The sequence below is a fragment of the Peromyscus eremicus genome, chromosome 4, assembly GCF_949786415.1.
Source record: "Peromyscus eremicus chromosome 4, PerEre_H2_v1, whole genome shotgun sequence".
In the NCBI taxonomy this organism is placed as follows: domain Eukaryota; kingdom Metazoa; phylum Chordata; class Mammalia; order Rodentia; family Cricetidae; genus Peromyscus; species Peromyscus eremicus.
The window spans coordinates 36,702,300-36,820,883 of NC_081419.1; the positions used below are offsets into that span (position 1 = coordinate 36,702,300).

Consider the following 118,584-nt stretch of genomic DNA (forward strand, 5'->3'; position numbering starts at 1 on the left):
TTTATCTTGTGACACTATTTTGAAAGCCAGGGAGCCTTTAGAAGGAAGGAACTAGGTAAAAGAAGTAGTCCAGTAGGAGTGGGCCCTTAAAGATTGTGCCCACCCACTCTTGTCCTTGGTCTGGCACCAAGTGAACAGCTATGCCTCATACTTTTATCGCCATGGGCAGGGTTGCTCTGCTCTGCCCTCCCTGTCATGATGACTGGTCTCCCTAAAACCATGAGCCAAAATTAGTCTCATCTCTTCAAAATGTTTCCACTGAGCATTTTCCTCACAGTTCCACAAAGCTACCATGATAGGTTCGGTGTGCTATTGTTGGGCTTGCTTTCAATAATTTTTCTCAAGCTTTGATTATCTAAAATTTGTGGATAATATGCTAGATATTCTTTTCTGGATGTTCATTTTATTTAATAGAACTGTGGTTTAATTGCTAAAATTAATTTAGGGGAAGTATCATTTGTTATTGCTCCAAATGGTGCTCCTCTTCCTTTGTCTCTTTTCCCTTTTATCTCCTTTTTATTAGTTACAAATTCTGTAGCTGTCCCACAGTCCTGTTATTTTTATTCTTACCTTCGTTCTTATATTTTTCTTCTATCTGTCTTACTCTCTTTTATCAAATTCTATGATTCAACAAGTCACTTCAGAGATTCTTTCCCATTCAGGCTCCTAATTAATCTCTTAAGGAATTCTTCATTTTGATGCTGGTTTTGGAGTCTTTCACTGTGATAATATATTACATGCAATCTACACTGTTATCAAATTTTTAGTGTATAAATCATTGTTGTAGAGTATATGTACAATATTATGCATCAGGTCTGTAAAACTTGTTAATGTTGTCTGATAGAAACTTTATGCACATTGACTAATAGCCCTCGGTTTCCCATTTGTCTAGATTATAGTAATCACAGTTCTTCTTGGAATCTATTGAATTAATTATTTTAGTTATCTTGTGTAAGTGGAATTGTGCAGGATTTATCTTTCTGGTCTATTTCAATTTGCATAATGTTCTTAATATTTATACATATTGTTCCTTATATTGGTAGATACCTTCTGTTTAAAGGTACATAATACACCAATGCATACATTATCATATTTTCTTAACCATGCCTCTCTCAATGGACACTTGATTTTTTTATCTCCAATTTCTAGCTACTGTGAATAATACAATAATGAGAATAAAAGTGCTCAATGTCAAAATCATTCAGTTCAATTATTTGGCTAAATATCTTGAAGTAGAATTACTGACACATATGGATGTTCTACTTTTAATCTTCGGAAAGCCCTCTATGCTGTCATCTACAGTGATATTCAGCAGTTCCCTCCTCTCTACATCCTTGGCAGGGCTTTTGTTTATTTTCTCCACAATAGTAATTGTGATATGTTAGGATTTCATGAGAGAGGTCAAACATGTTATACAATTTTTACATGTATAATTATATTATTATATCTATAATTTAAAAATTATAATTATATATTATACATCTGGCCATTTGCAAATATTTTTAGAGTTTTTTGTTGTTGTTGTTGTTGTTGTTGGATACGTGCTTAACTTATTCCAGCTTTTATCCTGTTTCTATATAAATCAGGTTATTGGTTTGTTCAGAGTATTTTTAAACTCCTCAGTTGTGGGACTTCCTTATGTCTTTCTGCAGACTGAGCACTTGTCGCACATAGCTGGCCAATGCTTTCACCTCTTCTGTAGATTGCCATCCACTCTGCTGGCTCTTTCTTTGCTCTGTAAAAACCTGTTTGTTAGTAGCCCTTCTTGTTCATTCTTGTTTTGTTGTTTACATTTTTTGTTAAAAAAAATATTATAGTCAAAATAAGTATTATGATGCTTTTCTCCTATTTCTTTCTAGGACTTTTGCAGTTTCAGGTATGATGTTTAAATATTTGTTAAGTTGAGATGAATTTTGTTTGTGATATGTGCTCTGGGCACTTGGTTGAGGGGAGGAAAGAGGGGCAAAGGTCTTCAGTTGGCTTACCTGTTGCCCTGGCCTGCTTAGCTGGTGCATCATCAACAAATGATGCTGCTCTAAGTGGATGCTTGAATGTAGAAGAATGCAAATAGATCCATACTTAATACCCTACACAAAACTCAAGTCCAAATGGATCAAAGACCTCAAAATTAAACCAGATATACTGAGCCTCGTAGAAGAGAAAATGGAGAATAGCCTTGAATGCATTGGCACAGCAGATGACCTCCTGAACACAACACCAATAACACAGGCACTAAGATAAACAATGAATGTGACCTCACGAAACTGAAAAACTTCTGTAAGGCAAAGGACACCACCATTTGGACAAAGCAGAAGCCTACAGAATGGGAAAAGATTTTTAGCAACTCCACATCTGATAGATGACTAATATCATATATATACAGTACAAACTAGGTATTACAAAAATAAAGACTCCAATTTTAAAATAGGGTACAAATCTAAGCAGTAAATTCTCTATAGAGGAAACTCAAATGTCTAAGAAATGCTTAAAGGAATGTCAAATATCCTTAGCCATCAGGGAAATGCAAATCAAAACTTAAGATTCTATCTTCCACCTATCAGATTGGCTAAGATCAGTAACACAAGTGACAGCTCATGCTGATGAGGGTGTAGAATAAGGAGAACGCTCATCCATTACTGATGGGAGTACAAATTTGTACATCCACTATGGAAATCAACATAGTGGTTCCTCAGAAAACTGGGAATCAGTCTACCTCAAGATTCAGCTATACCACTCTAGGGCATATACCCAAAGGATGCTCTATCATACCACAAGGACACTTGCTCAACTATGATCATAATGGCTTTATTCATAATAGCCAGAAACTGGCAACAATATAGCTGTCTCTCAACAGAAAAGCAGATAAAGAAAACGTGGTACATTTACATAATGGAGTATTACTCATCTCTTAAAAAATAACATCATGAAATGTGCAAGCAAATGGATGGAATTAGAAAAAAAATTATTCTAAGTGAGATAACCTAAACCCAGAAATATAAATATGCTATGAATTTACTGATATGTGGATATTAGCCATTAAATAAATGATAACCAACCTACAATAAGTAGACCCAGAGAAGTTAGATATAGAAGAAGGAACAAATGTGGAAACATGTATCTCTCTGGGAGGAGGAAATAGAACAGATTTTATGGATGGAATGGGTTCAGGTAGGGACTGTAATGGGAAGATAGGGTGAGGAGAGGGAGAGGAGATATGGTTAATGGAGGAGAGGGACAGCTGGAATTGGGTAGCATTTGAAGGAAGGTATGGAAACCTAGTGCAGTGGAAACCCCCTAAAAAATATGATCCTAATGAGGGTTGCTAACAATGGGGATAATGGAGTCCCAACGGACCATCTCTTGTCACCAAATGAAGCTTCTAGTACCAAGACTGTGTTGCAGTCAATTGAATTGTTGACCAAGGGAGTTCCACAGAAATCCTCAAATAACCCAGGCTGTTGCTAAAACAATTGGTTGCTTTTCACGAACTGATAGCAGAGTCCCATTGCTTAAGACAATAGCCACAACAATTTATTGAACATGGAAAAGTAGAGCTTGTGCCTACATGGAGCCTTCACTCCTACAGTCTAACGATCTTGGTGTGGGAAAGTACTCTGCAGACTTCCAAAAGAGAATCATAAATACCAACATGACCACAAGACCTTTGACGTACAATTTACCCCGCCTGCAAGATATGCTAGGACAATGGTGGCACAGAACTTGTGGGAGTAGCCAACCAATGTCTGATTTGACTCAAAGTCCACTACAGGAGATGAAACCTATACCCAGAACTGCTTGGGTGACCAAGAACCAATGACTAGATAGTTCAGAGACTGAACACTACTGGCTAAAAATTATTTTTAAAAAGTATCAACAAAATGACTCCCAATGATATTCAGCTATACTCATAGATCAGTGCCTTATTCAGTCATCATCAGAGAAGCTTCTTCTGAAGAAGACAGGAACAGGTGCAGAGACCCACAGCCAGACATTATGAAGAGAGAGTCCTTGAAACATAGAGCTGTACATTGATTTCTCTATCAATTCCCTCTCCTCAGAGCTCAGAGAACCCAGCACAAGATGAGGCAGAAAGAGTATAAGAGCCAGAGGGGATGGAGGACACCAGGAGAAAAATGCCCTCTGAATCGACTGAGCAAGTCTCATAGGAATTCAAAGAGACCGAAGCAGCAAGCACAGGCCAACACTGGTCTGCATCAGGTCCTCTGCATTATATTATAATTTTCAACTTAATATTTTTATGGGACTCTTGAGTATGTGAACAAGTGGTTCTCTGATTCTTGTGCCTGCTTTGGGGATCTTTTCCTTCTGTTGAGTTTGCCTTGTCCAGCCTCAGTGTGATGGTTTTTGTTTTATCTTATATTTTATTTTGTCATGTTTGGTTGCTATCTCTTAGAAGCCTGTTCTCTCTAGTGAGAAACAGAAAGGGAATGGATCCAGTGGGAAAGGGAGGTGGGGAAGAACTGGCAGGAGTAGGGGGGGACTGTAATCAGGATATATTGTGTGAGAAAAGGAACTGTTTTTCAATAAAAGGAAAAAAGAAAGAAAAATATCATTGAGACTTTAATAGCTATCTCATAGACTCTGTAAACTGCTTTGGAATTATGAACATTTTAATATTGTTATATTGTCTTACATGAAATACAACATGACTTTTTTTCTTGGGATCATGTTTAATTTTTTTCTTGGTTAGTATATGCCTATTTTGAATTGTCAATACATATCTTCCATTTTTAAGTTTGTTTCTAGATTTTTCTTTTTGAAGCTATTATAAGTAAGATTGGTTTCCTAAATTAATTTCCTCTTCACATAATGTATTGTTGGTTATTAGAAACACAACTATGCTGATGCAGGGGTTTTTGTTTGTTAGGTTGGTTTTTTTGTTTGTTTTAATTTTTGGTGTTTCCTATGGCAAGAACTTGTTCTGCTCAATTGTGTTTGAACCATGATCCTAAGGTGCTAGACACTCATCATGTTGTCACCAAAGGTCAATTTGAGGTGGCTCACTGTCTCAAATCAAGAAAAATTAAAGACATGGACTCTCAAGGCAGTAGGCAAAGCAGAAACAAGCGTTATTAAGAAGAATTACAGAAAAGTGGGAAATTGAGTGAAAGAAACTCCCCAGAGAATCTTACAGGTGGGTAAAAATCCACTGGATTGCTTTGCTTTGTCTAGCAATTTTTACAGGGTCATGGAAAAAAAAAACACCTGACAAGTGCTGAAGTAATCTCTAGTGAGATTGGTTAATTCCCTGGTTACTGTGGATTGAGCCAGTGAAGGGTCCTTGCATTCTATGCATATCCCACTAGCCCAATTAGAGAGATGATCATGTATGGTTCATGTGTTGCCCACCCATTTAGGGTGGCCTCTGACTCTAGCTTTGTTAATTGACCTTGACTGACTGCTAGCTGTCAGTCACCTGGCTTTGAATATTTTCACCACTGAGTATGATATCAGCTATGAATTATTCACATATGGCCTTGATTACATTAAGGTAATTTCTTCTTCTTCTTCTTCTTCTTCTTCTTCTTCTTCTTCTTCTTCTTCTTCTTCTTCTCCTTCTTCTTCTTTGTTGAGTTTTGTTACAATTATTATTAGATTCAGGCTTTTTTGCATTTTTGAATGACCATATGACTTTAGTTCTGTATTCTATTAATGTGGAATATTGTAATAATCAATCATCATACTTAGACTCACCCTTGAATCCTACTGGTGAGTATTAATTGCTTGTGTTGAATGGGCTACTCCCACAACATTCAACTTTACTCACTAAAGCCCTTGGAAATATTTGAGACTAGATGGGCAATGTGGTAGTTTGAATGTAACTGGCACTCATAATCTCATAAGGAGTGACACTATTAGAAGGTGTGGCTTTGTTGAGTATGATCTTGTTGGAGAAAGGGTGTCACTGTGGGGGTGGACTTTGAGGTTTCCTATGATTAGGATATGGTCCATTTTCTCAGCCTACTTTTCATTACCTGCAAGACGTAGTACTCTCAGCTGCTCCAGCACCACATCTGCCTGCACACCACCATGCTCCCACCATGATGATAATAGACTGAACCTCTGAAACTGTAAGCAAGCCACCTCGGTAGCTAGAGTTTTCCTGCCTGGCCCACAGTCAGGATAAATCTCTCTCACCTGCCAGTCCCACAGCCACTCAGACCCGACCAAGTAAACACAGAGACTTATACTGGTTACAAACTGTATGGCCGTGGCAGGCTTCTTGCTAACTGTTCTTACAGCTTAAATTAATCCATTTCCATTAATCTATACCTTGCCACATGGCTCGTGGCTTACCGGCATCTTCACATGCTGTTCCTATCGTGGCGGCTGGCAGTGTCTCTCTGACTCAGCCTTCCACTTCCCAGCTTTATTCCCCTTCTTGTCCCACCTACACTTCCTGCCTAGCCAATGGCCAATCAGTGTTTTATTTATTGACTAATTAGCAACACATTTGCCATACAGAACATCCCACAGCACTTCCCCCTTATTTTTTTTCTCAAAAAGGAAGGTTTTAACCTTAACAAAGTAAAATTACATATAATTTGGGAATTTGGGCGTAGCTTTTCTTACTACTTCCTGCTGGAGGGGGGCGCTGTATCTTATGGGGAAACAAAGAAAATTTTAGAATTATGGAATAGTCCATGAGGCTGTATCGTCTGAGCCAGATGCCTTCAAACCACTCTGGATGTTCGATCATCTGGGCCATGGTGTCATCGGAGACCTTTCAGGAGGTCTTGGCTGGTCAAACCTGATGTATCTTAATCTTGAACAAATCCATAGCCTTTGGCTTTCTGTGGAAACAAAAGCAGAGTCTCCTTTCCAAAGCAACATATCCTTATATCCAATTTTGAAGTTGAGGTACCTTTAAAATATACATATTGGTTTAACTCAACATCTTTTACGATCAAATGTTTTTCTGCAGTTAAAAATCCCAAAGACAACACAATCCAGATTCCCTGTATAATATTCATCTTCACATGGCTTATTTTTTATGTTAATTTTACTGTCTCTTCAAAGACTTTACTTTTTAAAAACTCTTTATTTCTTTATATAACTGTATATATTCCTTTTTCCTCTATCTTTCAAGCCTATGTACATTTTTACACACATTGTAAACTATTACATCTGAATCTGTCTTATTGTAAATCTATTGCTTTAAACTGCAGCAGCGGTGGCTGCTGGCTCCGCCCACCTCAGCTTCCCAGCATGGCGGTGGCACAGTACTTTACCGCCAGCTCTAGGCGCTATCGTGGGTCTATGCTTTTATCCAAGCAGTGTATAGCCCAGAAACCTCTTTTTTTGTTTTGTACTAGCAAAGGCTAAATCTACCACACAGCTTAATGTGCCACTTGCAGAGGCCTCATTTCTGCCATAAGGCAGGTCGAGTGCGCACTCTAGGAACCCACCAGTAGCTCAAACCGGCAGCTACCACTCATTTGAGAGAGACAATTAGGAAGCTGTTTTTAGCTCCATTTTAGAATCTTTTTTCTCAGTTTTTAGGTGGAAACTCTTGCCACCACGTTGGACGCCATTTGTAGCTGGAGTTTTCCTGCCTGGCCCACAGTCAGGATAAATCTCTATCACCTGCCAGTCCCACAGCCACTCAGACCCGACCAAGTAAACACAGAGACTTATACTGGTTACAAACTGTATGGCCATGGCAGGCTTCTTGCTAACTGTTCTTACAGCTTAAATTAATCCATTTCCATTAATCTATACCTTGCCACATGGCTCGTGGCTTACCGGCATCTTCACATGCTGTTTCTCATCATGGCGACTGGCAGTGTCTCTCTGACTCAGCCTTCCACTTCCCAGCTTTATTCTCCTCCTTGTCCCGCCTACACTTCCTGCCTAGCCAATGGCCAATCAGTGTTTTACTTATTGACTAATTAGCAATACATTTGCCATACAGAACATCCCACAGCACACCTCAATTAAATGTTTTCACTTATAAGAGTTGTTGTGATCATGGTGTCTCTTCAAAGCAATAAAATCCCTAACTAAGACAGGTAGTGTAACCAGAAAGATGGAAATCCTAAGAAATGGTCGTTATGCCTCCAATCTGGTAATTACATCATCTTCGCCATGTCTGGTTCTCCTTCTAAGGCTTCCTCTTTCTCTTCAAGCTATGTCTTTTCTTATTTAGTGTGTCTTGTAATGTTGTCTTCATTGCCCAACATGAAGTACCAGGTAAAAGGAATTGCTCTAAATGAATCTTCCTTAAGGTAGAGATGGGGTTCAAGGGTGGGAAGTGTGCTACAATTTTGTTGGGCCTCCTTGTTTCAGTGAGCACTGTCTCTGTGTTGTGGGCTTTGTAAGTGCTTCTCAGCCGTCCTCTCCTTAGGCAGGACACGATGACTAACTGGGCTACTGTCTGGTGTTTCCCGTCCCCTGGGTCAGTTATGCTCCAAAAGAAAATAGTCATTTAGAATTCTAATCCCAGCACTTGGGAGGCAGAGGCAGGTGGATCTTTGTGAGTTCAAGGCCAGCCTGGTCTACTGAGCGAGATCCAGGAAAGGCGCAAAGCTACACAGAGAAACCCTGTCTCAAAAAACAAAACAAAACAAACAAACAAAAAAGAATTCAGTGAAACTGTTTCTGAGAAACTCCTTATGAAGAGGATACCCAGGCATTTTTTTGCTGTATATACTGTGAGAACCACCACTCACAGAATTACGAGGCTGGCCTTCCAACAATAACCATGACCCTGGGAGTTTTTAATTCTCAAATATGTCCTCAGGAATTTGTCAGTCACCGTTCAGGCTTTCCTAGTGCATTGCTTCTCTGTAGGCTCCTGCTTTAGTAAGCTGCAGTTCTCTAAATTGAATTTCTCTCTCAAACTTAGAGGCCATGCTTTGCCTTGTGACCCTTCTTTATGATGTATCTAAGAAAAATTGATATTTACTTTGCTCGATCAATTATTTTTTACTAGAGTGGTGCCTTCTAAATTCCTTAAAATTTGGCCCAAAAGTCATCAATCTGCAGATATTCTAAAAATAAAATATTTGTATTTATTTGAACCATTCCAATCAATTTTCATGTTTTACTACTCTACCATGGTTTCTCTTGTTGTGGAATGTTATTTTGACTAGGCAAAGATGTGGTGCATTTGTTTCTGTTGCAGAATGCTACTTTAACTATGTGAAGGTGTGTTACATTTGTTTCTGCTGCGTTTGTTAACCATGTAAAGATGTGTTACATTTGTTTGTGTTGCACTTGTATAATTGTGTAAAGATGTGATGCATTTGTTTCACCTTGCCTGCCTAAGGCACCTGATTGGTCTAACAAAAAGCTGAAAGACCAATAGCTAGTCAGGAGAGGGACAGGTGAAGCTGGCAGGCAGAGAGAATAAGTAGGCAGAGAAATCTAGGTTCAAGAGACAAGAAGAACAAAGAGAACAAGAGAGAAAGAGAGGAATATGCCTAGGCCAGAAGCCAGGCTGCCACCAGCCAGCCAGACACAGAATAGTTATACAGTAAGAAAGAAAGGTAAAAAGCCCCAGGGCAAAACATAGATAAAAAGAAAGAGATTAAAATAAGAGCTAAGATAAAGTCAAGCATTCATAATTAATAAGTCTCCATGTCATGATTTGGGAGCTGGTTGGTGGCCCAAGAGAAAAAGCCTGTTTTATTCTCTTCCTTCTTTTAAATATCATTCCTCAATTTAAATGTACTAATTTTTACACTTTGGTTTTCGAGATTTATATCTATAAAAAATAATTGTGACAGTGTCCCATTATCCCCATATACTTTGTATACAGTTTCTCCGGCTGTTTGCATCTTATATTGTTATAGTTGTGGTGTGTAACTTTTCCTGGGGGGATGTGAACAAACATCTCTTTGCACAGAGCACTAAAAACTGACCAAAGACATTCCACCCAAGTCTACCTTAGTGAGCCAGTGAATTTTTGGAGCTACTTGCTGGAGTGTGTGGTAAGAGTTACTTAAAGGAGCATGGGTAACGCAAAGGGAGCTGCATGAACAACAGGAAAAAAAAAAAAAAACCCACTCTAGCATGAGTGACAGCTAATAAACACTCTGTCTCTGGAGCTCCTTGTACAGTCTACCAGAGCTCTAATGGATGCTGAATGTCAGCCCATAGTGATTATTCTTGCTTCTATAACAGTCGGGAGAGGCTTTGGGACTCTTGTTTCAGGAGTTTGCTGGGAGGTGTGAGTTTTGTACATGACCGAGCTTCATTTTATTTACTTCCTGAGTCTTTTGTTGGTAAGATTTCATTTTTATTTGTGTGTGTGTGTGTGCCCACGGAGGACTCCCTGGAGCTAGAGTTACAGGTGGTTGAATACCACCTGATGTGGATGCTGGGAACTGAATTTTAATCATCTGGGAGAGCAGCAAGCACAGTTAGCCACTGAGCCTCTCTCCAGCTCCTACCTACTGACCATCAATGAGCCCCCTCTCTCTAGGAAGGAGTGTGTCAGTTTGGAGGAAATAACTATACACATGTGCTTGGTACTGTTTGTCACAATTAGTAACAATAGCTATATATTAATTAAAGTTTACACTTTATCTTCCTTTCTTCCAGAGGGCTATGTTATATGTGGTCATCATGTCCCAGGTTCCTCTTGAGAATGATATAGTTTCAGACTTCAATTATTTTTTATGATAGTTTTTAGAGGGGCTGTTTTTATTTTATTTTATAGTGTCTGACTTAGAGTTTGTCAAAGTATTTCTTATGAGCACCCTGGAGCTGTGGGCTTCGGGGAGGGTGCCACAGAAGTCAAGTGTGCTTCTCACTACAAGATATCACAGCTGCATATTACCAACATGACCTTTGTTGATTTTTATCTTGACCACCCAGCTGAAATAAAGTTCATTGAGTAACTATAGTCCAGAATTATTATATTCTCCCCCTTTCTATACCAGAGTATTTGCAAAGATGTCTCTGGGCTAAACCTGCACTACAAAGAGACTTATGGGATGAGGAAGATCTATGTAAATAATGTGTTGTTTTGAACGCTAGAGATTTATAATAACTGAGAAATAGGACACTTTAATTTTATCTACTTTGGCCTTTTTCTACAATACTTTGTGGAATATTTTAAGTGGTTTAACTTCCCATGTAAATTTAAGAATAAGTTTATGCATGTCCACCAGAAGTTTGTTGGCATTTAATTGAGGGGATATTAATTATAATAATTATATATATATAATTATAATAAAATATAAATTAACTATAGATTAATTTAAAAGTAGATGAGACGTCTTAAAAATGCCGAGTCTTCAAGCCCACAGAACTTGTAATTATGTGGATTTTTCTCAATCTCTTTCAGTCTGTAGTTTCTCCCACAGAAATCTCATACACATTTTGCTGGACCTCTGCATGTGCACATCACTTTTAGCACAATATGATAGTTTTGAAATTTTCAGATTCTAACTGTTGATGGCTGATACATAAGAAAGCATTAAAAAAAAAAAAAAAGCCGGGCGGTGGTGGCGCACGCCTTTAATCCCAGCACTCGGGAGGCAGAGGCTGGTGAATCTCTGTGAGTTTGAGGCCAGCCTGAGCTACAGAGTGAGTTCCAGGACAGGCTCCAAAGCTACACAGAGAAACCCTGTCTCGAAAAACCAAAAAAAAAAAAAAAAAAAAAAAAAAAAAAAAAAAAAGAAAGAAAACATTGACTTTATACTGACCTTGCCTCCTGAGACCTTGCTGTACTTAGGATTGGTTCTGGCATTTTCTACTGAGTTAGTGATACTTTAGGAGGATGCTTTATATAAACCATCTGGTCAACAAACAAAACTTTTCTTCCTTAACAACTTAGATGTTTTTTATTTCCTTTTCTTGTCTAGTTGTTCTAAGCAAGATAGTCAGCACTGCACTGAATGGGAAATAAGAGTAACAAGAAAGAATAGCCTTGCTTTGTGCCTGATCATGGAAAGGGCACACCTAGTTTCACATCATTATGATACTTGAAAACTGTTATATTAATTGTAGGTTTTTAAAAGATGCTTTTTATTAAACTGTGAAAATTATCATCTATTCTTAAATGTAAGTATTTCAGGGTTTTTTTTCCAAATTACTCATTTTCCTCATTTTCTACTAATTTTGATTGTGGTATCTCCTCATCCAGTCCAACTCTCATCCTCCTTTTTAAACAGGGTCTATTATGAAGACCTGGCTGGCCTAGTGCTCACTATACAGCACAGGCTGACCTCAAACTAGCGGCAATCCTTCTAGCTGAGTCACCCAAGTGCTGGGCTGACCGGCATGTGCCACTATGCCCATCTTGTTTCCTGAATTTTCCTCGTAGTTGATCATTTCTTTTTCTGCTTTCTAATTTTGATAGCATGTGTTTTGTTTACATTTCTGTGGAATCCCTATGTCCTCTGATCTTAAAGAGACACCTGTCACTGAAGTTAGATAAATTCTCCAAGTAGGATTTGAAGGGAAGCACTCACTTCCCTCTACAGCATCTTTTAAAGAATCTCCTGTCATTCCATGCACATTGAGACAAAATTAAGAGGTCAAGAAGAGACTTGGCTCCAGAGTCCTACTCAGCTTTGTGACTGATTCTCCAATTCTAAAATTCTTAATATGATAATTTCTTGACATTAAAAATAAGATTGTAACATTCACATCTTATTTTTTGCTCAAAATCATTTGAGGAAATCCTGACACTTTTGCACCATTCAGTTTGTGAAGTCTTTTAATGGTGCTGCAAACAGATGCTATGAGGTTTACCTCTCCCCACCTCCTGATGTCTGTGCCTCTTTCAAATTCCTGCTTCTAGTGCCTGGAGAGGTGCCTCACTGGTTAGGAACACTTCCTCCTGTTCTAGAAGTTCAATGCCCAGTACCACAACAAGTTGTTCAAAATGCTTATAACTTCAGTTCCAGGGTATATGACACCTTATTTCGGCTTCTGTATGTGCCCACACAGGTGACATACACTCATATACACATAAGTAAAAATAATCTTTAAAATACATAAATAAAAAAAATCCTGATTCTAGAAGATAGAACCTATGTCTTGCTTCTAATAGAATGCACACACATTGATAGGATGGGACTCCATAATTATATTTTGATCCACAGAACAAGTGTCAGGATGCCGCTCCCATGTTACATCATCTGGAAAGAGCATGGGAAGACATTTCAGTGGTTATGTTACACAACAAAGATTATGGTCTATCACCCATGACTAAACTGAATTACTTAAGATTCTGCCTTGCTCGTGACCTCTCCTTTCCTTTCCATTGATGGTTTTAAAGGAATAAGGTGAGTGGAATCATATGGCCAGAAGAACAACACTCTGCAATAACCAGAAGTTTACAAGTGAATTCTCAGTCTAGATTTCAGATGAGAACTCCAGCCTGCAGCCTGGGCAGCCTCTTTAGTGTAGGTCTCTGCGACCCTGTGCAGATACAAACTTGTGCCTGAACACCTGTCCCAGTTCATGATAGAACATTAATGACTGTAAACTCTCAAAAAGTAGGTAGCATTTGGTTTGATTTGGTTATTTGCAGTAATAGAATTGAGCATATAGCCTTGTACACACTAAGCAACAGTTCTCCCCTGATCTATACCCCTAGGACTGTGGTGCCTTTAAATGTTGGCTTGGTTACTTTTCCGTTGCTATGTTAAAACACCAAGGACAAGGTAACTTATTAGATTTACATGCTTTTGATTTCAAAGGGTTCGAGTCTATGACCAACATAGCAAGAAGCATGGCAGCAGGCAGGCAGGCCTGGCTCTGAAGGGGTAGCTAAGAGCTCACATCTTAAGACAAAGCCATGAGGCAGAGAGACATCATGATAGGGCTGAATCTTTTGAAACCTCAGATCTCACTCGCAGTGACATGCCTCCTCAACAAAGTCACATTTCCTCATCCTTCCTGAGCAGTTCTACTAACAGGGACCAAATACAGGGACATAGTCACCTATGGGGCCAGTATCATCCAGAGCACCACAAATGGCATCATAAACTCTAAAGCAGTCACTCAGATGTTTTGAAATCTGCCTTAGAATGGACTTTTCACTTATGATAGAAAAGGAAGCGGAGAAAGAGGAGGGAAATGCTCATATCCAAGAAGAGCATTCTTTATTTCCAAAAATGGATACTTTCATTTTGTAGTCCATAATTCTGTATGCAAGTAGACAACAAGCAACAGTGTTTGTGACCTGAAGGGTTCGGTCTAGCTATGTATTGGTTACTCTACTTTGCTTCCATACATAAATACACTCCATGATGAGTGCACAGAAACTATGTCCAAGTTTAGTTTCTTTGCCTCAAACCGTTATTTGTTACCATTCATGTCATACACGTAAGATATAATAGTAGTAAAAATAGAGTGTTTTGACTTAAAGTTTATTATTTCAAAAAATATACATTTTCCTGGGGCTGGAGAGATTGCTCAGTAGTTAAGAGCACTGGCTGCTCTTGCAGAGGTCTGGGTTCAGCTCCCAGCACCTACACTGAGGCTAACAACCATCCGTAACTCTAGTTCCTAGGGAATCTGATGCCTTTTGATCTCCGCAGCCACCAGGCACATGCATGGATGTAGGTACAGTATTCATATACATGAAATAACAAAATCTAAGAAAAAATGCATTTCCTACTTGTTTGATAAAATATTCTTTTAGCTGCATGATTATGCAGTTCAGAATATACATGACTCAGAATTGGTTTATCAGACACCATTCTAGAAAGCAGTATTTTCATGACAAATTGTCAATGTGACACACCAAAAGTACATATTTGACATCTTTGGAATTAAAAAAAAACTGTTTTTAAATTATTTTCCCCATAAATTATATCCAAGTGAGTCACGGTGCCACAGAAACTGCTTCTAATGTCCCACTCAGGCCAGATGCAGACTAAAACATGGTGTGAAATTCACCCCCATTTCAATGAAACTGCTTTTGAACACCAGCAGCCTCCCTTCCTGTGCCTTGGTTAAGCAGCTCTGCTTCCTCCTCCCCACAAACCCCAAGAACACAGATCTACCTTTTGATGTCAGTTCTTCTCAACACAGATGAACTTGATACTTGCTCTGCCCCTTCCCTGTCCCCACTTTGCATCTGACATTTATTGAGGGAAGCTTGCACTTCTGCACCAGAGTCACCAGAAAAGCTGATGACCTATGATCTGCTTTCTGAGATGATCTAAGTAGCTCTGAAATGAGGTTTTCACATTAAAAAAAAAAGTTGTAAAGTCATCTCGACCCATATAAATGCCTGTCTCTTCCCGGTACTTTATGAAGTAAAATTAAGATGCTGTGTATATGTAAGCTGATCTTTATGGTATCAGCTTAATGATAATCCTAGAAGATGAGAAAAATGCTGTACTAGCAGAATGGTAACTGGCTTACTAGCTCTTTTTTTAAAAAATATTTTCATTTTATAATTAATTTAATTTTACGTATCAGCCATGGATTCCTTGTCCTCCCTCCTCCCACCCACAGCCTTACCCCCAAATCCACCCCCCCATTCCCACCTCCTCCAAGGCAAGGTCTAGCCCTTAAGGAAACAATATATTGCTAAATATGTAGGTACTAATGTGCCTATAGTTGAAAACTTGTTAATGAAAGGTAAGGAAAGGATCATCCTAAATGTTTGGTTTCCTACTTGCCAGAGACAACATGATTTCTGTGCTGTGTCTACAATTTATATTTTAATATTTTCTGGCTGGTGATTTAAAAATATTACAGTACAAACTGAATAGAAGAGGGACAGGAGCTATCTCACTGCAGGTAGGAAGTGAAAGGCAGGTGCTCATGGTGAAGACTCCATGTTGATCTCAAAGGGGAAAGTCAATGCAGATACTGGAGTTAAAATGAAGGTTGAAGTTAAAAGAATTAAGTCAAAAGTGCCAAAGAAGATGAAGAAGAGAGCTTGCAGCTGACTATGAGACAACGCTGACGACAGATAAGAAAAAAGACAGACTCTAGGTAGCAAGTCTCTACTGGCAGGCCAGATGGCCACTGTCTTGGGGAGTGGATAAGTCTAGAATGAATGTTTATTGTTAGTATGAGTGCAGCCATGTCAAAAGACCCCAGTGTCTCAGAACCACAGGAATGCCAAGACCTTTCCCTGGTCTGAATACAGATGTTGACAGCATGTGAAAGTTTCAATCACAGCTTTCTCCTCTGAGATGACTGAAGCCCTAGACTGCTCCCTTATAGAGACATCTTCCCAAGATTAGCTAAACCATGTCCTTGTTTGGCTATATATCATAACCCACCTCCTTGTTCAGCTGTGAATTAAACATGCTGAGGCTCCTGGATGCTGGTGTATCTCCATCATAGCTTGTGGCCTACTCTATCCAGCTTTTCTGTGCATGTGTCTGTCATTTTCTCATTCTCTGTTCCTGAATTAGGTCAATCCCATGCAGATTGCGTCACTGGGGGAACACACCCAAGGCCCAGCTGCCCTTTCATATAGCCTTGCTTCTGATTCATCTGTGGTGGACTGAATTGTGGGTAAGGATATCTCCTAACAAGAAGCTTCCATTTATTTCAGAAAGGAGACCACCCCACAAGCAAAGAGCTAAAGATGAGGTTTAAAAAAGGACAACTGCAGCCATACCTTGGTAACTGTGATCAAGTTAGCCCTCTGCCATGAAAAAACTGCAAGCTGACCATATCAATGTGTGAACAAAAAAAAAAAACATAATTTAATTAGCAGCCAGAAATAAACCCACAATATCAACTACTAGAGAGCTATCAGCTAACAGACAGAGATCAAGTCCAGTAGCTAGCAAACAGAAGTCAGAGAAGAATAAAGCTGGGCATCTATTACCCTGATGGAGTGGGCAACCAGCAAACAGGGCATGATCATTTCTGGGTTGGGTCAGCAGGACATGCACAGAGTCCCTCCATTAGCTCGGCCCATGACACCCTAGAGAACTGACCAATCTCAAGAGAAATTATCTCAGTCTTTGTGAAGTTTCTGCTGTAAATTCTACAATAAAAATAAAAACTTCTGGACAAAACATTTCCATGGCTTTTTCACCCCTCCCACTTTCAGGAGTTTCTCTTTGAATTTCTCACTTTTATCCAGTTTCCCTCAATAAAGCTTCATTTGCCAACTCAAGAGCCACTGTTGATTTTTGGTGAGAGTTGAATTTCTGACATCCCTGTATCATACAAATCCTGGTCCAGATGTTCTAATATAACTACACCAGAACCAGTAAAGGAGTAAGGAAATCCAAAGAGGCCAAGAGTACTGGCTAGATCCATCAAGAAATGGCTTCCAGTTTCTGCCAGGATACTGACAAGCCACGTGACCACAGAGTGTCTACATCCCTGATTTATTTTTTATATCCTGTCTCCTATTGTTCCAGGATCACATGCAAGGTGCTTTTAGAATGATATACCGTATTTGGGAGGCAGGACTGCTGGTATGCCTGAAGTACACGCCACATAGAGCCTCTAGTGGGTGTGTTCACTTGTTATAGACAGCATGTCTCACCTAGATACCTTTTACATCTTTTACTAGTTTGTTACTTATTACTCTACACACTTCCTTATCTCACTTTTTTTTTGTGGATCAAGGAGAAATTCATTTAAATGTTACAGTTCTGTTGAAAACATACACACACACACACACACACACACACACACACAGCTTAGAATCAACGTAAGTCTTTATCACATGGTTCAGATCATTTACTTCAGCATATAGGTAATAAACAGCTGCATCACCAGAACAGAGACTTTAATGGATGTTGAAATAGAATAGAAAATTGTTAAAAGGTGAGAATACAATGCAAGCGTAGCTAACAGGGAAGCAAGAACTGAGGGAATACCTCTGTGGAATGCATAATGAGGAGGATTACGAAAAACAAGTTCTTTTCCCACCCTCCTTTTTAGAACTTTAGACATTTGCAGCAAAATATAATCACAGATCTATAGGATCCTGAGATTTTTGGACTTGGTATCCATGTTTAGGCAGAAAAAAAATTGAGATGGGCGAATAATGAGAGTCTCATTCATTTTGTTTAGATATTCAAAGAAAAAAACTTAGGGTAATGGTCCCAAGCACCCACCTCAGCACCCCATCCCATGCTTCTCAGGAAGCTTAGCCCTTTGCCCCAATGCTAACCTCCTGCCTCTCTGTCACTGAAGTGAGAAAACGCTGATGGTCATCTTTGTTTATGATTCTTTAATAGTTTGAAAAAATTAAATTCTCTCTTATGAAGGCTCTCCCAGAGGCTACTGAGAAAATTAAGTAAACAAAAAGTTTCGTAGTCTACCAAATTAAACTATGGAAAGTTGGCCGGGCGGTGGTGGCGCACGCTTTTAATCCCAGCACTCGGGAGGCAGAGCCAGGTGGATCTCTGTGAGTTCGAGGCCAGCCTGGGCTACCAAGTGAGTCCCAGGAAAGGCGCAAAGCTACACAGAGAAACCTTGTCTCGAAAAACCAAAAAAAAAATAAAAAAATAAAAAAATAAAAAAATAAACTATGGAAAGCAACCCAATAATTATATCCTGTCACTCCGTATTCACACTTGACTCCAAAGAGTTCTCCACTTCTTACGCGCATGGTCAGTAAAATAAATACTTTTGTACTTGCGTGGCCAGCATTAGAATGAACAGACATATTATTACATTATCTAACCTATCACTTTCTTTCCCTGATGTACTCTTAGAACTTGAGCTGTACTGGATGAAAAAAAAAATGACAAAAGACCCAAAAATAACATAAGAACTTAAAGGTCAATGCTGCTGTGAAATGGGATGTGAGCTTCACAGAGTGTACTTCCCCACGAAGGCGGGCGGAGTTGATCTAGGCAAGTAGAGAGAGAATTGTGAAAGCAGCCAGTTCAAAGGGTCTCTTCCACCCATCAGAAACGACTCTCTTCCTCTTCTACCGCACGATGAAGGCCAGGGATGAATTTCAAAATTTGCTTCCGGACACTTCCCCGTCTGCTTTTCCGGGGTAGAGTTCCAAACATGCTTGAGTAATTGCCCTCCCACAAGGGGGATAAGGACCCATTGCTGGTGACACTGATGCTCCGGTTTCTCCTGGAAGAAGCATTCCTCAGAATATCATCTCCTTCCTTAGAGAGAAAGCACTCGTCATCGGTGCTGGTCTGCCGGCTGAAGGCGCCCCGGCTGGAGTCCTCGGACACACTTGTCCTGTAGCCGTCCTCGCTGTCCATGGTCAGGGAGCTCAGCCGACTCTTACAGCTGCTCTCACTGGACAGTCGGTTCTGGTCCAGGAGGGCTGGGCCTGGCCCCAGCAGATTTCCAAACAAGGACAACTCATCCAGGTCCATGTTTTCCAAGTTTGGGGAGTTAGCTGTATCTCCTACAATACAGAGAAGAGTCTATTACGGGATGAAGGTCACCAGTCCCTACAAGAAAGCACACTGAACTTTAAAGAATGCAAGGGAGGGAGAACAACTACTTTGGCCTGAGTTTTCACTTGCACAAATATGGTTAGGAGGGTTTCCCAAACTAGCATCCATGGGCTAGTTCCTAAGGAAAGGGTCATGAAAATTATAACCTAGAATAAATTTAAAGGTGTTTCATGCCCATAGCTTGGATATGGAATGTACTCCAAGAGATTCATTCGTGTGATCTTCTTGGGAGATGGTGAAAACTTTAAAAGATGCAGGTGGCCTCCTGGGAGGATTTAGGTCACTGAGGACATGGTCTTGGATTACAATTTCTGTGTCCTGGTCCTTTTCTTTATCTCACTCTCCAGCAGCCAACAGAGCTCTTTTATTCTGCCGAGTGCTTCTGCCATGATGAGCCATGATGTGCCATCACAGGCCCAAGCCTTGTGGACTGAAACCTCCAAACTCTGAGCCAAGTCAAGCTTCTTTTTCTGTGAGTTAATTTTTCATAGTGTCAGATAGCAAGCATCCTTGATATGAAATTAGTTCAACCCAACTGATGCTCTGACAGTGTGACTCTGTGAACCTCCAAGTGCTAATTTCTTAAATTGTGTAACCCTGGAAACTTCTATGAAAATGTTCACAGAAGTGAGGGCAAAATAAACTCTCAGAGAAATGCTTCTCTGATTCTTATTAGCTGTCTTTTAAAAAATCATAAGTTTACTATCAAGCCATTTAAAGCATATGGAAAAAGCAGTTACAAATTAGAACATGTGCTTATAAAAGGCTTATGAGGTCAACTACACCTTCCAGCCTTAATATTCCAAATTTCCTCCTAGAATGGCTGTAAGTTCTAGAGTGGTGCTGTGCTTAGAAAGCATCTCTGTCCTCAGGCATGTACCTCTGAAAACAGAATTCTATTGCTCGGCCAAGTTTTTCCATCAATGCTTCATAACCCACAAAGGGGTTCCCCAAACTGAATGATGAGTCACATTCTGTCCTGCCCCACCAGCTTCTCATCACTCGGTCAGCTAGTGTGCTCAGAAAAGCATAACTGAGAATGCGAGGTGTCAAGCACTCCACAGGCTATCCCGCATTAATCATCTTTACTCTGTTCTCCTGTGTCTTTGCTTGGCATCACAGAAAGAGACACTGTTCTTACTCCATTTGATGTATGAGGCCATGTGCAGCCAACCTGCATGGTGCTTCCCTCTCTGCTACTACCTTCTGCTTGGTCTCATCTTACAATGAGCTGATAAAGCTGGATGGAAGAGTAACTGCTTTCTAGACCCTCATGTTCTAGTTCTAGAGAAAGCAGATGAATGAATACCCTCAAAAAATGGGCAACAATATAGCTCCCAATGTTCAATCTAATTAAGACTGTTCCTGTACATGTGGCAACTGTACCCACTGGGCTGTTTGGGAACTGTCAGTAGTTCAGATGAAGTCTTCTGAGATGTTCCATGTCTGTGAAAGCCAGGAATTTGAACAAGGCTTCAACAAGTCTTTGCCTTTCTCTCTCTCTCTCTCTCTCTCTCTCTCTCTCTCTCTCTCTCTCTCTCTCTCTCTCTCTTTCTCGGAAAAAAAAACCTTCTGATTCCTCAAAATGTAGTCTGATACAGCTGGGCATGATGGGACATTCCTTTAGCTAGCATCAGACAGGTGAGGCAAGAGAGTTTCAACATAGCAACAACTCTCTCAAAACAACAACAATTAACTGAAATTCATTAAAAAGAAAAGTGGGTCAGTGAGATGACTCAGTGGGTAATGGCCAACCTGATAACCTGAGGTCAGTCCCTTCCCATGGACACAAAATGTGTCTGTGCAGCTTTGTGTGAGCATAAACACACACAGACGGAATAAATAAATAATTTTTTAAAAGAGAAGTAACTTATACAAATTTCAAATTTGTCTAGCCAAAATTGCAAATCAAGTCTCTACACTGTTACCAATGTCTAAAAGATGACTAAGGATTTACAAGGCACTCCAAAAAACAGGAAAATAAAAGACTGTAAGATACAAAGTAGAATATACTTAGATAGATATTTGTCAAAAGAAGACATGAAATTGGCCAACAGATATATGAAAAAAATACCTGGTGTCATTAATTAGCTGGTAAACACAAATAAAATCATAATGACTCACCTCACTCCTATAGGAATGCTTATACCAAAAAGACACAAGTTCAAAATTAATGGTGAAGATGTGGAGAGAAAAAAAAAATCCTCCCACAGTTCATCTACCATGGAAAACAGTATGAAGGCTCCACATGAAACAAAAACAAAACAAGACAAAAAAAAAAAAAAAAAACCACCACACTGCCATATGATCCAGTAATGTTACCAGTGCATGTCCACAGAAAACAGACTCAGTGTATCCACAAAACGTGCACTTGTGTGCTCATCTTACCACTATTCACAGAAGTCAAAACATGGGCTCTACAAAGACACATGTCAACTGACAAACGGAGGAAGAAAATACAGCATGCGTACAGTGGAATACCATTTACTCAGGAAAACTAAAGAAGTTTCATTATTTGTGATAGTATGGTCATGGAGATCAGTGTGTTAAATGAAGGAGTACAAGTATGCAAACACAAATATGAGATGATCTCATTTCGTGTGCAATATGAAAATGTCTGCTGGTCTAATAGTGGTTGAGAGGATAATGGTGGTGACCAGAGGCTGGGCAGAGGTGTAGAGATGGGAAAGGTAAATGGAAACCTGACCCATGGGCACTAGTTACAGTTAGCTAAGAGTGAGAGCTTCAGTGTGCTTCAAATGGTGGGGTGACCAGAGCTAAAATAATTCTACTAGAAACTTCCAAGAGCTAGAAGGAAGATATTTGAAGAGCTTTTACTACCAAAAAGAGACAAATGTCTGAGGAGCTAGTTAGTTTGTCTTGACTTAAACATCATATAATGTCCACATCACATCACAACATATCACATGATATTCATGACCAGATATTACTTTTTTATGGTTTAATAACTCAATTTTAAGTGATTTTTAGATGGCAGCTTTTCTGCAAAGTAGTCACCATTTGAACAAATATTCCAGATGCTAAACAGAGGTTAGAGTACAGTGTTACCTGAAGAAGAGATGACCTATATCCCAGCCCTCACGGCTAGTGACCTCAGTACATTACAGTGCATAGAGAGACTTCCCTTCCTGACAGCTATAATGCTGCATGCCTGGAATTTCAGTGCATGGGGGACCAAAGCATGAGGATGCTAGCTTGGACTGAAGAATGAACACTAGGTTATGCAGGGTTATATAGCAGGACACTGTCTCAACTGACCTCCCAAGAAAGAAGTCACCACCTCAAGTAACACAGAGAGTAGACCAGCTGACTAGATTAAACTCCTTGCTTCAAAATGCATAGACAGTAAGCTCCTCTTACCAACATAATAATCTTATATGTCTCTCTTGGTCCTGAGGTTTTCGGCATAAATGTAACCAATAAAATTTGAAAAGTGGTTGGTGTTCTATCTATGAAGTACGCAGCCATGCCAGTTTGAATAGCCTCAGCCAGAATCGTTTACAGGAATCTAATTCATTGGCTGGTGTGGTAGAAGTAGCAGGCAATGTTATCTCCAGCTCTCCCGGAGTTGTTGTTGGTCACCTATAGCAAGTGTGTGCGTTCCTGTGCCCACATATGTTTGCATATGCATATTCAGTGTGTGTGGAGAAGGGAGTACAGTCTGACTCACTCTCCTCCAAACACTCAGGTCCCCCTGCAGTGTTCATCCCATCAAAACACAGACTAGTATCCTTCATTGGTGCTAACTAAACTTTTACTGTAATAGTGATCATCTTAAAATATGTGTATGCAGAAACACTGAGAGGGTGTGATGAGAATGTGGTTTCCTGACAGGAAATTGAGCTTACCATGCAGCAGGCGCTGTTCCTGTAAGTGTAGAGACCTGAACTCCACCCATTTTTTCTTCAAGGTTTGCTGTGAGAAAGATGAGGGGGAGAAAAGTTCTGAGTCGTAGGAAATCCCAAGCAGGCAAGGCAGTAGAGACAGACAGCATGGCCAGCCACTCCCAATCTTTAAAGACTTCTGCTAAATGACAGAGGACATTAGGAATACTGATTTCTCAAGGGCTGACCAGTCTTCTTTTCAAAAACAAGAAAACCAGTGAAGGTCATGTAGTTTTATTTCAAAAATATGGAACCAGATTGCTCACATTTGAAAGAGATTGTTAGCTGTTTCTACATGAATGATACAGATAACATGGAATAGAAACCCCAGAGTCTTAGAACCGGAAGAGTTAACAGATTGAAAGGTTTGGACCAACAACTAAAAGATAGTAAATGCTTAGTCAAGACCATTGTTAGTCAATAAGTCTGGGCTCTGAAACAATCCTTTTATTGGACATCTACCAGGAACACACTTAAGTACCCTAACTTTGTTTGTTTGTTTCAAGATATCATCTCATGTAGCCCAGGTTAACCTTGAGTCTTGATTTTACTATGTAGTTGAAGATCATTTTGAACTTTGGATTCTCCTACTTTCAATTCCCAAGTACACAGTCCACTATGTCATTTATGAGGTTCTGGGGAGCAATCCCAAGTCATAAAAATGCATGTTAAGCAAGCATTCTACCAACTGAGCTGTATCCCCAGCCCACACCCCCCTGACATCACAACTCTTTTTCCCTTGGCTGCTGTGGCAAATGAAATGAGTGACCATCATGACAATTAGGAGACCAGGAGAACAGTCACATGTGGCCGGGCCTGGTCCAGCCACGTAGTAGCCAAGTCAATGGAAGTCAAAGCCAACTGGGAAGAAGCCATCTGGACAGGCAGGTGTAACATGCTCACTCTCTTTCCTGTTTCCTGTGCCCTGGTTCACCCCTGCCTTTGCTATTTTAGGTCCCCATAGCAAGGCCAGCATGTGGGCACAGCTCAGATTTGCCAAGGTCATTTATCCATAAGAAAGATGGCCTAGTTGGAAAAGAGCAGGACTTTGTGCACCACCACCTGGAGGGAATAAGTGATGATTAAAATAGAAAGATTTTTTTCAGATGTATATTTGGAAGGCAATGGGAGAAAGAGAAGAAAATGAAATCTCAAGAACATCATTCAATGAGTAAGAGGAGCAGGGGTCATGCCTTGGTCTGTAGAACACTTAATCTGTCACAGTAGCAACTGAAGCAATTCTATGACTGCCAATATTCGGTCAAATAACAAAAGCGACAAAATGCTTAGCTGAGTTCATTTGTTTTTTCCTTCTGAACCATGACATTCTTCTACAGTAGTCCTAGGAGGGCTGGTCCCATCAGTCACCGTTCTGGTCATCTTATAAGTCTATAGTTATGTGAAGACCAGACTCGGAGGCTTGTGGAGCACAGGACTGGCCAGTGCCACCATATGTACCTACACATGTCTTCTTTGCTAAAGATATTTATCTCCAAGAAAATAGAGCACAGGAGAGAGAACAGGACGGGTTGTCAGTCAAAACTAAAAACACAAAGACAAAAATGTTATCTTTCTGAATTTAGTTTTCAAAAGTATGGGGACAGAGATTTCCAAACACTTCATATTTGTGACAGAAGGTTTTAAGATTGCTGGTTTGCTGGTCTAACCCAGTTATCTAAATGTGCCATGGCTTACACCTGGAAAACACCAGTACAAAGAGGAGAGAAACCAAAGTGACTGTTTTCAATCTGAAATTGTTTTCTATTATCCTCAGCGTTGTTCCTGTCTGTGTTACTGCCATCATCACCATACATCCAGTCAGATCTAAATCTTCTGTATCGCATGAGTGTTAAAGCATATGTGGATCTGGCCATGTGATTCCACTTTATGTCACTGGACCCATACATGGCAGCTGGAGGAACGGATGAATATTGTTGAACGAATATACAAGAGAACAGCTTCCTAAAAACAACCCTCAGCTATCACGTGCTGAGTTGGGTTCCAGACATGGCCCCAATATTTTCAGTCTACATAAGACAAATAACATTTCTTCTGACAGCTAATCTTTTCATTGTGCTCTTACAAATAATGTGCCATTAATTTTCATAATTTTGTTTATAGGCTGGGAAATAAAATTTCACTGAAGCAAAATATTTTTCTACATATGTAATAGGCATAATAAGTAGCAGAGACAGATTTAAAACTAGCTCTTTTAACTAGTTTACTATTTGTGCTAAGCATCTGGAGCATGGGTTAAGATAAAGGAAATCCCTGAAAATGTGACTCAGAAGGGACAACTTCTTCCAGAGAAGAGCTTGGGGCTCTACACAGTCTTTGTAAAAAGAATGTTCATGTGTATAGGATGCAAAATAAATGCCATCATGCAGAGGAAGCCAGCCTAACTTTAGTTATAGGTCAGACCCAGTCATCTCTGCCTTGAGGGATTAACTACATGTTTATCATTTCAAGATTGGTTGCAAGACAAATGCAAGATGGTAAGCAGAAATTAATTTCAAGCTACATCAAGCAGAAACATCAAGAGTTAGCTAGGAACTTAGATTCTGTGGTAACATGTGGTTTAAGTGTGTCTATTTAACAAAAAGAACTCAGCCAAATTTCCTTCTTGACAAATGAACCCTGGCGGAGTATTAGGCACATCGAAAAGGAAGCTGACAAATGCTGCTAGCAGCTGGAGGCGCCTTGGGAGACAGGAACATAGCAACACCTCATGATCTGAACCACACTGTGCATTTACTCTCTGAGAGAGGCAGTCAAGCTGCCAGACCTGGCCCTGCAAGGGGAGCTTTGAAGCACTGTGTGGAGGGAATTGTACAACTATCTCAGGGAGATGAAGAAGAAGCTGACATTCAACCACACAGCATCCTCAGATGCTCAATGACAGGAAAGGCATGGCACTCAGAACATGGATTCTCTCCAAGCAACATAGCAACAGGAAGGATTCAAAATTGACACTAAGTAAGATTGCTATAAATTCTGATAGAAAATTTTTAAAAAAGGCCATAAGCACAAAAAAGTTGAGAGAGAGAAGAACAGATAGGTATAAAAAAGGAACATCTTATCAATAAAGTATAAATCACATCTAAAAGCTAATTAGAAAGAATGCATTCTGTATGGAGTACAGATAACAAGGATGCTACTGAAGTCATTATTAAGGAAAAAAATCCAAAAGAACCTAAGGAATTTCTAACAAAATTCCACAAGGCAATGTGGGAAGCAATAAAGACAATGCATCTAATGAAATGGTTTGTCCAGAGCTTGAGTCACATGTCTTGTAGACATAAAGATCAGTGCCAATTTTAGACAGTATGAATTGAGGTATGAGTCTGGGCCTAATTAAGTTATAGTGAAAAGCAGCCAGGAGAGGGAGGGAGAGAAAGATACACACAGGGGGGAGGGGGGAGGGGGGAGGGTAATATAATTAGAAAGTACTCTAGAGAAAATGACCAAAGGAAAAAAAGAAAATATGAAAGTAGAATACGTGAAAAATGAGGACAAAAATGACGTCTGTGGCACAGGGTTAAATGTTAAGAATGGAAGTTGTACCAGGCCCTGCCATATATTTAAAAATTAGAAAACTTTATTGACCAAAACAGAACTCGGCAAATCTGGTGCAGAAATAATATCTGAGTAGTTTTACTAGTAATAAAGAAATTGAAATAGTGGTTTGAAAGTCTTCCCTCCAGAAAGCACCCCAGTCCTGGTGATGCAGATGGCATTACAAAAATTCTACCAGAGAACAAAAGAGGAACAACCCAGATCACGCTATAAACTTAGTAAAGTTAACACTGAAACCCAAAAAGAAGCCTGAGCAATAAAACTATAGGTTAATTAAAGCTATTTTCAAAATTCACCAGCAGTAGCAAAGAAAGCCTAAAAGAATAGAAAATGATTATACATCTCAAGATAACCATGCTGGGTTTGTGTTCAAAATTAAAGGGTTCTTTTACGTTAGAAAAATACTTAGCAGCATTCACCATATTGATAGATATTTTTAATAAATCTTTGAAAAGACTTTCTTATTGGATGCATGAAACGGTAGTGAATTAAATTTAATACATAAGCATCATAAAAACCAGCAAAAATGTGGTTTAGATGGGAGCCTCTTGAACCTGAAGTGTATTCATCAACAGAACTCATTCCTCAAGTGAAAAAGCTGGGAGAACCCCCTTAAAGGACAAAAGAAGGATGCCTATGATTGTTCTCCTCATCATAAGCCACTCCTAGGCAGAGGCAGCACGGCGGAGAAGAAAAGGAGCCAGATCAATTTTGTACAGTTATTATCCTTATAGAGCACACCAAATGATACCCAAACAGCTTAAGGGAGATTATACGGTCTAACAAAGGGCTTGATTTTTAACAACAACATAAAAATGACTGATTTATACCTATATACTAACCATAAAATTTTTCTTTACAAAAAAACATAATAAAATCATAAAGTACAAAGGATAATACAAGAAACAACTATATGATCTATGTGTAAAATTACCAGATTTTATGAAAGATGCAAAGAAAAATAGTAAAATTGCTAAGATAACTATGGTTGGGGGGTGGGGTAAGAATGGACAGACAGGAGGGAGGGGGAAATGTAGCTGGGGTGTAAAATAGATAAATAAATAATTTTTCTTAAAAAAAGGTAAGTGTGGTAGTTTAAATGTAATTGGGCCCCATAAGCTTTAGAGACTGGCACTATTAGAGGTGTGTCCTTTTTAGAGTAGTTGTGGCCTTGTTGGAGGAAGTGTGTCACTGTGGGAGCAGGCTTTGAGGTCTCCTAGGGTCAAGCTACGCACAATGTGGACACAGTTCACTTCCTATTGCCTGTGGATCAAGATGTAGAACTCTCAGCTCCTTCTCCAGCATATGTTTGCCTACATACCACCTTGTCCCACCATGATGATAATGGACTAAATCCGTGAAACTGCAAGCTGTCCAGTTAAATGTTTTTTCTTTATAAGAGTTGCTGTGATCATGGTGTCTCTTCACAGCAATAGAAACCCTAACTAAGACAATAACCTAGCAACAAGAAAATGAAATGCCATGTAATAGTTAGTGTTCTTGGCACTGACTTATCTATATAAAATGAAATGTCAATCAAACCTACAGCATTTATTCATGGAACTTGACAACTTTACAGATGAGCAACAGACTAAGAGCATTGTCCAATTAAGTAGCACACTGAGTTGGACATAAAAAAACAAATTGACCAGTGGACTACAATGGAGAATCTGTGAGTAAATATGGACTTACATGAAAATTTTCCTAAAATATAAGTTTCACAGCAATTCAGGAATTCAGTTAAGAAGAAAAGAAAAATACAAAATAAATTATATTGGGAGAACTGTCTTTGAATATGGAAAAAAAGTCAAATTATACCATACTTTATAGTACATGTAAAGATTATTTCTGGATGAATTAAAGACTTCAATATGAAAAAGAAAAAAAATTAATTAAAAAAATTTTAATGTAGATGACTGACAACTGATTAATATTTAGGAGCGCCTTTATAAACAAATATATCAAAGGTTTTTCAAAGAACCAGGGAAACAAAACTTAGGCCTCATTAACCTAAAACACTTTCAATTACCTAGAAACCAGTTCTTCAAGAGTAGCGGAGAAATATAAGAACATTTCTGGAAAGATCTGGTGGTCACCATTTAATGAAATAATGTGCAAGAATGACAAACACCCACAGATGAGAGTTAAATGAAGGAGCAACACAAGCACCCTGATGAGACACATTCGTATGTTTCCTCTTTAAGCTACTCACAGTAAATTCTCACATTATGTATGCTTTAATTGATGAAATGCTCTAAAGTAAATAATGCTCAGGAAGATGATTCTTTAAATGAACATTCAAAGTGTATTAAGGACCTATTTATATTCTGGAAGAGAACAGAGATGTTGAAAGGCTTGCATGTTGGTAGTTAAAACTAGTTAATTATGTACATTAAAATTACAGAAATTTTGTTAAAGTTATATTCAAAGAGTAGGAATTGCTGAAAAGCATGAAATAATGTTTTGCTCAAGTAACTTCATTCCATGAAATATGAATGCATTATTTCATGTAATAAAACATAAAGTCATGAGCCTATTTTTCATTACCCTTTTTTTAAAACAAAAGACTAAGAACTTAACATTTGAAAGAAGATGTTCACCAAAATCATTGCTGTTTACCAAAATAAATTAAATTTTGGAAGTTTTAATAAACATAAATATAGTATAAAGCACTTATTACCTCTCATAAAAATGCAATATGAATATTAGAAGCAGTTCTTTAAAGTGAAGAATAATACAGTAATTTACAATATACTGAAGATCCTAGCCAATGCTATATGAGAAGAAAAGTAAATTAATTGAATAATTGAACTAAAGATAAAAAACTTAAAATGCAAAGGATTATCTTTTTTAGCTAGAGAATGCATTTGAAAATGCATGAATGAAATTATTCTGGAGTATATGAAGGATGCAATAAAAATGGGAAAACTTATATTCAAAGTGAGAAAAGTGGAAGCCACAGAGATTTCAATTGTTCTCACATTTTCTATGAGCACAATTTAATCCCTATTAATATCTGAGCAGAGAGGATTCTTTGGTGATTTTTTTAAACTGATTTTAAAATTTGTGGGAATGGACACTTCTGCAAGAGTGTCAAAGCCAATATTAGTGAGGCTTGTTAGTGAGTGATCACGGTGGAAGGAAAAGATTCTAGATAAACTATAAATACAGTAAACTGTACCCTTGAAATCAATAGTAAGTGTACTTCACGAGAAAAACTAATGAATAAAGTAAGTAGCTTTCTTGTAGCCAAGCCATCTCTACATAGGTTGGCTGCTCCATTGTCCTACAGGCATGGTACTAGGATGAGGTGGTCAGCAAGGACCTGGGAGGAGTCAGGAGCATCTTTGACTCACTCTGTGAGTGTCTGGAGTTCATAATTTGGAAGGCTCACCAACCTAGATAACTGAGATTTTGAAAACCTTCGAAGAGCCATGCTAGTGAATTTGCATTGAGCATCCTGCATTAGGCACTGCTACTTGCGACCTTTTTCTTTCCTTTCAAGGTAACAGTGTGTTTGCCGGTGGAGGCAAATTCAAGGACAGCCACAGGGTTGGTGGTAGATAGTCCATTGTCAGAATGGTAGAGAAGGAAAGGAGGCAAAGGACCCTGGGAAAGTAAAAGTGATGGGCCCGCCAGCATTCTGCAGCACTCAATGCTTACTCCTACACTTTTTCCCCCTTAAGCAAAATGTAAATCAAAAGTGATCACAGGTGCATCAGTGAACAGTTCTTCAGGTAAGATGCCTTCCTGCTGGCTTTCTGAGCCTCATAGACTCTGAATGAGGAAGGAAGAGGGTGATTTACACATATTCACAGTCTCAGATATTCCTGCCAAAGTAATTGTGTGGCCCTTGAGAAGTCAGCAGTTTGGATGAATCCTGACATTTCCCCTTCAAGGGCTATCTCAGTTCCTCAGAGAGATTATTATTCTGCTACTCACACATTCAAGGATGAAAAAGGACGTGCTGTGTTAAATCAAAGTACCTTTAAAGCTTGCAACTTTGCTTCAAGCTCTGCTCTCCTGTGAATCATTGTTCCATTAAGAGTCTCTATCCTGTTTGAAGAGAAGGAAAAGGTGGGGGTAAATAACAGAGCTAGCCATTCAAAGAGGTACCATCCTTATGAAGCACTGCATGTGAAGAGCAAACTATACTAGAAATGCAAGATAAATGTCACCTTCCCTATGGCTCTCCACTATGGAGGGTGGACATTTGAGTGTCTGGACCTAAGCCAAATTTCCCAACAACACTAGGAGAGAGAAAAGGGGATGAAAAACTCCCTGACAAATAGTAGAGGGAAAGATCCTGGCTAATTTACAAACTGTAGCTCATTTTCCAGAAGGTACTATATGCTAATCGTGGTTGCTCTCCACCAGAATCTATTTTTGCCTGGACAGGCTGAATAATCTCAGTTATTTGGTGAATATTCATTGGGCATTTACTATGAGCCAGGTAGTATGTCAACAAAAATGGTATTCAGGACTTTCACTACAGGGAACTCAATGTGCTAGTTGTTAAAACAGGGAAATTGTATTGCAACTTCATATGGCTATTTCGTCTCAAAACCTATAGTTCACACATGGCCAGCCTAGAACTATCAGTTTAACAATGTTCTTCTCATCCTACATCCAAGATTTTCTAAAAATGGCAGGCTTATTCTCCCAGGAGCTGGTGTATTTTCACTGTTGTTTTGACTACAAATCTTCCATCCAAGGATGATAGCTAATTTCACCTTTGAATCACTCCATTAAGCATTTTTAAAGTATTTGTCCTAATTCCTTTTGACTACTAAAGTGTAATTATTTATGAAAATGTGAGAAAATTGAAAGATGTGGTAAGAGCACTCTATGTGAGTCACCTTTCCTCTGTTCTTCCAGCATCAGACCCAACGGAGTAAGAGGATAGTACAAATTCTGTCTGATTTAACTGAGACAATCTGTTTTGTGGACAATAGAATCACTAGAAAGCTGCATAAGACTCAGTCTTGTTCTAGCCCATCTAAGCAATGGATGTGCACAGCTGTAAAGATTGCACAGCTGTAGAGATGGACCATTCCTTCAGTATTTGTTCATGCTAATTTCACATTTTGCCGATCTGTCGATTTCTAAGAACCGTCTCTAACCGTATTTATCTATGGTCTTCTTGCTTCATCTATGTGGGACATATCTTTTCTCCCACCAATAGTATTGTGTCTTGGATTCTATCTGGTCCTAGGTTTCTTCAAGGCAAGAACTTTCCTAACTTTTACCTGGAAGTATTAAAGCTCAGAGGGTGGGGCTCAACTCTACCATGATCAGTTATCTCTTAAAACTGCCTCAACACACCCATCCAAAGCTACCTCTGAAGTGTCAGTGAAGAATCTGGTAGATTCTACTAGCAGCTCACAATGAACAGCTCCAACTGGAAAGAGCAAATGCTGACATTCAAAGCAGGTTGGATCCTGTTATCACTCATTCATTACTCAGCTGAACTCAACTTTACCTCTGGCACTTCCTGTACATAAAGGAATAAACCCAGGCTGACAATAAGGCTATGGAAAAAAATGAATTAGGTAACGCTGAAACCACCTAACTTGGAATAAAATCTAAACTCCCTGGCACAGCAATGCATCTCAAGATCTGATGTATGGCCAACTATGACTTCATCGCTCATACTTTCTCTCTAATCCACCAGCCACTAAATATACATTGTCCTCAGGGTATGCCACATCTATTTCCAGAGCTCAAAGACATCTTGATTTACCTACATGTTTCTCCCAGTTCATATGGCCATTCCTTCCCTCTGTTTAGTCTCAGCTCCAATTGTCTAGCCCCAGAGTGGAGCACTTTGAACATCGAATCTCAGTTGGCCACCTTCTTATTCCATGTTCTCCCCTGCTGCATTATTCTCCTTTCTTATAGTGGTTATCCATCACTGCAATTTAAAAACTTCAGGCTTCTCTTACAAGTCTTCTATCATTTTTAGAGTTCAAAAGTCTTTGTTTTTTGCCTCTTTAGACATACACAGAGATAAAAACCTTAATATTTGCTCAGTATAGATGATTTTAATGCAATAATAAATTTGATTATAACTGCTTATTAATATCTTATTGGATTCTTGGAACAAGAAAAAGCAAGCCCAATGCTGTCTGTTTTCTTAGACAGTTATGATGATGGGTAACAATGAGTGTCCCTGTAGATATATCTACTTGAGATTTTTTAAGATCAGTCTCAAAGATTAAACCCATTGAGCAGCTGAGAAGACCAGAGTCATTCTGATAAGTTGAATGTTAGTATATGTTACTGTGTATATTCCAAGGTGGTGAAAGTTGAGGAAACTTTTTTTTATTATTCTTTATGGAAGAGTAACAGAGGTAAAACAAGATGCTTGAGAAATATGAGAAAGAAAAAAAAATGTTGTAGCTGAAAGATGACATGAACCATGGAAATAGGACCAATTTCTGTTGGTTCAAAGAAATGTGTGCCAGTTTAATTGAATCAGATATTACAACTATATCAGTATATGATGTCCCTTCTACAAAGCACCTTTGTCTAGTGACATCCTCTGACTTCAGATGTTGACAATATGTTCATGACTCAAAACCTTGAGAAACAAATGGAACCCATAAAAATGCCAATGCCCATCCCAAAGCTATGTAAGCTGCTTCCCTTCTGGTAAGTCACAGACAAATAGCTTATTCACTCATCCCCTCAGGCATTCTCAGACACCAAAACATCTTTGAAACCCCATAGCAACTAAGTGGATATTTACGTTAGCACATTTCCTGACGATCGGATCAGGTCAACCACTTGTTTGTGGGTAAAGCCTTCTGTGCTCACACCATTGATATTTGCAAGGATGTCACCTGTGAGATGCCAAGAAAAGCAAGTAGTTTATTAGTTACTTAAACAAAGCCTCCTGATGGAAATGAAGACAAACAAGCAAGTTCCAACCATAGCATCACTCAAGAAAATTCAAAGCAACAACTGCTTCCTAACCTTCAAGAATTTCTTACTATTTAAATGGCTTCTAGCATGAGCAGAACTACATTACCAGCTTGCAGGCCAGCACAGTGAGCAGGGCTGTCTTCTTGTACTTTGTAGATCATAGTGCATACTTCCGAGGAGCAGATGTTCTGGTTCTGGAGCCTGTAGGTCTATAAAATTTAAGTGGATACATAGTAACTTTTCAAAAAAGTCAACCGATGTTTGTCAAAACATAAAATCATGTCAGCAGCATTAAGTGGCACATTAGGTAAGTGCAAAGGACAACTGTGGAAAAGTGTCCCTTGCTGTGGACTGAACTGAAGGTACCAATTTTGCAATTCCAGCAGATAATCAGCAGCCAATTTCATTCATAAAGCACATATGGCATGAAAAAGGAAAGTGGGATGCAAGTTGCTCAAAATGGTCTGTTTCCAAGCCTAAGAGACCACCTGATGCTATCACTGTATATTTATTAAGAAAAAATTAAGCTACTTATATCTCAATGGGATGAAAATAATGATAGCCATGTGCAAAGGAAAAGATGCTGTGGGTCTTGCAGACTAAAGCAAGCATTGGGGGAGAGGGTGAGATACAAAATATCCAGCAGGGAGACCAACTAACAGTGTTTACATTAAATCAGAATTCTGCAAATAGTGACAGGCTTCCCTGGGTTTGTTCCAAGTGCTCTAAGTGGCCTGATCAATTTCATTTCTGAGCACACAAGACCCCTCCTGTCCTGAATTCTCACCAGTTCCTCGGCCATCCAATTAAATAAAAAAGAGACATGCTTCCCCAGGTGTCTCAGTTTGACCCAAATAGTTTAGTGGTATTGGGTTTTATGGTTGATGTTTTTAGATTGCTCTTCAAAATGTATAAAAACACTAAGGAAACATGTGCTACATATAGCACTCCCATAACTCCAAACAAGCATGCTTTCCTATTTACTACATTTGAATTGTGGTGTGGAGTTCCATCTAGAGTCAAAAATCAGTGTTTTGAGTTGCCTTTTAAAGACCTGATTACTACAAATTAAGCTACATTAGAGTATTGCTTCCTTCTGAGAAATTCATGGCTGAGACACCATAATCAGTCACACACAGATCACTTCTAGAGCTAGCCACTTGGTTCTGTTAAATGCTAAGAGATTTTTGCTCAACTATAATGCATTTAGAATACGCTATTTGAAAAGTAGAGCAGCTTTATGTGGCCTATAACTCAGGTCCCACCTGTATCAGAAGCCTTTTTGAGAGTTTCCTGCCCTGGACCACACTGCAGCTCAGCTCCTTCTAGAAATGGAAGCCAAACTAGTTCATGTGCAGCAGGAGCCAAAGACTGAACTTATGCACCTTTTAGAAGTCATCGTTCTAGCAATCCTCATCAATGAGGAGACCTGCCTTCCATTCCCAGGTGTCAACGTGAGCACAGTGCAGGAAAAGCACTTTGATTTATGTAGCTAAAAAATTCTATCTAGAGATAGAAAGGCAAAACCAGAAGCCATGAAAGCACAGAAAAGAATATTTGGTCAAATAATATTCCCCATCTCCCACCCACATCTCCTATCATGTGCTTCTGTTGGCTTGGAAAGAATTTTCCAAGAGCACCCCTGCAAACTGTTGACTTCTGAGATAAGATATATGTGCTGTAGCTCAGAGGTGGAACCATCAGGTCTCATTGTTTTCATGTTTCTGTGGCCTGTTGTCTAGTAACGATGATGCTGACTTTGATTCTACACACATGCTGGTGGAGAGAGAAATGGAAGGAAGCAGTGATGTGTATCCCACCAGAGTGGGAAAACAAAATGAGCAGGTGCTCAGTCACCCTGATTCCCGTTATTATCACTAGGCAACCTCGAAGAGGCCGTGATAAACAAGCAGTATCTCTTAGAGAAAGGCAAATGGCTCATGGTGGGGTGTGGGGGAGGTCCATACTTCTAAAATCTTATAGATTTAGCCCATTTTTGTACAAATTTATGTCTCAGTGATTTTGTGGTAAGTTTAAAGTAAGGAGCTCAGAAAGCAGAAACTCTTCTCCCATGACTTCCTTGTTCATACTGTGTTGTTTCTTTACTCATAAAGCATGTTTAACGTAGCAGCTTCCTGCTCCTGCTCCTGCTCCGAAAATATACACTAAGTTTCCTTTTATGGGGTTGATATCACACCAAAGTTTTCTGAAAGCAGCACTCACTGAAGCTAAGATCTAAAATCTGACATATAGCATAAGAATATGATAATGCAAAGCACATCGGAAAGAAATGCAGAAATGATGTGGAAAAAATTGAGACTTCAGTTGCTACTACCACGGCACTCAATTAGACTAAAGTCCACGTGACTCCATTCGCCATATTCACAAATATAATCATGAAAAGACAGGCAACAAGTAAATGACATTCTTGGACAGCCACATTGAAACCAATGAAGACAGGTAAAAACTTCCACCAATGGTTTCAAGTAATAAAGTGTTATCTTATTATCGGTGGGGAGAGGTACAAATTTCTTGTTATACCCAATAAGAAAGGTTTGCTCTCTGTTGTACTAAATATGAGTTTTATATACATAAATTAAACATCTTACAAGTATTCCTTTTTATTTTCCTTATTTATTTATTTATTTATTTATTTATTTATTTATTTATTTATTTTATTTTATTTTTTTTTTGAGACAGGGTCTCACAATGTTGTCCTGGCTACCCTGGAACTCCCTTCCTGCCTCTCCCTCCCAAGTTCTGGTTTAAAGCCATGAACCACAATGTCCAGCTCAAGTATTTAGAATCTGATATACATACAGTACAAGAATATGCTTATATGAAAATAAAGTTCTGTAAAATGTCCTTTGCTTTCTTCTTTAAGGTCCTGAAGTATCAAGCCCCTGTGTCTGGGCCTACCCTTAAGACCGCAGTGACTCGGCCCAAGGAGGAAGTGCATCTTTAGGGAAACAGAAGTTTCAATGTTTTCTCACCCAGATGGTACTTAGCATACTGAAAAACAGCCACACACTAAATAAAATCTAGTCTCCATCCTCATTCTAACCCTATCCTAACCTCCTTGTTCTTTGAAATTTAATTAGTATCTTTTGCAAATGTAATTAGTGTCTGCTTCTTCCTTAGAAATCTAGAATCTTTGCAAACTGCCCACCTGAATTTCAAATCCAAAAGCTCCATTGTCCTGCTTTTCCACAGTAACAAGTTTTCTGTAAGGAAAAAAAAGTTTAAACTGCGTAAATAACAAAGTATCATATCTGGCATATATTTAGCATTAACAATTACTGTTACAATGAAAACTAGCTTTCATTTCTGTAACTGTAGTATGGGTTAGGGATGTGTGCTCCTGTGTGTGTGTGTGTGTGTGTGTGTGTGTGTGTGTGTGTGTGTCTATGTGTCTATGTGTCTATGTGTCTATGTGTCTATGTGTCTATGTGTCTGTGTCTGTGTGTCTGTGTCTGTATCTGTGTGTCTGTACGTGTGTCTGTGTGTGTCTGTGTGCGCGTGCACGCATATACTGGAACACTTACATCCCTAAGCATCTCAGGCAGAGACTTAATAAAAAAGAAAAAGAAAGGAAGGAAGGAAGGAAGGAAGGAAGGAAGGAAGGAAGGAAGGAAGGAAGGAAGGAACGAAGGAACGAAGGAACGAAGGAAGGAACGAAGGAAGGAAAAAATGAATCTCTTTACCTTTGAGACCAGGAAAAGTCACCTAGAGAACTTGATCTGGCCAAAGCAAGCTGAAAAATAAAAAAAAGCATAGAGTTATCTCAAGGTCTTTAAGATGTGTCTGCAACTGTTCTGGGTCACAAAGAACTTTGTTCTTCATCATCAACCTGGAAACCTTATTAGATAAGATTAGTATTGTCCATTATCCTGTAACAGCAAGAGAGACTCTGGGAGAAGAGGGGCTCCCAGACCTTCTGTTGAGAAGACAAGGAGAAGCTCAGACAGTAAGATACTGTGCGAGGAGAACATTCGCTCCGTGTAGCAGACTTTCAAGCTTCCAACGATTGCTTTATGTCTAACCCATGTTTATGTCAATCTCTCAAAATGAGCTATAACAATTCACAACCATACTGAAACACCTACCCATAGGATGGCATGAAAACCACACAGTCCATATTTTCCATAGCTGCTGATGAGATGCTTATATTTACTATTACAGTTCAACGTGTTACTCTTTTTACCAGGCCAAGAATAGGCTTACATACGGAAATATGACTCAAAGCGCAGGCAGGATGGCTCACCACATAGGTTTGATTGGTGGGAGGGAAGAACCAACTCCTGCAATTTGTCTTCTGACTTCCTCATGCACAGCATTACATGCATACACAAACACATACACACACACACACACACACACACACACACGAGAGAGAGAGAGAGAGAGAGAGAGAGAGAGAGAGAGAGAGAGAGAGAGAGAGAGAGAGAGTCCCCACTACCACCACCACGCACACAAAAACAATCAGGATAGAAAATAAGAAATAGATTCAGAAAAATGATGGAGCTCAAAACACCCCAATTCTGATAATGACTTATTTTCACAATAGTTTTGGAAGAAAATATGAGATTTCCTGCCAAGAAAGCAAAGAAACCTCCTAATGCTATAAATAACATCACATTCACTCCCCTGCACATTTTGGAAAAAGTCATATAGGCATAAGCTTCTGGGACAGACCCAAACTCTTATATAGAGAGAAAGTCAGCAAAGGGGAAGACCTTCGTTTTAAGGGACTATGACCAGTTTTAGTTTTGGTTTCATTTGTTTAAGAAATATTTAGCAGATGTTAATTATTAATTAGTCCTTTCTTAAGTATTGTTCTAAGGGCTCAAAACATAACATCATGCCCCTAATTAAACAAAATCTTTTTGAAAAGATTTGTTTATTTATGTATATATGTGTATATATGAATGTTTTGCCTGAATGTGTGTATGTACACTATGTGCATGACTGGTATCTGTGAAGATCAGAAGGAGTCACCAGATCCTTGGAACTGGAACTAAGGGCAGCTTGTCATGAACTTCTATGAGAGTACTGGAAACTGAATGCAGGTCCTCCACAAGAGCAGCAAGTGCTCTTAGTGCTGAGCCATCTCTCCAGCTGATAGCTATGACATTTAGCTGCCAACATAATGCAATTGTCATTCATAAGCAAATAAATAAAATAGTAGATCCAAGAAGTTGATGAAGATAAATAAAAATAATGTGAGGATAGAAACTGCACATAGAAAATACATAGAAGAAATTAATGCATACAGGACAAAATCCACAGAAGCTTGCATTACCATAAATTCAAATTGTCAGGTACCAAGTGCCAGCAATTTCACAAATTTTCTGGAATGCCTCAGTGTTAGAAATTCAGCCACCAGTCACTATATACACTGGAGAGATGATGTCATTCCACAGACTTGATGTGTAACAATTGTACTGTCTTCTTTTGTCAGTGACACCTGGATTCTCAAGCTGGAAGGCTCAGACCCCAAATTATACTCTAGGCTTGGAATAAGTTTCTAATCTTGGTTTATAAGGACTAGTTATGGAATACCTACAGCAATTTGAATGGTTTGCCATAATCTGATTTTGTGCCTAAAATATTTCATGTATATGCACACACACACACACACACACACACACACACACACACACACACACACGAGGAGGGAGGAAAGGGAGGGAGAGAGGGAGATTAACAGGGATGGGTAGTTTTCCGTTACATCAGAAGGGCTGCATCTCTGGGAAAGAGAGTGAAAAAGGTGATATTTGCAGGCCTCACACCCTTACACTGTATTCCTATTTTCTTTATCTATTTTCACTATCACTATCTCCTTGTATTTCACCCTTCATTCAGATTGTCAAATACTTAGTTCAGCTCTATTTAATTCAGTTAGCTATAATCACAATTAAGGGTTTTTTTTTAAAAAAAAAAAACATTGCTATTGCTATTACAGTTTGTCGTATCCCTCCTGTTACCATCCACATGGAGGTTTATATGTGTCCATAGGTACACTCTGTATGAAGAGCATATTTGATCAAATGCTTCACGTCTTTAGGTAATCAATCATTTGTATGCTTTGGGACTCTGGGGAAATACACTGGTTTTACTTTCCACCCCAATGCTTCACACGAGGCTTAGAGTAGATTGTGACTTTAAAAATAGTGAAACAGACAGACAGAACTAAGCCTCAGACACCATCTGCAACTGAGTGATGGTGAGAGGCCCCGAGTGAAATATTCAAGCTCAATCGGATGTGCTAAGATCCCTTTAAACTTTGTCCTCCATTAAATGAAAGCTTTGTGGGAAAAATTCAAAGGTAGTTTTAAAAAGATAAAAATGAAAATCTCAAATATATAGAAGGATTTTAAAAAGCTAAAATAGAATTGGAGGGGACTACTCGAAAAACATCAACTGGTGTAGAAAGAGAGCTAAGGAAAAACGAAGTAAAATAGTGGTATCTTAATATCTAATGCTAAATAAATGAATGTTAGCAAGAATTAAACAGCCCTCAAGAATTAACCAGTTGGCAAGAATTAATAAAATATCTGACTACCACAATGTTAAATACCCTTTCCTTATCCCTGTGTTCATAGAATTGATAGGCGCCTCGGGATTTCCTCAACATGCCTGTTAAGTGACAGGTTATTTTGGATAGATTAAAATCTAAAACCTTTCAGCGCCCCCCCCCAATAGATCAGACTTCTGCTTACAAAAGAGGATGTTCCTCACCTCCCTCCTTGTAACAATTATGTGTAGCTCGCTGGCTAAAAAGTAATATGGGAACACTCCCGTGGCTGCTATTTTTGGGTTATCAGTGACACAAAAAGTTGAGACAAAATCGGATTATAAATTAGTTTCCATTCTGGGTTGGTAAAGAGATTTTAAACAGTGAACATATACATACAAAGCAATTTAAATACATTAGATACCATCAAACTCTTTAATGGTGGCCAGCCACATCTTGATGCAAAGTCTTCTTGGTTTTGATCAGAGTTGTCCAAGAGGTTAAATAAAAAGGAACTTTCAAGGTTCTGCCTTGCTCACCTGCTAAACTGCCTGTTACTTGGAGTGTGCCTAAGGCCCTGTCAAGGGTCTTCTGAATCAAGTTTTCTCTGTGTCCATCTCTCTAGCATGCATCAGCCCTGTTTGAAGATGTGGCCTTGGAGTAGGTCTTGCCCAGACAGACTGCCCTCCCAGGCAGAGTCTTTCTGAGTTGTAGTGATGGCACACACACACACACACACACACACACACACACACACAAAGAAATCATGAATGGAGAACTGGTGTGCAATTCACAGCATATGCTGGCAACAGCTGTCTTTTATTACACATTATCTAATATGAGAAGTCTAGGTTTAGCAATTTGGCAGGCTTGAAAGCTGCACATTCAGCTCTAACTACAGCACACCAGGCTCCGTAGCTTCTTCCTAGCCACGAGTCTAGTGATGTCTGAGGCTGATCTTAGGAAGGCTCCTCTGCTTTCAGGAAGATGACTTAAAAGACAAGGCATTAATATTCCACACACAATGTCTCCTGCTAGGCAGTGATTCTCGGGTCTCTCTTTAGTGGAAAATCAAGACCAAACACAGCAGCTGTCAATGTGCACAGCAGAAAGGAAATCGGAAACACAGCTTGTTGGTGAACCCTCCTCAGAGCAGCTCAGAGACCAACACAGAAGCTGCCACTTTTGCTGCTAGGGCAGACTGTTGTGTTCTTCTCCTGGCTCTGCTACTCATTTCCTGCAAAAGTTGGGGGTGTGGTTAGGGAAGGGTACAGATTCAGAGGTGGGCTTTTTTTTAAGTACTTTGTTTTGAATTATATCCTTGGCTCTTTCCAATTCCCTGCCTATTTCACTTTTATTCCCAATTGTTTCAGGAATACAGTTCTCCCCATCTTCTGAAAATCAGACCGTTAAGACAGAAAGGATCATCAAACTATCCAAAGACACAACAGAAAAATGAAACTAGAGTCAATGTCCCAACTTAGAATACCCATATGGAGGTGAATACTATATTCCAGCTTCCATGGAGGTCTGATTACAGCCCCTCACCTCTTTTTTTTTTTTTTTTTTTTTTTTTTTTGGTTTTTCGAGACAGGGTTTCTCTGTGTAGCTTTGCGCCTTTCCTGGGACTCACTTGGTAGTCCAGGCTGGCCTCGAACTCACAGAGATCCGCCTGGCTCTGCCTCCCGAGTGCTGGGATTAAAGGCGTGCGCCACCACCGCCCGGCTCCTCACCTCTTTTTAAAGAAGAATGATTGGATATTAGCCCAAGCATAACACTGCAGGCTTGATGTTGCCTAAATGAGATAATGGCAGAAGTACAAAGAACGCCCCTGTGGGCAGATCTCAGCTCGGAACTATACCCATTACAAGCATTTAGTATCATCCCTAACTGAAATTGTATGTGAAACCAGCTTTCTAGAAGCTTCCTATTTAGCAATAATTTCATCACTCAAAGAAAATTAGACAGTGACAATAAGTTTAGGTCTAATTCACAGTCAACCTTCATACCTGTGTGCCAGGTTCCTGGTTCTCTCTGCCACACTAGGAGAGAGCCACCTTCATTATAGCCTTGTAAGAGTAGCAGTCAGGCGCAATTTCTACCCTTGGGACATGGGATGCTTATAAGACTTCCCTTCTCTTCCATTAACCTCCCTCAAGGTTTTATATTGCAGGGACTTCACCCCAAAAAACTACGTTCAAAATTAGAAGTATTACTGATGTGTCTGTCAATTCTTACCAATGCAGGTACTGAAATAATTTGCACACACAGAAATCTATTTTTAAACAATTCTGGGTGCGAATCCCCAGTGGATTCTGAAGATTAAGCTGAAACTAGAAGCTAGCCAGATATAGCTTTGCAGAAACCAAAGCCACAATAACAAGAAGTATGAATGTTGACGTCAGCCGTCAAAGTGTTGAAAATAACTGCAGACAGAAGAACACCTGCCACGGCTGCTACTATTGCCTCATGGGAATCCTGCTGCAGACCATTCAGACGTGCCGGGGTGGGGGGTTAATTTGTTGTTGTTGTTGCTGTTGCTACTAATGTTTGTTTTTCTAAGAAAACAATTCACAAGAAGCAAATGTCCATGTGGAAAATTATAAAATCTTAGCAAATACCTGCATGAAGTTTCACTGAGAGTAGTTACGTAGTATCCTGAGTGCCATGCTCCAAAGGTTTGGTTTAGAAAAAGGTTCGGAGTTTTTTGTTTGTTTGTTGTTTGTTTGTTTGTTTGTTTGTTTTTTTAATTCTGAGACAGGGTTTCTCTGTGTAGCCCTGGATATCCTAGAACTGACTCTGGCCTTGACTCAGAGATCCGACAGTCTCTGCCTCTCAGGTGCTGGGGTTAGAGGTGTGTACCACCACTGCTAGGTCAGAAAAAGCTTTAAGAATGGGGGAAGTACATGCACAGTGTGTTAAAGAATACAAGAAGAGAAAAAGAAGAAATAGAGAAGAGCATGGGCATACATTAGTGGTATAGGAAGTCTGCGTGCTCACACATTTTTATACACCTAAATTCCTCTTATCATTCCCTCCAATAATCACTCAATCCTCCTGGTTGTCCTTTTCCAATTCATATGGTCTTTAGTGCTATTGATCACCAAGTTTTTACCTTTCCTCTCTATTGCTTTATTTCTTCTTTCTCCAACTACTGAAAAAGCCACCCTGCCACTTTTCTAGAATGAAGTTCCTAAAATCCACAACATCTCAAACCTATTCAGTGGCTCTGGGTGCGGGGGCAACCATAGTCAGCTCTCTGCATCCATTCATTAAACCAACTGCAGATGAAAACACTCCATAGAAACAAAACATTGCATCTGCACTGAATGTGTATATATTCCTTTTCTGCCATCCTTCTCTAAACAATATAATGTGACAGCTATTCCTATAGCCAATGATATTGTCTTAGGTATTACACCTGATCCTAGTAGTTTATATGCAAATAGTCTGCCACTTTATATCAGAGACTCCAGCATCTGTGGTCCTTGATTTTCATGGGTGGTGGTTTTTGGAACCAGTGCTCCATGGATAGCAAAGGCCAATCGCACTGCTTTCTCAAGGGTCTCTCTCCTCTCAGAGGCACATTAGATCTTCCTGATACACTAAGCACTGTGTGTCTAAACAAACTTGCCCCCAAAGCACAAGATTCTGTCCTTCCACCTTAGGGAGTTCCTTGCTTAGGAGTACCAAACAGAGACAGACTGCAGGATGGTTTATCTGCCGTTCATTCTGTCCCTAAACTGTAACCCTTCTCCAGGAAGGAAACTTGCCCATATGGCTGATCTAGCTACTTGGATGTTTTTCACGATGCAGGGGTCCAGTATGATGTAATTCCTGAGCTCAAAAGGAGAAGTGGGAAGATCCTGCCCTTGATGCAAAAATTAGCAAGTTGCTTTCTTGGTAAGTAATGTACCCAGAGAACAAATCATAGACTAAAAAAAAAACGAACAGAATGTAGTTTAACAACTTCGTGGCAAGTAGAAACAAAAAATGGACTGTTGGCTATCTGGAATCCGAGTAAAGATGGTGTTTCCTGCGCTACTAATTTATAAGTTGATATAGATGTTCATCAAACTTTGTATCATGAAAGCACTTTGAATTGAGAGTGGTAACCAAATCTCGGCAAATGATGTCATCGTCTTCATCACTGTGGAAAATGCCAAGAAGTCATTTCACCAACCATATCACTAAAAGGAGAACCTGCCTGTCCTCCAGGCTGGGACTTTGTAATGCTGAAGTTAAAGGCACTCAAAGGAAAACACAATACACACAAGAATGCAGGCCCCAGAGCTACACCCTCATGCTCTCAGTCAATTCTAAACATCTGTGCACAATTGCTGTATGTAAATTCAAATATACACTTTGGACCTCATAGCAATTTATATGATCAAAATACACAAAGAGGTGTATGGTTAATTAAAGACCAAAAATTCAGAACAAATTCACGTGGACATAGATTTTCCCAAGTGAGTGTTCATCTCTAAAGAAATTTTATGCAATAAAAATTTCCAAACAATCTTTACCGAGTGCCAAGTGCCCTACATATTTCCTCACTTAAGGAGCGTACAGTTCAAGGATGGTGTTTCTGCTGTTGCCCAATCCAATGAATGGAATTTAGTGTAATAACTTCTTCTTTTTTTTTTAAGGACATAGTGTGAGGGAGGCTGGCAACTTACTTGAGATGCCTCAACTACTCAGCAGCCAAGCTTGGTTTCTACCCCACACAAGTCTTACTTCCCATGAGCCCTGGGTGGTGTCAGTGCTCTGGAGCTGAAGAATTTACTTAGTTGACAACCTTTGTGTTCCAGGAGATGTCTTCTCTTGATTGGGAACTAACAGGACTAAGAAAGCCTGGAGGTGAGACTAGGAGGGAGAGAGTTAATGGAGACACAAACGGGAGAGAGTTAATGGAGACACAAACGGAGAAAGTCTAATGGTGCTGGTTGTGTTCCTGCAAACCAACTTCAAGCCTGTTGTGCTCAATAACTTCACTTTACCTGAGCACATCCCTTAAGTTAAAAAGAAATGTTTACGTCTTCCTTTTTTAAAAAAAGTTTTTTAAAAGACTGTTTTCCCATCTCTGGACTGCTACGCCCTCTCTTTTGGGAAGGTCACCTCCTTCCTCACACATACTCTCAGTCCTTAACTCCTAAGTGAACTGACTTAGTAGACAGAGCTTGTCCTCAGTGGGGCAGAAAGAATTCTCTTTTGCATAAGAACCAAAATGACTATTAAGGATGGGGACTGAGGCCAGGAGTCAAGGAATTCATGGCGACACACAGAAGCAAAGCCCACATTCAGCAGTAGTCAGACAAACATGGACATTCTCGATAGAAGTGCAATCATACCTGCTTTCGTCCCCGAGGCAAAGTAGCCACAGTGTCTGCCAGCATTTGAATCCGTCTGTTGTCTTCCATTGTGAGGGGGCCCGTGAGTGCGGAGTAGGAGCTGTATGCAGCAGAATCAGTACAGTACTCCAAGTTGCCATTGCCGTTCTGCTGCTGTAGAAGCCTTTGCAAAGACATTGTGGACAAAGATTAATCCCACCAGCACATGCTGCAGTGGCCTGGCAGGAGGAGGGAAGCCAAGTGCACAGCCCTCTGACAGACAGTCAAATAGTAGCAAAGCAGAAAGGAACCATGTGACCACTGTGGTTTGAGGTACAGTTACACCAACCCTATCTAGGAGTTCACTCCCACTCCCCAGGGCTCCTCAGAGAACCTCATGCTCCTTTTCTACAATTAAAAAGAAGAAGAAGAAGAAGAATCAACTTACTTTTTTCTCCCTCAAATAGCCAGAACACTGAGAATTTGATACTCTATGGCTACATGTATTCAAAACAGAATTTTTCAGTTTTTAAAAGAAAGGAAAAAGGAAAGGAATAAGACCCTTGCTGAAGCTCTATCATTTTTTTCCCACACCCTCATTTAATGATAATGCCTTGGCACACAGACAGAGACTGTGTCGACACTTGGCTCTTATGGCTGTAAGCATCACACGTGCTGGTCATGTCGTTCCCCCTAAAGTCCTGTAGTGTTCCTCCCCCGAAGTACACCCTAGCTCGTTAAAGTTCATCAAAAGGACATTCTATGCCTTGGACTGTAGCCCTATGACATTTGCCTGATTGCCTTCATGCTGCTCTGTCCTTACTTAAATTATCCATCAGCTCTACAGGGCAGAATGGGTAGGGAAAGGCAGTATGTATAGTGTAAGATGTTGGTCATATCTGGGACTGGACATAGATGAAGCTTTGGGGGAAAGAATGGGCTGGGTAGGATGGGAACAGGCAAGCTAAGATAGCACAGGATGGCCCCGTTCTAATGTGCCATCACAGGGTACTTGAAAACAGTTGCTCATTTTTAATTTTTATTATTTGAGTCATTTGAAGAGAACTGGTTTCACAGAGAAGCAGAGCAGGGAAGGCAGAATCAAAACAAAAGTGAAAAGGAGAAGTTTTAAATAGCATAGAAGTCAAACATGCATCTAAAAGTCATTTGGAAGGTCACTGCCGGAGTTTACAAGAATTAGAAAAAGCTTCAAGCTTGGATGGAATATGTGCACTACAAGTCATGGTGAATTCAGCCTAAGGAGAACTTGCCAAATGTGAATTATAAAGTCTTCAGAATTAATCAAAAGAAGGAGCCAAATCAGAGAATGGTGAAATTCTACCATCACATGAGTCCTTGCTTTTGGAACTGCATTAAGACAGAAGCAAAACCATGTCCACTATAACATATAAAGTCCAAGTTAGAATTCACAAACACACACCCTTTTAGAGGACAGGGAAGTGTAATTCTAAAGGGAGTGGCAGTGACATCAGTAGCTAAACAATAATGGATCATGAAAGTGTTCATGTAGTACACATATGTCTATGCAAGTGCGTCATAAATATGTGTGTGCATGTGTATGTGTGTGGTGTGTGTATTAAAAGGGATATTAGAGAGGCCAGGAAGCATGTAACACAATTAATGGATAATACTTTGTCCTCTAGGAACTTTACAGTTATGTAAGTGTGTTAATATATCAAAACATCAATCAAACCAAGTTTTACAGATGAAAACTAAAATTGTATGAATTGCTATATTTGACTATAGACTACAGACCTTAATGATTAATTGGAGAAATGAGGACACAGTTTTCACTATATAAGCTGTGAAATGCATTTAACAAGCTGAATCTTTTAATAAGCATACTTACTTTTATACTCCATGAGTATACATATCAGTGAAAGGCAGATCTTCTCCCTGCCCGTACTAATCAGTCAGGTCGCACCCACTAATTATGAACTGGTCAATTTCTATGGTTCTGCTCTCTGTTCTAATTCTTAAGGCCTGTGCCAAGCCACTTATTACATATTTTAAATAACATCCTGATCAGAAGTGTCATTTGTGATACAATGTGGGAAAGCACTAATCTTCCAATGACAGTGCAGCTTTCCCTCAAATTGTTGGCTTACAAAGGTGTTTCACTGTTTAGGTGTCAGAAGTTCTCTGTGTTTTCGCTTTTTTTCCTTCTAGTATTTACTTTCAGAGAATGGTAAGTGCCTGCTTCCCATTCCCCTTCAGTCTCTACATTACTGTGAGGAGGGGATGCTGAAGATGATCTGATCAAGCTGTCCAGCATCCAGGTCCCAGTGTGCATCACTGTCCATGGGACAAAATGAACACATTCCATATTCTTGTCTCACTCTACTCTCTGAAGAGGCCTGTCATGTTTTTCAAGATAATTCCTTTAAGACCTAAATACTACATGTGGGGCATAGTTAGATACATATAAGACTGTTTCTATACTGATGCATCATTTCCTCTCATTTTCTTGAGACCAAAAGACAGCTTTTAACTGCATGTTTATATTTCATGTCTTACATGTAAAAATTGTAAAAGAAATGTAAAAATAAAAATAAGAAAGGAGTTACATTTTAAAATTAATTAAATCATAATTTCCTGAATCATCAAGGAAGAAAAAACAATAAAAGAAAGGAAGGGAGGGAGGGAGGGAGGGAGGGAGGGAGGGAGGGAGGGAGGGAGGGAGAGGAAAAGAAAGCCATTCAAAAAGGGGTATCATGTTCCTTGAGAGCGACTTGAGTGTGAGAACAGATCTCTTTAAAAGACTGCCTGCCATGTGCTCCAAAAACTAACTTTCCATTGTGTGGAGGCAAGTAATCCTCTTCTTACCTGGAGCATTTTGTTTATATGTAGAAATCCATCCTTGGTATGAATGAAGTGAACACTGAGGGACATGGGATGATTTGGTAGAGGGACTTAAGAAGATGCACTGAGTCCGGAACACAGAGGGAAAGTTAGGAAGTTCTTCAAGAAACAGTGACCAGCCTGCTAACCATCCATGAAACGAACAAGAATATTGACTTTACTGCCCCAAGTGCCAGTCTCAAATCCTGGCTCTGAGAGTTTAAGAATACAGACTAAAATGTGTCCCACTGTGTACACTTGTTAAAGCCCTAATCTCTAATGTAGACTGCCATTGGATTAAAGAGGCAATCAAGGTCAGCTGAGGTCAACGGAATGGAATCCTGATCTAGCAGACTATGTCCTTGTAAGAACACATATAAGAGAGGCCTCTTCCCACGTGAGGACACAGCTAGAAAGCAGCCATCTAAAGGCAGGAAGAGACCCACGGTATCAAGTCAGCACCTTGATCCCGGCCTTTGAAGCTCCCAGAACCCTGAAAATGAAAACGTCTGTTGTGTAGAGCCACCCAGTGTATGGTGTGTCGTATACTCCGGGACTTGCCATGCTGGCTGTCGTCCAGAAGCCTGGGCTGGTTCACATACTCCCTAAACCTCAGTTTCCACGTATATAAACATGGCATTTAGGGGGAACAGATAAAAGTGTCCATGTGCAACACACAATACAAAATATGCTATCACTGGTGAACTTTGTTTTAAGTAGTAAGAACTCACAAGGGAACACTTTAGAGGAAACAACCTTAAACCCAGAAGAACTTGCCTGTCAACTACGCCATGTCTGCGTGTGCAGCAGACGGACCCTCATCACCCTTACAGAGCATAAAGCTGGAGTACGTGTGCAGTCCCAAAATTCACTCAGCAAGATGTGCTCAACAAAGCAATGTCAGAGCCAGTTCCTAAATTTCTGTATTCCTTTTAGCTAAAAAAAAAAAAATATTTATTCACATGAACATGGGACAGAAGTGAGTGGGTACTGAATGGGGAGACTTCTGCAAAAATCTAGTTAGGTTTTCATTCTGGCTTTGTGACTTTGATTTGTTCAAGATTTTATTTGGCTTCCTAGAATGCTAGAGCATTTTGTTTTATTTTATTTTATGCCTCTATTATACAGGAAGCTTTTACTTGACTCCCTGGACCTAAGTAAGACATGAGTCAATGCCACATAGATGAAAGTGGACTATTATGTATTTGAATTTGCAGAAGGCAAGTTCAATTTTGTAAAGTTACTTATTCTATTTTTTTAAATATACAAATCATCTTAATGCTTTTTTTTTTTTTTTTTGGTTTTTCGAGACAGGGTTTCTCTGTGTCGCTTTGCGCCTTTCCTGGATCTCGCTCTGTAGGCCAGGCTGGCCTCGAACTCACAAAGATCCGCCTGCCTCTGCCTCCCGAGTGCTGAGATTAAAGGCATGCGCCACCACCGCCTGGCTAAGAATTTTTTACTGAGGAGTGTGTGTGTGTGAGTGTGTGTGTGTGTGTAAGCATGTACTTTCACGCAGGTTCCAGAAGAGGGTGTCAGATCTCCTGGAACTGGAGTTATGGGAGGTTGTGAATAGCCCAACATGGGTGCTTGGATCTGAACTCCAGTCCTCTGGAAAAGTAGCAAGTGCTCCTAATCACTGCGTCATGTCTCTAATGCTCTTATCACCTTATTTTAATGACTGGCTTGGACAGACAGACATTTCCTTTTTCCCCGGGTCAATGGTAATTAGATAACATTCTCAAGAAAAAAAAAGTATTCATCTTAAAAAAAAAAAAAAAAAAAAAAAAAAAACGCAACTAAGATTATACTGCAAAGACCGTCCCTAGAGAGTAGACAGTTCAAGGAAAAAAGTAACAGAGTCAGCTCATTAAAGCTCTTTGTAACCGTAGTGTGGAGAAGCACTAAGGGTAAGATTAGAGTTACTATCACATGTTTAAATAAGAAAAAGAAAAAATTTAACCCTCACACAAATAATAATTAACAGAATGTTCTTAATGTGCAAACAAGGAAGGGATTTTCTAACCTATTCATGTTCAATTCAGTTGCTCATGAAGCCATGGGTGGACCATATTATCACCCCAGAAAGGCCCCTAAATTCATCTGAAGCATTTTGTCTTATCAAGATCAGCTTTTCTTGAAGTAATCCAGTGAGCTAACTGTCTTCAGGTGTAAAAACAGATGTCTTTCCACGTCCACTCACTCACTTATCACAGAGCACCATCACTAACGACTTTACAAAAGCGCGTTCTCCTTCCTCCCTATTCAGCCTTGGAGAGCATGTACCCAGCAGTGGGTGTGTGGCAGAAGTAGGTCTGTAAGAAGTCATGCTGTAGGTGTAAAGTGGCATGTGGTCCACTTGAAGCCGGGGATGTGTGTAGGTGTTAAAAGGCACCTTCTTTGCCTGTATACAGTTCCAGGTGCTATCCAAAAATTATCTGGCGGTGTACAAGCCGTGTCTGGGGTTTTAGAGGCAGTCAATGCCGTAAATTTGAAATTGTACCTTTCCAGATGAAAGGAAATTCCTTACATTTCCTGTCGAAGAGGGAAACAAGGTGATAGGAGATCACATCAAATTCTGACTTCCAGCCAAGCGGTGGTGGTGCACGCCTTTAACCCCAGCACTCAAGAAGCAGAGCCAGGTGGATCTCTGTGAGTTCAAGGCCAGCCTGGTCTACAGAGCAAGATCCAGGACAGGTACCAAAACTACACAGAGAAACCTTGTCTCAGAAAAAATAAATAAGTAAATAAAATAAAATTCTGACTTCCAGCCTGGCCGTGACCTGCAGCCGTTCTGCTGTGAATCCCGTGTGCTATATTCTGTCCATGCTGCATTAGTTGCTTAGTTAAGAAACATAAAAGCCAGCTGAAAGCATCAGGCCTGTAGAAGACAGAAAGGAGCCTACACCCAATGTGTGAGGAACAATGGCCTATTCACTCCTCTGTAACTGAGTGTCAGGCCAGGAAGAGCTCCCCCAGTTTCCATAGACATGGCTCTCTTTGGGAGGGGTAAAACTGGAGCTAGGAAAAAGAAGTCTCTTTCAATAAAGAGACAAAGCAAACAGTGTCACCATCAGTTAAAAGAAACCTAATTGAGTTTATCTAAAACTTTCCTAGAACCATCTTTCTCTAAGCATTTGCCAAGTTTGACCTGAGCTGAATGGAACCACATTTGTTTCCCAAAGACAGCCTTGTGGTGCTCAGCCACCCTTCAAACAGAACTTGAGGCAGAATTATAATAACAATTTTACTTTTATAAATCCCAAACAAGCTAGGTTTCAACAGAAACAAGTAATCCAAATCTAAAAGAAATACCCACAGATGCGCGCTAAATATTGAAAGGTCAATGTTTTCTGTAACTGCTCTTCTTGTACTCCATACACACAAATATGTGGTGATTCTAGGCTTCCAGGACTGCCCTCCCCAGGATAGAGAGCTGATTATAGAACAGTTAGCTGGGCACAGTGGTACAGCCCAGTAGTCCCAGCCACTCGGGACACTGAGGCAGGAGGATTGCTCAATTCCAGGAGTTAAAGCCAGTCTGATCAACATGGTATGCCTCATTTCAAAGAAGGAAAGAACAAACCTAGCAACAGTTTTACAATATAAGATGAAAAAATAAAATACAAAAATAAGTAAGTTGCTAATATAACAGCAACTCTTACATATGATGCTTTATAATTCTTGTTATACTTAATTATTAAAATTATTTCACTGCTATTTGGCAATATTATAAAGAGAGTTAAAATAGTGAGTAAAAGAACCATTATCAAGAACAGCTACAATGTCATAAACAAGCATTTTAAAAACTTTATGGTACTGGACTAGGCCCTCTAGATAGGTAAGACAGTTGTTTAGCTTGAACTGTTTAGGGGGCACCCAGGCAGGCAGTGGGAATGGGACTCATCCCTGGTATATGAGCAAGCATTTTGGAGTCCAGTGCCTATGGTGGGACACTTTGAGCAGCCTTGGTGCAGGGAGGAAGAGCTTGGACCTGTCTCAAATGAGTGTGCCAGGCTCTGCTGACTCCCCATGGGAGACCTTGCCTTGGGAGGAGGTGGGAAAGGGGGGTGAGTTGGGGGAGAAAGATGGGGGTCAGGAGGAGGAAGGAGAAGGGAATCTGTGGTTTGTATGTAAAATGAATAGAAAAATCTCTTAATAATAATTAAAAGAAAAAAAGAGGTAAAAAATTAAAATAAAATAATAATTCAAAGACTTATATTACCTACAGAATAAACTTTATGAAGGTGACTATAAAAATCTAGACTGAGGAAAACACAGATCGCACTCCCACCAGCGGAGACTGTCTCATAACTATGCTTATTTGTTAATCCCACTGGGCAAGAATAAGACCACTAACACAATACTGACCCAAATTCGAAGCAATCTTTCATTAAATACTGGCCAGGATGAAGAACTCTGGCCTGGTCCATTCTAGGGTTCCCAGAAAATGGCAACAAGTCACATTTTGCAGAGGTTTATAAAGACAAATCTATAAGGCTACATATTTCCAACCAGGTCCAATCAGGGGCAAGCATATTTCCTAACATACTTCCTGCCTGCATACCTCCTGCCTACATCCAATCAGAGGCAAGCATACGTCCTGACATACTTCCTGCCTGTATACCTCCTGCCTACATCTAATCAAAGGCAAGCATATGTCCTGACATACTTCCTGCCTGTATACCTCCCCCTACACGTGATCAAGCACATTCAGTGCAATTGGGTCAAACAATCATGTTTAGGGGAATGAAAACTTGTGGCTTGTTATCTTACAGAATTGCATCCAGCACTTCAGAAAGTATCTGTCCTTGGGCAAGGGGCTTCCAGGTTAGAGGCGTTTTTGTTTTATGGAACTCTTAGCTACAGTAATTAAAACACAATTTTGACTCTCACAGTTATCCTCAAATGCTCTACAATATTCAATGTGCTAATCTATAGTTTTTGCTTATAGTATTTAACATCTACTTTTACAGTTATATGAAACAGAAAAGGCATAAGAGGAGATGAGATAAATTGCAAAATTATAATGGTGGTGTATGGAGGTAAGGAACCGTTCTCATGAGTATTGAGTAACACAATGTAACTCAAAGCACCATTGTTAAAGAGATGAGATCAAGGAAAAGAATAATATCAAATGCTGTCAAATGAATAGAAAACCCCAAACATCTGGGCAGCGATGCTCTCGGAAGGCAAAGGCAGACAGATCTCTATGAGTTTGAGGCCAACCTGGTCTACAAAGCAAGTTCCAGGACAACCAGGACTGTTACACAAAGAACCCTTGTCTCAAAAAAAGAAAAGAAAGAAAATCCCCAAATATACCCAAACATATGGACAAACTTATATAATCAAGTGATTTCAACCCATTAGGAAAATAATAGACCCTTCAATAAATAAAACTGGACCTATTTGGGTAAAAATAAAAAATTAAGTCATATCCTTTTACCAGAACTGAGTAAATTCCTAATACTTTAGCAGTTACATCTAAACATTTAGAATATATGAGAAATAGGAAATATAGAGTATTTCAATAAGATGAGGTCAGGAATGGTTTTTCTACATAAGTCATAAAAACGCAGAAATATCACCAGCATAAGGATGAGAAAATTCTGTTCTGGGAAAACTATGCTGGACAAGGGTGAAAACTAAGAGCCAGGCAGGTATTGCTTGTGAGAAACAATTACTTAGTGGTTATAATGAATGGAGTGCTTGGGTTGGGGCTTCTGCTCACTCACTGAAAAGTGCAAGGCCATGGGTTCAGCCCATAGAGTTGGAATAATAATAATAATAATAATAATAATAATAATAATAATAGGAAACATTAAATAGAGTGCCTCAGCTGACATTTCTTAGAAAAGTATTTTTCAAAATGCAAAGCAATGAACATATAATTTAGAGAAGAAATATGAATCACCAATAGATCTGTCAGTGTTTAAACTTATTAGTGAAACAGGAAGTAGAAAGATGAAATAGTAAGTATTAACTGTTGCCTACCAGATGAAAAAAAGTTTGATGATAACGCAGTACTGAAAAAGTTGCAAAGAAATGGGCAGTTGGACACTGTGGGTAGGAATATATACCAATCAAGCCTTATCAGCGATGATGTCATTTGACTGTATCAAATTAAGTATGCAAACAGTAATTCTAATCATGAGTCCTGACAAACCCCTCTAGCTGCAAAGACAATCCAAGAATGATATTTGTGGGGTTGTTTGTAACTACAAAACATTTCAGGTTTTAATTGTGCATTATATGGGATGTGCTTAAATGATTTGTGGTTGTTTAATTCTATGGAGTACACTGCACTAGTTGTAAAGCGTAAAACAAGTATTCATGTACTGAGAAGACAAGTGTGGCATGGAGTTGCTTTCGTTTCGCTTTGTTTTTTAAGAAAAAAAATATGAACACTAACATAGACAAAAAAAAAAAATCAAGAAACTACAAAGTGACCTGCCAATCCCAGTTATCACAGGTGACGGCCTCAGAGAAGGAAAAGAAAGATGATTGGCAGAGTCCCTGTTGAAGAGGGTTTAAAGCTTTTATGTATATTTTCTTCTACATTTCTATTTGAAATCAGCTTTCAAAATTCCAATATTTCACAGATAATCTTAAGGAGCCAATTACATTTTGTTGATATCTCTTGGTTTTATGAGTCTTCATCTTTTGGTTTATGCTTATTAATGATAATTATTGTTTTATCCAGTGGATGCCTAGTGTTGGTTAGCAAACAGATTTCATTTCATTTATTTCTCATCCTTTTATCATCTTCCAATGAAGCAAAATTCTTCCTCCAAAAAGGTCTAATCAGGTCTCTACAAAATAACGACAAAAGAGGGAATGATATCACAGGCAAAGGACACTGGCCTGGGTTATTAAAACCCATTGATTGTCTCTATAATGGCCATCGTGTGTGTGTGTGTGTGTGTGTGTGTGTGTGTGTGTGTGTGTGTGTCAGAGAGAGAGAGACAGACAGACACACATGCACACACACAAATACATACACACACTTTGTGTGTATGTTCTTTCTGTCTGCTTGTCTGCCTGTCTCTTACATCATTTCTTACCTGTTTTCTTCCTCATGACACTCACACAGTTACATTTCAAAATCAAACCTTCCATAGAATTTCAAGATAAACAAGTGAGGGTGGTTTCTTCCTCTTCCACCAACTCTTCCTGTCAGGCTCACCTTTTACGTAACCTCACCCTTGCCCTTGGGTATGGGCACTTAACCGTGCAGAATTGGGAAAGTCTTTAGAAAGCAACTTCTTAGAAAGTAACTTGAGGCCTGAGAACTGGAACTCAATGAGATACTTGGAATAAGAAAACACTTACATGAAGTCTGGGTGGTTTCCCCTTAGTCTGCCCTTCCTGCTCCTGCTTGTTCTGGTAGATCCCTGACCTCATACCACACCACACCTAGTCATTCTGACCTTTTTTCTATCCCTTCCACAGAAGGTAGCTCCTCTAGGGAGCTTTTGTACCCCTGCTTTGTCCCACGAGACTGCTCCCCCAATCCTAGTTCACTTGCCTTTTCTCTCCATTCAAAATGAACTAGAGGCACCAGTTCAACACAATTAGATAGAGGAAGATGTTCCACCGCATACAAAAGGAACAGCTCCCAGGAAGCTTTCCCTTAGAGTTCTCCAAATAGTCCTCCCTCCAATCTGCTCTCCATCTGCTGTGGGGAGTCACTTTGCCACCTGTAGAGGATGGCTTTGAACATGGTAAGTGAATCAGCAAAGGGGGTCATCATGTAGAAACTGATGGAATGTGTCTCACCATCTCCATTTTGTTTCCATAATCTAGAAGCAAGACTCTCTCTCTCTCTCTCTCTCTCTCTCTCTCTCTCTCTCTCTCTCTCTCTCTCTCTCTCTCTCTCTCTCTGTGTGTGTGTGTGTGTGTGTGTGTAGCAGAAGGAGCTACAGATGGGCAATAAGGTAACTTCTTAGAAAACCGGAATCCTTTATTTCCACCCCAGCCTATTTACAATTTTAAATAGGTATAAAATCTAAGTTACTTTAAGATTTAAATGCAATACAATGGAAAATAGCATATTCATCATTTCTAGTCATTTCTGACCTAACACAAAGCCTGACTTAAGGAAACAAGAAATTAAATTTTATTTAGCTAAAAACAGTAAGCATGAGAGCCAAAGTTACATTTTAAGTTTTAATTACTATGCCCAAGAGATCCATGAAACAAAAATGCTTCTGATCTGTAAGCCCTTTGCCCAAGGACAGATAGTTCCTGAAACACTGGAGGCTTGTTTTTGGGAGATAACAAGCCACACGTTTTCACTCCTCTAACAAGTTTGTTTTTCCTATCTACATTGGATGTGCTTGGAGGTATGTGGGCAGGAAATACGTCAGGATGTATGCTTGCCCCTGATTGGACCTTGTGGGGAATGCAGTGAATTATGGGGTTTGCCCTCTTAAGTCCCTGCAAAACGTGACCCAGGGCCATTTCCTGAGAACCTGGGTATAGACCTGGCCAGAGCCCATTCACTTGGCCAGTACTAAATTAAAACTTGTTTTATATTTGGCTTTAAACTGTGGTAGTGGTCTTATTCTTGACCAGTGGGATTAACATAAGCTAAATAGATATAGTGCAAGTATTAACCATGAGACATAAACTAATAAAATGTGTCCTTCCATAAATCCATAATATTGATTAGTATCTCCAACAAAATATACAACCAGTAATCCCTCACTCCTTCACTCTCCCTCTCTTGCTCTCTCTCCCTGAGAGTTATAAGGAGATAGCAAGATACCAGCTAAATTTACAAAAGGCAGAACAGAAGAAACTTGAGAGTCACCTTGCATAACATCGTTTATTTTCAGACAAAAAACTGAAGCCCAAAGAGACAGTGGTTTAATGGTAGAATGCTCAATGATCACACAGACTCCTTCAACAGAATTCTGTAAGCATTTCCTAAGTGACTAGTCATAACTCCAGCTAGGCGAACTACTGAATGTGCATGCCCTCATACTAACAGTAAGGACAGTACTATACTGCTCCTTGTCCGGTGGAGGATGCTGAGTCCAACACACTTGCCCAAGGGACACAACCAGGATCTAGCACAGCCAAGGTTATAATCCAATGATGATCACTATTCTGCAATTCTGTTACCCCACAATTGTATTAACCCTGAGAAGATGGGAACTATGACCCATGTCCTCATGGGTATAAGAATCTAGAGAAAATAATGAGGGTTTTTGTTGTTGTTGTTGTTTTAAGGTTGAAGTCTTAACCTTTAGTACCTGTAAGAGTAGATTTAATATATATATATATATATATTATATATATATTATATATATATATATAAAACCTTTGAAGATGTAATCATGCTAAGATGATATCATTAGCATAGAATAAACAATCTAAATTTCACTGTCGCCATTAAGACCACTATGGTGCAATTCTACCACATCAGCTGTAATGGTGGTCACATACTATCCCAAATCCAGAATACGCCATCACTTCAGCTGCAGAATTAAGTTCAGATTTCATCACATCTTTTGCAACTCCTCCCTTCCCCTGTGGCCAGCATCCTTTCCCAGGCACATGTCCCTTTCACCTGCCTTCTTAGGAAAGGCGTCATTCAGGCCAGCTGGTGAAACATAGGTCCTTACGTTCTTACTAAGCTACTTAACTGACCTTGACTTCATTGTGCTCAGCTCAGCTTCTATAACAGGACCAGTAATGCTACTTATCATCACGTGGGACACACAGTGTTCAGTCCATAGTAATTGCTCCAAGCTTCCCAGAGCCTTCCTTTCAATGACACTGCTCTGTTTCCTTCCCTGAACACAGAGGGTTCTTTCTAATTTCTCACTGTTGCTCACAACACATGGTTCCACCTGAATCCATCCAGTTCATCAATATTGGTGTCCATCCTCTCAGACTCACCTCAAATTTCTCATCTCTCTCCAAACTTCACCTGATGGCCAAGGAGATAAGACAATCCACAACACCCATTGGAACTCTCTTCCGTGATTTATCACATCCTACCTTATTCAAATGAACTGTATCTGTCTTTTCTTCTTCTGAACGTCACCCATGTATCCCCAGTTCAAAAAAATTGCTTTTGTCTCATTTATTTGTACCTTCTAACATTAAAGAGAAACACGTTTATCAGAGTTCTCAGTAGGTAGTGATACATGCATTCATAATGTACTTAAAGCTCTGGAGGTTGATATATTTTCTGTGATTATTTACTTTGGGCAATGTATGTGTTTGCTGAATGATATTCATAGTGTTCTTAATATTAAATGTAATTTATACTCTAGATTGTTTGATTTAATTGCAATGAGCATGGCTATTTTAAGACAAAACTAAAATATAGTAATAATGCATATTTTATGTTACATCTTGTTAATAAGACACCATCGACTAAAATATGCACCATTGATTTACTAACTGCTTTACAAGGAAAAAAATCACACTGAATGTGCTCAAAGGTAATGAGAAGTTTCCTAATATCACAAATATAAAGATGACAAGATATGCATCAGAATTCAGGAAGTATAGTTTACAGCCTCCTCTTTGCTGCAAGATGGCCATACACTAAACTGTAGATAGGACCAGACTGTCTGGGCCAGTGCTGTACAGCAGATACAATCTGCCAGCCTACTTTTCTCAGATTTCTCTTTTTATGTGATAGGACCTCATGTTTTATCACTTCTTCCTCTAGAATGTTCTACCATCTCATCTATCTTCACCTTGTCTTGAACTCAAGGCTTGTTCCTCAGCACAAGACAACAAACCACACAATTGTCTCCCTAATATTTGGTGTCTCTAGTTTCCCATCTTCTAAGCTATCATCTGAACATATTGTGACTCCGTACTTTCCAAATCAAGTATTAATTTCCTATCTTTACCTTCAAACTCACCTACAATGTAGTTTTTACCTACTTTTTCAGTTACCAATTTTAATCTAAACAAATTGGCTCATTGCTCCAAAATGTGATGATAGCCTTCCTTCTGTCAGTTCTCCTGAGACATGCCTGAGGATCTGTTCTCCCTGCCTATCACCTGCTTTTCTCTTATCATTAAATTCCATACACTCTGAGTGGCTCACCTTAAATGCCCCCACCTCTGAAATATCTTCCTGTACCAGCAGCACTTGATGTATCTTTACTACTCCTGGACTCCTGGACCATTCACCCTTTGCCTTACTCACACTGCCTCTGATACATCCCCACTTACTTACTCACATCACCATTCAGGGATAGAAACCTCATTTTATATATTTGTGTGACACCTCCCCATAGGCTTAAGCAATGTTGTAGTAAAATTTGGATGGCGAGATGATAAATGAAGAAATAAAATTATTTGAAGTGGATAGTTGATTTAATTAAACCTCACAAGGAGGTTTCTGGGGAGATGTGGAAGGAAACAGAACAGATAAAAGAGACTAAACTGAAGAATTTTATTTCAAACTGTATCACGTGTCCCTTTGGTAGGACACTCAGTAGCTTGGTAGAGGAATGCTAGGCATGTTTAGGGAAACAGGAGGAGACAACGTCTCCATTGTCCCTTAGAAATGCATGTTGTTTAAACAGAGCAGAACAAGTGGAAAGTAGAAGTGATTATTAAATACTTGAGGCATCAGTAAATAACAGCCTAGGCCAGGTACGTCATCCAAACACCACATCTTACATTAGCAGCATCTGAAAAAGGTGCCCTTGACCATTTTTCATGGAGAACTGGTGCCCCATTTACCCCTTTCTCTTGGTGTTTTGAGACAAGATGTCCTATAGCGCTGGTTGACTTTGAACTCCTGATCCTCCTGCATCTGTATCCTAAAGCTGGGGTTACAGCCATGCACCACCCCCGCACCTGGCTGTGAGGACGCATTGCTTGTTGACTGCCAGCAGTACCACTCCAAGGCTTGTGACAGTGAGCATTTCAGCCTCACCCTACTTACTCTGCAGCCCTGGAGCATTAAAATGCACAACGTGTACGAGTTGTGTCTGGAAAGAGACGGTAATTACTGGCCAGGACTGATGTAAATCCTTGCTAGGACCTCACAGAAGTAGCCTGATCGTGGCTGAGCACTGCAGGGAAGACACAGCAGCTGCTTGCCAGAGCACGTGTGCAGTTCGGAACAAAGACAGCAAAATGTATCCCTGGCTCTTAGCCACGAGCTAAGAAACTGAATGAAGAAGCAGCCAGATTGTATCGATCTGTCGCTCCTCTCTGGGATATGGCATTCAACTCCAGAGTCAGTGTGTAAGACAACACTCCACTATGGGAAAGAGGCTTGCTAATATTCATTCCCTAGTCTTTCTTGTGCTGGTGGACATCTCCCTAAACGGTGGCCATCTGTGTGGTCTTATAACTGTATGATCATCCACATATTCTGTCTCACTTGTAATATATAACAGAAAACCTTCTAAGTATAGAAAGCACACAGAGGCTTAAGCACAGAGGCGTGTTTCCTTTCCTCTTCACTCCAGGTGACAGGCCCAAGTTTTCACCTGCAAAACCAGGGGTGGCAAGGTTGAGTCCCTTCCCGTAGGTAGTCTTGTTACTAGGGTTATGAACAGCTGTGCTGAATCTTTTCTCAAATGTAGGAATAGGCCTGGTCAGTCGCATGTACTGCAATTAACTTTATTTTGTAACTACTGACCCTATCACAGGTACAGATGTGGGGGTAGAAAGCAGATGCTGAGAGTTCCATGTCCCTGTGCCTCTTTAGAATTCTGTAGAGACACAAAGAGGGGAAACCGGACAGTTTACTTAGGGGAAGAGACAGAGGGGCCTGAAGGTGTGCCATGACTTGCCTCCCATGTTGCCTGGCTCCAAGAAGGAAAAAAATGCATGAAAGACTGAGGTGAGCTCCCCAGTGATGTTTTGTGGGTCACTAACATAGTCCTCACTGCTCCCAGCTCTGCACAAAGCACTGGGCTTTTCTGAGCATATTCCCCTGGCTAATTGAAGTCCAGGTGGGCTTAGGACCACCCATCTTTTCCTGATGCCTCCTTGCCTGTGTTAATATCCGGAATTTCCTCCTTTACTGTTTTACTGCCTCTGTATCTGATTTGACTTTTTCAAAAGGTCAGCATCCCCTTGAAATTATAAATAGTTCGTGAGTTACATTCTGGACTTTTTCCAACCCCAGTGTGGCCCTTGCTGGCCACTGGCCACACTTTGCTTATTAGCCTCACTGTTGGAAGGTGGCTCATTGTTCTAAGAAACTTGAAAACCAAGCCACCTAAACTGGTGAACTCCTCAGGTGGACAATTAAAACGCACTTTGTCTGAAATGAAAGTTCAAAGTGTTAGGGACAGACAGGTGGGGGGGGGGGGCAGCCTCTGCTGTTTGCAATGGAACACCTCACCTTGCCTTAATCTAGGCTTGCCCTTCCTCCAGTTTTGAAATGTGATTTCCCTGAGGGCAGGAACGATACTTTGGAACTTGTGGACTACAGGGAACTTTGAAGATCATCTAGTGCTGGCTCAACACACCCTAAGGCACTCTGTACCATTTTCCAAGCAAGCACTACATAGTTAATTATTTACCTGTTCCATGGGCTCCTGAAGGACTTGGGTGGAGAGAGAAACACACTTCAGTGTCGTTTGCTCTAAGTACCACAGTCTGAAAGTTTTATACAGGTTTATAACTGCAATTCTTTTTTCCTTGAAAAACAACATGTTATTTCTTGCAGAAACTCTAACAAGATTTGCAAAGAAACACCCCAAATTGCTATGCAAGCCAGGTTTGAGAAAAAGTAGGGCAAGCTGAGAACAAACCAGTAGATACCACAGAAGAAACCGAACTTGCATTAATGTTTCTATTTTCATTTTTTCGTTTTTAAAGTGGATGTTTGGACATGATTCGTGAATACAAAGGACACAAGGGGTTCTGCAGTGAGAAGGAAAAAAGAGATGAGCGTCGCACAAAGGCCAACAGTACAGATTGGAAACACTCTCCAATGTCTATGAGCGGTGCATCCCCAGCAAGATGGACTCCAGACATTCTTCACGGCTTCTCCTTTTGTTTTCCCACTCGATGAGGAGAGAAGACAGTGAGTGTGCCTTGGGCCATGCCACATTTGACCGAAATGGGCAGTGTGACAAAGGAACAGCCCCTCGTGTGAAGATACAGTGGGCTATCGGAAGGAGCTGTAGGCTGAGGACCAGCCCTCTGCCTCCCAGAATGTCGCTCTTCCCACCGAAGAACACTATCATCTCCTGGATGATCACCCATTGAGCTTGGCCTATTTTCATTTCTCCTCAGAAAATCAGCCTTCCAAAGAGTCACTCACTCTTCCTCTCTTTCCGTTCATCTCTGACAGTTCAACACAGCACAGGATAATGTAACTTTTCAATAAAACATAAAATAACAGGTTCATTTATTCATCAAAAACCCCAGCCTTCTAGCTTTACTATTTTTCTGTATCTCCCAGTAAAAATAATTCTTAGCTGCTATTTCCTGACTTAGGACCGAATTCTCATACATATTTCTGGTGGTGCTCTTTTTCTATGCCTCTTCATGTGCTACCGATCAGCTTGCTAAGACTGCTGAAGCCTGACACACGGATCGTTTAGTGCTCAATCTTGCTGCCTACTGCCTGTCACCCATCCATCAATTCAAAAATGAATATGTACAAATGTATTTCACAGTCTTGGCAGGACAAAATTTTTAAAGACTCTGATTGATTTTACAACATCTACCAAATTACTTGACATCTATTCTGACAAAAAAAAAATCTTCGATGCTAAATTCTAATTATAGAAGAGCAAGGGGAAAAAGTGTTTCATTCTTCAGGTACATGGAAGGAGCCCAGAGAAAATAGCCCTAAATGGAATACAGATTTCCCCTTTTCATGTCCTTTGGAATTAAATGAATCTAGAGCTTTTTTTTTCTTCTAACTCAGTTATTTGGAAAGATTAAGATAAGGTAGACAATACATTTAATCATGATAGCCATATTTTCATTTGAAAATAAAATAATAAAATAAACACACCAAAGCAACAAAATCGATCATAATCAATGTGCACACATGAGTTAGCATACCCTTTTCTACATAAAAAGAACCACATGGCTAGGAAAGAGCTCTTATATACTAAAGAATATTCCCCATCCAGAACTCTTGATTTCTGAGGTGGGAAGCTAGAAAAATGTAAGCTTGTTCTGATGTAATGGTAAGAAGTCTGAAAAGCACGTATCGGCATTGACAGTGTCTTTGTGCTCTACATTGGCCTATCGAAAAGAAAGAATTTGAGGTGATTTTTACAAAACTTCTTATTTGTGTTGCCTAGAAAAGCTGTTTTTCTTTTTAAGAAAGTATGTCCAAGAATACATAGAAAATAATTGTAAATAAATTAGAAAGCATAAGTGCATTCCATAACAAAAATCTCATGGTTATGAAGAATCCTAACTTTCATCACATGCTTATCATAATATAACTGAGTATTTAAAAAACCACTTACTGTCTATGACCCAGTGGTCAGTCCTCTGCAGATTATGTTAGAAGACTGAAAGTTTTGGAACTCATTTTATTGGTTTGTTTTTTTGGATTGTTTTGGATTTTTTGAGGCAGAGCAGCTCTGTAGTCCAGGCTGGCCTGGAACTGATGGTTCTTCTCCCCCTCTCTATGAATGCTGGGATTCCTGGTGTATGCCACCATTGCCTGATGGAGACCTAAAAGTTCTTTCTGTGTAATAGGAAAAGCTGTCACAGGATTGTCCCCTCTAGATTATTGAGTTTCTTAATCAGAACAACTGGGGCTGATCTGGGTGGGAAAAATCCAACTTCACACACTAAGTTTAGAGCATGGAGGACTTTAGCATGGAAACTTCATTTCCACCTGACTGAATTTAGTCACGGAGAGCTGAATTCAGACAAGGAAACCATGAAGAGGCTAATACCTCAGTGACAGGGTCCAGGGCAGTCAGGTTGCCACAAGGACTTCTGCCACCCATCTTTTTATTGTCTCGAGGAAAGAGGATGTGAGCCCTAAGAATCTAGACAAGGACAAGCTGGCAGTGATCTTCAGCAACCAGATGAGACGGCACACTGCTGAAAGGGAGGTCCATTCCACATTGGCACGGACTGCCAAGGGAATTTATAGAGCATCAGGAATTCTACGAAGTTCAGCAGGATGTCTGGGGAAAAGGCTGCAAGTGATCCAGCGAGCCAACCTAAGAACTGAGCAACGTGGCTGAGCTCCTGCCTCCACCTATCGAGTCCCAACCAGCAGAGGACCAAATGGACCAAGCAAAATATAGTCCATTCTCCTTCTGTAAAGGGGGCGTGGAGGCAAAAGAAATTGCCTTGATCTGGCTCCTTGCGTTTGCCATCAAGAGCATGCTAGAAGACAGTATCAGATCCATCAGTTCATGGGTCGCAGTTTCTGCTCCACTATCCTAATTGTCTTTGACTCACTTATCTGCATGGATGTGGTGAGAAAGGCTGTTGCTGCTCTATCTACAGCGTTTAGTCTCACTGCTAAATATAGGAAATGTACAAAGAGAGATTCTTATCTACAGAGGAGTGAAACTCTTTTTTCCACAGTGATGAAAGAGTCCAGTGGCGGGGAAGATAGAAGCGCCCCCTCTCTGTTTCATGTTTCATCTGTGCACAAAGCTCCCACCAGCTTCAAAGGAAAAGCTGTACCCAAAATATTAGCTACGTGTGCAGTAGAGGCCAAATAGCAGGGCTATTATGAATAGCATTACCCCAAACATTATGAAACTCCCAAAAGTACTGATGGGAAAATGATACACCATTCAAAACCAAAGCAGGTAACTGAAAGGCTGTGGCCAGATGTAAGGAGAGCCAACTCTGAGATCTGTACCCTTCAGTAAAGCGAACTTTGGAAAAAGACACACACGCAAAAAAAAAAAAAAGAGATGATTTTAATTAACAGTTTTCCATAATGCTAAATCTCAGGCTACCTTACTCATCTATCAGATCTTGCTAGTGTAGCAGAAGAAGGAGACCAACACTGTAGGCCCCTCTTCTCATAAACACACCACAGCAGAGCTCGGTTCTAAGACGATGAAAATAAAGGAAACGCTGTGTATTCCAAAGGTTTTAAACACTGACTCTCTATGCTGACATATTGGACAAACAACCATTGGTACTACTAATATACTTTGGGTTTGGATCTTGAAGTTATTAGTTATGGGCCAGCAAGATGGCTCAGAAGGTAAAGGTGCTCACTGTGGAAGCCCAATGACCTAAGTTCTTAGTCCACTATGTTTTAAACACCCTTTACGCAATCGCATTTTGAGTTTTTTATTCAAAAATTTAATTTGAGTAATTAGATACCAAAGCAGCCATACATTTGAATTGCATTTGTTTTCCATACTCTATATACAGGGAAAAAAATAAGTTGATGATCTGTATTAGATTTAACCTCTTCTCAAAGAGAATCTGTGAACATTGCAATTCTGAAGAGCCCCATCGAGCTAAGGCCGGCCACTTGCCTCTAACTCTAGGAAAATGATGCTAAGGATGGGAAAACTCCAGCTCTGCCCTGCATGAGCCAGTCTGGGAAAACATTTCTACTGCCCACCACAGCAACGCAAGAAAAGAAAAGAACATCTTTCAAGGGCTCGAGCAGAGAGGTGACTGTCATCTCTAGTTGGGGATAAGAGTTGGCTTTGAAAGAGAAAGACAGTTTTCACAGCAAGAAACAGTGGCCAGGGTGGATGAGGTAAGGGGAACTGCTGAGAAGAGCAAACAGAGTGAAAGGACCAGTAAGGAGTTCAGCTTGGTGTTTGTAGACAATGAAGTGTGTATGTGAGAACACCCAAGCCCCTTACTGGGCATGGTGGATGAGGGCCCATATCTACCGTGCTACATGCTTTGGACTTGATTCTACCATAAGAGTAAAAATTACCATTTTTGATTTTTTTTAATTTTAGCAGAAGTTAATTGATTTTAGGAAAACTGATTTATTTGGCAGTGGAATTATAATGGGAAGAAGTGCTGAAGACAGTTCGGCTTCTGCTATATAATATTAAAAATGGGTGATAAGCACTTGAATTAGAGCAACGGAGGGCTGTTGGGAATACAAGTGAGAAGCACCTCCAAAAAACAAGCAATAGGACTTTAGGACTTGGTGAGTTGGGTGATTAAGAAGCAATAAGAGAGGAACTCAAGGATTCTGACTCATCTCCAGAAACCAGGAGAACAACGTTGTCATGAACAATGATGGCAGTGAGTCTGAATATTTTACTGTGGTGTCCAACCCTAATGTTATTACCAGCATTGCAGTCCAATTACAGCAAACCATACTCAACCTCCAAGATCTGGAAATTAAACCACAAAGCTTTGCCACATTGGGAAATTTAATTTTCTTTTTCTCTTACTCTACCAAAGCCATTGGCAATGAAATGTCAGTAGGCACCAAGATCATGTAGTTTTCCAAAAATAATCATTCTTAAAGCCACAACTTGAACTCAGCTAGAGAATTAAGATTCCAGCCATCCCTTTGGGTCAATTTCCCATCAGGGAATCTGACCCAAATATTCAGAGGTTCTCATGACATTATGAAACTCACTTTTGAGCTCTTGTTCTTTCTGGATGGAGAAACTTCTAGTGATCACTATGAAGTCATACTCTACTGCTGAATATTATCAGTCAGGAACACATGCAAACAATGCTGGATGGGTAGGTGAAATTTGCCTTTAAGATATGTTCAAAGGTAATGCTTCAAAAAATTAAAATAGCCATGAGCTCTAGGAGGAAAACGTACTCATACTCTGAATATACATCTGCCTGAAGAACTGGTATATGCTGCATGACAGACAGCTCCTATAAGTAGTCAGGAAAGAGACTCCTGGCTGAGTAGGGTGTACACATAGCCAGAGAATGTGAGGAAATGATATTGTCTTTGTTGATCTGATAGATATTTTCCAAATATAGTCAAACATGAGCACATTAAGTTCATTTTCAGCTTTTTATCTGACTCCAGGTCCTATTTACAGATACTTACTGATCACTAGCCTTAACTCTACCTAAGCCAGACTAGACACATGAGAACAGCCCATGCATCTTGCATGTACAAATTAAGAATCCTAGGAGGGAAGACAGTATTTTACACACACACACACACACACACACACACACACACACACAAACACACACATACACCTGTGAAGTATAGAGTGGGGAGATTTGCAGCCTAGGGTACAGGTTATCATTTTAAATGAAGAAATGCCAGGAATGAGCAACCGTATCAGTTTGCTGAAATCAGAGAAAATTGATGTAGGCTGAGAGGTCCAATGTGACAGAGGATGAAGGACTTTGCAGAGAAGACAAAAGGATAAGAAAGACAGAGTATGTCCTAAGAGTGATGAGTTCTGAATCATGTGTTGTGGCTGTGCCCTTCCATATACTTGTGCACATTTCTCACTCTCAACTGACTCTGCAAGGGTTGGCCAGGAGATATATACTTTAACATGAGGCCTCAACTGGGGTTGCATACCTAGTCTCTATGTGAGAAGGCCAATAGCGATAGCACTTGTTCATACTCTACCCTGTTAGGCACCTACAATAAGTAAGATGAACTTTAATGTCATCACAAACTAGCGTTCACATTTGGTGCTCATCTTTTCTGCTGAGGTTTCTGTTCCTGCTAGTATGATGATTTTCAAACATGGGGCAATGGGCACTTTAAGAATGCTTCTATGGAAAGGGTTATGGATTTCCTCACTAACTGAGATTCCAAAGGTGCACATTCTTTAGAAGCTCAACCTAGCACCACAGTTTCATTCCCCCAAACAAGCAAAATATCACTTCTAAGGATCCTGGAGATGAAGACATCACTGTATGTGCCTTTCCTAGCAAATCCCATCAATTGTCCTGAATGGGAATTTATACCCTGTGCAGGTTTTTTTGTAAGAGCTACACACCTTCCATCTGTCTTAGGTCAGCTCGATGAAGAAAGCTGCCTCCTCTTAAATTTGATTCAATAGTCGTATTTCCTGGACATTAATTGAAAATATTCTGTTGATAAAACTGAGAAATGGAAGTCTAGAGCATGGATAGATGATCCTGAAATGAAAGTATACTTTGCCATAATACATATTTCAAAGGTAGCTTCATCCTCAAATCCCATCCCACATGGCATCCTTCCGTTGTAGATTTTGAGACATTCTCTCTCCTGAAGTCTGGCTGAGCCCACAGAAACGAAGGATTGTAAAGTTCACAGGCTAATTATAAAAGGTTTCTCCAGTTTTTCTAGGTTCTCTGGAAGCCAGTCATTGTGTTCTGAGGAAGTCAGGCTACTCCATAGAAAGACTGCATTTAGATTCTAGATATAGCCCTTCCTGCTGTCCCAGCTGAAAACAAGATCAAACATGGCATATGGGAGCAAGGGAAGTGGAGTGAAGGCAACCCAACATGTCTTCACTGAGCCCTGCTCAAACTGTAGATCTGTGGACAAAACAAATGCTGTTGGTCATTTGAGCCATTAAGTCTTGAGCCCATTTGTTACTTAGTACATGGTCAAAACAGGGTAAAGAAATCTCTTAGACTTCAAACAGGTGATGGTCAATTCAAGGAGCTAAGCATGTATGCAAATGACCCCAGGATGGCAAGAAATAACTTCAGTGTCTTGAGAGAACAGCAAGCAGAAAATAAATGTATGTGTTAAGTGGACACTGGAACACAGAAAGTGTATGGTACAATAGAGAAAAGGACTACAAGTTCCTTCTAAGGGCAACATGCAACAGAGATACTGGCAGTAGCTTCATCTTGCCACTGGATGCCTCCATGTTCATGGTTATATAAAAATAATAACCTTTCTAGTTATTGTTTAAATTAAATTATTAGAGAAATGCTTGACACAATAGCACTCAATATATGTTAGTTAAAAAATACCCAAGGAACCCAGAGGCGTTGATTATTGGCATGACGTGGACAGAAACAAGCTTGTTTTAGGAAGAAAGGCATCCTTTTCTTCAAAGATCTAAAAGTCAATAGCATTCATGGATGTTCTTGCAGAGGCAAATTAGGGTGTTGAAAACGATATGATAACTTCTGCATTTTCCAAATGCCTGAAGACCACTAAGACCGGTATGGTTATACAGCTCTACCCACTTCCCTTGCTTGCTTCCCTTTCTTTGCTGTTCTCATTGGGTGTGACAAGTTGTCTGCGTATTACAGATGACTGATTAACCACAGGCCAAGGTTCTTGCTTATGATAGCTTTGCACCTAACAAGTTTTAAGAAATTCAGTATCGTCTCAAGTATGTCAAAAGAACACAGATTTTCTCATTTGCTTTCCCAGTCAAATACTATAGGGTAGGGAAGGTCACTCACAAGACTGAGTGGGGTCATTTATCTTCTTACCCAAAGTATCTTCTGTTTCTTAAAAGTTTGTAAAAATATACTCTGTCTAGAAGCATGAAATGTTGGAGTTTAAAGATGAGAAAAACAATGGAGTTGCCCAGGACATTCCCCATTACGAGAGTGAAACCATGGCAACTGCATCACTTTAGGCTGGTTGAACTTCATTCTTTCAGGACAGTAGCATCATAGCACTGCTTGTAAACCCAAATGAGTAAAGAGCAGTTTCTCTATGACTTGGGCTTCTCCTGCTCCTTCCTGTTGGTTTAACCTACCCACGTAGCTTAGAAACACATGAAATATTTTGGTTCTTTCAGAGTGGCTTGGCTTGACTTTGTGCATTGTGAACCAAGTGTTTCACCTCATGTAAATTTTGAGCATTTCAGGAAAAAAAATATATGTGTTTCATTCTTTAACTGATACCAAATTCTCAGCTGTAAAAAAAACTCTATCATCACCATGAATGCTTTCTAAAGAATCAAGGAATTGTGAGAATGGTCAAGGAATCTCACTCTGCATTTCATTAACTTAGCCAGTGAAATTCTCTTTGGTATGAAATAGAGGTGATATTAAATAAATGAAGAGATTGACTAATAACAAAATCTCCATGGCCCATCTCTGTGTAGTGAATGCAAACAAATGTGCATGGGAATTATAACAACTCTGAGAGGGCCATGTAAATTACACACTCAACATTCTCAATGACACAGGGGAATGATTGCATAGGGGCATGAAGAGTCCTTAATTAGCCCTATATGAAGTTATTGAAGGGGGAAAAATCACTCACAAGGATTCTGTGATACTTGGAAGGCAGTTAATTTTGCTAGTAGATAAATTGTTCATAGAATTTGTATGATTCACTGTCAGCCCTGGTCTTCCCAATCATTTTCTTCTCATTTTAGCAAAGGAAACCATGCCAGACAACAGAGAGCCAACTACTCTGCTATCTTTGAAGTACCCTTTAATCATGAGTCATCAGTACAAGGGCTGCTTCAACAGGAAGGCCACTGACGGTGGCACTGCTTCAGAAAACCAAGAAATACAGCCCCAGTGGCCTACACTGTGGTTAAACACCTCTCGTGCTCTTAGCCTCCCAGATCACCAGGGATTACCAGCTGCCTCTTCATTGCTGTGATAACAGACAACAGGATTTCTGCTCTAACTTCATCTTATCCTGCAAGATTTCTGGGGCCAGGGGGATTGAAATGCTGCACATTGTCAACAAGATAAAAGAAATTTAAGGTGCCCATTTCTCCATTGCTTGTCAAAGCCTGGCCTGGTTGCTTTAGAGGATATCAATTCTGCGGCCCTTGTGTTTCTGGAATCCCAGCACATTCCATGGGGAAGGGTCTAGAAGCAGAATGCCTCTCAGCATTAAATCCTTCTTCAGGTTCTAGACAACGGCTCCAAGGAATGTCCCCTAACCACCCTTGCCAAAGTCTACACTAAAGTGTCCTTTTTATATGCTATGTTCTGTCACAGCACAAAGTCCTCCTGCCATACCAGGCTGGCCCTCTGGTTGTCTATTTCCACTAGCCTTACATTCTTGGAGGGTCAAAAATCTTTCCTGGTTTTTCCTCTTGAGCCTCTAATGCCTAAACCCAGTGCCCAGCAATAGTTGCTTGTTCTCTCCAGCCCTCTGGCCCCTGGCTCTCAGCTAAATGGATAGATGAATGCAAGAGCTGGAAGCAATGGTGGATGTTAGCATTCAGAGCCACCCCTGACCCACCCAGTGCCCCGAGAATGTCATCTTACACAAAGTTCTCTTTAAAACTCCTCCCCCTTCTCTCTCTTCCTTCCTCTCTCTCCAGTAACGCGCCTCCTCCTTCCCTTTTCTTTCCTTTTCTCTTTCTCTTTTTCTTCTTCTCCTCTCCTCAGTCCCTGCCCATATTCTCTTTTTCCCCCTCCTTCCCCTCCCTTAATAAAACTTTCCACGTGAGTGCCGTGTCTTCATGGCGTGTCTACCTCAACGGCTGAGGGGCACCTAGGCCCCACCCACCAATGCCTCTTGCCATTATACAACTTTATACAATATCAAAAACTAATGGCAGCATGGATTCCCAAAAGGGAAAAGACAGGGCTTATGTGACACGGTAAAAGAACTTATGTGGTTGATACAGTTCCTGGCTTATAAACACACTTAATAACTCCAGAAACACCTGAGTCTACCTGATCATATTCCAGTTTGAAATAGCATTTTGTAATTCTGATTGTACCTGTGATATTTACAAAACTGCAACTAAAATTCTAGCAATGATACCAATAGAAATAAGCCCCCGATGACCACCCAGAGAGATGTGATGTTCCCAGAAATAAGAACAACACCATTTGCACTTGAGAGTTTGGCATTTGGGGTAGTATTTGGTGGTAGCCAAAACTGCCTTCAGAGAGAAGGTGGAGAAGAAAGAAGCAAGAAGATGGGAGTGGAGGAGTGTGAATCCACATGCATCATCTCTTTGGCTCAGCACAGCAAGGCAGAGCAATTTTGTGTGTGCCATGATGATTAATGCCCTGGGACTCAACAACAGCTCGTTTGCATGATCCAAGAACCAACTTCTCATCCTGGGTGGAGAACCCGACACAGTCTTCTAAGACTGAGTGGAAAGAAAACGTTCTCTAAATAAAAATAATTCAGTGATGACTCAATGAAAAATAGAATTTAAATACTTCATTACTGTCCAAGATTATTAGGTGCACATCATTGCTTGTTTTAGTTTAAAAAAGTATTGATATCTTCTAAAAAGAAATGAAAGAAAACAACATTCTTTTCCATGTGACCTACATGCTGGACTTTGTGCTTTGAGTGGTTGCAATCAGGTTCATGTAAATGAGCAGGATCGAGCCCCAGAGTAATTTGAAAAGATAGGTGAAATCCAAAGGTAGAAACTCGAAGGTATTACCCATGGGTGTATCTAATGAGAACACGTATATAAGGGCCCAGCTCTGGGAGATTTGCTGAGAACCAAATAAGCCGGTGAGAGCTGAAAATAAGGGCCATAAATTCTCCTGGGCATGGCGCAATACCTGTAGGCAGGGAGAGGTAACTGCATCCACGCTCCTGGAGAAGGGAATGTTGGAAGGAAATAGGAGAGCCTAGGCTCTCACAGTTCTGTAAGATGTCTCAGAAAGTCCAACTGAAAATAAAGTTGAAAACTTCCAAACATCTAGAGTATAGAAAGCAAAGCAATAGCAAATGGACAGATTACTTTTGCTTTTGCTGTTTACCTCTGTCCCTAATTGATAATGTAGCATAAGTGAGAAAGTTTGTCAATGATGAAAACAGACTGAATCCCAAGACTCATTCCTTTGGAAACATCTAATCAAGAGTATGGTTTGTCTCGGAGACAAAGTTGAAATTTTATATGATCTACTTTAAAAAAAAAAAAAGTTTGTCTGAGAACTGACTTGTTTGAGAAGCACTCTGTCGTTTCTCAACATGCTCCAACACAGAAGTGCTGGTCTTTCTTGCTGCGTGCTGCCCCACTTTGGACCAGCCAGCCAGCAGCATCAACTGTCCTGGGCTCCATATTTACTCTAAGCACCAGGACAGCTCAGCCTCGGGTTCAGATGTGTGATCACCTGCTGCAGCTCTCACCACGCCCAATGATCTGACCTTTCTTCTCTATCTCAATCACTACTTCATTTCCCTTCCGCCTCCTTATCTTAAATAAGCCCCGCCTCCCATAGTTATTTCTGTGTTTGCCAGAAACAGTTTGCAAAGTACACAAGACCCCGCCCCCACTCTGTCCAACTTGCCAACTTCAATTGTGGGTTTCTTCTGGTTCTCCTAACCTACTTTAAAAGCCAAGTCAAGTTAGGAACACAAAAGTTTTCTAAGAAAACAGAATTCCAGGGACTGCCGTTTTTCTGAGTAACAGTCATTGTAGAATTGCGTCACTCAGAACAGTTAAGTGTGAGGTACAGTTCTCTGTAACATTGAAAGTACAGCATACTCACTGTTCAGGATCAACTTTCCAGGAAGGGAAGGACTCTTTGCACCGACAGTGCTGCTCCCTAGCCACCTCAGGATGAAATCAGGCAGAGCCAGGGGTAGTGGTGGTCATCCTTAATCCTAGCACTCAGAGGGCAGAGGCAGATGGATCTCTGTGAGTACAAAGCCAGTGTGGTCTGCACACTGAGACCCTGTCTCCAATAAACAAAAAATATAGGCAGAAGGTAGAGGCTCAAACTATGCCTATAGTTGATTTTATCGACAACCTCTGTCCAGGGCTTGGAGTTATATGACATCCTTCTGTCCCACACAAATGATGAAGTCTGCTATGTCTGGCTAAATGTGACTAGAATCGTATTATTAATATAAAATAAGTTTTAATATATTTTACTTTCTAAGTCAGACTTAGGCTCACCAAAAACTGAATGAAAAGTTCAGAGTCTCATGTACGTGTCCAGTCACCACAGGCTCACATACTCTATCCTAACCAACATCCTGCATGACAGCGGTGCAGAGGTTGCACCTGAGATGCATCATCACCCAAATCGATAGTTCACATTACCATTCACTCCTGCTGTTCTATATTCTACGTGTTTGACAAATATATGACTATGAACAATCAACATTGTGGCGTTGTACAAAATGGTTTCACTACCCTCAATTCCTCTGTGTTCCACCCCTTAGATTTCTGTTTCCTGCTTAACCTCTGACCTTTACTGTGCCCCAGTGTTGTCTCTACCACAAGGTCATGGTGCTGTGGTTGTGTGTGTGTGTGTGTGTGTGTGTGTGTGTGTATGTGTGTGTGTAACCTTTTCAAATTAGCTTGTTTCAGCTAGTAATATGCCTTTAAGTCTCCTCTATGTTTTTTTCACACCCCAACGAACAATAGCTGTTCATTTTAGCTCTAAATAATATTTCCCTGCATGTGTCTATCACCATTTGTTTATCCATTCACTCGCTGAAGGATGCTGTGGTTTCTCATGTGTTTGGGGATGCTGAACAAAACAGCTATCAATATGTGTGGGTGTGCATATGTGGGGAGTAGGGTCATAGTTTTCAACTTATTTGAAAAACACTAAGTTCGACTGCTGGATCTTATACTAAGACTATATCTAACTTTGCAGGAAGCTTCCAGACTGTCTTCCAAAGTGGCTGTACCATTCTGCATTGCCACCAACAATCAGTGAACGTTTCTGTGGTTCTAGCCCACTGTCTGAGGATGTGTTGGGTCAGTGTCTGGGGATTCTATCACTGTGGCAGCATGTGGTGCTATCTCTATGTTTTAACTGCAATTGTGTGGTATTGGGTGTTGCCCATTAATATCCCATTGGAAGATATGTTTTCATTCCTCTTGGACACCAAGTTGTGATCTTACTGTTGAGTGCTATAGGTTCCTGGAATAGATTTCCACTTGTAATTTATCTTTTCCTCCTTTTTATTTTTGATTTTGTTGGCGGGGGGCGGGGGGGAGATGTTCTCACTATATTGTGTTGAGTGTGGCTCAGCATTCCAAACCTCCTGGTTCTGTCTCCACATGTTAGGAGTACAAAGAAACAGGCCAGTGTTTATCTGCACTATCATTCTCTTGACAGTGCTTTATATAGATCAGAAAGGTTCAGTTTTACATCATACTATCCCCTCAAAGTTCATAAGCATAATAGGTGATTGAGTACATGTTTTCCCATTGCCGGAGTTGGCAGTTATAGACTCCTAGTATTAGGATTAAAAGATAGACAGTTGATAGCACCTGGAGCAAGGGACCTCTACAAAGCTTACCAGAGGACAGGTAAATGGCTTTTGTACTCTCAACTTCCAAATTGTATATGTCTGTTCCCCTCCCCACTTTACTGATCAAATATAAGAGAACACCAGGAAGGGGAAAGAACAAGGGAGCCTGGGTGCGGAGAGGAAGGGAGTGATGCTCAAATTTTTCCATCTGCTCCTGAGGGCATGCCTCTCAGCACTGAGCCAAGTACATGGACCAACAGGAGAAGCATCCTTAAACCTGCAGGAAAGAAGAGTCAGCACTAACTTTCATATCTGCACCTAAAAGAGCCTGGACAATCCTCCTCCCAATCTCTGAGGAAAGAAGAAGACTTAGAAAGGAGAGCAGGCCCAGCCCTGGGCTACCCTCATGCACATGTGTTTGAGCCAAGCAGCTTGGGGAAGTAGATAAGTGTGTAATATTCTTCAGAAATTTCACCAAGGAGAGCTGGTTGCTAACAAGAGGACCCCAACAAGAGGATTACAAGAATAAGATCTTACTGGAGCTGGATCTGCAATCCATAAATTAGGGAGGCTTCTGAAAACCTGAGAACTCTAAATTAAGTGCTTTCTACACAGAGGGCCCCAGGCACCAGGCCATACTTCGGGAGGACAGACTGTAACTACACATTAGATGGGAAGGATGAATCCTTCCCTCCTCATCCTTGTTCCAGTTGTCTCACACTATAGAAAGTCAGAAATTGAAAAGGGAAATTGTATCCCAGAAGAGTTGTACACCCCCATCTTCTACCCAGAAGCCTGTGTTTGACTGGCAACGTTGGAGGACATACCTTTAAATTGGGCTGCAATTGAAACTTTCATAATACTGAATTATGTTGTGTTTTTGTATTTTATAGAAAAAACAAAACCTCAAGTATCTGCCAAAGGAAAAGAGAAACTTGGCAAAGTTTAAGTAATTGGAAAAGAAAACATTAGTTCTAATACCTATGCTCCTGGCAAGTTGACTATATAAATAATAAATTAATAGTAAATAATAAAAGTGGAAACAACATGAGATAGTCATCTCTTCTACCAAAGATATCACAAGTGAAAACTGAATCAGTCCCTTAGCTGTTTAGTTTGCATTTAAACAATAAGATGAAGCACAAACTCTGAATCAAAGAGTGAGCTGTGCAGGATTAACAAAGATGGGGCTCAGAAGAGCAGACTTGCAATGGACCATGGGAATGAAAACAAATTGTAGAATAGGAAAGCCATGGATTCAAATTTTGACTCTAACTTGAGGTAGAGAGGAGTAATAAATATATATTCATTCAAATTAGCACAATAATGTGATTCACATAGCAGAAAGGCTCTAGCAAACCCTAATGATGTCTAATACTGTGGCAGGCTTCTAATATGCTAGGCTGGCTGTGGCATGAGGAAATTTGCTAGCTAGGAACTTTTATCTACTAGGTAAAGGGCCTGGATTAGAAATGTGCATGAAGTAGACACACAGGATGGCTTGAAGATGCTGGAAGAACATCACCCAGGTTTTCAAATGCTTTCACAAATATTATAAGCTGAGAACATAGCACAGCATAATTGGAATGGCCTTGTTTTTACTAAAGAAGTTAACTGAGGCAAGAAGAAATGGGACTGTCTTGCTTATCAGTAGCTGTAAATTATACACAGAGTCAAATCTAGATAGAATTTCTATTTTACCATCTTTTCATTATATTTGAGGGTTCTCTAGAAATAATTTGAAGCAAATTAATGGTGCATTAAAATTCTTCATCTAAAAATACTGAAATATGTTCCAGCTATGTGATATTTCTTTTCATAATTCATGTGGAAATAGCAGCAGTGATACTTTCTAAGGGGGGTGACTAACGCAATATAGCCCAGCAGATGACAGGCTTTCAAAAATGGTGGCTACGTTTGTCAGCCCTTTTGCCTCAATTACCATCAATGATTATGAAAATGAGAACATACTAATAATATCTAGAGATTTTTTTTAAATAAAAAAGCACTGGTAATGTGCTGTTTAAGAACTATATTTAAGTTAAAATTTTGTTTGTGGAAAAAACTAAAAAATTAATATTTCAAACAAAATTTCTCAGAATAGCTGTCTAGTAGTTCAAGAACTATTCTGCCAGTGGAAAAACATAAAATAAGTTGAGTATTGTCAAATAAGCCTTGTTACAGTGGGTGGAGACTGAAGAAGAAAACTGAAGATGGGTCTGAACAATGAGAATCTGACGCTGCACCCCACCATTCTTCACGTTCCGTATGTATAAGTTTGTTGCTGATGTGATCAGATCCTATGAACTCCCCCAATTCCACCTTTGTCTTTAAGAAAAACCCCTGAGATATCAGTGCTGTTTGTTTTACACCAGGAGCTATGATTTGGAGAGAGTACGCGGGACCAGCCACATGGGAGCCAGTCAGCCGGTTTCATTGACCCCACCGTGCACAGCATTGCTAGCTTATTTAACTTGATTCCTGAACCCTTCCTTATTCTTCCTGCTTTTTTCTTCACGCATCACCTCCATGCATAGTGAGTGGTAGACGTGAACAAATCACGGAATTGAATGTACTTCACTTTGTTCTCTTTTAGTGGCTCTCACAATGATCTTCCCAAAGAAAATCAATTGAACTATTGACTGAAATACCATTGCCGAATCAATTATAGTTGCAGTTACTGGTGCCATCTTGGTTGCTCACTAGTCTTGGGGGGGGGGGGGCATGTGGTGATGAGGAAACGTGTCTCCTATTTATAGCATGGCTTGCAGTGGCATAGATTTAACCAAGGACCTCAAACATGCTAGGCAAGCATGCTAGCACTGAGCTACATCCCAGGGCTATCCTTATCCACTGACCAGTATAGGATCAACCCATAAACATCAACCTTTGACCCTCATGACCTAAGACCTAGTCCTCTTGTTGTTGATACCCTATCTGTGCCATTTTCCTGCCACACAGAGCACATTTGACATTTGATCATTGTTTTTATTATACAATGGATAGAGAACCTGAAGACTTTTCTGTTAAAGCAAGGTTGTCCAACTGAGTGTGTGGTGCTTCATTCCCAGTACCCTGGCAGCAGAAACATAAGGCTCAGGAACGGAAGGCCAGCCTGGAATATAGGATGAGAACCTAACTCTTAAAAAAAAAAACAGAAAGAAAAATGAGTAGCCTAGGGAGACAGCTCAGTGTTAAGTACTCATTGATGAATCGTGCAAGTACGAGGACCTGAGTTCTCATCTTAGTACCTACATAAAAGCTGGATATGGCATTGCAGGCTGGTAGCCCTTGTGCTGGGGGACAGAGAAAGGTGGATCCCTAGAGTTCATTGGCCAACCTGTCTAATTCAAAATGTAGAGCTCCAGGTTCAGTGAGAAACCCTGTCTTAAAAATAATGAAGTGGAGAAGTGATTGAGAAAGACATCCCCACATCAACCTCTGGCCTCCTGGTGTTTCTATATGTGTAAGCATGTTCAGACTCATGTGTACTCACAGAGAGAGAGAGAGAGAGAGAGAGAGAGAGAGAGAGAGAGAGAGAGAGAGAGAGAGAGCAATGAAAAAGAGGCACATTCTCCAATGCCTGTATCCATTACAAAATAAAGATTCTCAGAGGCATACATTCTCCACCTCAGATTTGCAGACTTAGAATTGCCAGGGCTGAGATCCAGCCTTAATGCTTACCTACATGCTCTCCCGGGGGCTACATGTGTCAATTTGAGATCCACTGTTCTGTGTCTTTCCTTAAGATGCCCAAAAGTACTTAACAAAGGCTCTCTGGACACAGGGGCCTGATCCCTAGTGGTCCAACCCTAAACTCAGACATAATGGCTTAAGAGAATATTTTGTGTCTGGTTTAATGTAAACTTTTTTTGCTGATAACTTGATTGTCAATTGTTCCTAGCTGAGCTCTGAGCACCCCAGTCAGGCCTGTCTCACAAAGAGCATCTAAAAGCAAGGAATTCACTGACTTATTTTTGTAGCAGCCACAAAAAGTGATACCCTGTCAATTAAAATGTTTAATTGCCTGTTCTCTTAAAAATGTTTAATTGTCTGTTCTCTGCAGATGATACAGAGCTGGAAGGACCAGAAGAGCTGATGTCCAATTTCCCCCCCCACACACACACCCATCCATATGTACACATGCACATACGCACACAGAGTAAATGCCTGCTAGTTGCCTTGTCCTATCTAAATCACTGGAAAGCCATGTTTGAGTTCTAGTGTGCAGTCAGTTTTAACTTGGCTCCTTACCAGCTATCTAGACCTGCCTCTTGTTTCTTTGCCCTTCTTCTTGTGGTGATGGCACACTCCCATATTAATTAAACCATTCTGACTGTGATAAAAAAAATTATCTACATGTCATAAGCTCAGTATTTCCCCTGACACAAGATATACCCACCAGCAAATCCACTGGCCATATGCTATTTTATATATACATATGTGTATATATGTTCATATATATATAAACAGATCTTCAAGCAAAGCGTAGAAGTCCAAAATATTTAGAAAAGAAACCCCAAAGAGCAAGTCACCTTACTCACTAAGCACACAAATGAAAAAAATCCCAGCAATAATTTATTTATCTCAATATACAACGCTTCACTAAAATGTGTTCACTTTCTCCTCTCCCTCAAATCAAACAGAGTAATGCATGGTGAGAATCAACCCCCACTTTTCCCACTCAAACTTACCATAAGGCTGTAAGGGGCAAGATGTCTGTGAGAACACCTCCTGCTCTCCAAGCCAGAGCAAATGGGGTCTTGGCTACTCCATTCACAGGAGTTCACAGCCCCCTGCAATGCCACAAGATACTTACAGAGAGAAAAAGAAACAGAGTCCAGTCCTAGCTCATTCTACCCACCTCATTTTTCCTAAGGGATATCCCATCTATTTCTTTCACAATGGGGACTAGCATCACAGATAGACAGAAAGATTAAATAAATACAAAATTCAATGTTGCTTATGTGAATCCTCAGTCCTGTTCAAATGGGAAATTCATTCATTAATGAATCAAGGAGAGAGAGAAAGTATTTCTTATCTGGAGCCCCTCCCAAACAGATGTTTTTCTTGTGGCTTTCTTTCATGCAGACTGTGAGCTTTTAGAATGCCAAAGCTGCCTATTATCCTCTAAGAACAAATTTTACTCTCCTTGTTTCTGTTTTCAGGTATATAATGAATGCATTCCAAATTAGAAGGAAGTTTGTCTATAATTTTTGTTTTAAAATCTAAAGCCCTACTTCCAGTTAACTTTGTAGCGTTCAGTTAAAACCAGACTTACCTGAGTTTTTCTTTGAAGCAGAACAGGCATCATTTTTTTTTTTTGGTGGTCTGTCACTTTAAGAGAATATCATGTTGGTTTTTGCCCACATGACATTCATTTCCAGTCCCTAGAAACAGTTTTGAGAGAGCAAATGTGCCACATGGACAGCAGCTATGGTATAAATATGTATTATGGAAAATTTCCACCCACACAGAAAACCTCATGGTCTGCGTTAGAAAACAAGTTGCTTCAATGCAGAAAATAGGCGTTGTTGCTGCCTTTAAAGCAAGCTCTTCCATGGGGAGCTGTTCTATTTATTTGCAGCCTGCAACTGTATTTCTCTGAAAGCTTCATTGTGTGTTCTTAGTTGAAAGCTAATATGTCGCAACCTCCAAACTAAAAAACTCTTTTGTTTGAATTTACTCCGACGGATATCCATTCTCCATAGAAACCATAGCATTGTTCTTCAAACCACATTTCACCTTTTTAATCATCACATTCCTAAACCTAAGGACAGTGTGTTTGGAGACTGTGACAAACAGGCTAGAAACCATGACCGCTTTAGTCGACCATATGTGGACTTGAGCACTGCTGTGTGCAACCACGAAACATGAACAAGAAAAACCACAAGGAAAGAAATGATAATAGATCTAAGTCTTGCCCATATAAAAGAAATCTATCTTTTGAGTATTTTATAATAAAACTAAAAGCCAGACACTAGTCAAAGTATGTGTATAATCCACTTAAAATCAGCAGAGGCAGCTTCGGCATATACTGTCTCTCCACCTCTGTACGCCCATCTGGACTGAGCTTGACTCTGCCTCATTGAAGAGTGAGTATCCTGCAGCTTCTCCCATGGTTGACAAGGCTCCCGCACCCCTCTTGACACCAATCCCTCTACAAAGCATTAATAAAGACCCTATTTTCACTTCTCCAGACCTTTCCCGGAGTCCTTAAGGTAATCTGTCCTGTTGAAAGTGTTCCATTCCCACCCCGTCCCTACCTGTGCTGGAGCAGGCTAGAGGAGGCAGGAAAGACTGGATTAAAGGGAGAATCCAGCCTTGCATAGAGGGAGGGCACCGCCCTAGCAGCTGGAGGATGGAAACGGGAGGAATTCGTGTACCTTGGCAAGTAGGATACGGTGCCAACGAAAACATTCTTTTTTTTCCCCCAAGAAGTTCAAAGCACTTTGTAAACATTAACCCACGAGGCTAAGTAGTCATGAAGTAACTGTTACTTGAATACGCCCTTAAGATAACAACTGCAAGCCAAATCGTTAAAAAGGGCCACACTGTTGTTTCTTTATTTCTCAATATTTACTGAGCACCTACTGTGTGCAGGACACTGAGTGTAAATGGACTCCTGGGGGCTATCAGATAGCTCCTGGTTCTTTGGTGCCTAAGTACAAAGATGTAACTACTTATTACACTTATTTCCATTTCATTTGGGTCAAGTCCTAAAATGCAACGTGCTCCGTTCTGTAGAATGTTCTTAATATGCTGGAGTGCTGAGCAAGCACAAGAGAAAAGTATTTAAATTGTCTATAAATCTCATTACAGCTACAGACGTTGAGAAATATAAATCCGGCACACTTCCTTTCAAGGAGCCATAAACAAAGGTTTAGAGTGGGTAATCTGTGTTTCTTGCAAGGCTTGTGGGATGGCTGCAGGAGACCAGAAGAATGAAGGTCGCCGTTGCTATGCTGAGCTGTTTATATAAATAATCTATATTTCTGTTGAACCAGATGAGCCGACACGATGGGTGAAGCCCAGCCTTTGTCCTCGGGACTTTCCCGGCTGCTTTATGTCATCGAACGGCGAGCTAGATATAGAAATGATGGGGGCCATTTCTAAATCTTCCTCAGACAATGAGCTGCACATAGAGTATGTGGTTATGGGAGATGAGCAGGGCAAAGGGGACTGGTGGTTCCTTTTCAAAATGCGTGACTTTCTAATGAATAAAAAGGGATTCACCCTGCTGTCTTCTACCGATCAACACAAAGCTAAGTTTCCCTTGCATTCAGGGAGTCAAAGAGGCTGCTGCAGGTCTCTGGTAGAAACTTAGATGTATTTTAAAAGTCAAAAGACAGCGTAATATCATTTACAAGTGATCTTTTCTCCCCTTGCCTGACTAGATAACATACCATGGAAGTAAAATATTGATCTATCATTTAAGATCACACACACACACACACACACACACACACACACACACACATACACACACTCACTCACACACCCCCACTTCATCGAAATAGAAACCATCATTTTTGAAATTCAATTGACATACCAAAAAGATTTTAAAAACAAATGCTGGTCAGGAAGAGGAGAGAAGGGAACTCTTCCACACTGTTAGTAGGAATGTAAATTTGTACAGCTATTGTGGAAAATGTTATGGAACGTCCCCAGAAAAGCCAGAAATAGAACTCTTGTATGACCCAGCAATCCCACTACTGGGTATATATCCAAAGAAAATAAGGAAACGAAATCAGCATGCCAAGGAGCCAAGAAATGGAATCAACCACGGTTGCCACCAACAGATGAATGAATAAAGAAAGTGTGGTGTGTACACACAATGAAGTGCTATTCAACAGCAACAAAAAGAACAAAGCTCTGCCATTTGCAAAAACACTGATGAAACCAGGGGGCAATTTATTAATGGAAATAAGCCAGAGATAGATGATAAGTATATTCTCACTTTTATGTAAAAGCTCAAACTTATCTGAAAGAAGAAAGAGAAATATCGGTGGATACTCAAGCCTGGAAATTGGAGTGAGCCTGGGAGAAGCAGGAGGTGAATGGGTATAAGGGTTCAGTTGTACAGAGAGAGTAATTTCTAATGTTCAGGAGCACAGCAGGGAAATCGGTTGATGACATTTGATTGCATCATTCAAAATACTTAATGGAAAGGATTTGGAATGTTACTAACCCAGAAAAATAATAAATGAGTAGATCAACATGTCAGTCATTCCTATCAGATCATTAGACATTGTAAGGATATATTAAAATCCTATACTATGTCTCATAAATATATGTTCTGCATAACTATTACATTAGAATTAGTAAAAGATAGAATTCAGAAGAAAAAATCAGAAGATACCTTCTGCTTATTTCCTCCCAAATTCCCATATTATCAGCCTATTGCATATTTATTTATGTTGATAGACACCTATCTGGGGGTTCAGTATTCCATGTGTTGAGAGTGTATCATTTCTCTGTGTCTTCAACAACTACTGTTAAACTTCATTGAACTTGTACTTTCTAAAACACATCAGTATAGCACTTGCTGAGGCTGGCAAGGTGGTCAATTGTACTTACTCTTCACCTGGACACTCAGATGGGATTTTAGAAGAGCACTTGTTAGGCAGAGCTGCTAACGAAGATGATAAAATCAACTAGACAAAATAAGTTACAAACAGGTCTGTTCCTATTATCAAAGAGTGACTACATTAGTATGCTGTGGGATGTTCTGTATGGCAAATGTGTTGCTCTGATTGGTCAATAAATAAATCACTGATTGGCCAGTGGCTAGGCAGGAAGTGTAGGCGGGACAGGGAGGAGAATAAAGCTGGGAAGTGGAAGGCTAAGTGAGAGAGACACTGCCAGCTGCCACGATGACAAACAGCATGTGAAGATGCCGGTAAGCCATGAGCCATGTGGCAAGGTATAGCTTAATGGAAATGGATTAATTTAAGCTGTAAGAACAGTTAGCAAGAAGCCTGCCACGGCCATACAGTTTGTAACCAATATAAGTCTCTGTGTTTACTTGGTCGGGTCTGAGTGGCTGTGGAACTGGCAGGTGATAGAGATTTGTCCTGACTGTGGGCCAGGCAGGAAAACTTTAGCTACATTAGTATCATCACCACAGTCAGTTGCTCACCACCACTAAGGTGGCCACCAGCTCAAGAGCAGGGCAATCTGCTGTCTCTTCTCCTTATAGCACCAACAGTGAATAAAACACAGCTGTGAAGCTGGTATTGGAAAGTGAGGAACAGCTAAGGGCCCCCGGCACTGGAATTGCGAACTGAAACCACCTCTTTCTGGGTTTACAGTAAAAAAGAGAGCAGAGAGAAAGCCCAAGAGGGACCCAGGCGGGAAAGGGAAAGGACAGCCTAGGAAGAGATTGACTGCTGTAAGAGATGATTCTTTGAATTAATTTCATCAGTTTTTTAATAAAAGTGAGAGGTAGAGATGTGTGTATAGATTGCACTGGACAACATGGTAGGCTGTGGCTGATCAACACTGAGTAAGTAGCAAGGCTTTCTGTCTCCTCAACCTTCTCCAAAAAGTTGTTTTTAGGGAGGGCATCTTGCTTTCTTTCTATGTGTTTAAAAAGAGTCATTTTATTTTCTAGACTTATATTACTATCTGAGTCTCTGTTTTATACAAACAGAATTTCAGGATATAAACAGTTCCACGATGCTGTTAACATGGAGCACTTAGCACCCTATGTGAATTGTGTGTCGTAGGTGTGCGGCAATTAAACTCCATGCCTGCCTTGAGCATGGGAAAATGCTAAGGTGTTTCATGTGGCTCATAGCAGCAGCCTTTTCCTGTAGCTCTACCTCTCATTCCAGACAGGCTGAGCCCAAGAGAGCTTTAGCACCTTGGAGAATTAGTTCATCCACCCAGGCTCTGCTAGAATTTTTCCTATCATATCATAACTCTATATGAATACTTGAAAAACTATTAGAGATTCAGTTTTGATTGTTTACATTTCTTTAGAAATGATGGCATAGAGTGTTTATCATTCAGGAGGAGTGCATTTGATGCACAGAGATGTTTGTCTCGGATACCTGGAAATCCTCTGAGAATGAAGACATCACATAAGAAATGCATCCCCTGGTTAATTAAAACTTCATCAGCATGCAAGCAAATATTTATTTTCGAATAATCCTAAATGCTTCCAGCCTTAATTAATTCTTTATAAGGCAATGCAGACTCACTTTTCTAGCCAGATCCAGCAGAGGGCAGGATGCTCCCACCAAGGGCCAGCTGGCTACAGCCTCTAATCAGAACACTGCAACTCTTAAGCAGAGGAGAGAGCATTTTCCTGGTATCAGGGCAGCCCCTGCTTTCTTACAGGAATCTGAGTAAGCCTGTCATCAACTGGAAAACAGAAGTTGTAGATCACGGACTTGGAAACATGAGGTTTACTTTAGAGCATGCCCACGTTCTGTTTGGGACTCTGATCTTTAAGAAACTTGAAAAGGTAGCCAATTCCAGTTCTGTAAAGAAAATGCTTAGAGAATTAACAGAGGAGATTCTGATTAGATGTTGTCTTGGTGACACTTGAGTTATTCTAGTCACATATCCTGCCCCACTACTTACCCTAGAGTTACTATTCCTCTGACATTGGAAACCCTTAACAGCTTCCCACTATGTGGCTTTCTGTCTGCTGTCCCTGCACAATCCCCTTGAATGGGACATGAGCTCTATTAGCTCAAATCCGTCTCTCTCTCACCAAGCACAACTCAGATGTGAGGACATGTGTGGAGGTCCTGCGCCACGTTTGTGATGTAAGATGCTAGGTAGAAATTTTGTGCCAGGCCTTGAGTCTCACTAGGTATTTGCCATTTCTTCTAGTCCAGGTACATGCCAAATACAAGACAACAAAGATGCCAAACCATGAACTCGAAGTTAGCGCTGCAAAAGCTTCCTGGGCAGGGTGGTTACTGAAAAGGACTAAGTCGTCAGAGAGGATTTACATCCTCCCCAGCCACCCCCTCCCATCTCCCCAGCCAAATGAAGCAAATTTATTTTCACTTGTATTATTTATGTACACTTTTTGGTAATGAAAAGTTCCTTTAATGAAAAAAGACATGCAAAAAAAAAAAATAAACACTCTATCCATTAAAAACCACAATGTCAACAAGAAAAAAGTTAAATATAAGTTGAAAATCTTGACCTAAAATATGTCTGTGAGAAAAATTAGAGAGACCAGCTCTCCCAAGGATATAGCGAGGAGTAAAGCTCTATTAAATTCTGTTAAGAATCTTTCCATTGTTTTTGGGTCTTTATTACAAGCATCTTTTGATGTTCACTCTTTCTTTAAATAAGTTCAAATGTTGGGGGCCAGACTATTGTGCGGCCTTTTGACAACTGTCAGAACCAACCTTTGTGCCCAGCCACTTTGAGCAGGGAGGTGGTAACTGAGCAACCTCTCTGATCACTGGCTAGACTATCAACGTGTCCCCTGGACTGCTTTGAACACTTCTTGGATGCCATGAGGAAGCCACCCCAACTATAACCATGGCTGCTGCCCAAACCTCTGACCTCTGTGACAGAAGGTCTTAATCCAACCCAAAGGCCCCAGGAAGCACCAAGCCTCATCAGCCGATTGAAGGTATTTCTAGCTTCTGGTGCTCCAGAAGGCTCTGGTGCTGGTTGCTCCAGATTGTGTCATACTCCTTGATTAGGTCCAAAAGAGGAAGGGCACTTGCTCTTAGTGGATCATCAGCAACATACTAGTGACTGTCAAAAGAGGCTATGCCTACGGGAGCTTGTGATTGGTCCTGATGTAAGGTTTGTATTGGTGGAAGTGGGTGTTCTACTATGATAGGTGACATTGTAATCCACACACCAGCCTGTCTTTTCTGGCTGTGTAAGCAACCTACTGCCCTTTCTCATTGGTCTTGGACACGTCTATCTATGATCCCCAATATTGTACATTTAGGCCCTAATAAAGGCTTCTGCCTAGTGGTCATTTGCCTATTTGTGGAACTTATAGGCAGAGCAGGCTGAGCTGGTTGCAAAGGCAAGACTTCCAGCTTTCTGCTTGGACCGCGGCAGCAAGGGGAAGATGGAAGAGTGCCTCTACTCCCTCTGTGACCACGGCTGCAAATGAGAGCAGAAGCTGAAAAGAAGCTGAGCCTCTGGAGGAAGAGACTGTATCAAGGCGGAAATCACAGTCAAGGCTACAAGGTCCGCAAGCTTCAGTCACTTAAAGGGTTCAGAAGAGCTGTGAGGACTTCAAAAGCCAGGGGTCCTAACACCCACATCTCAGACGCTATACATCATGCTGCTGGCCAGAGTTGCATGCCCCTGAAAAGACTAAAAGTCAACCTGAAAGATCTCTCAACGGCCAGAACTGGGAAAGTAGGGACAACAACATGGTAACAATATTGTATTATAACTCGAGGAAGATAAATATATAAACTTGTACTGAAATTAACAAATGATTGAAAAAATAAGTAAGATGCGTTGTACATCCGGATCAATAAGCCTCCACCTCTGAAAGCTCAGACCAATAAGCCTTTACTTCTCAATGCTTAGAATCACAGCCTCTGGATTTAGAAATTCAAGCTTCTGGAACCCAGGGGTACCAAAGGTAAGAACACTGCCACCTTGCCTATCTTTGATAACCACCTGAATAAAGCAGAAGATCCCTCAGCTAGTCATATTTACCACCTGTACTATGAAGGAGATCAAGTCTCAAGAGGAAGGAGCACAAATCCAGAACACAGACTTGCAAGGCAAGGACTTGGGTTCCTAGTTAGCCTTTAAATCCTAAGGGATGACCAATAAAAGATTGACCTTATATGCAACTTAGAGGAGAGAGACACATTGAATAAAGAGATGGGGCCTTCAGTCACCTCTAGACAGAGCAGGCCAACAGCATAATTGTCCAGAGCAACGATAAAGCATAATGCTGTTCCCACAGCGTTGGTCAGCATTAGGTTAAGGTCATATGTCTCAAGCATGTTTATTGAATACTACTGTGTACAAGACAATGTATTGAGCACTTTCACAGTGTTATAAACAAGATAGGTGCGACTCTTACCTGTGTTCATAGAGTTTACATTCTAGGAGAAACAGACATAAATTATGTCTTGACAAATGTCATGTCAAATAGAGTACTAGGAGAGGCACTTAAGTTCTGTGATCAATAAAGCCCCCTAGATTACTCACCAGCTCATGTTCAATCAAGTGCTCCATCTGTTGCTGCAAAACCAGAGTAAAGCACCAGGCAGTGGTAGCGCATGTTTTTAATCCCAGCACTAGGGAGGCAGAGCCAGGCAGATCTCTGTGAGTTCAAGGCCAGCCTGGTCTACAGAGCGAGATCCAGGACAGTCACCAAAACCATACAGAGAAACCCTGTCTCAAAAACAAAACAAAACAAAAAACAAAAACAAACAAACAAACAAAAAATAGAGTAAAGTTTTGCTCTTTTGGCCCTTCCCTGTCCTCCACACTGCATTCAATTATCTGGTCTCCATAGTCTGATGAAATACTGGACAGTGCCTCAGGCACACTTGGTCTTTAATGACCTTGACCATTTGGAAGAGCATAGTCAGTTGTGTTCAACACACTTTGAGTTTGCCCAATGATCTAGCATGGTTAGATGAGAGTTGCATGCTTGTGAAAAGAACCTCACAGAAATGAGCCCACATTAGGAAGTATAGGATGTCAGTGTGCACATTCTTGATGATGCTAAATGGGATCATGCCAGTGTCTGTCAAGTTTCTTCACATACTACTTGGCCTGAGGTTACGCAACACCTTGTTTTGAATTGCATTATTGCACATTGGTTTTAGCATCCACCAAGTCTTACCTAAAACAATTATCTCTCTGGCATCATCAAATGGCAATGCTGTATCTCTGTCACCCCTTCCATACTTGGTTTTGGAATTCTACTGTAATTCCAAAGCTTTCCTGTCCTTTCTCCCACATTTCCTTATTTATTCAATTATCTGTCTGTGTTAGTAGGAACTCATGCATATTTATCTCTATGAGTTATTGTTGTGGAATATGATTTTAAAATGTGTTACATTCATTTATGCTGTGGAACATTTGTTTAATGATGCAAAGATGTGTTACATTATTTTATGTTGCATTTGTTTAACTCTGTGAAGCTGTGTTACTTTGCTGTCTGAAACACTTGATTGGTCTAATAAGGAGTTGAATGGCCAATAGCAAGGCAGAAGAAATGACAGGTGTGGCTGGCTGGCTTGTAGGCAGAGAGAATAAGTAGAAGAAGAAAGAGGAGATCAAGGAATGAGAAAAGAAGGAGAGGAGGATGTCAGGGGCCAGCCACCCAGCTACACAGATAGTCATGGAGTAAGAAGTAAAGAAAGGTATGTAGAATATAGAAATATAAAAGCCCAGAAGAAAAAGATAGACTAGATAATTTAAGTTTAGAAAAGCTGGCTAGAAATAAACCAAGCTAAGGCCAGTCATTTATAAACAAGAAAGAATAAGTCTCCATGCTGGGTGGCAGTCCTCTCAAAGAGTAAAGAGTAAAAAAAAAAACCCAGGAGGATATAGTTCACTTTTCTGTGTGTTCCTCATTTCCCTGGTTTGGTCATCAAGAGGTCCTTCTTGAACCTCTTGTCTTGAATTTCTAGTCTCTTCAATATGCTGCCATCATCTTTAAGTACCTTCTCTGACACCATAACTCAATCTAAGTTTATCTTGTGTTTTTTTTTCTTTTTGGTGTATTTGTTTGTGTGTGTGTGTGTGTGTGTGTGTGTATGTATGTATATGTGTGTGCGTGCACATGCATGCGTGCACACTGTGCACCTTATTGGTCCTAGTTTCAAACATTTATTGAAAGTTGGTAGACAGACCCCAAATTATGGATATGTTTTCATCTGGTCTTTCAAAATGGCAAAGCTAGGAAACACATGCATGAATTCATACATAGATACTCATGCTTCTATGCCTAACTTTCTATTGACTACATACACATGAATAGATCCAGAACCAGTATATACTGAATTACAAGGATGCTTTAATTCTAGTCTTTTACATTCAGTATAGTTTTCTGCTTTCAACCTCAGTTACTCTGTTCTCAGACAGTGAAAACCTGGATTTCACTATCTGCAACTTGCTTGCACAGTCTTAGAACACATATGAAGCAGTGTCAGGATGCTTAGCATACATCCTCATGAAAAACATTTTTGCTCAAAAAAGTGTGTTCAATGCAGTTCTTTAGTTTGGGTCTTAAACAATATGTTGAATGTATCCCTTGCGTCCAGCATGGAGGCTTATTAATAGTGTCTACTCTTTTGCTCATTTTTCTTCCAAAGAGCAAACCACTTTAGTAAAAAGTTACTCATCATGAAATTAGTATGTTGTCTTCCACTGATTTTTATATTTTTCTTTTCTTTTTGGCCTCTTTGTCATAGTTGAGGTATTCATTTTTAGTGTAGCTAGATCATTGACTATTGTTTGCATTCTATTTGGGTTTCTCCTACATACTAATTAATATTATTTTGTAAGAAGTGAAACAGATTCCAATTATATATATAAGGAAGACACAAGGCATCAGAGAATTGTCCCTATTCATCCCTGCCACCCATTTTCAGTCCCCCATTCTTTCCTCCTTATTCCTTCCATCTATCCCTGTCAATAATCATTCACCTCAACTCATATTTTAATCACTCCCATAGTTCTTTTTTCATTCATAAGCAAAAATAGGTATATATATAATTTCTTCCCTAACAGTATCACATGTACCATACTATAGATAATCTTGTGTGTTTTCTCCACTGAAAGATATAATCTGGAGAAAGAGAGAGAGAGGAAGAGAGAGAAAGGATAGATAGCTAATAGATAAATAGACAGATGATAAATAGATAGATATAGAGATAGATAGATATGGTAGACCAATGATAGATAAGTGGATAGATGATTGATGGATAGATAGGTAGGTAGGTAAGTAGGCAGATAGATAGATAGATAGATAGATAGATAGATAGATAGATAGATAGACAGATAGGTAGATGATATAGATACAGTAGATAGATAATAGATACATGATGTATATTTAGATAGATAGATAGATAGATAGATAGATAGATAGATAGATAGATAGATAGATGATAGATAGATAGATAGATAGATAGATAGATAGATAGATAGATAGATAGACATATAGATAAGCCTGGGGACCCAGAAGAAGCAAAAATCAGAAAAGAGAAGCTCTCACCCATGTAAATACTTACCTATTCTCGAGCTGTTTGTTCTTGTTCTTGTTTTTGTTGCTGCTACCACAATCTGTGGACATTGAGACTGCTACCTCTTCAGCTTTGACCTTGACTTACACTAGCAGCTCTCCAGGGGGCTTCTGAGTGTTTATCCTCTACTGCTCCATCATCATTGAATCCTCTTTTTCTGAGATGTCTAGCTTCATAGACTAAACAGCTCCTAATTTTCTTGTCTTTCCAGTCTGTAGATGGTCATTATGGGACTATCCAGCCTCTGCATAGGTGAGCCAATCTAACAAAGTCCTTCATATATATCCATGTATACACATGCACATGCTCTCTATGTATGGGTGTGTGTATACACGTGTACATACAAGCCTAGTCTGGGAAGTGTCGGACCTAGCTTCCTTATGCTGGTGATTTCTGAACTGATCTTTAACTGAACACTATCAATTAAACTGTAGGAAGCAGGATATTGAAGGACAGGATGTTCCAGGGAAAGCACACTACAGACAATGACCCTGCAGAATGAGTGAGAAGACTCTGGGTTTGGAGTACATTGTTGTGATGGTAGGAATTGCTGTTAGATGGGACTGAAATGGTAGACCTGAGGCCAGATCATCTGGATCCTTCTAAGACCGTGGTAATTTGTTAAGTGGTGTCTTTGAAGATTAGTAGGCTTATGAGACATGATGAAATTTACTGAGGGAAGTTCAGTAGCAACGATAAAGATTCCAGACTGACAAGAATAGATACTGTGAGACCAATTAGAAAACTAATGTTCTAAAGCAGGGAGAAATGAATTTAAAAAAAAAAAAAACCCTGTTGGCAATTAAAGGGGAACTATTGTTGAGAAAAGGAATAGATTGACAGGACTCGGTGACTTGCTGACTCCAGGGGCAATCATTAAGGATGACTCGTACTAACAGCAGGGTATAATATCCACTTCTCTTTGCAGATACCCTAAGGCTCTCTCCAAAAGTCTAGCCCCTGTTGTTTTGCAGATTTCAGAATCCAGCTCTGTTTCTCCATTAAACCATAATTTCTATTTTTTCTTGGTGCACATGTGAATAGGATTGTGTGCATGTCTGCGTGTATGGGTGTGCACACATTTATGATTATATGTGAAGGCCAGAGGTCAACTTTAGGTACCATTCTCAAGTGGCATTCATCTTGTTTTTTGAAACAGAGTCTTTCTCCCTGGGACTTGGAGCTCACCAATTGGACTAGGTTGACTGGTCAGGTTGTCCCAGGAATGTGCATATCTCTCTTTCCCCAGCACTGCAATTACAAGCAAAGCTAACACTCCTGGCTTTTTAGGTGGGTGTTGGGGACCACACTCAGTCCATCATACTTTCATGGCACTCACATTTGCTAGTGAGCTGTCATCATATTTCTTTTTGGACCATTGTTGATTTTGTAGTACAGGGGATTGAACCCAGTGTTGCACATGCTAGGCAAACACTCCACCAAGAGAGCTATGTCCTCAGCCCCTTCCATAAATTAATATTTATTGTAATGCATTATATATATTTTAGTAATATATAGATTTTATAGTTTATATAATGTATTATATAGTAATATGCATTATGTATATATGCAGGCAGATGTATTCTTCAGTCATTCTAGTTCTTCAGTTCTTTGAGTTTGTCTCTTTCAATCATTTTGTACACCATGTCTTCTTAACATTTACTCCCCTGGATATGCCTTTGACATTTTGCTCTCATTAATTGGAAGACCTCTGTAATCTAGTGGCAAAACACATTTTCTAATGCCCAACTCGAGCAATCCTTTGATTCTTCCAGGCCTGACATTTCACTAATTCTTCCAAAATTGCACCATCTTTTATGCCATCCTATCCTCATTTGCAATCAGGCAGCACAAGTTATATTCAATAATTGTGTTCGTTTTCTTTCCTGTGTCCTCAATTCACTTAGGTCACTCTCAGTGTGTAGACTCTCTTAGCCAAGCCACCATTATTGTAATTATAGTTAAATGCTGCTTTGGGGAGTTATATACAAAAAGGCAAAGGTCTAGGGTATGAGTCAGTGGTAGAGTGCTTGTCTAGCAAGTACAAGGCCATGAGTCTACTCCTGAACACTGAAAAATATAGTATATACTAAGAGAAGAATTGAGTTCTGAATATTTGTCTCACTAGTTCTGTCCCCATAATTTCATTAAGAGTTGCCTTTGCTAGCTAACTGTAATGGGGCACACCTTTAATTCTAGCACTTGGGGAAGCAGGGGCAGGCAGATCTCTATGAGTTTGAGGACAATCTGGTCTACATGGGATATTCCAGGACATCTAGGGCTGCCTAGAGAGACTCTGTCTCAAGAAACAAACACACAAAAAAGAATTGTCTTTGGGAGGCTGAAGGGATGATTCAGTAGTTAGGAACTCTTGCTGTTGCAGAGGACCCAGGCTCATTCCTGTCACCTACATGCAGCTAACAACTCTATAATTCTAGCTCCAGGGGGTCCATTGCCTTCTTCTGGCCTCCAAGGACACTATATACATACAGAGCACAGATATATAAGCAGGCAAACATTCATTCACACAACATAAAAATAAATAAATCTTTAAAAAATGTCTTTGTCCCTAACTGAAGTCAGCTCACAAGCCTGTATACTAGACTAGACCTTCTGAATTTTGGGACTCTTTCCTACTGTCCAAGCAGTTCCTGTCTGAAGATATTAGCAGCTAGTAGACTGAGATCCTGGTACACTAAGGTCCTTGCATATATAGCCTTGGAGTTTGAGTGCACCCCATGCACAGCTTTTTGTTTTACATTTATTACTAATGTATAATTGACATGTGGCATGAATAGAAACCAGCCAATATATTGACCTAGAAATCCCATATTCCAATTAAGATACATGGCACTGTTCTGATTTCTATTACCATGAATTATTACTTTTTTAACCATGAATTATTTTTACCCAGTTTCAATTTCTGCTCCTTTGTGTCTTCCTTTTGCTTTCTACATCATGTCTGTGAGATGCATGACACAATTCTCCTTGTGGAATGTCTCCTTTCACTGCATGTATTTACTATACTGTAGGAGCATACCATATTTTATGAGTCACCAATTTCCAAGTTCATGAGCATTTGCAAGAATACTAATTATTAGTTTATATCTATGAAGATGGTATCATTCTGTGAAAAGATATTTTCATTTTTCTTGAATGATTAAATAATAATGGAATTAATGGGCTGTAGAGACAATATAAGAAATAGGCAAAGAGTTTTTCAAAGTGGTTGAATTGTTGTATATTATTTAATTAATGCAAGATATATCCAATTGTTCTGTATTTTTGCTAGCCATCTCGGGGCATTAAAGTGCTTCATAATTTTCATTCTTTCTTGAATATGTATAGGTTTCCCATTTTGGTTTTCACTTGCATTTCTAATACTATCTTAATTTTTTGCTATAGGTGTGATAAAACACTATGAAGAAGACAACTGATAGAAGGGTTTATTTGGTTTACAGTTCCAGAGGGAGAAGAGTCTGTCATGGCATGGAAATATGGCAGCAAGGTCTAGGCATGGCAACATGATCTACTGAGAGGTCACATCTTGAACTGTAAGTAGGAAGCAGCGAGAGTGAACTCAAAATGACAAGAGTCTTTAAACTCTCAAACCCACCCCCAGTGATTTATTTCCTTTAGCAAGGCCATGTCTCCTAAGTCTTCCCATACAGCGCCACTAACCAGGAACCAAGTATTCAAATGCCAGAACCTTTTGGGGACATTCTCATTCAAACCACCACACTGAGTGATGATACAGTGAGAAAGCAGCTGACTGGAAACTGTTAGAACATGGGCCTGTATATTCAGGCCACGATCTGGCCTCAGATCTTACAGCCTGAAAGAATTAGGCCATATGCCTCCCTCCAGTTCTGTGTAGGACAGAGAATCAAGAAGCAATCTGTGCTGTGAATCAGCAGCCCTGAAGTTGTATTGTAGTCCCTTGCTCCTCCGTGCTTTTTGTCACATAGGCTATATTGAACCAGATCGTGTGATATAAATTTTCCAGCCATCACCCCAAAAAGGTTATAAAAAGTCAAATGGTCCCTTGTTCTCAGGTCTGGTCCAGAGCCTCCAAAGAGAGATCTGCTCATAGAGGTTTACTGAAGGCTGCTCTTTGAAAAGGCTCCTCTGACTTCTCTGCTAACAGCATCCTGTCATAGCAGCTAGATAATCTCTGACATCATTGCCTTATCCTGTCCTTAATAAATCTTCTCCCTGGGTTTTAAAAGGGAGCCTCTCCTTCTCTTTTAAGCTCTATCATGCTTAGTTCTCTATAGATGGTATTATTTCTCTCTACTGTTCTTCCTTACACCTCAAGGTCCGATCATGGTCTCAATGCCTTTACTTCCAATAAACTGTTATCTTCTGAAGGCATCATATGTCACTTTTCTCTCCATAGCCACCTCTACTTCTCAACTTAGTTAGATTTAATACAAAACAGGAAAGGGATTCAAAGCAGAAAGTGCATTTCCTGGTAAACCTCTTTCTTATGCTTCTCAGCATCTGGAACTATGAGAAATAAATGTTTGCTGTTAGATCTGTACAGTCTGTGATGCTTCACTACAACTTCCTGGAAAAAAACCCAGAAAGGTTTGTTAGCCTGTCTATATTGGTGTGAACTTATTTTAGAGAATAACTAAGATATATTGGGAAAGTTCTCAATGGCCAGTGGTGGCACTGCTAGATTCTTCTAGACTGCAGATAATTGGTTATATTCTCAAGGACAATGGTAGTACAATAATAATTACTTAACACTGGGGCAACATATACAATGTAGAAATTTAGAAAGTCTAATTTGGTAAAAGCATTCTTGGGAGAGTGATTTGATACCAATTAATACATAATTTCAAAATCCTGAAGAACAAGGTTTTGGAATTGGACAGTATTACTGAGCACAGAAAGAAGGGGCAGATATTAAAAGCATTCTGTGCCACAACTGAGGATGGACCATTGAAGTCTGTAACTCCTCAAAACTCTCCAGAAATAACTGGTACACAACCAAACATGGGAAGTTTGAGGTTAACGGGGTGCTGACACCAGATGGTGATGTAACAAAGACCTGACCCCTATTCAGAGATTGATGAGGAAAGGGAAGGAGATGGAAACAAAAAATATGGGATGATAGTTACCATAAGACAGGAAATTTGACCCAAAGGAAGGTTCTCCTAATTATCTGCCTTCTATTTGAAAAAGTATCTTCATTCCAGGTGATGCCTCACCCAAACACAAAGAGCTTCTCTGTGCTGGTCCATGAAAGATCATGAAGTGGATACATTGTTCCCAAGAGGATGTCATGGATCAGGCAACTGCAGATTGTCTATAAACAGCCAGAAAATTCGAGTGAGGACTGTTCAATATTGTTTTGTACAAAACATGTTTATAGTTTTATTACATTGCAATGTATTTTACATTTTATTTCATATATTTTGGGAACAATATTAATGAATAAAAATGTGTGATACAACACAAGCTGTATCCACTCCTGTTCCCTTTCTTCCTCCCTGATAATTCTGAGCTGTGAAAATCGCCCATGCATGTTTCTCGACAAGTGAACCAAACGGCTTTCCCACAGACCTTCCAATTTTACTCTTTATTCTGAGCAGCTTCTACTTCAAGATCCTTCGTGGACCAGCACAGAGAAATGCTTCATATCTGCTGTGATGTCACATCTTCCTATAGAAGTAAAATAATCACAGTGAATAAACACTTCAAAAATTATTTTAGTGTGTGCATGCATGCATACGTGTGTGTGTGTGTGTGTGTGTGTGTGTGTGTGTGTGTGTGTGTGTGTGTTTGTGCAGGTGCCACTGTATGCTTGTGGAGATCAGAAGAAAACTTTCAGGGGCCAGTTTTCTCTTTCTTCTATGTCTATCCAGAGGGTTGAATTTAGGTAATCACTTTTACCCACAAGGCCATCTCACAGGCTTGAGCACCATATATTTTTAAAAAAGATAAAGAACATGTTTTTCTTGTTTTCAAGAGAGTCCTCCACTTTGACAAGATGCAAACTTTGTCCTTATTTTACTGGGGTCAGTTTTCTCAAACCAGAGCTTAATGGACTTTCTAGTTCAATTCAGTGTCCTTCTGGTCATCCCATGCCCTAATTCAAGAGTAGCTTGAACAGAGGAAGAATCTCAGGTCTCAATATACACTGTAGTCTAAGCTCAGCTTTGCCTCTAATAGAGCATATGACTGCCAACCAACTTCCTCATTAGTAAAGTAGATGGGTCATATATTGTTTCATAAAAAAAATCATTTTGCTCATAACCTTAGTATCTTAGTTATTTTTCTATTTATCCAAAGAGAAACCAGAACCAAGGCAACTTATAAAAGAAAGGATTTAATTGGAGGCTCTTAGTGGGTTCCAGTTTATGAACATCATGGTAGGGTAGATAGCAACAGGCAGGCAAGGCTCTGAATTAGTAGCTGAGAGTTTACATGTGATCCACCAGCATGAGGTAGAGAGAAGGGGAGAGTAGGAAAGGTGTGGACTTTCAAAATCTCAAAGCCCACCCCCAGTGATGCACTTCCTCTAAGAAAGTAATGCCTCCTAATCCTTCCCCAAACAGTTCCACCAACTAGGGACCAAGCTTTCAAAAAGGAACCTATGGGGGTCATTCTCATTCAAACCATCACACCTGGAATCTGATGAGTGTCTATCTTAGTGACTTTTCTATTGCTGTGATAAAACACCATGTGCAAGGGAACTTAGAGGAAAGAGTTTATTTGGGCATACAGTTCTGGAGAGATAAAATTTATTATGGTGGAGTGGAGGCAAGCAGGAGCTGAGGTCTCATATTTTGAATGAAGGTACAAAGCAGAGAGAGTGAACTCAAACTCCCAAAGCCTGCCTCTAGTCACATGCTTTCTCCATCAAGGCCACACTTACTAATCCTACTCATAGCAGTTCTACTAACTAGGGGCCACATATTCAAATGCCTGAGACTGTAGGGGACACTTATTATTCAAATCACCTAAAATGTCTTAGGGTTAGCTCATCTCTGCTCTACTGAAAGACTCTGAGCAGTCTCATAGACCACTCACATGCTCAGGCAATTGATTCAGGTTCTTGTCTGAATTACTAGCTGGTGCCCTCAAACAAGACATCTACACTTGACCTCTTCCACTTTCTCACACTACAGATCCTGAATTCCAGAGGCAAGCAAGCATTCTAAAGAAAAGGAGTAAAGGGTCCGTTTCTTTATAGGATCTAGCCCCATGAGCCACACAACCTGATTTTAGCGGGATTTTACTCTTGCTGTAATTGTGAAAACTTATCCTGTTTCATGGCATGGGCAAGGGTTTATTAGTACAGAAGAGTCAAGGCTCTACCCCAGCATTTGACACCAAAGTACTATGGAACCTATTCTTACACAATCCCACTTTCAGGCCACAATTTCCATCTTTCCACAAGTAAATTACTCTCATTCCTGCTGTGGGATGTTCTGTATGTTAAATGTGTTGCTTTGATTGGTTAATAAATAAAACACTGATTGGCCAGTAGCCAGGCAGGAAGTATAGGTGGGACAAGGAGAGAGGAGAATTCTGGGAACAGGAAGGCTGAGCCGGAGAGACACTGCCAGCCACAGCCATGAAAAGCAGATGTTAAGATACAGGTAAGCCATGAGCCACAAGGCAACTTATAGATTAATAGAAATGGGTTAATTTAAGGTATAAAAACAGATAACAAGAAGCCTGCCATGGCAATACAATTGTGTGTTTACTTGTTTGGGTCTGAGTGGCTGTGGGACTGGCGGGTGAGAGAGATTTGTCCTGACTGTGGGCCAGGCAGGACCAGAAAAACTCTAGCTACACATTCCTCTGCATAGACCCAAAGTCATCATACTTAGGCTTAAGGTCCAGCGCCTTAGTCTCCAAATCAGAAAAAGTCCTTAGAGCATGGTCCCGGGGGTTTCCACCCTGGGTGCTAATCCCATTGATCTGATGATATGTGAACTGAACTCCACACATGGCTGACGTGTAATGATGTGGTAGATAGAGGATCAGGAAGTGTGCTCATTTGAAAACGAGCCAACAGGTAAAACATAGCAGTCCCTGGTCCATAATCATTATATAATATAACCTAGTACATGTTCCCAGTTCCTTGGTTATGGCTCAGACCTACTACCAAAGAATCCTTCATGGCCGTCTACTCTATATTTGGACTCTATCAATCACTATACATCCTTTCTGTGCCATAAGATGTAGGTCATCCTTGTAATTGAATCATTCTCATGGTCTGCTTTCCTCTTCCAGAGATACTGTCTCTATTCTTGTCAGCACCAGGTGATACAATTCCTTTAAACATTGGTGTATTCCTCATGAATCAATTTATAATCTATTCAATTAGACAAAAGCCCCATGCATAAAATCTCATTGAGATAAATCTTCCAAAAAAAAAAAAAACAAACAAACAAAACAAAACATGGGCTCTCTTTAAGAACACTACTAAGATTCCCGGAAAGCTTATTATTTCACAGAAGGAATCTGGGAGAAACACCACAAAACTGTCACATGATGGTCTTTTGTCTGTTTAAAATGACCTATGGCACACTAGCTCAGAACTCAATGGAGCCTTAACAAAAGGTATTTCTCTTTCGTTCATGTTTTCTTGACAGCACCCTGGATTTGATCTCTGTTCAGAAGCCATGTCTTAATTTAGCATCATTTGCCATCTGGAGAGGCTGGGAATGAGATACAGTTTTCTTTTCCAACCCAGCAAGTCCTGGAGACTTTATATATAACATTTCTTTCTTTAGCTCATCTCTTTTCCTTGAATTTTACTACAGGCAGTTAGAAACAGACGGTAGGCAAACCACTTTCAAGCCTCTCTCTGCAATACTCCTTAGCTAGGAAAATAGGTACATTTCCTATTTTCACCTCACTGCAGGAGATCTTGTTGCTAAACTTTGTGCCAGTGTGTATGAGAGTTCTTCCCCTCCGTCTTCCTGTGACTGCCTCCTCACTCGTTTCCAGCAGCAGCAGGCTTCTCAAGGTCCATTAGATTTCCTCTTTCTCTCTGAATTTCTCTGGGCTTTTGTTAAATAATTTTCTCTGGGCTTTTGTAAAGATACTGTCCATCCTCACCTGCCTCAATCCTAGATCTATTACCACCTAGATTAATCTGGTTTGGCCTTTACTTCACTGCTGGAAACAAAATGTGTTCCAGCTATCTACTGCTCCCATAAAACCACCTAAAACCAATGCCATAAAGAGTGACATTGATTTTCCTTCAAAATATGCAATTTCAGGAATATTCTGTGAGAATTTCTTCTATGTTCAACTCAGCCTTAACAGAGGAAACTCAAAAACTAAGACTACATTCACATTTATTATTTGCTTCATGATGTTTGAGAAAGCAGCTGATAGATATAAGTTTGTAAGTAATTTATTGGCTGGGGCTTAGAATCCTTAGAAGGCTTGCTTTCTCAGACATGTCTACTGTTTGATTCTAGATGTTGTGGGAGAACCTCATGTGGGACTGTCATATAGAGTATCTACATTATAATATTTCCACGTGTTCTGGGCTTCCTCACAATGTGGTAACTAGGTTTTAAGAGTAAGCCTGTGAGCCAGCAAGATGCAGTATCTCTCATGAGTTAACCTCAGAGATCATTTGGGTCACTTTTGTTTTGTAATTTTCAGTTATACAAATTCCTGAATTCAACTTAAGGAAAACAGATTCCACAGATTGGCAAGTGGCACAGTTCTAGAGGACCATGAGATCAAAATCATTGTTACCATCGTTTGGGGGAAAATACATTCCACCTACAAAGGTAAATGAAAATAACTTACACATCAAAATAGATGCACAGTGCACATCTGCTCCCTTCCCAAGAAAAACTTGCATTTCTTCTCCCAAAATATTTATTTAACATGGAAGCTACAAGTAGCCTTTAAAGACCTTTGTATTGGATGCAAAAGCTAATGGGTAGATATGCACATGTAATTTATTTTGTGATGCTAAGAAGACTCATTTGATTCTTAAAATATCAGTAACCAGAGGAAAAATAATTATTGCTAAGATCTGTATCTTTGAGAACAAAAGTTTAAAAAAAATATATTTTTGGAGAAAGTACCTAGTTTTTGTAATGCTAAAGATCAACTTCAAAGAAGCTTGTATCAGATAATTTAGCAGGAGGATGAGGTGAATGATACCAAAAATGTTAACACCTAATGGTTATTAGCCAATTAATACTGATTGTACGTATACCAGCAAGCACATAGTCCCTGTACAGTTGCCTTTAGATATCTCAGTAAAAATGGAAGCCAACTGGAAGTAGTTCAGAGTACATTAGACTATGTACCAAAAAGGCATATCAAGATAGAACTGAATTCTGCTGGACACTGTCAAATTGTCCCTAAAGCTGTCTTTCTCAACTTTACATAACCAAGCTGAGGTGTTATGAGGCTAGCCTCAAAGGACCGTGTGCCAGGTTTTGTATGGCTAATGATTCAGAGGTGGGTAAACCATGGGAAGAAGGAAGGAATATATATATATATATATATTCTGTTCCCATTTAAACTGATCCTGACTACTGTAAGCCTTCTTCCACTCTAAGGCTTCTACAGTAAGAAAGTCCAGGAAAGGAAGACCATACCCCATTGGAAAGAAAAAGAAGTAGGAGTAAGATAGAGGCACACAGATGTCACATGGAGGGCATGCCAGGCACCTGCCACTCCAGCCCCCAGCCTTCTAGAGAGGAAAGGTGTAGCTGTCAGAAATAAGATAGAAGTGTCAAACGTATATATAATTACCTACATTCCTTTAGAATAATAATCAGTGGTTTTGTTCTGGAGGGCTATAAAACTGGAAATTTCATTAAGAATTAATGCTTAAAGAGCCAGGTAATGTAGGCACAGCACAAAATATTACCTCCCAGCAATGCCTACAACAAAGTTGAACATGACAAGGATCATTTTGATGATGTTTACGCTGCTTATATGAGGTCCATTCTCAAAAATGGTCATTCATCATCTCTACTACCTGTCTGTTCCAGCACTTCAACATGAAGAAATGATCTTGAAACCCTTGTGATCTTTTTATTACACTTTAATTTCACCCCTATTTATTTTCTTTCTCGGTGATATAAACATACTTTAATGATTTGAATGTGTTCAAATTGTACTTTATGTACTTATCTATAGTATTTGATTTGATATAGGCTAAAAACAATCTAGTAGAATGGAATGGATGGAATAGCGTTTAGGTGAACAAAACAAATACAATGTGCTAAGAACTGTAAAAGTCAAAACAGGGACGTCTGCTTCTACTCTGGTAGATTATGTGGCACTATGATTGACCTCTTATCATAAACACCTAAAAAAAACTGAGCAAGAACATGTGATTTAAATATATATGTCACATGTGCAAAATATAGCAATGAAAGACATGTAACTATATGTATGTGGTGTGTGTGTGAGTGCGTGTGTGTGTGTGTGTGTGTGTGTGTGTGTGTGTGTATAGATAGATACATGGATCTAAAACTTCTTTACACATCAACAACAGGTGGCAGTCCAGGGTTACAGTCCCTAAGATAAAGACAACATGAAGCACAGTCAGCTTGCTCTCCTAGAGGTACATAGTGGAAGACTAAAAAAAGAGAGGGAGAAGCATGCTGACCTTGACTATCTTGCTAAATTGAAAGGAAAGGTATTGAGAAAATGGAGATGCCTCTTATGTAAAGAACCGAGAATGGTTCACAGAAAACAGCTTCTGAAGTCTATATGAAGTCTCCTTTAGTCTTTTCCTAAATGCTACATGGTACAAACTTAGGTTACTATTCATATGATCTGCAAAGGACAATTATTGTGAAACTGTAGACATGGCAACTTTTGGAGTTCACACTGCACTGAGGAGGTGTAGTACTGGCAAGTAGAGCATCTTTTTGTTTATTAGAATTGGCCATCCTGTTGAAATCTCAGGAAGGCCACAGTGTTACAACTCGACTAAGCTGGTCTGGAGTCATGGTTACAACACACCTTTCCCAATAAGGCAGGAAAATTCAGGCTTGAAAGGAACAAACTATTCTCTGTGCCCCTTAAAATGCTTATAAATCAAAGTTCAGCACTTCAGGAAGGACGTCAATGAAAGTTGTACACACAATTATGCAGATGTTACATTGTAAGCATCAAACAAAAAAAATAACTAAATACATAAAGAATAAAGTTACCCATGGGAAAAGAAATAATGATTGTGAAGAAGAGATGCAGAGAAAGACCAAAACTGGATAACAACACTATGGATATATTCAAGCATAAAAATAAATGGAAAAACAAGCAGACAGCATTAAAATACAAGAAACAAATGATACTTCTCTATATATATTTTATTCCAGGACGTTCACATCTAAAATACAGTTTTATTGGAGGATATATTAGATTAGCTAACACACAAAGAAAGGTCAGCCACATGGTTCAGTGGGTAAGGGCTTTTTGTAGCTAAGTCTCATGGCTTTAGTTCGGTCCCCAGACCCCACATGGTGGAGAGAACCAATTCCTTTAAGTATTTCTCCATGTACACAGAGTATAATATGGTGGTACATGTGCATGCATTCATACCCAAACAAAACATAAATAAATGCTTTTTTGAAAGAAAACTCAAAATAAAGCAAGAGTGAACTTGTCGATATAAACAAAAGAACTGAAACCGTGTGATACATGGTAAGGAAGCCCAGAAACAATGAATGGAGACTCGGGAGCCTCCAGAACAATATCAAGTTGAGTGATTTACATGTATTTCAAATACCTCAAAGATAGAAGAGGGGATAGGATAATACATATGGGTAAAAAACGGAGTCCAGAAAAATTTCCAAAAGTCATTTAAACTTGTAAACACACAGCAAAAAGTTTAATGTAACAAACATCAGTTAACAAACAAACAAAAAAATCACTAAATTCATTACAATCTCTTTGCTGAAAAGCTGGTAAAGAAAAAAAAAAAAAACCTAATCGCTTCTCCGGCTTTTGGCTAAGATCAAGTGTAGAAAAAAAAAAAAAAAACTAGTTAAGATCCTTTTGTGCTATCACACACCTCGATTACAAGATTCAAAGCAGTCAAGCTTAAAGTGAGCTGGAGGTCTCCTCCCCCACTGTTGGGTTTTCATTGTGCCAGAAAGTACAATGCACACTGCCCAGGAGAGGTAGGAGTGTGAACAAGATACCCATGACACATCAACAATCTTACTCAGTTGTGAATCATACAAACTATGAGACCAATCTAGAAGTCAAGACAATTGTGCAACAGGACGTGACCGTCAGAGAGGTAAAAACTCTTTGATTGCATTAGAGATGTGCTCCACAGGAGGGAACCCATGCCTGGTACTATAGTCATGGTTTGCATGTCACAGGCCTGAGAGGGGAGTTTAATCCTGCTGCTTAGTTAAATTTACATAGTGAAAAACTAAATATGTTGGTATTTGCAGACAAATGTTACTCTCAGCGTTCTTCAGAGAAGTCTTTCTTTCCAGGGAATAGCAATCAATACTGGTGGTGATAACAAGTAGTGGTTGACTAGTCATCTTTAAGCAAGACATTTATATTACCCTACTCTAAGGCTTTGGAAACACCATAGAAGAGGAAACAGAAAGAATGAAAGCCAGGAGTGAGGGAGAAGGACTTCCAAACACCAATCTGGGCAAGACACAATTGCAATCATGAACTCATATCAGTTGCAGTTAACAGCACTAGATCTTCATAAGAACAGGCCCATCGATGTGACCTACCTCTCACTGTTGATTCTGGAAGACAAGGAGATACTATCTTCAGTTTCCTGTCAACTAGTAAGCCCATCAGACTGTAGCATGTACCTCCAAACAAATGGCCATACAGGTTAAATTCAGTGCATCACAAAATAATTTTAAAAACATGAATGTGGGAAGGTGTAGCTAGAGTTTTCCTTCCTGGCCCACGGTCAGGGCAAATTTCTCTCACCCGCCAGTCCCACAGCCACTCAGACCCAACCAAGTAAACACAGAGACTTATATTGGTTACAAACTGTATGGCCGTGGCAGGCTTCTTGCTAACTGTTCTTATAGCTTAAATTAATCCATTTCCACAAATCTATACCCTGCCACGTGGTTCGTGGCTTACCGGAGTCTTCACATGCTGTTTGTCATGGTGGCGGCTGGCAGTGTCTCTCCCACCCAGCTTCCTGTTCTCTCAATTCTCCTCTCTGTTAGTCCCGCCTATACTTCCTGCCTGGCCACTGGCCAATCAGTGATTTATTTATTGACCAATCAGCAACACATTTGACATACAGGCCATCCCACAGCAGGAAGGGACCAATAGGGAGAACAAAGATGTTGACAGGGATTAGAAAAGATACAGAGGAAGGAGTAATCCAAAAACACTAAGTACATGTATGAAATTGTCAGAGAATAAGGTTTATGAATTTTTATTTAAAAGTTAAAATGGAAAAATAGATCCATAGCAACAAAGAGTTACAACTGACCTCAGAAACAATGAGAATTTGGAATTAATGAAACATCTTGACAAAATAGTAAATAAGAAATGAAAAAATGGTATAGCAGCATGGGGGTGGCTAATCGGAGAAAGTGCTTGCTTCGATGTCTAGAAGATACTTAAAAGCTAGGCAAACATAGCAGCCAGTTGTAATTTCAGCACTCAGGAGGCAGACACAAAGGATGTCAAGGGTGAGCTGACTAGCTCGCCTAGCAGGAATTGGTGAGCTCTGGATTAAGAGAAAGAAACTACATCAGTAAATGAAGTGGAAAGCAATGGGAAAAGATGTCAAAATCAACCCAGTCCCCTATTCATAGGCACACACACACACATACACACACACACACACACACACACACATGAATACACACATATATGCACACATGTACACATACCACACATAGACACATTCCACCCTGGTAGCAATTCTATGCCCAGTGAAAGAATCCTTTAAAAATGAAGATATTTGCAAATTAAAGATACAGAGAGAATTCAATACTCCATAAATAATGGTAAAGCAAAAGTACAATTGAGGAATATCAAAACTCAGAACTATACCATGAAATGACTAATATCATGGGGGAGGGAGCAAAAAACTACCTTTTTTAACTTTCAAGATTTAATTATATAAAACATAATTGTTTTAAAAAACATCAATATATTATAAATTTTATTTATTTTTTAAATTTGTACTTATTTATTTTTATGGGCATTGGTGTTTGACTTGTATGTGTGTCTGTATGAGGGTGTTAGATGCCCTGGAAGTAGACTTACAGACAGTTGTGAGTTGTCATGTGGTGCTGAGAAATTGAACCCAGATCCTCTGGAAGAGCGACCAGTGCTCTTAACCACTGAGCCATCCCTGTAGCCCCTACAAGTTTTATAATAAGCACAAGAGGAAGCAGATTCTCTCCCACACCCTTCCTCACCCCATCCCTTTCTCTCACCCACCAGTACCCAAGCCACTCTCTCCCTGGAAACACACTAGCCAGGGAAAAATAGGCAATCTTCACTCTCCTTCTCATCATCCAATTCCAATTCCCCAACGTCATGTCACCCCCATCCCTGTAGCAGACCACACGCAGTGGCCTATCTTCCTTCTTTTCCTCTATTTCCTGTGATTCCACAGATCCTCATAGAAGACTCAACTTCCTCCCTCCTGGGGACCCTTTCAGGTCCCCAACCTTCAAGCCAATCTCCATTCCTGCCTGTCAGTTTCCAATAGGTAGAAACAAGTTCTACTCAGGAACCCCAGTAGTGACACCTGGCAGAGACTTGGAGGACTCCCTACCAAGCAACCCATAGCTATCACATGCTCCTAAGACCCAGAGAGGGCAACAAAAAGCAAGGACAAGAAAACCCACCCAATAAAGACAAGACCAGATATCAAGACTAAGAATTGCAATGATTCCAAATCCAAATGGCTAGACAGAAGCATGAAAACACAATAAGAGCTAGGACAAAATGTCTCCACTTGCACCCAGAAACCCAATTACAGTAGGTCCTGAAAAATGCCATGTAGCTAAAGCACAAGACAAGGACTTCAAAATAACTATCATCAAAATGCTCAAGGACCTTAAAGAGAATATGAAAAAGTCTATTCATGAATCTATAAAAACCCAAGAGTAGAATGAAATGAAGAAAACTGTTCAAGATAGGAAAGTGGGAAAAGAATCAATAACAAAAGCTCAAGTTGAGCCGGGCGGTGGTGGCGCACGCCTTTAATCCCAGCACTCGGGAGGCAGAGCCAGGCGGATCTCTGTGAGTTCGAGGCCAGCCTGGGCTACCAAGTGAGTCCCAGGAAAGGCGCAAAGCTACACAGAGAAACCCTGTCTCGAAAAAACTAAAAAAAAAAAAAAAAAAAAAAAAGCTCAAGTTGAGGGAAAATAGAAGTGGAAAATTTAGGAACTTGATCAGGAACCATGAAGGTAAGCCTCACCCACAGATTATAAAAGATGAATGAGAAAAATCTCAGCATTGAAGACAAGATAGAAGAAATGGATACTTTATACAAAGAAAATGTTAGACCGAAAAAAAAGCCAGGCATAAAATTTCCAGAAAATCTGGGACACTATGAAAAGACCAAATCTCAGAATACCAGGAATAGAGCAAGGAGGAAAATGGGTCAAAAGTTCAGAAACTGTTTTCAACAAAATCATAGAAGAAAATCTTCCTAACCTAAAGAAGGAGGTACAGGACTTCTGCCACTCAGAGGTAGGCCATACCAGTCAGAACCAGTGAGTGACTTGTCTGCCAGCAGAACTGCTGCCCTCCCTGGATTCTGTTCCCCAGGACCCTTCCTGCAGCCCATACCCACCATCCTAGCTGGTTCCCAGCCCTGCTGCTGGGCCCTGCAACCAAACCCAGTTGACTTCCACCACTCAGGGGCAAGCCGCACCAGTCAGAACAGGGGCAAGCCATACAAGCTTGAACAGACTGCTGCTCAGGTGCAGGCTACAGCAGTCAGAAGACCAGGTGCAGACCACATCAATTAGATGAATAGAGAACCCTTGCTGCACCAAAGGCCAAGCTAACAACCAGAAGAGACCAACTCCAAACTTGATCACTACTGGATCAGAAGTCACATTAGCATCCATAAATCCAGGCCACAAAGACTAGAAAACCAAAGAGGAAACAGAAACCTAGAAACAAAACACCTATCCAACAAAGACAAACTCAGAAATCAGGGACTAGAACTAATCATTCCAAACCCAGATGCCTAAATGTCAGGGTAAAAATATAGTCAACAATAGCCAGGGCAATATGGCACCATCAGAACCTAGCTATCCTACCACAGCAAGAATATTCCAACACAGCGAACACACAAGAATACGACCTTAAAAACAACTTTATGAATATGACAGGGGTCCTTAGAGAGGAAATTAGAAACTCCTTTAAAGAAATTGAGGAAAAGACAACCAAAAAATTAGAGGAAATCAACAAATCCCTTAAAGAGTGCCAAGAAAGCCAAGAAAAAAACAAACAGGTGAAGGAAACTATTCAAGACATGAAAACCAAAATAGAAGCAATAAAGAAAACATAAACTGAGAGAACTTAGGAAATGTAAAATCTGGATAAGAAACAGGAACTACAGACTCAAGCAAGCATCACCAAAAGAATACAAGAGATGGAAGAGAGAATCTCAGGCATTAAAGATACAATAAAAGAAATAGATTCAACTGTCAAAGAAAATGTTAAACCTAAAAAACTCCTAACACAAAAAATCTGGGGCACCATGGAAAGACCAAACCTAACAATAATAGGAATAGAAGAAAGAGAAGAATCCCAGTTCATAAACCCAGAAAATATATTTAATAAAATTATAGAAGAAAATTTCCCTAACCTAAAGAAGGACATGCCTATAAAGGTACAGGAAGCTTGCTGAACACCAAGTAGATTGGATCAGAAAAGAAAGTCCCCACATCACACAATAATCAAAACATTAAACAAACAGGACAAAAAAAAACAAATATTAAAAGCTACAAGGGAAAAAGGGCAAGTGACATATAAAGACAACTATAAGAATTACACTGAACTTCTCAATGAAGACTCTAAAAGCCAGAAGGGCCTGGACAGATGCCTTTCAGACTCTAAGAGATGATGATGATGATGATGATGATAGTCCAGAATAATATACACAGCAAAACTTTCAATCACCATAGGTAGAGAAAAAAAAGATAATTCATGAAGAAGTTAAATTTCAATATCTATTCACAAATCCAGCCATACAGAATGTAATAGAAGGAAAACTCCAAATGAAGGAAGTTAACTATAGCCAGGAGAAGACAGGCAATAAATAGACAATCTTATACAAGCAAAATTCAAGGGAGGGAACCCCCCAACACACACACATACATACATACACACACACACACACACACACACACACACACACACACTACCACCACAAACATCAACAAAAAATAATAACAGGAATAAACAACCAGTGGTTATTAGTATCTCTCAATATCAATGAACTCAATTTGTCAATAAAAAGATAGTGGATAACAGAATGGATACAAAACAGGATCCATCCTTCTGCTGCATACAAGAAACACACCTCAATATCAAAGATAGACATTACCTCAGAGAAAGAGTTCTAAAAAGAGTTTTCCATTCAAATGTAACCAACAAGCAAGCTGGTGTAGCTACCCTAATATCTAACAAAATAGACTTCAAATCAAAATTATTCAAAAGAGATAGAGAATGACATTTTATACTCATTAAAGGAAAAAATTTACCAGAATGACATCTCAATTCTAAACATCTATGCCTCAAATACAAGAACACCAACATTTGCAAAAGAAACATTAATAAAGATTACATCATATATTGAACCCCACATATTAATAGTGGGAGGCTTCAGATTGACTTAACAGATATCTGCAGAACATTTTACCCAAATACAAAAGAATATACCTTCTTCTTAGCACCTCAGAGAACCTTCTCCCAAACTGACCACATACTTATTCACAAAGCAAGTTTAAACAGATCCAAGAAAATTGAAATAACCCCCTGTATCCTATCAGACCACCATGTATTAAAGTTGGATTTCAACAGAAATAGAAACACCAGAAAGCCTACAAGCCCATGGAAACCGAATTACAACTTGGATCAAGGAAGAAATAAAGAAGTGAAAGACTTCTTAGAATTTAAAGAATATAAATGCACAGCATACCCAAATCTATGGGACACAATGAGAACAGTGCTAAGAGGAAAGTTCGTAGCACTAAGGGCCTGCATGGAGAAATTAGATAATTCTCATACCAATGACTTAATAGCATATCTGAAAGCTCTAGAACAAAAGAAGCAGACACATCTAAGAGGAGTGGATGACAGAAAATAATCAAACTCAGAGATGAAATAAATAAATTAAGAACAAAGAGAACAATACAAATAATCAAAGGAACAAAGAGGTGGGTCTTTGAAAAATCAACAAGACAGACAAACCCTTATCCAAACTAACTAAAAGACGAGAGAGAGCATCCAAATTAACAAAATCAGCAAAAAGAGGGACATAACAACAGAAACCAAGGGAACCCAAAGAATCATTAGGTCATACTTTAAAAACCTGGACTCAACAAAACTGGAAAATCTTAAAGAAATGGACAATTTTCTCAAAGTTAAATCAAGACCAGATAAACAATTTTAATAGACCCATAACAACCAAGGAAATAGAAGCAATCATTGAAAATCCCCCAACCAAAAAAATCCCAGGGCCAGATGGTTTTAGTACAAAATCCTACCAGACCTTCAAAAAAGAGCTAATATCAGTACTCAAATTGTTTCACAAAACAGAAACAGAAGGAACATTGCCAAATTCATTTTATGAGGCCACAGTCACCTTGATACTCAAACCACACAAAGACACAACAAAGAAAGAGAATTATAGACCAATTTCCCTTACGAACATAGATGCAAAAATACTCAATAAAATACTTGAAAGCTAAATCCAAAAACACATGCTTCATCCCAAAGATGCAGGGATGGCTCATCATACTAAAATCTGTCTATGTAATCCACAATATGAACAAACTGAAAGAAAAGACAAAACACATGATTGTCTCAATAGATAATGAAAAAGCCTTTGACAAAATCCAGCACTCTATCATAATAAAGGTCTTGGAGAGACCAAGAGTACAAACAACATACCTAAACATAGTAAAAGCAATATACAGTGAGCTGATAGCCAACAACAAATGGAGAGAAACTCAAACCAGTTCCACTGAAATCAGGAACAAGACAAGGTTATTCACTCTCTCTGTAGCTATTCAATATAGTACTTGAAGTTCTAGCTAGAGCAATAAGACAACTAAAGATAATCAAGAGAATAGAAATGGAAAGGAAGAAGTCAAAGTATCATTACTCACAGATGATATGATAGTATACATAAGCAACCCCAAAAATTCTTCCAGAGAACTCTTACAGCTGATAAACACCTTCAGTGAAGCGGCTGGATACAGGATTAACTAAAAAAAAAAAATCAGTAGCCTTCTTCTATACAAATGACAAAAGGGTTAAGAAAGAAATCAGGGAAACAGAGGCTGGACAGATGGCTCGGTGATTAAAGAGCACTGGTCCTGAGTTCAATTTCCACAAGCACATGGTGACTCACAACCATCTCTAGTGGGATCTAATGCCCTCTTCTGGCATAAATGTATACATGCAGATAGAGCAGTCATACATAAAATAAATAAATAAATCTTTGATTGAAAAAAGACATCAGGGAAACAATACCCTTCACAATAGCCACAAATAATACAAAATTTCTTGGGATAACTCCAACCAAGCAAGTGAAAGACCTGTATGACAAGAATTTCAAGCCTTTGAAGAAAAAAAATGGAGAAGATATCAGAAAATGGAAACATCTCCCATGTGCTCATGGATTGGTAGGATTAATACAGTAAAAGTTATTATCTTACCAAAAGCAATCTGAAGATTCAATGCAATCCCCATCAAAATTCCATCGCAATTCTTTAAAGACTTTGAAAGAACTACTCAACTTCATATGGAAAAGCAAAAAACCCAGAATAACTATACTTGTACAATAAAAGAACTTCCAGAAGTATCACCATCCCTTATTTCAAGCTGTACTACAGAACTAGAATAATAAAAAAAAAAAAAAGCTTATGATATTGGCATTGACATAAAAACAGACAGGTTATCAATGGAATCAAATCAAAGACCTAGAAGTAAATCCACACATCTATGGACACTTGGTTTTAACAAAGAAACCAAAATTATACAATGGAAAAAAGAAAGCATCTTCAACAAATGGTACTGTTCTAACTGGATGTAGGAATGTAGAAGAATGAAAATAGATCCATATCTATCAACCTACACAAAACTCAAGTCAAAGTGGATCAAAGACCTCAACATAAAACTAGATACACTGAATCTGATAGACGAGAAAGTGGAGAATAGCCTTGAACTCATTGGCACAGGAGATAACTTCCTAAACAAAACACCAACCATGCAGGCACTAAGATCAACAATTAAAAGATGGGACCTCATAAAATTGAACAGCTTCTGTAAGACAAAGGACACTGTCAAAATGACAAAATAGCAGCCCACAGAATGGGAAAAGGTCTTTAAGAAACCCACATCTGACAGAGGGCTAATATCCAAAATGTATAAATAACTCAAGAAACTAGACATCAACAAACCAAATAACACAATTTTTAAAATGGAGTACAGATCTAAACAGAGAATTCTCAACAGAGGAATCTCAAATGGCCAAGAATCACTTAAAGAAATGTTCAACCTCCTTAGCCACCAGGGAAATGCAAATCAAAACAACTCTGAGATTTCATCTTACACCTGTCAGAATGGCTAAGATAAAAAACACTGGTGACAGCTGATACTGAAAAGGATGTGTAGCAAGAGGAACACTCCTCCACTGTTGGTGTGAGTGCAAACTTATACATCCACTATGAAAATCAACATGGCAATTCCTCAGAAAGTAGTGAATCCATCTACCTCAAGATCCAGCTATACCACTCTTGGGCATATACCTAAAGGATACTCTATCTTACTACAAGGACTCTTGTTAGCTATGTTCACATCAGCTTTATCTATAATAGCCAGAAATGAAAACAACCTAGATGTGCCTCAACCAAAGAATGAATAAAGAAAATGCAACACATTTACACAATGGAGTATTACCCAGCTGTTAAAAAATATAAATGACATCACAAAACTTGCAGGCAAATAGATGGAACTAGAAAAAAAATCATCCTGAGTGAGGGAACCCAGATCCAGGAAGACAACATGCTATCTACTCACTCATAAGTGAATACCAACTGTTAAGTAAAGGATAATCATGCTACAATATACAGACCTAAAGAAGCTAAGTAACAAGGAGGGGGTGCATGTATCTCCCTGGGAATGGAAAATAGAATAGATTTTACAGGTGGACTGGGGGTGGGTGGGAATGGAAATAGGAGGGATCAGATGGGGGTGGGGTGATGGAAGGAGAGAGTACTGAAAAAGGTCACTAGAATTGGGGGACTTTGGAGAGGCAATGTGGAAATCTCCTGCAGTGGAAACTCCCTGGAACCTACAAGAGTGACCATTGCAAAGTCTCCTAGTAATGAGGGTGGTGGTGGTAAGTAGCCTGAACTGGCCATCTTCTGTAATCAGGCAAGGCTTCCAGTGGTGAGACTGGGACATCAACCCAGCCACAATACCTTCAACCTACTATTTGTCCTGCCCACAAAATGAGCTGGGGAAATGGTGGCTTAGAACTTGTGGGAGTGGCTAACCAATGACTGGGTCAACTCGAGGACCATGCCACAAGTGGTAGCCCACACATGACACTACCTGGATGACCAGGAACCAGAGGCCACACAGTCCAGAGACCCAGGATAGAACCAAACAAGACTGGTAAAAGAAAGAGAAAAAAGTCAATGAAATCATTATTAATGGTATTCTGCTATACTCAGAAATCAGAGCCTAGCCCAATCATCATCAGAGAGACTTCATCCATCAATCAATGGGAGCAGATGCAGATACCCACAGCCAAACATTAGGCAGAGCTTGATAACCCCTCAGAAGAAGGGGAAGAAGGCTTAAAGGAGCCAGAGGGATTTTGTACACCACAAGAGAATACAGCCCATAGAATCAACTCCTGGTGTTCTTATGAGTGGGCTGGGGGTGTCTCTGATGCTTCTGCCTACCCTTGAGACACTTTCCTTTGTACTGGGTTGCCTTGTCCAGCCTTGATGTAAGGGTTTGTGCCTAAGCTTATTGGTGCTTGTTACGCTGTCTTCAGTTGCTATCCCTGCAAGGCCTGCTCTTTGCTGAAGGGAAACAGAGGAGGATTGGATCTGGGAGAGAGGAAAGGTATGTGGGAGAAACAGGGAGGAGTAGAGGGACAGGAAACTGTGGTCTGGATGTAATGTATGAGAGAAGAATAAATTTTTTTAAAAAGGAGAGAAAAAAACACTGTGGAAACCCAGTAGTTTGTAAAATAATTTTAAAATATAACCAAAGAATGGAGATACCCTACATGAATGAACACAAATGCCTTCCCCAAAGGACATGAGTTGTTAAACTGAAATCTCAGTACCAGGCATGGGATACCTCCTTATGAGTTATTAGTCAAGGATACTCCAGAGCTCCCCACCCCATCCCACCTTCCCTCTCCCGCAAAAAAAACAAACCATAGGCTACTACTGGTGGTGGTGGTTTTTGTTTGTTTGTTTGCTTGTTTGCTTGTTTTAGTACTATCTTTCTTTTTTCTTTTTGCTCATGGGTTGCCCACCAGAACTATATGGTAAAACCCTACTGCTGAGGACCCAATACACTGTGGTTACAAGACATAGGGAAATCAAGCTAGAACTAACCTGAAGATTTCTTCCCTTTTGGCTAGCTTTCATAGTGCTAGCCAGTGTTTATTTAGGCTTCCAGGGGAGAAGAACCATGAATGGTATTACACAGCAGTGAACTGCCATGCTATTACTCTCTCCAGTCAGGCATGCTGGACTCAATGGTACAATGGTGGCATGAATGCTATGGAGACAACCAACTGTGTTTGAATTGGATTTGGAGCCTGCTCCACAGGAGGAAATACATGCCTGGTACTGTAAACCTGGTCAGAAGCCCATGGCTCTGCAGGTCATAAACCTGAGGGAAGGACCTACTACAACAACAGTTTTGCTAAACCAACATGTTGTCAAGCCATCTTCTAGATGTTTATATTTGTATCCAAAGATTAGTGCTGCCCTCAACCTTGGCCAGAAGTTTTCTCTCTGCAGTGGTCAGAAATTAATACTCCTAACTGGTCAAAGCACTGAGAAAGTGATCAGAGATCTGAGTCTTAAATGGTCATCCATGTCAACCCACACCTAAGGTTTAGAGAACATTGTGAAAGAAGGGCCAGAAGAAGGTGAAGAGCACTGTTAAGTGATGTCATGGCCATTGCAGTCACTGTAGCTATGGCCACCTGCACAAGATCAAGCAGACAAGATCAGTAAACATTCTAACAGAAAGTAATAATTGGACGTAGTGGGTTATGGAGGGGCGCATGAAAGGAAGATGGATAAACAAAAACAAAAGTGAAAATCTGATTCTCCCGTGTCTATTGAAGCTCAAAGACTGAGCACAGCCCAAAGCAAGATCAAAATAGAATGACAGAGTTGGAAACATTATGTTGCTTCTTTTAAAGATGTATTATTAAAAGCATAATGCAGATAATGTATGAGTGGCATATTTATAGATGTGCAGATATAAGAAACAGACCTTAAAACACATGACAAAGTGAACTTTAATAAAGGTGCCAATATTAAAACATAGGAAGATATTCTTGAAAGATGCTGCTGTGATGGGCCCTCCATACAGGGATAGCCTTCCTCCCATCATGAACAGGGAACTAGATTAGGATGCCTGGAAGGCTCCAAACTAAAATCTAAAACTTTGAACCTTCTACCACTCATAGGATAAAATTTGTTATTATTTTGGAGTAGACAGAGTTCAGTTAGAACATAAATCACACCACACATGAACAAATTAACAAATGGGGCTTCATTAATCTTATGAATTCAAATGTCTGCCATTTGGTTTTTAATAGTGATTTAGATAGCTTCAAACTGGAAACAATCTAAATATTCATCAGATGAAGGGAAGTACAAAGTGAGGGGTGTTCATAGAGCAAGATTGTACCCAGAAATGTACCCCCCTGGAAAAAAAGAGGTGCCAAAACATCCAACAGCCCAGTTGGATCTGAAAAACAATACACTAAAGAACGTTGAAAAGCAAGTGGCATCCTTTCCTCTGAAGTGATGTTGTCACATTCGAGTGGCCGCATCAGGAAGCTGTGAGACAGTGAAGTTATGAACTGGGTTTCCTTAGTAGGGGTGGGAATGAAAGACACCTGGGTTCAGGATTCTTCAAGACTGCTTGATAGGAACTTCATGACTGTGAAGAGTTGGAATGTGCCTGACTCAGAGTCGAATCATCTTTGGCTTTGTTTAGCTCCCTTGATGAATATTCATTGATGGCTTATTGAACATCCTTGTAGCGGTCACATGAAACCACTTTGGATATGTTTGTAGACTGATAGCTTCCACTAAACTAAATTTTTAAAAAATGTGAAGTACTATCAAAAACCTGTAGCAGAGATTTCTGACTTGACTATAATCCATCCACCTGATGGTTCTTCCATTGTTATATTCTAAGTGCTTTGATATATGCTTTTTCTTGTTCTGTAACTGTGAGAACTTCAGGAAACCATTGTCACATTTGAAGCCTATTATTTGGGGTAGCTGAATTGCATGTTTCTGAGCCAAGGTCACTCATACTTGAATCGACTCTCCTTTACTGACTTTGCAGTGAGTGGTACGTTTTGCATCAACAGTTCTGGAGCTTAGGGGGAAAGTCTGGAACAAATACACATGTTCAGGAGTTCTCTGACTTGGTAAAGGCAAAGAGCAATGGAGGTCACCAAGGGATAACTTGAGAGGAAGCGTGTCAAGCAGAATCCTGGGTAAACGTTAGACATTAGAGACACAGAGTCAGTCCTTAGTGAGCATAGAGAAAGATTTCACATTAGTGAGCAAGGGTTCTATGATGTGAGAGGGTAGGGCAGAGGGTTGAGAGAAGTGGGAGAGAAAATGTATCCTGCTCCCATAAAAGACTACTACAGAAAAGAAAAGACACTATGTGGACATTTCTGAACATCACCTTCCTACCTAGATATAAACTTCTAGTGCCTCAAGGCAGCAGGCTTCTCAGCAGACGCTTATGGTATCACCCATATATTCTGGCAAAAGAAGAGTTGAGCTATGGGCACATGCGGTCCATGAACTAGCTCATAGATTTTGTGAAAGCAAAGACCTAGGCTGCCGCATAAGGTTGAAATGAGTTTTTGCATAGCCTTACTTCCGATGTCTAGCGAACCTAGGCTGTATTTCCCCGTTCCGGTTCACTGTCTTATATGATTATGTCGCTCTGTGTTTCTCCACTTAAAATAAGGAAAACTCAGCAGTTCCTTTTTCTTAAACTGCTTCAGTGACCAGCACTCGGCTATATTAAAAGCTTTAGCCAAAAGACTATAAAAATCGTCTAATACTCCCTAGCAGGTAACTACATTGGAGCCAATTCTCCTTTCGGGGATGTATAGCAAGGTCACGTGAAATGACCAGGGAAGGACAGACAGGCTGTGAGAGCTAGGGGAAAGGCAGCTGACATTCAAAGGGCAACAGTGCATTGTGCTGGGAACGTTTTGTGTAAATGTTAAATAGGGCCCGCATTTAACCACCTGCTTCTTGTTTAGAAGGGTTCAAATGAACAATTTCAAGCACAATTGAGTTACACTCAAAAGAAAATCAAGTGTAATTTCCTAAGTTGCTGAAGCAAGGGCTCTTCTATGGAACAGCCATTAGTAGTTCTAAATCCGATTTGGTTATATTTGAAATTTAATGCACACAGTTCAGTGGCAC

General features: G+C 39.9%; 1 protein-coding gene across 2 annotated transcripts; it reads right to left on the reverse strand.

Moving 5' to 3' along the window:
* Positions 1–18,447: 18,447 nt before the first annotated feature.
* Cytip (cytohesin 1 interacting protein) lies at positions 18,448–80,257 on the reverse strand. 2 transcript variants are annotated; one of them, XM_059259151.1, is made up of 9 exons: positions 80,153–80,257; positions 45,629–45,791; positions 37,465–37,514; positions 36,930–36,984; positions 33,867–33,969; positions 33,585–33,678; positions 30,820–30,889; positions 23,222–23,288; positions 18,448–19,300 (listed from the first exon to the last, which is right to left on the reverse strand). In XM_059259151.1, the coding sequence occupies exons 2-9, from the start codon at positions 45,695–45,697 to the stop codon at positions 18,834–18,836; spliced, it is 975 nt and encodes a 324-aa protein (XP_059115134.1). In that variant the 5' UTR covers positions 45,698–45,791; positions 80,153–80,257; the 3' UTR covers positions 18,448–18,833. The 2 variants fall into 2 exon arrangements, with proteins under 2 accessions (XP_059115134.1, XP_059115132.1); XM_059259149.1 differs by lacking the exon at positions 80,153–80,257 and having other exon boundaries at positions 45,629–45,875.
* Between the last annotated feature and the right edge of the window lie 38,327 nt (positions 80,258–118,584).

Bases quoted from the DNA above. Each gene is read 5' to 3' on its own strand.
- Cytip (XM_059259149.1), bottom strand. From the start codon at position 45,805: ATGTCTTTGCAAAGGCTTCTACAGCAGCAGAACGGCAATGGCAACTTG. The intron at 30,890-33,584 runs GTAAATATCCAC...CTCTTCAAACAG, and splicing joins TCGTCAGGAAATGTGCTAAC to GATAGAGACTCTTAATGGAA. The intron at 19,301-23,221 runs GTAAGCTCAATT...TCTGTATTGTAG, and splicing joins GGAACAGCGCCTGCTGCATG to GAGATACAGCTAACTCCCCA.